Source organism: Telopea speciosissima, chromosome 11 (genome assembly GCF_018873765.1).
Source record: "Telopea speciosissima isolate NSW1024214 ecotype Mountain lineage chromosome 11, Tspe_v1, whole genome shotgun sequence".
In the NCBI taxonomy this organism is placed as follows: domain Eukaryota; kingdom Viridiplantae; phylum Streptophyta; class Magnoliopsida; order Proteales; family Proteaceae; genus Telopea; species Telopea speciosissima.
The window spans coordinates 46855130-46998382 of record NC_057926.1 but is presented as its reverse complement, the minus strand read 5'-3'; the positions used below and the strand labels follow the sequence as shown (position 1 = coordinate 46998382).

The 143253-nt window shown below is 39.3% G+C and overlaps 9 protein-coding genes, 1 long non-coding RNA gene and 1 pseudogene across 12 annotated transcripts; 5 read left to right on the top strand and 6 right to left on the bottom strand.

Annotated features, from left to right (window-relative positions):
* Positions 1-4176: 4176 nt before the first annotated feature.
* On the bottom strand, positions 4177-5526 carry LOC122646080 (annotated as a pseudogene).
* Positions 5527-9201: 3675 nt separating this feature from the next.
* Positions 9202-13189, top strand: LOC122645233 (rust resistance kinase Lr10-like). The gene is made up of 3 exons (XM_043838563.1): positions 9202-9979; positions 11793-11879; positions 12012-13189. The coding sequence occupies exons 1-3, from the start codon at positions 9202-9204 to the stop codon at positions 13187-13189; spliced, it is 2043 nt and encodes a 680-aa protein (XP_043694498.1).
* A 23873-nt stretch (positions 13190-37062) lies between these two features.
* LOC122645232 (rust resistance kinase Lr10-like) lies at positions 37063-39758 on the top strand. Its single transcript, XM_043838562.1, has 3 exons — positions 37063-37855; positions 38416-38502; positions 38635-39758. The coding sequence occupies exons 1-3, from the start codon at positions 37063-37065 to the stop codon at positions 39756-39758; spliced, it is 2004 nt and encodes a 667-aa protein (XP_043694497.1).
* Positions 39759-50782: 11024 nt separating this feature from the next.
* LOC122645231 (rust resistance kinase Lr10-like) lies at positions 50783-53477 on the top strand. The gene is made up of 3 exons (XM_043838561.1): positions 50783-51575; positions 52135-52221; positions 52354-53477. The coding sequence occupies exons 1-3, from the start codon at positions 50783-50785 to the stop codon at positions 53475-53477; spliced, it is 2004 nt and encodes a 667-aa protein (XP_043694496.1).
* A 19993-nt stretch (positions 53478-73470) lies between these two features.
* Positions 73471-75726, bottom strand: LOC122645230. The gene has a single exon (XM_043838559.1). The coding sequence runs from the start codon at positions 75655-75657 to the stop codon at positions 73471-73473; it is 2187 nt and encodes a 728-aa protein (XP_043694494.1). The 5' UTR covers positions 75658-75726.
* A 5592-nt stretch (positions 75727-81318) lies between these two features.
* Positions 81319-103795, bottom strand: LOC122645695 (zinc finger protein SHOOT GRAVITROPISM 5-like). 2 transcript variants are annotated; one of them, XM_043839027.1, is made up of 4 exons: positions 103633-103795; positions 103143-103542; positions 101390-102233; positions 81319-81342 (listed from the first exon to the last, which is right to left on the bottom strand). In XM_043839027.1, exons 1-3 carry the CDS (start codon positions 103763-103765, stop codon positions 101420-101422), a joined length of 1347 nt encoding a protein of 448 aa, XP_043694962.1. In that variant the 5' UTR covers positions 103766-103795; the 3' UTR covers positions 81319-81342; positions 101390-101419. The 2 variants fall into 2 exon arrangements, with proteins under 2 accessions (XP_043694962.1, XP_043694961.1); XM_043839026.1 differs by lacking the exon at positions 81319-81342 and having other exon boundaries at positions 101126-102233.
* Positions 85332-88970, top strand: LOC122645693 (serine/threonine-protein kinase BRI1-like 2). The gene has a single exon (XM_043839023.1). The coding sequence runs from the start codon at positions 85453-85455 to the stop codon at positions 88837-88839; it is 3387 nt and encodes a 1128-aa protein (XP_043694958.1). The 5' UTR covers positions 85332-85452; the 3' UTR covers positions 88840-88970.
* LOC122645697 (protein TPX2-like) lies at positions 89806-91565 on the bottom strand. Its single transcript, XM_043839028.1, has 6 exons — positions 91469-91565; positions 90903-91108; positions 90713-90817; positions 90541-90600; positions 90358-90452; positions 89806-90160 (listed from the first exon to the last, which is right to left on the bottom strand). The coding sequence occupies exons 2-6, from the start codon at positions 90954-90956 to the stop codon at positions 90040-90042; spliced, it is 435 nt and encodes a 144-aa protein (XP_043694963.1). The 5' UTR covers positions 90957-91108; positions 91469-91565; the 3' UTR covers positions 89806-90039.
* Positions 103796-114998: 11203 nt separating the features above from the next.
* Positions 114999-132991, top strand: LOC122645699. Its single transcript, XR_006330504.1, has 3 exons — positions 114999-115009; positions 115078-115088; positions 132880-132991. It is a non-coding gene; the product is annotated as an uncharacterized LOC122645699 (long non-coding RNA).
* Positions 125994-128678, bottom strand: LOC122645694 (PHD finger protein PERSISTENT TAPETAL CELL 1). 2 transcript variants are annotated; one of them, XM_043839024.1, is made up of 3 exons: positions 128286-128678; positions 127766-128060; positions 125994-127387 (listed from the first exon to the last, which is right to left on the bottom strand). In XM_043839024.1, exons 1-3 carry the CDS (start codon positions 128578-128580, stop codon positions 126019-126021), a joined length of 1959 nt encoding a protein of 652 aa, XP_043694959.1. In that variant the 5' UTR covers positions 128581-128678; the 3' UTR covers positions 125994-126018. The 2 variants fall into 2 exon arrangements, with proteins under 2 accessions (XP_043694959.1, XP_043694960.1); XM_043839025.1 differs by having other exon boundaries at positions 127766-128065; positions 128286-128394.
* Positions 130872-143048, bottom strand: LOC122645698. Its single transcript, XM_043839029.1, has 3 exons — positions 142683-143048; positions 140696-140769; positions 130872-131168 (listed from the first exon to the last, which is right to left on the bottom strand). Exons 1-3 carry the CDS (start codon positions 142887-142889, stop codon positions 131081-131083), a joined length of 369 nt encoding a protein of 122 aa, XP_043694964.1. The 5' UTR covers positions 142890-143048; the 3' UTR covers positions 130872-131080.
* Between the last annotated feature and the right edge of the window lie 205 nt (positions 143049-143253).

Below are 143253 nucleotides of genomic sequence, written 5' to 3'. Positions count from 1 at the left end.
AATTTGATCCTCAAGATAGTATCAAGATAGTCTCTCACTCCCTATAGTTATTTGGCTTGTCCCCTCTTGGGGCTCTCCTTGTTTTGGATCATTATGGGTCTTTTTTTGTTCCCTTGGAGGTGTTTTTCTTGTCTTGGGGTTCAATACCTCTTGTAAGGTCTATCTTCGAGTGGCTTAGGGAGTATCCCCTTTGTCTTTGTAAATTGTTTTTCCTTTTTCTTTGGCAAAAAAAATTGATATTACCCATCAAAAAAAAAAAAAAAAAAAAAACCTTCCACTAAGATTGCCGCAAAAATCCATACTTAATCCAGATGTCAGAGAATCTTATATCCTTGACGTACTACAATCCTCTAATTAACACGGAAAATTTGTATCAAATTTTGTTTTCACTCATAGATACTCATTGAATGCACATAGAACCTTCCCCTGGTAATCTCTAAAAACACGTCTTGCACCCACTCTTTTGGATTTGGCTCCTCTCTTTGGAGGGCATCGTCCAATGAGTGCCCAATGAGGCATCCAATGGTTGGGCTGTGCCGCACACATCCCGATGATTGATTGGGCACACGTCGGATGTATGCGGCACAGTCCAGCCGTTGGATGCCTCATTGGGCACTCATTGGGTGATGCCCTCCAAGGAGAGGAGCCCAATCCACTGGGTTGCCAAACAAACAACCATCAATATTCATCTTTGTATAAGATAATACTGGTTTAGAACCAATTTAGATAAGCATACTAGGTCAGCTACAGAGGAAACTGATCCCTTTAATTTAGAGCCGAAATCATGCATATCCTACCATATCATTTGAAGACAATGTCATGCGATCTCCTTCTATCCTCAAATCTGCGGAAATTCCTTTCCAACCAAAGATTATAGACGATCACAACCAACCCAGCTTTCCATCCCTTTTCAGAGATAAAATCGAAAAATAAATGGACTAGTGATTCCATGTGGCATGAACATAGCTCACATCTTGAAGCTTGATGGACACATATAACAGATAGCGCATTGTCTATTTGAAGCTTCTCATTAACTATCCTCCAATCAAAATTAGAAAATCGATCTCGACAAAAGATTGGAATCCCATATCAAAATTTGAATTTTTTCTTTTCTTTTCTATCCATTTCTTGCCAACTAAACATAGTCTAAAGAAGTTACAAAAGTCTGTTGTAACCAATTTACAAATAGATTAATCCTTTAGTAAATGACGCTATAAAGTCCATGATGTATTTTGTGGGATCAGGATCATCTCCAGGGAAGCGTGTGCCCAGGGTGCATCTAACGGTTGAATTGTGTTGCACACATCTCAGCACACGCCTAGGGATATGTGCGGCACAACTCAACGGCTGACAGCACCTTGGGCGTGCTGGGCTCCCTAGAGACGAGCAAAATTCGATTTTGTGTTTTTGAGAAAAAAAACCGTAGAAGATTAATTGGTCGATCAATTGATACGTTTAGATATAATACATAAACGTACTAACTATTATATTAAAATCAGACCGTTTGATCTTTCCAAAATTTCCTACCCAAGAAAATAAGGAAATTTAGAAGTTTAGAAATAGAACAAATCCTTTCTTAATTAAGAAAAGATTATTGTTTTGTATAATTATGGTTGGTTATACTATCACCATAAATAATTTGCCTTCTTCGTTATTACAAAAAAAGAATGCCCGGGGGGGGGGGTAATTTTCAGGGACCACCCCTGTACTTTGCCCAATACTCACGAGTCATGACTCATGACCCCCCTCTAAGTTTAAAGAGCACTTGGACCTCCTCTACCTAAATGGGTTTATTACGAGATAGTCCAATCCGTTAGTTGTTTGCAATTAAGTGATGATGTAAGCAATTTAATTTTGTTTAAATGTCCAAACTACCCTTGGACAAGGATAAACTTACTGTTTTATCTTTGGATAAAAAAGCCTCAAAATCAACTCTGCAACTTGTTTCCACTAAATTCGGCATTGACGGTGTGAATTGAAGATGTCACAAAATGAATTGAATCAAAGAGTGAGTTCTACCAGTGCCTTGGTAATCCAAGGACTTTTCCAAAAGAAATGCAAAGATTGCAATACCAAGAACAAGAAAAAAAAAAAAAAAAAAAAACAATCAAATTAATTTTCTCTCCAGATACATCTTTGGTAAAATGAAGGACTGCAGAGATCTTCAATTTGACTTGGAAGGATGCATCATTGCATCTAATAGTACTATTGGAGAGTAACCCCAACAGGTTCTTTTAAGGAAAAGAATAGAAATCATTTACAACTAAGAATAAAAGAAAATAAAGATAAAAGTAAAGACTTGTTTGTATTTTTTTGATAATGAAAGACTTGTTTGTTTGATTTGTGAATCCCTTCTTCATCGCTATCATCACTTGTATAGTTGTGGCTGGCAATCCCTTGTAGTCATTAGGTGGTTAAGTAACTTCCCATCTCCATCACTTCACATTTGAATTTAAATTTAAACACTTGTAGGTGGTTACGTAACTGCACATAATCTCCTTCACCACTTTCCCACTTTGTTTTTTCAAATTCAAAGGAACCCATTTCATGGCATACTAGATAGTTTCACAACTACCCACTTCTTTGAGAGTTGGTTGTAATCACCTTGCTAATCGTTCACCGGTTACTGACCGTTTTCGGACCATTTTCGGTCATTGATCGTTTCTGACCGTTTTCGATCATTGACCGTTTTCGATCTGACTGCTGCTGACTGTTTTCAATCATTGACCGTTGTCTAGTCACTTACTAACAAATCAGTCTTGACATAAATAGATTTTGATCTATTTGTCTATCGATCGAAATTGCCCGAAAATAAAATGTAAACACAACTCATGAAGGATTCATCGACGAAGAATCACAACAATCTCCGATCGAACAGCTGGTTCAGCTATCGATGAAGAATCACAACAATTTTTCAGTTTTTTCTTGATGCCAAAATGATACATGGTGGTGGGAGATGAATTTCTCTCCAACTCAGATGGATTCCTTATTTATAGCCAACCAAGACTTGTATAGCCAGCCCCAATTAGTTGTTGACTAATACCATCACCTCAGTTATTTTCAAGTACCCCACCACCCCAATTGGTAGTAGAGTTGAATATTTACTAAAAAGTAATTGCAAACCAGTGATGGCATATACAATTTTTATTCCCTATCGTTCCTATTGTTATGAAAGATGAATTATTCTAGTTGCAGGTTTTTCAATGTCAGAACTTAAAGAAAGGGATGGGTTGAGGTTAAAATTGTCTTTTCATTATTTGGATTGATTTACGGTAATATAGTTACTCTAAAGGGGGACAGAAGTGATCTTTAAACTTAGAGGGGAGGTAGTGATCAGGGCAAAGTACAGGGGTGGTCCATGTAAATTACCCAAAAAAAATTGTCTTTTCCACGTGTAAAAAGAGGCATGAATTCCATAAAAAAAAAAAAAAAAAAAAAAAGAGGCATGAATTGTGTTATGACCCATAATTGAAAATTCCCTTGTCGCATTATATGATCAGATTACATAATAATCCTTTTGTCTTATATTCTCTAATGCTCTAATGGGAGGGCACAAAAAACATGGTTACAAACATTTTATACTTATATGTCAGGTTATATGGAGATTATGTGAACAAAAAAATGGCTCATGTTCTTTGTGCCGTAGCGCAGGCTGCAATCAGACACATGGGCCTGCCACTCAGAGAGCAGGGTGGTCATTGCATCCACCTCCATGTGTTTGGGTGCACCCTGCACCCCCGGCACAGAGAACATTCTCCCATAAAAAAAATGGGAGAAAGTTTTCTACATTGCCCGAATGAAGTTTCAAGCAAATGAGAGAACCCTTTATGGAATCTGACAATAGGGAGGAACATTTATGACAAATCACCCCGGCCCTTCACATGAACACTGATATGTGACTATGTGAGGATGTGTGTAATTTCATTTTTGAACTGGTGTTGTGCACAACTTTTGCCTTAATATAGAATTGGACAAAGTTTTCCTCCACCCATAGAGGACGGTTCACACACCATCCTAAGGTTTTGATATGTTCCAAAATACCCTCTTGATACCCATTCCCGGCCTCTCCCACCCCTCGGTGAATGAGAAACTCAGTACTATAGAATTTATTTTGAGCTTTATTCATCATTACTGTTCCTCAAATTACCTTTTGACTCTAGAAGGAGCAAACCTAAAGGGGTTAGATCTCCCCATCCCAAAGTTCCTCCAAAGACTTGTAAGGCCCATTTGCCGAAACATACATTTCTGCTGAATATCCCTTTTTTTGTGGAATTTGGCTTATCTTATCCAGTTCTTCCTGGGTAAATTCCCAATCAAAGATTTGGAGGTTCCCTTTCATCCTATCCTTGTTGAAGCTCTTCACAATTGGACTTGCTCCTTGCTGATATGTCCATCTCAATGAAATTTGTCAAAACAGTAATAATGTTTAATTAAACAAAAAAAAAGAATTTCAAGAACTACTGAAACCTCATTCCTTTTAATTAATACCTGTGCCACGTTTTTTCCCTTAGACAGGGAAAATTCTTTGAGGATTGGATTTTCCATCACCACAGATGAACCCCATGCACTTCCATATGATGCCAGAGGAGACTAGGCACTGACATGGATTCCTTTCTCATTGCATAATTCCCTCAGCTTCTTCTGCTGCCATGTAGGATTCATTTCAACCTAAAAAGTTCATATTTCAAATTTCATTTAGTCACCACATATCATCACAGTTGCTATTTTAAGATTAAAACCATCTCTCATATCTGTTAGGGTTCCACGTGGAAGAAAGAAGTAATAATCCCACATCGAATGTAAGTAGCCCTATGTGGAGACTTACAGGTATGTGATGATGGTATGTATACCTGATTCACCGCCGGAGGGATGGTGGCAAAAGTTAGAAGTTGGGAGAGCTTCTTGCAGGAGAAGTTGCTAACACCAATAGACTTTGCTAAGCCAAGCCTGCAACACTCTTCCATGGCTTCCCAAGTCCCTTTCATATCAAATTGAAGAATGTCTTCCTTCTGAGGAGGGAAACCTGCTCCTTGTTTCAACCTTACAGGCCAGTGCACCAGATAGAGATCCACATAATCTAAACCAAGTTTCCTATAACAAAATAAAACAAATTCTATTTAAAATATCACAGATTATATAGTGAAAATATGTTTAGAAGATAGATAATTAAAGAAACTAACTTGAGTGTTTCCTTGAGTGCTGGAAGGACAAGATCATGGTCTGCATCTATACACCACAACTTTGAAGTAATGAAAACATCGGTACAGCTTTTTATTAGGTCTTGCTCGAGTGCTTGGGCTATGGCTTGGCCGACGAATTCTTCGGTACCATATATAGAAGCAGTATCGATATGTCGGTAACCGAGCTTAATGGCTTCAACAATATGAGAAGTGAGATTTGGAGGAACAGGGAAGGCTGCTGTCCCCAAACCTATTAATGGCATTTTATGTCCAGAGCTCAAGACTACCTCTGGGATAACTTCTGCTACTTTCTCCATGTCTTAGTGTCTGAGATTGAATAGTTTTGGAAGATCTTATCATCTATATATATTGTGGACAGAAGATTAGCTCATCTTCACGCTGCTCTCCTCATCTTCCTCCTCCATGTGTCTTGCTTCTTGTATGTATTGGTTCTCAGGTTAAAGCTTCATGGGTCATGTAGATTGAATTAGAGAAGAGGATTTTCATCACTAATGACGATTGGAGAGCTTCCAAAATAGTAAAGTATTTTCTACCACATGTAGGGGTTGAATTGGTCTACCTTTAGTAGTAGTTTGGTATTCGGATCCAGATCTTTTACGGCGTAACTGCCCCAACGGCCTGCGCTGCATGTACAGATACAAGGCGGTGTGCAATGACCGCCTTACCCCCACTCGGGCAAGGCGCTTGGGCAGAGGTAAAGGAACCAATGATTTTGTGGCCTAGAGAACCCATCTTTGGCTCCTGTGCAGCACCCTGCCCGGGCTGCATGTGCAGCGCCAGACACAGCGAGGCGTGAAGAGACCGCCTTACCCCTGCCCGACCGGGGGTGATGCGGTCTTTTCACACCTCGCTATGTCCGGCGCTGCACGTGCAGCCCGGACAGGGTGCTGCAGAGGATCCTTTTGGATCTTGATCCTCTACAGAAAATATTTGGGAAGACAGATTTACCATATAATTTTTCCACGTGGCAGAATTAATTGTCATGGTTGCAATACATTTGGTGACAAGATTTTTTCCCTTAAAAACAGATATTTGGGCATTCCTAGAGTATCTCTTCCGATCTCATCTTTTATATGGAAAGGAAAATCATATACTAAATCTGATATTCTAGATTTTGCAGCTTCATTTGATAAAAAAATCCGCAATAGGATTAGATTTCCTGAGACAATGGGAAATGTTCAGCCTAATAGCAGTCAAATAAGGTTGTAGAGCGAGCCAATCTTGCCATAAAAACCACAATTCAGATCGTCTACGGTGCAGCTGTCCATAGCGGTCTGTGCGGCGCAGACTGGGCCGTGCGTGCAATGACCGCCTTACCTCCGTTCGGCCAAAGCGTTTGGACAGGGGTAAGGCGATCTTTGCGCGCATGGCTCAGGCCGCTACGGGCAGTGCACCGTAGAGAATCTGGATCCTAAAAACCAAGGGAGATGGCAGAGAATCCCAGATCCTTGGTGTACTGCAATTCTCTAATTAATGCAGAAACTTCTGCCTCAAAATTTTTTTTTTCACACCTAGATACTCCTTGAATGCACATAGAAAAAATCTGCTGAAGTTCCTTTCCAACCAAAGATTATAGATCGAGGATCACAAGGATCACAACAAACCCAGCTTTCCACGCCCCTTTTAGAGATAAAATCCCTAGAATTCCGATAGAGTAAGCTTTGGAAAAAATTGGTTTAAGGAACCTGATGGGACAACTGGGAAAGACCAATTAAGAACAATTATTCAACCATCTATTGCGCTAGAAATTGATTTTATTCCCCTTGCCAATCATCTATCTCTCTTGGCTGGTAAAAAAATGCCAAACCCTTCAAATACAAAGCCAAATAAAAGAAGAGTTATAGGATCTTCTGAAAGAACTATTTCTAGTTTAGGAATCTTGCTTTGAAGAAATTGCACATAGTTGACTCTCCATGTTTGATCTGGTAGGCTAACTTATGTAGGAGAGTTTTATTAATGTCACGCAACCTCCTAATACTGAGACTACTTTAGATTTAGGTATGCACATAGTATCTCACTTTACCATATTGGCCTAGACGATTCAACACCTCCAACCTTATAAAATTTTTCATCCATCTCTCTAACATGACTATCAGGCTTGACGAATACCAATATATAGAGATTGTGGACCAAAATGCTAGAGATCACTGATTTAACAAGCTCCACCCAACCCCCCATAGAAAGTAGCTTCCCCTTCCATCCAGCCATTCTACCATTAATATGATCCGTCATCGCACAATAATGGGCTCTTTTTTATCCTTCCTTTTGAAAATCTCCACCCCTAGATATCGGGTTGGAAATTTACAAATCGGAATACTCGATCGCTCCACAATACCTTGTTTCCTAGTTGCAGAAAGTTTCCCCAAGGGGCAGCGTAGTGGCAAGGAACAAGGCCTAAGGAAGTGGAAGGTCTTGAGTTCGACTCTGCCTCCCCCCTTGGGGCCACCCACCTGAGAGGAAACTCCTTGGTGAACATGGGGACCTAGTATCTCCTGGTTCGTGTGTGTTGCAAGGTCGTGCACGCTTCCTAGGGGAATTAGTCGGCCAAAGGCAGTTGATGGAAAAGTTTTTGCAAGGTGATTTGAGAAATAGGTGGGAACACAACATAGAAAGCGGTAATTGAAATTCTTCAATTATATTTTATAGAAAAAATATACAAATTAATTTTGGCTCCATTTATTTCTAGGTACAAATTATGGGTGCAATTGGATTGGGTTGGTTCAGGTTTTTGAAAACTCAGGCTTAGGTGGGGTCCACAAGGTTCAGCCTAGGCCCGCCAATGGCGGGATCAAGGTAGGCTAGGTATTTTTATGTGTTGTTGTTCTACACAAAAATAATAATTTTACCCTAAATAATTATTGGGAAAATAAGGCTACCAAGCTGTGTGGCGCCTGAGCCAGACAGCGAAAGGATGGAACACAACAGTTTAATTATTTTTGGATAAATTACACAAACTTCTTCGTGCCTAAGTTTTCCTTGAATTAAGAGATAATGGATGAAGATTTTAAAATATTTTCACACTTTAAATATAAAATTAAAGATAATTGATCATTTGTTTTTTTTGTTTCATGAAGCAAAATAATTCTTAAGTCGAAATAAAATCATAAAGTAAAGGGTGTGTGATATTTTGATAGTTTTTGGGGTGTTTGTGATATATGATATACTTATAGGAGGTGTCCGTGAAATTTCCCTAAAAAATTATTAAAAAAAAAAATCAATTTTATTGGATTTTAAAGATTTTGTAAAATTAGTTTTTTTGAATTGAACCAATATTTTTTCTTTCCCTAAGAAACAAAACTGAACCCAAAAGGAGATTTGGCTAACGACTATGGACAAGAGGCCCAACCGTCATACAACAGCTCAACAATGTCAACTATTAACTATAGTTACTATACACAAAAGAAAGAGGAAAAACGGTCCGAAGACTCTCTTTTTTGGGCTCATCCTATCAAGGGTCCATACCCACTAGGTGGGTACCCAAGGGAGAATCCCTACTTAGCAATTCAGTATTTTTTTGAAAAATTGAATGGACACCCCCTATAAGTTTATCGAATATAATGGACACCCCAAAAACTATCAAAATATCATAGACACCCTTTATAGTATGACTTTATTTTGACTTAGTCCACTTTGTTTGGTCTATACAATTAAGTCGTGTTAACTCTTTTATAATGGCGAAATTACCCTAACCACAGGGTGAACTTCCCATAATATCCTTAACAATAGTCAAATTTTGCGTGTGAATCATAGAACCAATGTAGCTCATGTATATGGTTTCTAGGATTCTATGAGCGAAATTGACTAATGAGGTCCACTCTAGTGTATGGGTGCTAGATTAGGCCAGCTTAGTAAGAGATAAGTTAAAGGGTTTGATTTAACGCATTCCATCAACTTCGGATTTGGATCACTCTTCATCATCTAGCTATAAAACAATTTACTACTTATCCCTTCCTTGCTTCTATACCCGATACAAACTCTTACTCTCTCTCTCTCAATTGCAATGGTTTATCTGCAAAAGATCCAAAAAACCCATGTCTTACAGATCCTAATCCTGCTCTTGCTTAATCCATTTCTGGTGCCAAGTAGAGCACAACAACTAAGGAGCACAGAACCATCTTTCTATTACAATCTCTGTGCACCCTCAGCATGCAACAATATCACACTTACCTATCCCTTCTCCCTTCCATCACCTTGTCACCCTTCCTACTTCATACCCACCTGTACCAACAATGAAACCTTCTTCATCACCAGCACTGAAAACAACAACACCTTAAGAATCTTCACTACCAACTTCACCGTCGACAGAATTTCCTTCTCCTTCTTCACTACCGACAACAATCTTTTCAGCTGCGGCCCAATTTCCAGGCCCAACTTCTATTATGCCGCTGTTCCCCTCAGTCTCCCCTGGGATTACGCCTTTGGAACCCACCTTAACTGCACCACCACCATCCCTGCCGGAGATCTACCGGGGCTCCAGAGTGCTGCATGTATAGGTTGTCCAGGTCAGGATCCCACCAATGTTTGCTATTATGCGCCAGGGCTCGTTACGCACCCTAACTGTGAAACGTTCTACATATTCACAAAGGTGGGTTTCAATGTAAGTGCGGCGAAGGATCTGAGGGGTTATCTGCAGAAGGGGTTTGAGCTTAGGTTTACCAAGACAGAGGATTGCCTTAGATGTGAGAACACTGGTGGAAGGTGCGGAGTCAACCCTTCTTTGTCTGAATCTTATGTTTGTTTCTGTCACTCTAACGTGCACCGTTTCAACTGCTCAGATGGTAAGTAGTATCCAATGATAATCTTAGGAATTAAAATCCTCTGCATTCAGTACCCGGCAGGGTGGCGGTGCACATTCGGCGGCACAACAGAGGCCATGTGTGCCATGTGACCTCTGTTGTGCCGTCGGATGTGCACCGCCGCCCCGCCGGTACGTACTGGAGAGGATTCTAGTCTTAGATTCGATTTTATTTTATTTTATTTATTTAATTTTTTTATATTATCAAAACTATAAGTTCAAACCCAACGTTCAGATTATGGATTCTAGATTATAGGAAAAGGAACTTTGAAAGGCAGCCTCGCCCATGTGCCAAGACACAGGGTGAATTGATTAACGTATCCCCATGAAAGGTAGAAATCTCGTTCTGTTGGTGCTTCCACATATGCTCCTACTGGTCTTATGTTGGCATAGAAGCTACGCTGCCTTTTAGGACCCAACCCTCTCCCATTATCGTGTAATGAGAATAAATCATTTTTTATTTTCTTTCTCCTTTTTATGGAGTTGTTGATGGCAAAGGATTACCTACCTGGAATATTTTTTGAGGTTAGCAAGACGTAGCTCTCATTAATTTATTAATTTATTTATTTTTCTCTTATTTTTTCTTTAGGGTGTTCTTGAGAGATCTTTATTATAATCTTCTTCCATTACATAGTGAATCATGTTCAGCTTCGCCCGTGGATGTAGCACATCACATTGGTGTATGAAACACGTCAAATATGTGTCATCTTTACTCTGTTTTCGTTTTGCTTCGTGTTTCTTTGGTGTTTGTTTTAATATAGGTAGTTTCTATGAAAACTACCAAAAGATTTGAATTTGGAGTAGTGGTGTAACGACCCTTCTATTGGCATGATATGGTCCTCTTTGGCCCAATGGGCCTCAAGACTTTAAATCGCGTCATACCAAGTAGAGAAGGTCTACTCTTTATCAATAGTTCAGGATCTCCCTCCCTAGCCGATATGAGACTAAGTTTGCACCCCCTTACCGATCTCCCAAACCCCTTGGTGCTAGATCATCTCCTAGTGAAGACACCTCACCGTTCTCCCAGGCGGCCCAGTATTAGGCCATACTCTTGGGGCGTTACAGGTGGATCCATTGTCAACTAGCTAGAGTATTGGTCATGAGGTGTCTGATCGAATTATTATGTGGAACGAAGAGGGATCTTTCAACAAACGACATAGAGTAGCGCACCGATGGAGGTGCAATGGAACAACTGCGTGAGGGAACGAGGTCATTTCATGTGAAGAAGAGAGTTATAGAGAAAGGATACTAGTGTACCCTACCCTGATGCCTCAAATCCTTTTAATGTGTTTAATAAGAAGCATGAATTATTGTCCTTATTTTATAGAATTTCCAATGCTTCAATCCTTGTAATGTGTTGGGATAAGAAAGTGAACAACGTGGGAGGTGGAACCTCCAACCTTGAGAACTAACAAGAAATGATTTTTTTTCCCTAGAATAAGAATAGAGAATTATCATGAGTGGTTGATATATGTGTTCTGATTCTAGAATCTGGGAAGGGATTCAAGAACCCAAACAGAGAAAATCTCACAAATTCGAGTCAGTGAGGGACTCCTAAGAAGAGGGAACTGAGAGAGACAAACTAAACTAATTTCTTCATTCTTTTCATACTCAATGAATACAAGGAAATCCCTTCTATAGGGGTGATACAACCAACCTTTTGTAACATAAACCTAACTAATCAACAAACAATCTAATTACTCTAATCAACTAATCCCCTAATTCCACATTCATAACAATATGTCATTTTTATATCTGATGAGCTTTTCTTCTCTTTCTCAATTGGTTTTACTTAGGTATGATAGAGGACATCACAACTTGGGGTGGAGGTGGAGGAGTAGACCAAGGAAGAAGATCATCACCTTCCAAAGTACTCATTGCATGTGAGTAATTCATTGTTCTTGCCAATATTTGAACCCTGGCCTTTAAGAATAGTGCATTGGAAACGTACCATCTATACAACCAGGATATTGATGAAGAAAATTAATATGCCATTAATCTATTCATCAATGTAGCGGTTTCTGCTTCTGTGGTGGTGTTCCTAGCACTCCTGGCAACAGTGGTGGCTCTTTTCTTCCGCTGTAGACATAGAAAGATAAACCAGAAGAAGAAAGAAGCAATCTCCAATTTATCCCCTACGAGGTATTCCTACTCTCAAATTAAAAAGTTCACTAACAAATTTTCATCAAAACTTGGGGAAGGAGGATATGGAAGTGTTTATAAAGGGATCATTCATCGAAAAGGGTTCAAAGTACCAGTAGCTATAAAGCTTCTAAAATCATCAAAACAAAGCCAGAAACAATTCATGAATGAAGTGGCAACTGTTGGAAATGTCCATCACAATAACTTATTAAGTTTGTTGGGTTATTGTGCTCAAGGGGATAAACGTGCACTAGTTTATGAGTTCATGGAGAATGGATCCTTGGATAAGTATATCTACACAAGCAGAAACAAACAAGGAGAGAGCAATGATGGAAGTTTTCAACCCTTGAGCGATAAAAAATTTCATGATATAGCCTTAGAGACAGGTAGGGGGATATTGTACTTACACCAAGGTTGTAGGAGTAGGATTTTGCATTGTGACATTAAACCTCACAATATGTTATTGGATTCAAACTGTACAGCAAAAGTTGCCGATTTCGGGCTTGCTAGTATGATTGATAAGGAACATAGCCATGTTTTGATGTCGAAGGCTCGAGGCACTCCGGGGTTCATAGCCCCGGAGATGTGGCTGACGAGTTATGGTCCCGTGACCGAGAAATCCGATGTGTATAGTTATGGGATGCTGCTTCTGGAGATGGTTGGTGGGAGAATGTTGAAATATGATTTGGAGGCAAATCATGATTCAAGCCAAGTTTATTTTCCTAAATGGGCATTTAACAAGGTCAAGAATGGCGAATCTCTTTTACCTGAGAAAAGAGAGGACAGCAATGTTTCAATTGTGATTGATAAGAAAGGAAGAGATGAGAAGGAGGAAGTCCTTCTGGAAAGGATTTGTTTGGTAGGTTTGTGGTGCATTCAGCACCTACCTTCCAACAGACCATACATGGATAGAGTGATTCAAATGTTGGAAGGAAGTGTTGAGGTTGGAATTCCCTTAGACCCATTTCCCACCGAGATGGACACAAATGCTGAAAATTTCAACTATTGCCCTTCTGTTTGTTTTAGCGTTGATGAAAGATCACAGCCTTGACCTTTCTGATCTTTATTTCAGTGTTGTTATAGTAGTAGTACAAAGACAAATAAATGTTCTTGTAATGTGATAGCTTAGCTTCATGAATATTACAAAGTTAAGAAGTCCTCTCTTGATCATGATTTTTCACATGTAAGGAATGTTTTAAAGATATCAATGATACTTAAACCCATGAGAGAATGTTGAAAAACCAAATCACCAAATTAATGAGATTGTAACAACTTATTAATTATATGTATGGCTATATTGAAATCAACACATAGAAGGAGAGTGCAGCAACTTCCTGAGTTGGTATCTGCAACACAACAACAACAGATTGGGTTGAGTCGTGCGAAATGGTCACTCACTCTCCTTAATGCTGTAGACATTCCCTATTGGTTCAGTCCGGGTTCCTTGCCTATCACCTCCAGGATAAAACAACCCCCCGAGACTATCCTAGTAGTGTTGCACTCACTAACTGGACACTTAGGGACACCAAGAGTTGTGCTTGTTATGAGTGTCTTGAATTCTTGCACCCGTTTCGAAGATTGACCCACTCCGACATTTTTGGTGGCGACTCGAATGAGTTTTTTTTTTTTTTTTTTTGAGGTCTATGATGGTAGCAGAGCGCTTCGGCCAAAACCATGCCTCAAGACTCTTCCTTCGTTTAGGGGTGCTGGGGGGTGTGGGGGCAAGCCCCCACAGTATGGTGCGACCCGACCCGTTGGATCAACCCGTTTAGAGGAGTATTTATATGTTTTAACGTCTTGTTTTGTAAGTAAGTTAAAAGGCATGAGATTTGGGGATTTTCGAGTTAGGATTTTTGGGTGAGAGTTCTTGCTACCGTTTTTGGATGTTCTTGAGAGATCTCCATTGTATCTTCTTCGATTACATAGTGGAACATCTTCAGCTCCTCCCATGGATTTGCTCATCGCATTGGTGTATAAACAATGTTAAATCTGTGTATCATCTTTGCTCTGTTTTGTTTTTGTTCATGTTTCTTTGGTGTTTGTTATAACATTGCTCAACAGATCTGACTGATAATACAGAAAGAGAAATACTGGTTTTGGGGTGCAAAAATGTTGGTGTGAATTAATTTAATTGGGTTACCAACTCTCGCTCTATTTATATAGAAAAGGTGACAAGAAATTAGGCCCAGGCCCAAATCTACTCTCGTTACACCATTCAAAATGACATTAATTTCATTGTTCCTACCAATATTATTTGGTAAAAAAACAGAATCTACCTGAATTCAAAAGAGTATAGATTTCTTTGCACTTCAATTTGATCTTGCAACCTTAAAGATTTAGGAATTCTGTGTTCTTACCATCAAAAATTTCTTGCAGCAATAACATATTCACTTAGGAAGGTAAAATTTTTACAATGCAAATATGTGTATGAATCTCTAGTTTTAGAGTATACTATCAACAAAAGAATTCTGGAAGCAAGGCCAGGGTTAGTCCTAACTACAAAAATTGCTCTCCTATGGCCAGCACAACTAGATTTTTGTGTACATCAATTACAAAGAACAACCATTTCAACAATGTAGCTATGACCTTAAACAAGATCAGGGCCTGATGTAGGACTGGACAAGTGGTTGCATGGAGAAGCACAATCAAGAAATTGAGGATCTTTAAATTGTTTCACCGAGTGCCAATTCTCCAAGTCGGCCGATTCATCATGATCAAGTTCGGGAAAATTCATGGATCGAAGAATTTGTAGAATTTCTTGGAATTGACCAAGAACATATGCTGCCTTTTTAACTCTTTCCTCTGCCTCAACTATATTAGTTAAAGCACATTCTGCATATAGGGCATGTGGAAGATTGGAAAGACAAGCACCTAGCAGATCTGCAATTGTATGCTCTATCCAATCAAACAGTTTGTCAATTGTTTGATACTTTTCTTTGTCAAGAAGAATGCTTTCACGGACTCTATACTGATTGTAACCAATAATTACTTCTATAGGCCATAGAACATGAGGGACTCCCATGAGCTTTTCTTTGGATCTCAAAACACCCCTCTTTCCAAAGATTTGCGAGTTTCTTCAGATCCCTTCAGGGAACTACTCATAGAGAAGCCCCTACTTGAAGATAAATCTTTATGAAGACTAATATCGATGAAGAAAGTACAGTAATTCATGCCTGCCCATAAAAATTCTGCTGCATCCCTTACACTGATCAAACTTTTGTCATCCAAATTGTCCTCTATGAATTTGGTGAACCTCATGCCTTCCCTTACTGTATCTATCAATGATTTCATTATCTCCTTGTTCGAATGACCAAGTGAGTTGGCAATGCTTGTGAAGATCACAATAGGCATTGTCCAACAATTGGGAGCTGCAGGTATTTCACTATCAAGGGTATATGAGTCTTTCTCTCTCAAGATTGCTTGTGCCTAAAATCTTGAGATATGCAATCACACTAAACATGGCAAGCCAAATCGTATCTGTCACATGTGATATGGAATAATCTCTTGGAAGGCAGCTCAGTGGATCTCTGTCAACTTTCTATATTTTATGTGATTACATTCCATGTAAATACATAGTGAATATTTGCTTGATGTACTCATATTTATACTCTCACCTTGAGAGATATCAATTCAATGCAATGAATTCCGTTTTATAACTTCCAACATGGTAATCAGAGCCATATCTCCAACAAGACTTTAACTTTTTTTTTTTTTTTTTTTTTTTTCTTTCTTGTTGTTGTTGTTCTTCTTCACCATGACCGAAGGGTCCCCATCCTCCACGGTTACTGGTGTTCTCACTTCCACCACTGAGTTGCCCAGTTTACAGTCCTTTCCCAATGCACACCATTACATATCTCTCAAATTGACATCGAAGAATTTCTTGTATTGGCAAACCCAAGTTGGGCCCTTTCTCGATGGTCTTGGACTTTTTGGCCATGTTGATGGCACCACGACTTGCCCAACTGAACCTGTAGCTGCTGCTCAATGGCGTCGACAAGATTCAATGATTCGTAGTTTGTTGCTTGCCTCTCTCTCTGAAGAGGTCTTCTCTCTTGTACTGGGCAAGAGCACCAATCGTGAGATCTGGACCACGCTGTGCACTGCTTTCTTTGCACCATCCGAAAGTCACATTATGTCTCTGTCCATGGCACTTCAAGATTTGGAGCAAAAGCCCGATGAGACAATTTCCCAATTTCTTCAACGTCAGAAGGCAATTTTGGCTGAACTCGCGCTCGGGCAGCCTCTTCGCCTACACAATTTAATTTGCATATTTTTGTGGACTCAAACAGGGAGTTTACCCATGGTGTCCTCTCTTCTAACTCGCACGGATCCAATTGAATATGATGATCTCCATGCGATGCTTCTTATGTTATACCGTACCGGGATATAATTAAATATCATTTCTTCTCGTGGCGTGTAGATACCCGCCATGTATGCTTGGTGACTGTTCTCCATGATGGTCAAACCTAGCTACAAAATCGTTGACCACAAGACGGGTTTGCCTGTGGAGGAAAGATTCCTCAACCGCCAGTGGGGAAAGTTCGTGGACGGCGACCGCCGACTACCCTCCAAGTACCAGCCTGGGAAGCGAGGAGTTCAGGAGAGAGCATCCTGGACCGTCACCTCACCGGATATTTCGTTCGGTGATGAGCTTAGCGTTGCGTGGCGAAGTTGTTCGGGTCATGGGTAATAAACCATGACAGGGGAAAAGTAAGTTCTAGCCTCAAGTCTTATTAATTATTCTTCCCTTGGTAACCTCGGGCGGGTCCGGCTTGAACCGCTCGAGCTATTTCATGAGAGAAGGGAATAATTTAAGTTCGGGTCCAGCGTACCTTTAGGAAGAACATTGGGGACTTATACCCATCTCATATGAGCCCATCTAAGAATGGGCTTTTCCCTAATTAAGGTTGTGGGCAGGCCCACTTAACCTATTGGCCCAATGGTGGGTTATTCCATCCACTTACCCACATAGGACTAATGGGTTGACCCATTAGGCCTCATGACCCATTTGACTTGAGGTACCCCAAATACCCATTTATTATAAAAGAGAGGAGGAGGGGGAGAGAACATTACTTCTTCTTCAACATCCTCTTCTACCCTAAATCGTGGAGGAGAGAAAGAGGAGAGAAAGAGGAGAGAAAGAGAAAGAGGAAGGAGAGAGAGGCTTGGAGGAAGGTGGAGACCCCATCTCTTGGGCGAAATCGTGGAGCTCTCATCTTGGGGGTAGGTAAGCTTCTTCCTTCTTCTATTTTGGATTTCAAAAAGGGGTTGGGTAATGGGAGAGATTGACCTAGATCTCTCTTGGAACCTAGGGAGTAGATGGAGCTTTAAAGCCAAGCTATGGTGGAGTTAGTTCACTCCATTATGAGCTCTAATGTGAGGGTTCTCATTGCCAATTGGGAGATTTAAGGTTGGACCCTAAGGAGCTTAGGATAGAGTTTTCTAGAAGTCCTTGTGCTTTAAAAACCACTTGAAATGGGGTCCTTGGAGGGAATCCTTCGGATTTTGGACCTGAAGGTGTGAGGGTTACATGTGATTTCGCACTGCAAGAAACCCCCGAAACTACCTTCCCGAGAAGGATTCTGTGAAGGTCGGATTTACACTCGGATTCGCTTTTAAAACCACATCCGCATCCGACCTTGACAAAAATTGTCCGAGCCCCGTGAAGCTCGGATTTACACTTGGATTCAGTTTTTCGAAACCACATCGCATCCGACCTTGACTAAAACTGTCCCGGTTTCCTAGGATTTACATGTGGTTGCGAATTTGGGCATGAAACCACTCCTCGCAACCACTTCGTCTCTCGAAACCTTATACTTAAGTGTTTATGGGAGATCTTTTGGGGATCCGTTCCTTTCGCTCGTTTAACCTTATTCCACTCTTTGTATAGGTTAAAATATTCACTTTTGTGGCTTATTGCTTGATCGAGGCGACAACCGATAAACTGGGTGCTTGGCGTATACGTTGTGAGTGGGTTTGGTTGTATGGGCTTGTTATTATTATTGCGCTATATATTATGTACTCATTATAATTAATAAGCATGTTTGCGCATATTGCATAATTTTATATCTATTTGTTATAATGTTGATTGGTAATGTTGTATCTTGATGGGTCTCGGTGCTTGGGTACAGTCTTAACCCGAACTCTATAAACATTTATGAAGAAATTATGTTGAATGTCATGTTGAATCAGTATGCGCCGTGTCGTGCTGGTAACCGGCACTAAACCGGATGAAAAGTTGATGCGCCGGATTACCTCTCGGGACGATAGGACTTGCATGTAGTATATTGTGGCTAGGATTTCACACCCTTATGCTACGACCCTTACCAACAGGGGTTTAGGTGTTGGGTAATCGTACACCGGATTCTGTGGAGGTGGGAGAGGCCGATCATGGTAGTATTGGTTATCGTGAGTCTGCCACCGAGTGGTCTTGGAGGCTTCGATCGGCGTAGGTCCCACGTGACAATTGAGGTTTCATTGTGGCGATAAGTTAAGTGACCCACGTGTCTCCCGAGTTGTCACAGTAGCATATGCCATTGACTTAGTTGTTTGTTAGGTGGAAAAATGGACTTAACATGTGCATGCATCATTGGACTATGTGAATTGCGTGTTTGTGCATTCCCATCCCCTCACTCGTGGAGCTAACCCCTCGTGCGCACAATTTTTTAGATTATGGTGCAGGTGACGGATATCTCGCGGGACTTGGAGTTCAGCCCTCGGGATACGATGAGATCGGTGAGGAGGAACCGGAGGCCGTGTTTGAGGAACATGGCGACGGTGTCCTTGCGATGATTGTGCCTACGGGCCGTGAGGATATTCGGACTCGATCCCTTTTTGATTACTTTTGAGGCTAAGGCCTATGGTGAAATACTTACCGTAATACCATTTTGATAGTTATTAGATGATCATTGGAAATGTAACTAATTCGTATTTATCATCTAGCTTTGAACATCTTGTAACTATTCGATTTATACGCTTCCAATACTACGATCCTTGGAATGTAATATTCCTCTTTTCTGCATTCTCGATATTATATTGTGTTAATATTGATATGATCGCGTTGGGACACCGTGTCGTTGATCCGGGCGGTTTAGTAGGATGACACGCGTCGTCCTAGTCACCCTTTATATGATATTATATTCCTTGTGCGGAATAGGGCGTGACAACGTGGTATCGAGCGAGATGCTCGCACCACCACGCCTAGCGGAATTGTGATTTACTCTACACAATAGGTTGCTAAGTTAAAAGCTTCCAACAATGCATAATTGGAATGTGTGTGAATGCTAGGGAGAAGACTAGCTTAGGGAGAAAGCCAAGACAATAGCAAATAATAGGCACAACAAAGGAAGGAAAAGACATGTGTATATATTTATATATATATTCCTTAATTCCAATGAAACATTTCCATAAGCCAAACGAGTGATTACAACAAAATTCAGCCGAATCGTAGACTTCAAATTCTTACAACCAAGAAAAAGAAAAAAAAAAAAAAAAAAAAAAAGAAAAAAAGAAAAAGAAAAAAGTCTTGCATGGTAAGACAAATAGCTAGGAGTCCATAGAGAGCATGGTGGGAATGGATAGGAGGTCTACTGCTCCATCTCATCATCACTCTGGGCTCATCCTCGTGCCCTCATCATGGAGGTAGGAGTGCAGGTCCTCCATCTCGCCGCTCGAGGCTCTCCATGCGTCGTCTCGATGCATCGAGCCTAGTGTTCACTCCTTCAAACCCCGAGCCATGCTGGTGCTCATCCGGCCCGAGTTGCAAGAATCCTGTCGATGTCGACCCACTAGGAGCAAGGTTGGATGAAGAGGCCGCATGCACACCGGCCGAGGAGGAGGCTCCATGCACTGAGGCTCGTGCCCGTGACCCTCTGGCTGGGACCAATGGCTCCCCATCACTATATGCATCCATCGCACTTGCATCCTCGCGCCACTCGCAACGATCTAGAGGTGGATCTTCTTTAAGTCTCGATCCTCCTCACTCAAGTCAACTCCAAAATGCTGGAAAATAGTAGTGAGCAACCTCCCATAGGGTAAATCTAAGTTCCTCCGGGATTTCGCCCGCATGATCCATGGTCCGCATGATAATGTAGGGCGGCAGATGGGGATACCTTTGTAGAGGTGATAGGCCACATAGCCTACGAAGATGGAAGGCATGGTGCGGTGACCGGCTATAGGCACGATGTTGTCTGCCGCACAATCCGACTCAAGTATCCTGGGAGAATTGGCAAAAGAAGTCTCGGCACTTTCTTCTCGAATGGCCCACGTGTAAGCTCCCGTATAACTCCCTGTATGCCTCTCTCCGAGAAAGGAGTAGGGATTCTTCCATGGTGCGCAGAGGTCTTCTCTCCCAGGATGGCTACATTGAGGATGCCCGCCAACCGTGCCTCGTGAAGGATATGGTGACTCCCTTGACATAAGAGAGGATCCGGTAATCTCGCGTGCCTAGGTTCTCGGTGTGCGGGTTGGCGTAGAAGTGACGAACGAGCTTGGGATAGAATGGCTCGGGAAGGTTGAGGAGGTTGGACCACCCCAGAGTGCTTCAAATCTCGGCCCTACCTTGTAAGCCTTGAGGTCTTCCAAGACCACATCTCTTCCCTCCAAGATATTCTTAAAGCGAAAGTGGTCTTGGTACATCTCCTGCTTCTCTAGGTCTTGGAACCATTTCGTATCCAAAGCAATCGGGCAGCTTGTTCGGCCCGTGCACGCCTTGTTCTAGGAGCCATTTAGATTCCCTAACCTGCAACCAAAGAAGGCCGAGAATACAGAAATATATTAAGTTAATGCTTGGATATTAAGGCCTAAGAAGTTATACAATGAAAAGAAACAAGGAATTAGAACCTAGACCTTGATTTCTACAAGATTAACCAAATTACAGCAGGGGAATGTACTAGGAAAAGTTTGTTGTGAATGGTCTAAGGAGTTAGGGAAAAGGGGAATGCATGGCCAACATGTAGATGCAATCATAGAGGATAAAAGTACATGGCCACATTTATGCTTAGAGAGCATTATACAAGCAATTAGTTCAAACAAAGTTGGACTGAATTGAAAAAAAAATTATACTATGAAACCCAAAGAGGAAATTTTCAGAATTTGGTTGGAAGTTGAATGATATAGTACACAATATATATACATGGCCATAGTACACCTAACACATGAAGTTTATACTAAATACCTAGTTCAAGCAATATATGGAGCTAAATTGTGGTAAATAATGCTTGAATCTCTAAAAGAAAATTCAGATGTGATTCTTGAAGTTCCAATTTGCAAGAAATAAATAAGTAATGGCTTGAGACAACCCCAAATTATATACACCAAGCCTACCTAGCAAAACCGAACTTGAATTGGGCAAAAAGACATAGAAATTCGGTTAGGGTTTGGGGATTTCTCCAAAATCCAACCCAAACCCTTGGTGATGGTGCAAGATTGGGGGAAATGCCCCAACTAGGTTGCATATGAAGGGAAACGAAGGTAGGATGGACAAAAATCCATCTAAATAGCTAGGAGAAAACAAAAAAACCCAAATCTTGTAAACCCGAAATGGATTTTGGGGTTTCTCCATAATAGAAGTCGAAAGGAGAAAGAGATAGATCGATAGAGAGGGAAGAGGGCATACCTGAACTCGATCGGAGCTGTTGTGCGTGGATTGAGTGCCAAAAATCCACCTAGAAGGGAGAGGGAGCAAGGAACGAGTGCGGTTTTGGGTTCTCCAGCGTAGGGGGTGGTTGGAAAAAGGAATTTGGGTTTTGAAAGAGAGTTCGAGTGAGAAATTCTGCTTGGGCCATGCGGTTTTACACTCGGATGCAAGATTTTGAACCGACGTGAATCCGCGGATTCCCGAGACCAGCCTTTGTCCTGTGAAGGTCGGATTTACACTCGGATGCAGCCTAGTGAAACCGCATGTAACCGACCGCTTAAAAGGTTTTTGGCCCTGTTTTGCTTAACCAACTTGTTTCTAATGTTTATTACCCTCATAATTGCTTCCCTTACCCCTCGTGTAACCTATGTTTACCTTTGCAAATCGATTTTTGATTGGTTTGCTTAATATTGCTATTGTGCCTATAATCGTGGTGTTGATCAGAACCGTGTGAACCATGGTTAATACACGGTCAAATGCCAACCGCTCTCCCGCTAGGGAAGAGGCCGGTGAGGCTTCAATACGGTTCTACCGGTAGCACCGCCAATTAGTAATAATGCGGATGTCGCCGCTTGTTGAGCAATAGGTTGCAATCCATGGAACGAGAGCATAGGGAGGCGCAACAAGAGCAACGCCAATTTATGCAAAACATGACGGCTATGTTCCAAGCCTTTGTTAGGGAAAGGCAGCCGTGCCTCCCCCTGCAAGTCAATCCTCCCCACCTGCCCTGTGGGTCTCCGCTGTACCTAGTGTTCCTCCGGCTCAAGCCACCGCCGAATTCCTTTGACACAAGAGGTGCCAAAGACCTATTCTACCTTCCACTTCGTGGCTCCTTCGGTCCAAGCGGTGACTCCGGCTTGGGTGGATGCTGCTAGGTTATCTGAGAGATTTAAACATCGCCCTCCAACCTTCTACAAGATGGCCCATGATTCCTTTTCCCGCAACATTTATAAAGGGATCTTGAGAGAATCTTTGAAGTGATACGATTCAATGACACGGACAAGATCCGGTGTGCTACCTACCACTCCGGGTGATTCTCGATGCGTGGTGGCTCTCCTCTAAAGACCATTTTTGGGCAACTCACCCAGAGGCAACTTGGGCTCAATTCAAGGAAGTCTTCTTCAAAAATTTCTTCCCTCAAAACTTCCGTGATAGGAAGGAGTCTGAGTTTATGAGCTTCTTTCAAGGATCCAAATCGGTCCTTGAGTACCAAAGCAAGCTTTTGAGGAGCTGTTTTTACTTCGCCCCAGACACATGAAGGCCGAGAATGTGAAGGCTAGGAAGTTTGAGAAGGGGCTTAGACCTAGCATTAGTACTTCGTGGTGCTACACAAGTACCCTACTTACGCCGAGACGGTCCAGCCGCTAAGGTGATTGAGGACCAAAGAGAGAGAATTACAGGCCATTCAGCCGGTAAAAGGCCCATGACCTCTCACGAACCTAGGGGATCCACAAAATTCCAAAAGAGAGGATCTTACACTACTACTTTTCCGGTCCAAATCCGGAGAGGTCGATGCGATGCAAGTGCCCAGCCTACCTCAACTCCTCACTATGGTTCCCGGACTCTCATATGTTACAATTGCAAGGAGTCCGGGCATATGGTTCGAGACTGTCCTCATCCTCGGATGATAGGTCCTCCAGTGCGCTACACAAAAGGCACCCCAAGCCAAGGCAGCGTTGTGCGTTCTCTTCTTCCTACTCCGCCCATAGATCTCAAGGTCGGGTGTATTCTGTGACAAATGAAGAGGCCCGCCGATCCCAAGAGTTATTACAGGTAATGCACTCTACTCTTAAGATGTGCATATAATAGCTTTTGTTTCTATGATTGGTTGTCTCTTGCTTGTCGGTGTCGTTCTTGTTTGCTCTCACCGCTTATGCTTTATTTGATTCGGGGCATCACACTCTTTTGTGTCCCCTAGTTTTGCTAAGAAGATGTCCATTGAACCAAAGCTAATGGCCCGGAACCGATAGTCAAGACACCAACGGGTAGCAAGGTTGAACTTAACTCGGTTTATGATCCTTGCCTGGTATGTGTGGGTGGTCACGACTCGAAGCAAGCTTAGTACTGCTGGATATGAAAGACTTTGATGTGATTTTGGGAATGGATTGGCTATCAACTCACAAAGCCGCCTAACTGCTCGTAGAGGAAGGTTCTATTCAAACCAATTAAGGTGAAGAGTTTGTGTTTATGGGTACTAAGCGGAGAGACCCAAGAAAGTTATCATCTCCGCCTCCAAGTACGTGTTGTTGGCAGAGGGATGTCGTGTTATCTAGCATCCGTGATAGACACCGGCCAAAGGCAGCCTTTGGAAGAGTTGCACGTGGTGAAAGACTTTCCGGATGTCTTTCCGAAGATCTAACGCGGCTGCCACCGGATCGCGAGACGAGTTCATGATAGATCTCGATTCCTGGTGCAGCCCCAGATTCAAGGCACCTTACAGGATGGCCCCAACCGAGTTAAAGGAGCTACAAGAGCATGAATGACCTGTTGAAGAAGGGTTTCATTAGACCCAGTGTATCTCCTTGGGGAGCACCGTGTTGTTTGTGAAAAAGAAGGACGGTAGTATGCGTCCGTGCATTGACTACCGTGAGCTCAACAAATTGACAATCAAGAACCGGTATCCTTTGCCTAGGATCGATGACCTATTCGATCAACTACAGGTGCGAAGGTGTTCTCGAAAATTGATCTCCGGTCAGGGTACCATCGCTTGAAGATCGTAAATAGTGATATCAAGAAGACAAAGATTCGATCTCGCTATGGTCATTATGAGTTCTTGGTCATGTCCTTCGGGCGACCAATGCCCCGCCGCTTTATGGAGTTGATGAACCGGGTGTTCCACGATGTTCTAGACAAGTATGTCATTGTCTTCATTGATGACATCTTGGTCTATTCCAAGAGCGAGGAAGAGCACGCACCATCTTCGCTTAGTATTGCAACGCCTAGGGAGAAACAGCTTGTACGCCAAATTCGTAAGTGTGAGTTTTGGCTACAACAGTGGCATTCGGGACACCTTGTTTCCGGTAAGGGTATAGAGGTTGACCGGCAAGGTGAAGTCGTAGTTGATCGGCGATACCCAAGAATGTGGCGGATATTCGTAGTTTCCTCGGGACTAGCTGGCTATTACAGAGATTTATTGAGAACTTCTCAAGGCTCTCCGCTCCTATGACACGACCGACCCGAAAGGGAGTGAAGTTCGAGTGGTCCGATAGTCGTGAAAAGAGCTTCCAAGAGCTCAAGCGTAGGTTGGTTTCCGCTCCAAAGACTTACCATTCCTAATGGTACTGGAGGGATGGTAGTCTACAGTGATGCATCTAAAATGGGTTTGGGTTGTGTTCTAATGCAAGATGGGAAGGTAGTGGCCTATGCTTCTCGGCAATTGAAGGACTATGAGAAGAACTACCCGACCCATGATTTGGAGCTTGCCTGTGGTTTTCGCTCAAGATCCGGAGACATTATTTATATGGTGAGAAGAGCGAAATATACAAGGATCACAAGAGCCTCAAATACTTCTTTACACAAAAGGAGCTCAATATGAGGCAGCGACGGTGGTTGGAGTTGTTGAAAGATTATGATTGTACTATCCATTACCACCCGCAAGGCAAATGTAGTAGCGGATGCGCTGAGCCGGAAATCTCAGTCCTTGTCACTCGCATCACTAGCAGCACAAAGGAGAAACTCATCGAGGAAGCTAGAAGGATGGACTGGAATTACTCGGTTGATGGTGTTACCTTATCTCTATCACCTTTATCAATACAATCCACACCGGTAGGGCGAATTCAATCACCCAGGCTTCGATGAGGAGATTCAAAAGGTTATTGAGGCTATCAAGGGGGACACGCAGCTGGGAACTGGATTTTACTTTAACAGAGAGTGGTGTTCTCATGTTCGGACAACGGCTATGTGTTCCTAGTAACCTCGCTTGAGGAAGGAAGTGTTAGCCGAGGCCCATGACTCTCCTATTCTATTCATCCGTAGTACGAAGATGTATAGAGATCTCAAGGAATATTACTCGGTGGAGTGGAATGAAGAGGGATGTGGCTGAGTATGTGGCAAAATGTCTTACTTGTCGCCAGTGAAGGCGGACAGACAATGACCTCATGGCCTCTTACATCATTGCCTGCTCCAGAGTGGAAGTGGGAGCATGTTACCATGGATTTTGTCACCGGCTGCCCCGCACGCCTAGAGGTGTCGATACCATATGGGTTGTCGCTGATGATTGACAAAGACGGCTCACTTCATCCCCATGAAGATTACCTATTCGATGGACAAGCCGCCCGCTTGTACATTGATAATGTAGTTCGCCTGCATGGAGTTCCCGTGAGCATCATCTCCGATCGGGATCCCGTTTACATCTAAGTTCTGGGGAGGGTTTCGAAGGCAATGGGTACACTATTGAGTTTCAGTACAGCCTTCCACCCTCAAACCGATGGACAATGGAGAGGACTATTCGTACATTGGAAGATATGCTCCGAGCTTGTGCCATTGATATGCAAGGCACGACGAGCATCTCTCACTTATTGAGTTTGCTTACAATAACAGCTTACTGCTACTATAGGCATGGCACCGCTTGAGGCTCGATGGGGAAGAAGTGTCGGACACCGTTATATTGGGACGAAGTAGGTGAACGGCGATTCTTGACCCGAGTTGATTCAGCAACATGCGAGAAGGTGGACTTGATTCGTGAGGCGGATCAAGGCGGCTCACCAAGCGTATGGGTTATGCGGACTTGAGACGGAAGGACCTTGAGTTCACTATCGGTGATAAAGTGTTCCTTAAGGTATCACCCTCCAAAGGGGTGATGCGTTTGCAAGAAGGGCAAGCCGAGTCCGAGATTTATAGGACCTTTTGAGATCCTTGCACGGATTGGACCGGTGGCATATCGGTTAGCACTCCCTCCATCTTTAGAAGGTGTGCACGACGCCTTCCACGTATCCATGTTGAGGAAGTATGTCCATGATCCAAGCCATGTATTGACGCATGAACCACCGTAACTTGCGGCCGACATGTCCTATAAAGAGTCGCTAAAAGATTTTGGACAGCAAGGTTGTTCATCTTCGCAACCGCCCATTCATTATGTGAAGATAAAATGGTGCAACCATCCGGAAGAGGAAGCTTCTTGGGAGGCAGAGGTAGAAATGCGGGCGAAATACCCTTTTCTTGCCTATTTACAGGTACGTCAAATTTCGAGGACGAAATTTCTTATAAGGTGGGGGGATGTTATACCGCATCCCGGATATAATTAAATATCATTTCTTCTCGTGACGTGTAGATACCGCTGCCATGTATGCTGGTGACCGTTCTCCATGATGGTCAAACCTAGCTACAAAATCGTGACCACAAGACGGGTTTGCCTGTGGAGGAAAGATTCCTCAACCGCCGGGGGGAAAGTTCGTGACGACGCACTTCGCCGACTACCCTCCAAGTACCAGCCCGGGAAGCGAGGAGTTCGGAGAGAGCATCCCGACCGTCACCTCACGGATATTTCGTTCGGTGATGAGCTTAGCGTTGCCGTGGCGAGTCTGTCGGGTCATGGGTAATAAACCATGACAGGGGGAAAAGTAAGTTCTAGCCTCAAGTCTTATTAATTATTCTTCCCTTGGTAACCTCGGTGCGGGTCCGGGCTTGAACCGCTCGAGCTATTTCATGAGAGAAGGGAATAATTTAAGTTCGGGTCCGCGTACCTTTAGGAAGAACATTGGGGACTTATACCCATCTCATATGAGCCCATCTAAGAATGGGCTTTTCCTAATTAAGGTTGTGGGCAGGCCCACTTAACCTATTGGCCCAATGGTGGGTTATTCCATCCACTTACCCACATAGGACTAATGGGTTGACCCATTAGGCCTCATGACCCATTTGACTTGAGGTACCCCAAATACCCATTTATTATAAAAGAGAGGAGGAGGGGAGAGAACATTACTTCTTCTTCAACATCCTCTTCTACCCTAAATCGTGGAGGAGAGAAAGAGGAGAGAAAGAGGAGAGAAAGAGAAAGAGGAAGGAGAGAGAGGCTTGGAGGAAGGTGGAGACCCCATCTCTTGGGCGTAAATCGTGGAGCTCTCATCTTGGGGTAGGTAAGCTTCTTCCTTCTTCTATTTTGGATTTCAAAAAGGGGTTGGGTAATGGGAGAGATTGACCTAGATCTCTCTTGGAACCTAGGGAGTAGATGGAGCTTTAAAGCCAAGCTATGGTGGAGTTAGTTCACTCCATTATGAGCTCTAATGTGAGGGTTCTCATTGCCAATTGGGAGATTTAAGGTTGGACCCTAAGGAGCTTAGGATAGAGTTTTCTAGAAGTCCTCAGTGCTTTAAAAACCACTTGAAATGGGGTCCTTGGAGGGAATCCTTCGGATTTTGGACCAAGGTGTGAGGGGTTACATGTGATTTCGACACCGCAAGAAACCCCCGAAACTACCTTCCCGAGAAGGATTCTCGTGAAGGTCGGATTTACACTGGATTCGCTTTTCCGAAACCACATCCGCATCCGACCTTGACAAAAATTGTCCTCGAGCCCCTGTGAAGCTCGGATTTACACTTGGATTCAGTTTTCAAACCACATCCGCATCCGACCTTGACTAAAACCGTCCCGGTTTCCTAGGATTTACATGTGGTTGCGAATTTGGGCATGAAACCACTCCCGCAACCACTTCGCCTCTCGAAACCTTATACTTAAGTGTTTATGGGAGATCTTTTGGGGATCCGTTCTTTCGCTCGCTTAACCTTATTCCACTCTTTGTATAGGTTAAAATATTCACTTTTGTGGCTTATTGCTTGATCGAGGCGACAATCGATAAACCGGGTGCTTGGCGATACGTTGTGAGTGGGTTTGGTTGTATGGGCTTGTTATTATTATTGCGCTATATATTATGTACTCATTATAATTAATAAGCATGTTTGCGCATATTGCATAATTTTATATCTATTTGTTATAATGTTGATTGGTAATGTTGTATCTTGATGGGTCTCGGTGCGGTGGGTACGTGCTAACCTCGAACTCTATAAACATTTATGAAGAAATTATGTTGAATGTCATGTTGAATCGTATGCGCGTGCCGTCCGGTAACCGGCACTAAACCGGATGAAAAGTTGATGCGCCCGGATTACCTCTCGGGACGATAGGACTTGCATGTAGTATATTGTGGCTAGGATTTCACACCCTTATGCTACGACCCTTACCAACAGGGGTTTAGGTGTTGGGTAATCAGACACCGGATTCTCGTGGAGGTGGGAGAGGCCACATGGTAGTATTGGTTATCGTGGTCCGCCACCGAGTGGTCTTGGAGGCTTCGATCGGCGTAGGTCCCACGTGACAATTGAGGTTTCATTGTGGCGATAAGTTAAGTGACCCACGTGTCTCCCGAGTTGTCACAGAGCATATGCCATTGACTTAGTTGTTTGTTAGGTGGAAAATGGACTTAACATGTGCATGCATCATTGGACTATGTGAATTGCGTGTTTGTGCATTCCCATCCCCTCACCCGGCCTGGAGCTAACCCCTCGTGCGCACAATTTTTTTAGATTATGGTGCAGTGACGGATATCTCGCGGACTTGGAGTTCAGCCCTCGGGATACGATGAGATCGGTGAGGAGGAACCGGAGGCCGTGTTTGAGGAACATGGCGACGGGTGTCCTTGCGATGATTGTGCCTACGGGCCGTGAGGATATTCGGGACTCGATCCCTTTTTGATTACTTTTGAGGCTAAGGCCTATGGTGAAATACTTACTGTAATACCATTTTTGATAGTTATTAGATGATCATTGGAAATGTAACTAATTCTGTATTTATCATCTAGCTTTGAACATCTTGTAACTATTCGATTTATACGCTCCGCAATACTACGATCCTTGGAATGTAATATTCCTCTTTTCGCATTCGATATTATATTGTGTTAATATTGGATATGATCGTGCGCTGGGACACCGTGTGTCGCTGATCCGGCGTTTAGTAGGATGACACGCGTCGCCCTAGTCACCCTTTATATGATATTATATTCCTTCATCCCAATCCAATCCACCATCGCTACCCACGTACACCATCGCCATCTCATTCATTACCTTCATTATCCAGTTAAGTGCCACTCACCATGTTACACGGACCTTCATTCACTTTCCCAATATGAAGATTGCAATGGGTCGACCAACTACATGTCGGCAATGGTAAGGGTTTGCCAATTAAGCATCTTGGACATTCTTTTATTTCTACTTCTTCCAATCGTCATTTATTTTTAAATAATATCTTACATGTTCCTAGTATTTCCAAGCGTTTGCTTTTCTGTTCATCAATTTGCAGGAGACAATAATGTTTATTTAATTTCACCAGTCTCATTTTCTTGTGAAGGACCAGGTCACCAAGTCAATATTGTTGTCCGGTCCGAATAAAGGGGGTCTATATGAGTTGGGTTTGCCTTCTTCTACTCCGTCTGCGTACACTGCTGTCTCTAGCTCCATTGATCTTTGGCATCGACGTTTTGGACATCCTCATGACCGTTTGCTTCGCTCTATGATCAGTTGCAATAATTTACATTGTTCTTCTTCTCGTTCTAATATTGTTTGTAGTGCTTGTCAGATGGGTAAAGCCAGTCGTCTGTCTCTCCCTTTGACTGGCAGTCGTAGTTTATTCCCTCTTGAACTTATATTTAGTGATGTTTAGGGACCATCCCCTACTGCTTCTTGTAATGGTCATCGTTATTACATTATTTTTGTGGATGATAATACAAAGTATGTTTGGTTTTATCCTCTCTTGGGCAAATTTGATGTCTTCTCCACTTTTTTGCAATTTAAAGCACTTGTTGAAAGGTTGTTTGATAGAAAAATAAAATCGATCCAAACTGATTGGGGTGGGGAGTTTCGCACTCTTCCATCCTTCTTTCTCCAGTTGGGTATTTCCCATCTCCTGTCTGCTCCTCACACCCATGAACAACAAGGGAGTGTGGAGCGTAGGCATCGTCACATAGTTGAGACCGGGCTCACACTCCTTACCCAAAGCAGTGTTCCTCGTATTTATTGGCACTATGCATTTGAAACAACAGTTTTTTTAATTAATCGCATGCCTTCCCCGGTTTCCAATGGTGTGTCTCCTTTTCAGCTCATTTTTCATAAAATTCTGGATTATAATTTCTTACGGGTGTTTGGGTGTCTGTGCTTCCCATATCTCCGTCCTTACAATTGTCATAAAATGGATTTTCGTTCATCTCCTTGTGTCTTTCTTGGATACAGTCCATCTCATCATGCGTATCATTGCTTTGATCTAGCGACAGGTTGATTCTTTATAGCTCGTCATGTTCGTTTTGATGAAAGTGTTTTTCCTTTCTCTAGGTCTGTTCTTGGTGCACCACCACCCACGGCTTCATCCTCCTCTTCACCGTGGGGTATTGCCCCTGTTCGAGTGATTCCAAATGCGACTAATGGCACGCCCTCACCATCACCCTCACCACATCCAACACCACCACTCTCACCGCAACCCCCACCATCCCCATCCCCTACTCCACAGCCACCTCACGCCTCCCCCTCTCCCTTACCCTAGCTGAACCTATCCCCCTCTCCCTCACCATCTTCACCACCTACTAGATACCGTCCTTTATAGGACATCTATGCTACCACCCAGCCGATTACATCTCAATCTAGTGCTTTGACAGTTACTAGTGCATCTAATGTTTCTATTGAGCCTACTTCTTTTACACAAGCCTCTAAAGTTGCGGAGTGGCATGCTACAATGTCTGAAGAATTTAATGCCCTAATCAGGAATGGAACATGGAGATTGGTTCCCCCTGCGCCTAATCAAAACTTAATAGGGTGCAAGTGGGTGTTCAGAATAAAAAGGAAAGCAGATGGAAGCCTTGAGCGCTACAAAACTCATCTGGTTGCTAAGGGGTTTCATCAACAACAGGGTCTTGGCTATGGAGAGACATTCAGCCCTGTTGTTAAGCCCACTACTATTCGCAGTGTCTCAGGGCTGGCCCATTAGGCAGTTGGATGTCCACAATGCCTTCCTCCATGGTCGGCTTGAAGAGGAGGTCTATATGTCACAACCTCCAGGCTTTGTGGACTCCAACCGTCCCAACTATGTTTGTAAACTTGAGCAGTCGCTATATGGACTCAAGTAGGCGCCAAGGGCGTGGTTCCAAAGGTTGTCTGAATTTCTGCTGCAACTTGGATTTATGGGATCCAAAACGGACACCTCTCTTTTTATTTGCCGCAGTGGATGTCACATTTGTTACATTCTTATCTATGTGGATGATATTTTCGTTACCAGCAATGACACTATAGAGGTAACCACCCTTCTCCAAAGGCTTTCTTAAGAATTTTTTATCAAGGATCTAGGCCCTTTGCATTTTTTCTTGGGCATTGAAGTGCTGCCCCATTCAAATGGTTTACTATTATGTCAATCACGATACATTTCAGATCTGTTGCATAGGGCTGAAATGAGTGAATGTAAACTTGTGTCGACTCCAATGGCCACTACAAAGTATTCTGATTCAGGGGGTGATGCAATGCCCAATCCTACGGATTATAGATCGATTGTGGGGGCTTTACAATATGCCACTCTGACACGGCCGGATGTCTCTTTTGCTGTCAATCGGGCGTGTCAGTTCATGCATTCTCCAACGATTGGGCACTGGCAGCTTGTGAAACGCATTTTAAAATATTTGAAAAGCACAAAATCCAATGCCTACTGTTTGATCGATCCGCAGCTAGATCGCTATAGGCATTTTCAGATGCAGATTAGGCTGGGGACAATGTTGATCGTAAGTCCACGGGCGGATATGCTATTTTTCTTAGGCCTAATTTAATTTCTTGGACATCACGCAAGCAGCGCACTGTGGCCCGCTCGTCCATTGAGGCCGAGTATAAATCTCTTGCAGATGCTTCTGCGGAGTTGATTTGGGTGGAATCTCTTTCTTGCGAGCTTGGTTTTCCTCTATCCGGTCCACCTATATTATGGTGCGACAACATAGGTGCCACTTATCTCTCGGCTAACCTGGTCTTCCACTCTCGCACGAAGCATGTGGAGATTGATTTTCACTTCGTGCGGGACCGTGTAGCCAAACGTCAACTCCAGGTGCAATTTATTTCAACAAAGGACCAGCTCGCAGACATATTTACTAAACCGCTCGATACTGCGCGGTTTCAATTCATTCGAGACAAGCTGAAGATCCGAGTACCGGATTCTCCACCTTGAGGGGGTGTATCAAGGGTACATGAGTCTTTCTCTCTCAAGATTGCTTGTGCCTAAAATCTTGAGATATGCAATCACACTAAACATGGCAAGCCAAATCGTATCTGTCACATGTGATATTGAATCATCTCTTGGAAGGCAGCTCAATGGATCTCTGTCAACTTTCTATATTTTATGTGATTACATTCCATGTAAATACATAGTGAATATTTGCTTGATGTACTCATATTTATACTCTCACCTTGGGAGATATCAATTCAATCCAATGAATTCCGTTTTACAACTTCCAACATTCACAATCTGAAGTTCTAATAGGAGGAACAAGGTAGCTGTCAAACTCAAGAACTCCCTTGAACAAACCAACTGTACTGTAAGCATTAGATCTTTTCTGTAAAAGCTTGATCAGATGGCATGGATGATTCTTAATGCCCCCATTGATCATTCTCTCGCATTCTGAATGACCATGTTAAAAGTTGACAGAGACTGATTCTCTTTCCCCTTCCTTCAATATTGAATTCGCCAAAGGAGGGTAGTGTCTTAGAACGAATGTTATGCTAGGTAACAGCAGTGTCTCTCGGAAGTTAAACAAGTATATAACAAGGGATGGTAGCTCGTTTATGGACACTGACGCCAAGAAGCAGAGTAACCGAGGGATGGTAGCTCTCAGTAACACAGTTATTCTCCATTGTTCCAAGGTCGAATTAGATTTTCCTATTCAGGTTCCGATATGCATTTCGTCTCAGGGTTCTCCTTCCCCTGCTCTCTATTTCTTCTATGTATCAAACAACTTTAACTTAAACTGATCATCTTCTCCAGGGACGACCACCCCTTGGGACGACCTACGATTTCTTCATTGAGCTGGCGGTTCTTTCCCTGGAAACCCTAAGCCGATCCTTGGAAAGAATAGGGAAGAAGATGGAATGAGAGGTTATTATTTAAATAACCAATGGGGTTAAAATGAACGTTTCAATTTTGGGTGCTGTGCTTATTGGAGATCTTGCAAATCACATGCAAATCACATTTCTCACATGTGATAATACGATTATCTGATTGATTGCCTAGATGGATTGCCTCCCGATTTCATTCTTTGATTCTTTATTCTTTCCTTTTATTTCATTATTTTATACTCTTTCCTTGTATATTCAATTGATTTGCTATTCCTTTTCATTGTATAAAGATAACCTCATATCAATGAAATATTCAAGCTATTCTCACAATTTAATTGCACTCTTAACATGGTATCAGAGCCAGGTTTGGACATCCTTTCAGATATGAATTTTTTGGAGGCACGCAGTACAGTTTTTCCTATGGAACAACACCTTAAATTATCCCCCTCCGAGGGTGGGTTACTGGATGACGCCGGTCCCTATCGACGCCTGATTGGTAGGCTCATTTATCTCACCATTACTTGGCCCAATATTGTACATACTGTTACCCTCCTCAGCCAATTCATGCACCAGCCACGACAGCCCCACATGGATACAACAACGCGCCTTCTTCGGTATTTACACAAAGACCGTCGGATAGGGCATCTTGCTCTCCTCTACAAGCGCTCTCACCTTACGCTCTTATTGTGATTCAGACTGGGCCAGCTGTCCAGTTACCAGACGCTCCACTAGTGGCTATTGCATTTTTCTTGGTTCCAGTCCGATCTCTTGGAAATCCAAGAAACAACATAATGTATCCCGCTCCTCGGTCGAAGCCGAGTATCGTTCCATGGCTGTTACTACTTGCGAGCTTATTTGGTTGACTACACTCCTCCAGGACTTGGGAATCACAAGGACCCAACCCATTCCTCTATACTGTGATAACTAGGCCGCACTTCACATTGCAGCCAATCCTGTGTTTCGTGAGCGCACCAAACACATTGAGATTGACTGCCACATTGTTCGTGATCACATCACCAATGGTCTTCTTCGTCCGACATATGTGGCTAGTTCTAATCAAATTGTCGATATATTCACTAAAGCCCTAGGTACTACATTATTTACCAGTTTGAAGGCCAAGTTGGGTGCTCTCAACATTCACAGCCCAACTTGAGGGGGAGTATTGGAGATCTTGCAAATCACATGCAAATCACATTTCTCACATGTGATAATACAGCTATACAGATTGATTGCCTAGATGGATTGCCTCCTGATTTCATTCTTTGATTCTTTACTCTTTTCTTGTATTTCATTATGTTATACTCTTTCCTTGTATATTCAATTGATTTGCTAATCCTTTTCATTGTATAAATATAACCTTATATCAATGAAATATTCAAGCTATTCTCACAATTTAATTGCACTGTTAACAGTGCTTAACGTCAGGGGGAAGGTTGATATTTTGATAGTTTTTGGGGTGTCAGTGAAATTTTTCCTCTTTTTTTTTTTGGATGAAATACTGAGCTATTCGGTTGTTAACATATATACTGAAAATAGAGTTCGGACTTGGGTAGGGCAGGACCATCAGGCTAAGGCTTGGCCTGGCCCAAAATTCTTTAGGCCTTTGTAGGGCCAGGTTATTTAGGTTAGATCTAGGGCTGCATTGATTTGGCCATGGGCTAGCCAAGCCAGCCCAAGTTTAATCCCTCTCATTGGTTCAGATTTTGTTTTTTTGGGGAGAATATTCTCTATGCCGGGGGCGCAGGCTGCGCCTGCACATGAGGGTGGGCGCAATGACCACCCCGTCCCCCGAGTGGCGAGGCCAATGTGTGCAGTGCAGGAACTGCTGCGCAAGATAGAGAACATGAGCCCTTTTTTTTTGGTAGAGCATTAGTTCAGATGTGATTAAACATAAAAGGCAAGGAAATTTTGTAAATTCTTAATTTATAGTATGGCTTAAGCTCAACTTGCTGTATCACTTGCATACTATATAGTCTATCCACTAGCTTTAGCTTCTTGAGCTAAAACCTTAAACAAAATGGCCCTCTAGCAGCAACAAATGCTTTAACCAACCAAGAGACAGCTATCATACCAACATGACTATTTTCAGCCTATCCATGAATGGGCTAGAAGGTCTTTGCCGGCCAATGGGCATTCCCATCACAATTGATGGATTTCCAATGGAGCTCAGTTATACAGCTAACGTATCAACCATCCATTACAGCATATGTCTAATGGGTTTGATTAAGATTTCTCCACTACTATTACTAGTGTCAGGTACCATCCAAGATTTGGATACTTCCAAGTTCCAGGGCTAGATTAGTATTTCATTTTTATCAACTCTCTCTTCTTTTCTACCTTTGGGAGGAAAAAGCTCAAAGTCATCCCCTTTAATGATGGTAACAATTATGCACACCCTTAGGTAGGTAGTGTTGGAAGTTCTTGTCAAGACTTAATTATGTACCATCCCAAACTTACTTGGATACTTCCAAGTCTTCCAGGGCCATATTAGCATTTCATGCCTATCAATTTTCTCTTCATTATCTTCTTTCTCTTCTTTTCTACCGGTGGGAGGAAAGAAGAGAAAGAAGAGAAAGAAGTTATTGTCAGTATTTACGTACCATCCCAAACTTATTTGGACAAGTCTTCTAGGGCTATATTAGCATTTACTGCCTATCAATTTCTCTTCTTTTGTACAAGTGGGAGGAAAGAAGATAAAGAAGTTCTTGTCAGGATTTACGTACCATCCCAAACTTACTTGGACAAGTCTTCCAGGCTATATTAGCATTTAATGCCTATCAATTTTCTCTTCTTTATCGTCATTCTCTTCTTTGCTACAAGTGGGAGGAAAGAAGAGCAAGAAGATAAAGAAGTTCTTATCAGGATTTATGTACCAGCCCAAACTTACTTGGACACATCCAAGTCTTCCAAGGGCTATATTAGCATTTCATGCATATCAATTTTCTCTTCTTTATTTTTTTTTTTTTTTTTTTTTTTTTTTTTTTTTTTCTCTTCCTGTGAGAGGAAAGAAGAGAAAGAAGTTCTTATTAGGACTTATGTACCATCCCAAACCTCAAGACCAACTTGATTTCAATGATTTGGGTCGCTCTTCATCATCTAAGCTTTAAAACAATTTTCTACCTATCCCTTCTTTCCTTCTATATCCGATACAAACTCAAACTCTCTCTCTTTCTCTCTCTCTCTCTCTCTCTCTCTCTTTCTCTCTCTTTCTCTCTCTCAATTGCAATGGTTTATCTGCAAAAGACCCAGAAAACTCATGTCTTACAGATCCTAATCCTGCTTAATCCATTTCTAGTGCCAAGTAGAGCACAACAACAACAACCCACAGGGGTGAGTCTAAGGAGCACAAAACCATCTTTCTATTACAATCTCTGTGCACCCTCAGCATGCAACAACATCACACTTACCTATCCCTTCTTGCTTCCATCACCTTGTCACCCTTCCTACTTCATACCCACCTGTACCAACAATGAAACCTTCTTCCTCACCAGCCCTGAAAACAACAATACCTTAAGAATCTTCACCACCAAGTTCACCGCCGACAGAATTTCCTTCTCCTTCTTTACTGCCTACAACAATCTTTTCAGCTGCGGCCCAATTTCTAGTCCCAACTTCTATTATTCCGCTTCTCCCCTCACTCTCTCCTTGGATTACGCCGTTGGAACCCACCTTAACTGCACCACCACTATCCCTGCCGGAGATCTACCGGGGCTCCAGACTGCTGCATGTATAGGTTGTCCAGGTCAGGATCCCACCAATGTTTGCTATTATGCGCCAGGACTCGTTACGCACCCTAACTGTGAAAGGTTCTACATATTCACAAAGGTGGGTTTCAATATTAGTGCGGCGAAGGATCTGAGGGGGTATCTGCAGAAGGGGTTTGAGCTTAGGTTTACCAAGACGAAGGATTGCCTTAGATGTGAGAACACTGGTGGAAGGTGCGGAGTCAACCCTTCTTTGTCCGGATCTTATGTTTGTTTCTGTCACTCTAACGTCCACCGTTTCAACTGCTCAGATGGTAAGTAGCATCCAATGATAATCTCAGATTCGATTTTTTTTTTTTTAATCAAAACTATAAGTTCAAACCCAAGGTTCAGATTATGGATTCTAGATTATAGGAAAAGGAACTTTGAAAGGCAGCCTGGCCCATGTGCGGAGACATAGAGGGTGAATTGACTAACCTATCCCCATGAAAGGAAGAAATCTCGTTCTGTTGATGCTTTCACGCATGCTCCTACTGGTCCTACTGTCTTTTAGGACCCAACCCTCTCCATTATCGTGTAATGAAAATAAATCATTTTTTAATTTTCTTTCTCCTTTTAATGTGTTTAATAAGAAGCATGAATTATTGTCCTTATTTTATAGGATTCCCGATCCTTCAACCCTTGTAATGTGTTGAGATAGGAAAGTGAACAACATGGGAGGTGGAACCTCCAACCTTGAGAACTAACAAGAATTGATTTTTTTTTTTCCCTAGAACAAGAATAGAATTATCATGAGTGGTTGATATATGTCATTTTTATATCTAATTATCAAGAACTAACAAGAATTTCTTCTTTCTTAATTGGTTTTACTTAGGTATGATAGAGGACATCACAAAATGGGGTGGAGGTGCAGGAGTAGACCAAGGAAGAAAATCATCACCTTCCAAAGTACTCATTGCATGTGAGTAATTCATTGTTCTTGCCAATATTTGAACCCTGGTCTTTAAGAATAGTGCATTGGAAACGTACCATCTATACAACCAGGATATTGATGAAGAAAATTAATATGCCATTAATCTATTCATCAATGCAGCGGTTTCTGCTTCTGTGGTGGTGTTCCTAGCACTCCTGGCAACAGTGGTGGCTCTTTTCTTCCGCTGTAGACATAGAAAGATAAACCAGAAGAAGAAAGAAGCAATCTCCAATTTATCCCCTACGAGGTATTCCTACTTTCAAATTAAGAAGTTCACTAACAAATTTTCATCAAAACTTGGGGAAGGAGGATATGGAAGCGTTTATAAAGGGATCATTCATCGAAAAGGGTTCAAAGTACCAGTAGCTATAAAGCTTCTAAAATCAAAACAAAGCCAGAAACAATTCATGAATGAAGTGGCAACAGTTGGAAATGTCCATCACAATAACTTAGTAAGTTTATTGGGTTATTGTGCGCAAGGGGATAAACGTGCACTAGTTTATGAGTTCGTGGAGAATGGATCCTTGGATAAGTATATCTACACAAGCAGAAACAGAGAAGGAGAGAGGAATGATGGAAGTTTTCAAACCTTAAGCCATAAACAATTTCATGATATAGCCTTAGAGACAGGTAGGGCGATATTGTACTTACACCAAGGTTGTAGGAGTAGGATTTTGCATTGTGACATTAAACCTCACAATGTGTTATTGGATTCAAACTTCACAGCAAAAGTTGCCGATTTCGGGCTTGCTAGGATGATTGATAAGGAACATAGCCATGTTTTGATGTCGAAGGCTCGAGGCACTCCGGGGTTCATGGCCCCGGAGATGTGGCTGACGAGTTATGGTCCCGTGACCGAGAAATCTGATGTGTATAGTTATGGGATGCTGCTTCTGGAGATGGTTGGTGGGAGAATGTTGAAATATGATTTGGAGGCAAATCATGATTCAAGCCAAGTTTATTTTCCTAAATGGGCATTTAACAAGGTCAAGAATGGTGAATCTCTTTTACCTGAGAAAAGAGAGGACAACAATGCTTCAATTGTGATTGATAAGAAAGGAAGAGATGAGAAGGAGGAAGTCCTTCTGGAAAGGATTTGTTTGGTAGGTTTGTGGTGCATTCAGCACCTACCTTCCAACAGACCATACATGGATAGAGTGATTCAAATGTTGGAAGGAAGTATTGAGATTGGAATCCCCTTAGACCCATTTCCCACCGAGATGGACATAGATGTTGAAAATTAATTTCAACTATTGCCCTTCTGTTTGTTTTAGTGTTGATAAAAGATCACAGCCTTGACCTTTCTGATCTTTATTTCAGTGTTGGTATAGTAGTAGTACAAAGACAAATAAATGTTCTTGTAATGTGATAGCTTAGCTTCATGAATATTACAAAGTTAAGAGGTCCTCTCTTGATAATGATTTTTCACATGTAAGCATTGTTTTAAAGATATCAATGATACTTAAACCCATGAGAGAATGTTGAAAAACCAAATCACCAAATTAATGAGATTGTAACAACTTATTAATTATATGTATGGCTATATTGAAATCAACACATAGAAGGAGAGTGCATCAACTTCCTGAGTTGGTATCTGCAACACAACAACAACAGATTGGGTTGAGTCGTGCGAAATGGTCACTCACTCTCCTTAATGCTGTAGACATTCCCTATTGGTTCAGTCCGGGTTCCTTGCCTATCACCTCCAGGATAAAACAACCCCCCGAGACTATCCTAGTAGTGTTGCACTCACTAACTGGACACTTAGGGACACCAAGAGTTGTGCTTGTTATGAGTGTCTTGAATTCTTGCACCCGTTTCGAAGATTGACCCACTCCGACATTTTTGGTGGCGACTCGAATGAGTTTTTTTTTTTTTTTTTTTTTTTTGAGGTCTATGATGGTAGAAGAGCGCTTCGGCCAAAACCATGCCTCAAGACTCTTCCTTCGTTTAGGGGTGCTGGGGGGTGTGGGGGCAAGCCCCCACAGTATGGTGCGACCCGACCCGTTGGATCAACCCGTTTAGAGGACTATTTATATGTTTTAACGTCTTGTTTTGTAAGTAAGTTAAAAGGCATGAGATTTGGGGATTTTGGAGTTAGGATTTTTGGGTGAGAGTTCTTGCTACCGTTTTTGGATGTTCTTGAGAGATCTCCATTGTATCTTCTTCGATTACATAGTGGAACATCTTCAGCTCCTCCCATGGATTTGCACATCGCATTGGTGTATAAACAATGTTAAATCTGTGTATCATCTTTGCTCTGTTTTGTTTTTGTTCATGTTTCTTTGGTGATTGTTATAACATTGCTCAACAGATCTGACTGATAATACAGAAAGAGAAATACTGGTTTTGGGGTGCAAAAATGTTGGTGTAATTTAATTGGGTTACCAACTCTCGCTCTATTTATATAGAAAAGGTAACAAGAAATTAGGCCCAGGCCCAAATCTACTCTCGTTACACCATTCAAAATGACATTAATTTCATTGTTCCTACCAATATTATTTGGTAAAAAAACAGAATCTACCTGAATTCAAAAGAGTATAGATTTCTTTGCACTTCAATTTGATCTTGCAACCTTAAAGATTTAGGAATTCTGTGTTCTTACCATCAAAAAGTTTCTTGCAGCAATAACATATTCACTTAGGAAGGTAAAATTTTTACAATGCAAATATGTGTATGAATCTCTAGTTTTAGAGTATACTATCAACAAAAGAATTCTGGAAACAAGGCCAGGGTTAGTCCTAACTACAAAAATTGCTCTTCAATGGCCAGCACAACTAGATTTTTGTGTACATCAATTACAAAGAACAACCATTTCAACAATGTAGCTATGACCTTAAACAAGATCAGGGCCTGATGTAGGACTGGACAAGTGGTTGCATGGAGAAGCACAATCAAGAAATTGAGGATCTTTAAATTGTTTCACCGAGTGCCAATTCTCCAAGTAGGCATATTCATCATGATCAAGTTCGGGAAAATTCATGGATCGAAGAATTTGTAGAATTTCTTGGAATTGACCAAGAACATATGCTGCCTTTTTAACTCTTTCCTCTGCCTCAACTATATTAGTTAAAGCACATTCTGCATATAGGGCATGTGGAAGATTGGAAAGACAAGCACCTAGCAGATCTGCAATTGTATGCTCTATCCAATCAAACAGTTTGTCAATTGTTTGATACTTTTCTTTGTCAAGAAGAATGCTTTCACAGACTCTATACAGATTGTAACCAATAATTACTTCTATAGGCCATAGAACATGAGGGACTCCCATGAGCTTTTCTTTGGATCTCAAAACACCCCTCTTTCCAGCATTTGCGAGTTTCTTCAGTATCCCTTCAGGGGAACTACTCATAGAGAAGCCCCTACTTGAAGATAAATCTTTATGAAGACTAATATCGATGAAGAAAGTACAGTAATTCATGCCTGCCCATAAAAATTCTGCTTCATCCCTTACACTGATCAAACTTTTGTCATCCAAATTGTCCTCTATGAATTTGGTGAACCTCATGCCTTCCCTTACTGTATCTATCAATGATTTCATTATCTCCTTGTTCGAATGACCAAGTGAGTTGGCAATGCTTGTGAGGATCACAATAGGCATTGTCCAACAATTGGGAGCTGCAGGTATTTCACTATCAAGGGTATATGAGTCTTTCTCTCTCAAGATTGCTTGTGCCTAAAATCTTGAGATATGCAATCACACTAAACATGGCAAGCCAAATCGTATCTGTCACATGTGATATGGAATAATCTCTTGGAAGGCAGCTCAGTGGATCTCTGTCAACTTTCTATATTTTATGTGATTACATTCCATGTAAATACATAGTTAATATTTGCTTGATGTACTCATATTTATACTCTCACCTTGAGAGATATCAATTCAATGCAATGAATTCCGTTTTACAACTTCCAACATGGTAATCAGAGCCATATCTCCAACAAGACTTTAACTTTTTTTTTTTTTTTTTTATCTTTCTTGTTGTTGTTCTTCTACTTCACCATGATCGAAGGGTCCCCATCCTCCACGGTTACTGGTGTTCTCACTTCCACCACTGAGTTGCCCAGTTTACAGTCCTTTCCCAATGCACACCATTACATATCTCTCAAATTGACATCGAAGAATTTCTTGTATTGGCAAACCCAAGTTGGGCCCTTTCTCGATGGTCTTGGACTTTTTGGCCATGTTGATGGCACCACGACTTGCCCAACTGAACCTGTAGCTGCTGCTCAATGGCGTCGACAAGATTCAATGATTCGTAGTTTGTTGCTTGCCTCTCTCTCTGAAGAGGTCTTCTCTCTTGTACTGGGCAAGCGCACCAGTCATGAGATCTGGACCACGTTGTGCACTGCTTTCTTTGCACCATCCGAAAGTCACATTATGTCTCTGTCCATGGCACTTCAAGATTTGGAGCAAAAGCCCGATGAGACAATTTCCCAATTTCTTCAACGTGCGAAGGCAATTTTGGCTGAACTCGCTGCTTCTGGGCAGCCTCTTCGGCCTACACAATTTAATTTGCATATTTTTTGTGGACTCAAACAGGAGTTTCGACCCATGGTGTCCTCTCTTCTAACTCGCACGGATCCAATTGAATATGATGATCTCCATGCGATGCTTCTTAGCCATGAGTTTTTGAATGGGTCATTTTTTAGCAAACTTACAATCATAGAGACACCTACTGCTGCTCCATCGTCTTCATCTGCAAATACTGCTCAACGTGCTCCATCCCCTGGTGATTCTAGTGCTGCCTCTCCTACCCGCGGTGGTCGAGGTGGTCGTTTTGGCCGAGGCCGTGGTGGTAGAGGTCGCGGAGGATAGAATTATGGCCGTTTCTGGTGCACAATTTGCCATCGTACCAATCACAGCACAAATCCGTGTTTTTATCGGCCCCAAGGATACCCGGCCACCTAACCCTTCACAACCCTATCCACCGAATGGCCCCTATCCTATAGCCCATTATACATATCCCACATATCATCCCAATCCACCATCGCTACCCACGTACACCATCGCCATCTCATTCATTACCTTCGTATCCAGATTCGGGTGCCACTCACCATGTTACACCAGACCTTCATTCACTTTCCCAATATGAAGATTGCAATGGGTCTGACCAACTACATGTCGGCAATGGTAAGGGTTTGCCAATTAAGCATCTTGGACATTCTTTTATTTCTACTTCTTCCAATCGTCATTTATTTTTAAATAATATCTTACATGTTCCTAGTATTTCCAAACGTTTGCTTTCTGTTCATCAATTTGCCAGAGACAATAATGTTTATTTCGAATTTCACCAGTCTCATTTTCTTGTGAAGGACCAGGTCACCAAGTCAATATTGTTGTCCGGTCCAAATAAAGGGGGTCTATATGAGTTGGGTTTGCCTTCTTCTACTCCGTCTGCGCACACTACTGTCTCTAGCTCCATTGATCTTTGGCATCGACGTCTTGGACATCCTCATGACCGTTTGCTTCGCTCTATGATCAGTTTCAATAATTTACATTGTTCTTCTTCTCGTTCTAATATTGTTTGTAGTGCTTGTCAGATGGGTAAAGCCAGTCGTCTGTCTCTCCCTTTGACTGGCAGTCGTAGTTTATTCCCTCTTGATCTTATATTTAGTGATGTTTAGGGACCATCCCCTACTGCTTCTTGTAATGGTCATCGTTATTACATTATTTTTGTGGATGATAATACAAAGTATGTTTGGTTTTATCCTCTCTTGCACAAATTTGATGTCTTCTCCACTTTTTTGAAATTTAAAGCACTTGTTGAAAGGTTGTTTGATAGAAAAATAAAATCGATCCAAACTGATTGGGGTGGGGAGTTTCGCACTCTTCCATCCTTCTTTCTCCAGTTGGGTATTTCCCATCTCCTGTCTGCTCCTCACACCCATGAACAACAAGGGAGTGTGGAGCGTAGGCATCGTCACATAGTTGAGACCGGGCTCACACTCCTTACCCAAAGCAGTGTTCCTCGTATTTATTGGCACTATGCATTTGAAACAACAGTTTTTTTAATTAATCGCATGCCTTCCCCGGTTTCCAATGGTGTGTCTCCTTTTCAACTCGTTTTTCATAAAATTCCGGATTATAATTTCTTACGGGTGTTTGGGTGTCTGTGCTTCCCATATCTCCGTCCTTACAATCGTCATAAAATGGATTTTCGTTCATCTCCTTGTGTCTTTCTTGGATACAGTCCATCTCATCATGCGTATCGTTGCTTTGATCCAGCGACAGGTTGATTCTTTATAGCTCGTCATGTTCGTTTTGATGAAAGTGTTTTTCCTTTCTCTAGGTCTGTTCTTGGTGCACCACCACCCACGGCTTCATCCTCCTCTTCACCGTGGGGTATTGCCCCTGTTCAAGTGATTCCAAATGCGACTAATGGCACGCCCTCACCATCACCCTCACCACATCCAACACCACCACTCTCACCGCAGCCCCCACCATCCCCATCCCCTACTCCACAGCCACCTCACGCCACCCCCTCTCCCTTACCCTAGCTGAACCTATCCCCCTCTCCCTCACCATCTTCACCACCTGCTAGATACCATCCTTTATAGGACATCTATGCTACCACCCAGCCGATTACATCTCGATCTAGTGCTTTGACAGTTACTAATGCATCTAATGTTTCTATTGAGCCTACTTCTTTTACACAAGCCTCTAAAGTTGCGGAGTGGCATGCTACAATGTCTGAAGAATTTAATGCCCTAATCAGGAATGGAACATGGAGATTGGTTCCCCCTGCGCCTAATCAAAACTTAATAGGGTGCAAGTGGGTGTTCAGAATAAAAAGGAAAGCAGATGGAAGCCTTGAGCGCTACAAAACTCATCTGGTTGCTAAGGGGTTTCATCAACAATAGGGTCTTGGCTATGGAGAGACATTCAGCCCTGTTGTTAAGCCCACTACTATTCGCAGTGTCTCAGGGCTGGCCCATTAGGCAGTTGGATGTCCACAATGCCTTCCTCCATGGTCGGCTTGAAGAGGAGGTCTATATGTCACAACCTCCAGGCTTTGTGGACTCCAACCGTCCCAACTATGTTTGTAAACTTGAGCAGTCGCTATATGGACTCAAGTAGGCGCCAAGGGCGTGGTTCCAAAGGTTGTCTGAATTTCTGCTGCAACTTGGATTTATGGGATCCAAAACGGACACCTCTCTTTTTATTTGCCGCAGTGGATGTCACATTTGTTACATTCTTATCTATGTGGATGATATTTTCGTTACCAGCAATGACACTATAGAGGTAACCACCCTTCTCCAAAGGCTTTCTCAAGAATTTTTTATCAAGGATCTAGGCCCTTTGCATTTTTTCTTGGGCATTGAAGTGCTGCCCCATTCAAATGGTTTACTATTATGTCAATCACGATACATTTCAGATCTGTTGCATAGGGCTGAAATGAGTGAATGTAAACTTGTGTCGATTCCAATGGCCACTACAAAGTATTCTGATTCAGGGGGTGATGCAATGCCCAATCCTACGGATTATAGATCGATTGTGGGGGCTTTACAATATGTCACTCTGACACGGCCTGATGTCTCTTTTGCTGTCAATCGGGCGTGTCAGTTCATGCATTCTTCAACGATTGGGCACTGGCAGCTTGTGAAACGCATTTTAAAATATTTGAAAAGCACAAAATCCCACGGCCTACTGTTTGATCGATCCGCAGCTAGATTGCTACAGGCATTTTCAGATGCAGATTGGGCTGGGGACAGTGTTGATCATAAGTCCACGGGCGGATATGCTATTTTTCTTGGGCCTAATTTAATTTCTTGGACATCACGCAAGCAGCGCACTGTGGCCCGCTCGTCCACTGAGGCCGAGTATAAATCTCTTGCAGATGCTTCTGCGGAGTTGATTTGGGTGGAATCTCTTTCTTGTAAGCTTGGTTTTCCTCTATCCGGTCCACCTATATTATGGTGCGACAACATAGGTGCCACTTATCTCTCGGGTAACCTAGTCTTCCACTCTCGCACGAAGCATGTGGAGATTGATTTTCACTTCGTGCGGGACTGTGTAGCCAAACGTCAACTCCAGGTGCAATTTATTTCAACAAAGGACCAGCTCGCAGACATATTTACTAAACCGTTCGGTACTGCACGGTTTCAATTCATTCGAGACAAGCTGAAGATCCGGGTACCGGATTCTCCACCTTGAGGGGGTGTATCAAGGGTACATGAGTCTTTCTCTCTCAAGATTGCTTGTGCCTAAAATCTTGAGATATGCAATCACACTAAACATGGCAAGCCAAATCGTATCTGTCACATGTGATATTGAATCATCTCTTGGAAGGCAGCTCAATGGATCTCTGTCAACTTTCTATATTTTATGTGATAACATTCCATGTAAATACATAGTGAATATTTGCTTGATGTACTCATATTTATACTCTCACGTTGGGAGATATCAATTCAATCCAATGAATTCCGTTTTACAACTTCCAACATTCACAATCTGAAGTTCTAATAGGAGGAACAAGGTACCTGTCAAAGTCAAGAACTCCCTTGAACAAACCAACTGTACTGTAAGCATTAGATCTTTTCTGTAAAAGCTTGATCAGATGGCATGGATGATTCTTAATGCCCCTATTGATCATTCTCACGCATTCTGAATGACCATGTTAAAAGTTGACAGAGACTGATTCTCTTTCCCCTTCCTTCAATATTGAATTCGCCAAAGGAGGGTAGTGTTTTAGAACGAATGTTATGCTAGGTAACAGCAGTGTCTCTCGGAAGTTAAACAAGTATATAACAAGGGATGGTAGCTCGTTTATGGACACTCGACGCCAAGAAGCGAGAGTAACCAGGGATGGTAGCTCTCAAGAATACGCTTATTCTCCATTGTTCCAAGGTTGAATTAGATTTTCCTATTTAGGTTCCGATATGCATTTCGTCTCAGGGTTCTCCTTCCCCTGCTCTCTATTTCTTCTATGTATCAAACAACTTTAACTTAAACTGATCATCTTCTCCAGGGACGACCACCCCTTGGGATGACCTGCGATTTTTTCATTGAGCTGGCGGTTCTTTCCCTGGAAACCCTAAGCCGATCCTTGGAAAGAATAGGGAAGAAGAGGGAAGAAGATGGAATGAGAGGTTATTATTTAAATAACCAATGGGGTTAAAATGAACGTTTCAATTTTGGGTGCTGTGCTTATTGGAGATCTTGCAAATCACATGCAAATCACATTTCTCACATGTGATAATACAGTTATACAGATTGATTGCCTAGATGGATTGCCTCCTGATTTCATTCTTTGATTCTTTATTCTTTCCTTTTATTTCATTATTTTATACTCTTTCCTTGTATATTCAATTGATTTGCTATTCCTTTTCATTGTATAAAGATAACCTTATATCAATGAAATATTCAAGCTATTCTCACAATTTAATTGCACTCTTAACATGGTATCAGAGCCAGGTTTGGACATCCTTTCAGATATGAATTTTTTGGAGGCACACAGTACAGTTTTTCCTATGGAACAACACCTTAAATTATCCCCCTCCGAGGGTGGGTTACTGGATGACGCCGGTCCCTATCGACGCCTGATTGGTAGGCTCATTTATCTCACCATTACTTGGCCCAATATTGTACATACTGTTACCCTCCTCAGCCAATTCATGCACCAGCCACGACAGCCCCACATGGATACAGCAACGCGCCTTCTTCGGTATTTACACAGCACCGTCGGATAGGGCATCTTGCTCTCCTCTTCAAGCGCTCTCACCTTACGCGCTTATTGTGATTCAGACTGGGCCAGCTATCCTGTTACCAGATGCTCCACTAGTGGCTATTGCATTTTTCTTGGTTCCAGTCCGATCTCTTGGAAATCCAAGAAACAACATAATGTATCCCGCTCCTCGGTCGAAGCCGAGTATCGTTCCATGGCTGTCACTACTTGCGAGCTTATTTGGTTGACTACACTCCTCCAGGACTTGGGAATCACAAGGACCCAACCCATTCTTCTATACTGTGATAACTAGGCCGCACTTCACATTGCAGCCAATCCTGTGTTTCGTGAGCGCACCAAACACATTGAGATTGACTGCCACATTGTTCGTGATCACATCACCAATGGCCTTCTTCGTCCGACATATGTGGCTAGTTCTAATCAAATTGTCGATATATTCACTAAAGCCCTAGGTGCTACATTATTTACTAGTTTGAAGGCCAAGTTGGGTGCTCTCAACATTCACAGCCCAACTTGAGGGGGAGTATTGGAGATCTTGCAAATCACATGCAAATCACATTTCTCACATGTGATAATACAGCTATACAGATTGATTGCCTAGATGGATTGCCTCCTGATTTCATTCTTTGATTCTTTATTCTTTTCTTGTATTTCATTATGTTATACTCTTTCCTTGTATATTCAATTGATTTGCTAATCCTTTTCATTGTATAAATATAACCTCATATCAATGAAATATTCAAGCTATTCTCACAATTTAATTGCACTGTTAACAATGCTTAACGTCAGGGGGAAGGTTGATATTTTGATAGTTTTTGGGGTGTTAGTGAAATTTTTCCTCTTTTTTTTTTTGATGAAATACCGAGCTATTCGGTTGTTAACATATATACTGAAAATAGAGTTCGGACTTGGGCAGGGCAGGACCATCAGGCTAAGGCTTGGCCTGGCCCAAAATTCTTTAGGCCTTTGTAGGGCCAGGTTATTCAGGTTAAATCTAGGGCTGCATTGATTTGGCCATGGGCTAGCCAAGCCAGCCCAAGTTTAATCCCTCTCATTGGTTCAGATTTTGTTTTTTTGGGGAGAATATTCTCTATGCCGGGGGCGCAGGCTGCGCCCAGACACATGAGGGTGGGCGCAATGACCACCCTGTCCCCCTGAGTGGCAGGCCAATGTGTCTGGGTGCAGCTTGCGCTGCAGCATAGAGAACATGAGCCCTTTTTTTTTTTGGTAGAGCATTAGTTCAGATGTGATTAAACATAAAAGGCAAGGAAATTTTGTAAATTCTTAATTTATAGTATGGCTTAAGCTCAACTTGCTGTATCACTTGCATACTATATACTCTATCCACTAGCTTTAGCTTCTTGAGCTAAAACCTTAAACAAAATGGCCCTCTAGCAGCAACAAATGCTTTAACTAACCAAGAGACAGCTATCATACCAACATGACTATTTTCAGCCTATCCATGAATGGGCTAGAAGGTCTTTGCCGGCCAATGGGCATTCCCATCACATTGGATGGATTTCCAATGGAGCTCAGTTACACAGCTAACGTATCATCCATCCATTATAGCATATGTCTAATGGGTTTGATTAAGATTTCTCCACTGCTGCTACTATTGTCGGGTACCATCCAAGACTTGGATACTTCCAAGTCTTCCAGGACTAGATTAGCATTTCATTCTTATCAACTCTCTCTTCTTTTCTACCTTTGGGAGGAAAAAGCTCAAAGTCATCCCCTTTAATGATGGTAACAATTATGCACACCCTTAGGTAGGTAGTGTTGGAAGTTCTTGTCAAGACTTAATTATGTACCATCCCAAACTTACTTGGATACTTCCAAGTCTTCCAGGGCCATATTAGCATTTCATGCCTATCAATTTTCTCTTCGTTATCTTCTTTCTCTTCTTTTCTACCGGTGGGAGGAAAGAAGAGAAAGAAGAGAAAGAAGAGAAAGAAGACAAAGAAGTTATTGTCAGTATTTACGTACCATCCCAAACTTATTTGGACAAGTCTTCTAGGGCTATATTAGCATTTAATGCCTATCAATTTCTCTTCTTTTGTACAAGTGGGAGGAAAGAAGATAAAGAAGTTCTTGTCAGGATTTACGTACCATCCCAAACTTACTTGGACAAGTCTTCCAGGCTATATTAGCATTTAATGCCTATCAATTTTCTCTTCTTTATCGTCATTCTCTTCTTTGCTACAAGTGGGAGGAAAGAAGAGCAAGAAGATAAAGAAGTTCTGATTTATGTACCAGCCCAAACTTACTTGGACACATCCAAGTCTTCCAACGGCTATATTAGCATTTCATGCCTATCAATTTTCTCTTCTTTATCTTTTTTTTTTTTTTTTTTTTGTCTTCCTGTGAGAGGAAAGAAGAGAAAGAAGTTCTTGTTAGGACTTATGTACCATCCCAAACCTCAATACCAACTTGATTTCAATGATTTGGGTCGCTCTTCATCATCTAAGCTTTAAAACAATTTTCTACCTATCCCTTCTTTCCTTCTATATCCGATACAAACTCAAACTCTCTCTCTCTCTCTCTCTCTCTCTCTCTCTCTCTCTTTCTCTCTCTCAATTGCAATGGTTTATCTGCAAAAGACCCAGAAAACTCATGTCTTACAGATCCTAATCCTGCTTAATCCATTTCTAGTGCCAAGTAGAGCACAACAACAACAACCCACAGGGGTGAGTCTAAGGAGCACAAAACCATCTTTCTATTACAATCTCTGTGCACCCTCAGCATGCAACAACATCACACTTACCTATCCCTTCTTGCTTCCATCACCTTGTCACCCTTCCTACTTCATACCCACCTGTACCAACAATGAAACCTTCTTCCTCACCAGCCCTGAAAACAACAATACCTTAAGAATCTTCACCACCAAGTTCACCGCCGACAGAATTTCCTTCTCCTTCTTTACTGCCTACAACAATCTTTTCAGCTGCGGCCCAATTTCTAGTCCCAACTTCTATTATTCCGCTTCTCCCCTCACTCTCTCCTTGGATTACGCCGTTGGAACCCACCTTAACTGCACCACCACTATCCCTGCCGGAGATCTACCGGGGCTCCAGACTGCTGCATGTATAGGTTGTCCAGGTCAGGATCCCACCAATGTTTGCTATTATGCGCCAGGACTCGTTACGCACCCTAACTGCGAAAGGTTCTACATATTCACAAAGGTGGGTTTCAATATTAGTGCGGCGAAGGATCTGAGAGGGTATCTGCAGAAGGGGTTTGAGCTTAGGTTTACCAAGACGAAGGATTGCCTTAGATGTGAGAACACTGGTGGAAGGTGCGGAGTCAACCCTTCTTTGTCCGGATCTTATGTTTGTTTCTGTCACTCTAACGTCCACCGTTTCAACTGCTCAGATGGTAAGTAGCATCCAATGATAATCTCAGATTCGATTTTTTTTTTTTAATCAAAACTATAAGTTCAAACCCAAGGTTCAGATTATGGATTCTAGATTATAGGAAAAGGAACTTTGAAAGGCAGCCTGGCCCATGTGCGGAGACATAGAGGGTGAATTGACTAACCTATCCCCATGAAAGGCAGAAATCTCGTTCTGTTGATGTTTTCACGCATGTTCCTACTGGTCTTACTGTCTTTTAGGACCCAACCCTCTCCATTATTGTGTAATGAAAATAAATCATTTTTTAATTTTCTTTCTCCTTTTAATGTGTTTAATAAGAAGCATGAATTATTGTCCTTATTTTATAGGATTCCCGATCCTTCAACCCTTGTAATGTGTTGAGATAGGAAAGTGAACAACATGGGAGGTGGAACCTCCAACCTTGAGAACTAACAAGAATTGATATTTTTTTTTCCCTAGAACAAGAATAGAATTATCATGAGTGGTTGATATATGTCATTTTTATATCTAATTATCAAGAACTAACAAGAATTTCTTCTTTCTTAATTGGTTTTACTTAGGTATGATAGAGGACATCACAAAATGGGGTGGAGGTGCAGGAGTAGACCAAGGAAGAAAATCATCACCTTCCAAAGTACTCATTGCATGTGAGTAATTCATTGTTCTTGCCAATATTTGAACCCTGGTCTTTAAGAATAGTGCATTGGAAACGTACCATCTATACAACCAGGATATTGATGAAGAAAATTAATATGCCATTAATCTATTCATCAATGCAGCGGTTTCTGCTTCTGTGGTGGTGTTCCTAGCACTCCTGGCAACAGTGGTGGCTCTTTTCTTCCGCTGTAGACATAGAAAGATAAACCAGAAGAAGAAAGAAGCAATCTCCAATTTATCCCCTACGAGGTATTCCTACTTTCAAATTAAGAAGTTCACTAACAAATTTTCATCAAAACTTGGGGAAGGAGGATATGGAAGCCTTTATAAAGGGATCATTCATCGAAAAGGGTTCAAAGTACCAGTAGCTATAAAGCTTCTAAAATCAAAACAAAGCCAGAAACAATTCATGAATGAAGTGGCAACAGTTGGAAATGTCCATCACAATAACTTATTAAGTTTATTGGGTTATTGTGCTCAAGGGGATAAACGTGCACTAGTTTATGAGTTCATGGAGAATGGATCCTTGGATAAGTATATCTACACAAGCAGAAACAGAGAAGGAGAGAGCAATGATGGAAGTTTTCAAACCTTAAGCCATAAACAATTTCATGATATAGCCTTAGAGACAGGTAGGGCGATATTGTACTTACACCAAGGTTGTAGGAGTAGGATTTTGCATTGTGACATTAAACCTCACAATGTGTTATTGGATTCAAACTTCACAGCGAAAGTTGCCGATTTCGGGCTTGCTAGGATGATTGATAAGGATAATAGCCATGTTTTGATGTCGAAGGCTCGAGGCACTCCGGGGTTCATGGCCCCGGAGATGTGGCTGACGAGTTATGGTCCCGTGACCGAGAAATCTGATGTGTATAGTTATGGGATGCTGCTTCTGGAGATGGTTGGTGGGAGAATGTTGAAATATGATTTGGAGGCATATCATGATTCAAGCCAAGTTTATTTTCCTAAATGGGCATTTAACAAGGTCAAGAATGGTGAATCTCTTTTACCTGAGAAAAGAGAGGAAAGCAATGCTTCAATTGTGATTGATAAGAAAGGAAGAGATGAGAAGGAGGAAGTCCTTCTGGAAAGGATTTGTTTGGTAGGTTTGTGGTGCATTCAGCACCTACCTTCCAACAGACCATACATGGATAGAGTGATTCAAATGTTGGAAGGAAGTATTGAGATTGGAATCCCCCTAGACCCATTTCCCACCGAGATGGACACAGATGATGAAAATTAATTTCAACTATTGCCCTTCGGTTTGTTTTAGTGTTGATGAAAGATCACAGCCTTGACCTTTCTGATCTTTATTTCAGTGTTGGTATAGTAGTAGTACAAAGACAAATAAATGTTCTTGTAATGTGATAGCTTAGCTTCATGAATATTACAAAGTTAAGAAGTCCTCTCTTGATCATGATTTTTCACATGTAAGCAATGTTTTAAAGATATCAATGATACTTAAACCCATGAGAGAATGTTGAAAAACCAAATCACCAAATTAATGAGATTGAAACAACTTATTAATTATATGTATGGCTATATTGAAATCAACACAAAGAAGGAGAGTGCATCAACTTCCTGAGTTGGTATCTGCAACACAACAACAACAGATGGGGTTGAGTCGTGCGAAATGGTCACTCACTCTCCTTAATGCTGTAGACATTCCCTATTGGTTCAGTCCGGGTTCCTTGCCTATCACCTCCAGGATAAAACAACCCCCCGAGACTATCCTAGTAATGTTGCACTCACTAACTGGACACTTAGGGACACCAAGAGTTGTGCTTGTTATGAGTGTCTTGAATTCTTGCACCCGTTTCGAAGATTGACCCACTCCGACATTTTTGGTGGCGACTCGAATGAGTTTTTTTTTTTTTTTTTTGAGGTCTATGATGTTAGCAGAGCGCTTCGGCCAAAACCATGCCTCAAGACTCTTCCTTCGTTTAGGGGTGCTGGGGGGTGTGGGGGCAAGCCCCCACAGTATGGTGCGACCCGACCCGTTGGATCAACCCATTTAGAGGACTATTTATATGTTTTAACGTCTTGTTTTGTAAGTAAGTTAAAAGGCATGAGATTTGGGGATTTTCGAGTTAGGATTTTTGGGTGAGAGTTCTTGCTACCGTTTTTGGATGTTTTTGAGAGATCTCCATTGTATCTTCTTTGATTACATAGTGGAACATCTTCAGCTCCTCCCATGGATTTGCACATCGCATTGGTGTATAAACAATGTTAAATCTGTGTATCATCTTTGCTCTGTTTTGTTTTTGTTCATGTTTCTTTGGTGATTGTTATAACATTGCTCAACAGATCTGACTGATAATACAGAAAGAGAAATACTGGTTTTGGGGTGCAAAAATGTTGGTGTGAATTAATTTAATTGGGTTACCAACTCTCGCTCTATTTATATAGAAAAGGTAACAAGAAATTAGGCCCAGGCCCAAATCTACTCTCGTTACACCAATCAAAATGACATTAATTTCATTGTTCCTACCAATATTATTTGGTAAAAAAACAGAATCTACCTGAATTCAAAAGAGTATAGATTTCTTTGCACTTCAATTTGATCTTGCAACCTTAAAGATTTAGGAATTCTGTGTTCTTACCATCAAAAAGTTTCTTGCAGCAATAACATATTCCCTTTGGAAGGTAAAATTTTTGCAATGCAAATATGTGTGTATGAATCTCTAGTTTTAGATTATACTATCAACAAACGAATTCTGGAAACGAGGCCAGGGTTAGTCCTAACTACAAAATTTGCTCTCCTATGGCCAGCACAACTAGATTTTTGTGTACATCATTTACAAAGAACAACCATTTCAACAATGTAGCTATGACCTTAAACAAGAGAGAAGATCGTAACCTGCGAGAACTACTACTGATCCACAACGCAACCATCTCTTATTTTGAATTGGATCTCCTGTGAATTCTGAGAGTATAAGGACCCAAAATCTACAGGAATGAAGGACTTAATTTACAACCGAATGCCCTTCGAATCCAGCCTCAAACTCATCCAATTTTTCTCTAAATAATCTCTATATCGTTTCTACCCTACAATCAATAAGACCAATTTGCTTCTGAAGCCCCGAATTCTAATTATCTTCCTTTTCCTTTAGATAGATTAGATTCAGCAAACCCGAAGAGTTAAAGACTTGTATGCACTCTATTCCTTCCGTGTATCAAACAACTTTGGCTTAAGCTGATTATCTTTTTCGGGGACAACCACCCCTTGTGACCTGTGATTTCCTCATTGAGCTGGTGGTTGTTTCCCTGGAAACCCTAAGCTTAATCATCGTTGGAAAGAATAGGGAAGAAGATGGAATGAGAGGTTATTATATAAATAACTAATGAGGTTAAAATGGGCATTTCAACTTTGGGTGCTAACTGTGTTTAACGTTAGAGGAAGGTTGATATTTTGATAGTTTTTGGGATGTCTGTGATATGCGATAAACTTATAGGGGGTGTCCGTGAAATTCTCTTTTTTATTTTTTATTTTTTATGAAATACTGAGCAATTCAGTTGTTAATATATATACTAAAAATAGAGTTCGGACATGGGCAGGGCAGGACCATCAGGCCAAATTCTTTAGGCCTTTGTAGGGCCAGGTTATTCAGGTTAAATTTAGGGCTGCATTGATCTGGCCATGGGCTAGCCAAGCCAGCCCAAGTTTAATCCCTCTCATTGGTTCAGATGTGATTAAACATAAAAGGCAAGAAAATTTTGTATTCTTAGTTTATAGTATGGTTTAAGCTCAACTTGCTGTATCACTTGCATACTATATTGTCTATCCACTGGCTTTAGCTTCTTAAGCTAAAACCTGAAACAAAATGGCCCTCTAGCAGCAACAAATGCTTTAACTAACCAAGAGACAGCTATCGTATACCAACATGACTATTTTCAGCCTATCCATGAATGGGCTGGAAGGTCTTTGCCGGCCAATGGGCATTCCCATCACATTGGATGGATTTCCAATGGAGCTCAGTTACACAACTAACGTGTCATCCATCCATTACAGCATATGTCTAATGGCTTTGATTAAGATTTCTCCACTAATTAATGGGTTTGATTAAGATTTCTCCACTACTGCTACTACTGTGAGGTAACATCCAAGACTTGGATACTTCATTAGCATTTCATTCGATCTTATCAACTTTCTCTTATTTTCTACCTTTGGGAGGAAAAAAGCTCTGAATTGTCCAGACTTAATTATGTACCATCCCAAACTTACTTGGATACTTCCAAGTCTTCCAGGTCTTTATTATCATTTCATACCTATCAATTTTCGCTTCCTTTCTACCTGTGGGAGGAAAGAAGAGAAAGAAGATAAAGAAGTTCTTGTCAGGAGTTATGTACCATACCAAACTTCAATACCAACTTAATTGATTTCTATTATGTGTCTAATGGGACTCACTCTAGTGTATGGGCGTTAGATTAAGCCAGCCTAGTATGTGATAGGTTAAATGGCTTAATTTAACGCGTTCCATCAGCTTCAGAGCTTTTGATGTATCGATCAAGTACCTAACAATTTCAATGATTTAGATGGCTTATCATCATCTAGCTATAAAACAATTTACTACCTATCCCTTCCTTCCTTCTATACTCGATACAAACTCTAACTCTCTCTCTCTCAATTGCAATGGTTTATCTGCAAAAGACCCAAAAAACCCATGTCTTACAGATCCTCATCCTGCTCTTGCTTAATCCATTTCTGGTGCCAAGTAGAGCACAACAACTAAGGAGCACAGAACCATCTTTCTATTACAATATCTGTGCACCCTCAGCATGCAACAATATCACACTTACCTATCTCTTCTCCCTTCCATCACCTTGTCACCCTTCCTACTTCATACCCACTTGTACCAACAATGAAACCTTGTTCATCACCAGCACTGAAAACAACAACACCTTAAGAATCTTCACTACCAACTTCACCGCCGACAAAATTTCCTTCTCCTTTATCATTGCCTACAATAATCTTTTCAGCTGCGGCCCAATTTCCAAGCCTAACTTCTATTATGCCTCTGGTCCCTTCAATCTCCCTTTGGATTACGCCGTTGGAACCCACCTTAACTGCACCACCACCATCCCTGTCGGAGATCTACCGGGGCTCCGGAGTGCTGCATGTATAGGTTGTCCAGGTCAGGATCCCACCAATGTTTGCTATTATGCGCCAGGGCTCGTTACGCACCCTAACTGTGAAAGTTTCGACATATTCACAAAGGTGGGTTTCAATGTTAGTGCGGCGAAGGATCTGAGGAGTTATCTGCAGAAGGGGTTTGAGCTTAGGTTTACCAAGACAGAGGACTGCCTTAGATAGGGCTGCAACAGGGTCGGGTTGGGCCGGGCTTTATAGAACCCTAGCCCAACCCTAAGTTTCCTTAGCTAGGCCCAGGCCCGACCCGACCCTGACTCAGGGCTAGAAAAATCCAACCCTGACCCGCCCTCAGGGTCGGGCCGGGCTGACCCTGATTGGCCCTGATCATGGGGAGGGGGAAAGAAATGCATGGGCTGGAATGGGTCGGGGAGAACATTATAAATTTTACATAAAATAACACTATAATAAAATGTATTATATCACTTATTGTCTTCATATATAATATATTATATAAAAAAATGTGGGTGATATTTAAAATTTATAATGTATATATTATATTAACATATATTTTATAGTATAACTTAAATCAGGGTCGGGCCGGGCCAGGCCAAGCTTAGCCCAAAGCCTCAACCCTAACCCGACCCGACCCTAATTCAGGGCCAGAAATTTTCAGCCCTGACCCGCCCTCAGGGCCAAATATCTCAGCCCAGACCCTATTCGGGCTCAGGGCGGGTTCGGGCCGACAGGGCCAAACTTGCACCCCTAGCCTTAGATGTGAGAACACTGGTGGAAGGTGCGGAGTCAACCCTTCTTTGTCCGGATCTTATGTTTGTTTCTGTCACTCTAACGTGCACCGTTTCAACTGCTCATATGGTAAGTAGTATCCAATGATAATCTTAGGAATTAAAATCCTCTGCATGCAGTACCCGGCAGCGGTGGTGCACATCCGGCGGCACAACAGGGGCCATGTGTGCCATGTGAACTTTGCTGTGCCGCCGGATGTGCACCGCCGCCCCACCAGTACTAGGTCTTAGATTCGATTTTATTTTATTTTTTTATTTTATATTATCAAAACTATAAGTTCAAACCCAAGGTTCAGATTATGGATTCTAGATTATAGGAAAAGGAACTTTGAAAGGCAGCCTCGCCCATGTGCCAAGACATAGAGGGTGAATTGACTAACCTATCCCCATGAAAGGCAGAAATCTCGTTCTGTTGATGCTTCCACATATGCTCCTACTGGTCTTATGCTGGCATAGAAGCTACGCTGCCTTTTAGGACCCAACCCTCTCCCATTATCGTGTAATGGAAATAAATCATTTTTTTATTTTCTTTCTCCTTTTTATGGAGTTGTTGATGGCGAAGGATTACCAACTTGGAATATTTTTTGAGGTTAGCAAGATGTATCTCTCTTTAATTTATTTTTCTCTTATTTTTTCTTTAGGGTGTTCTTGAGAGATCTTTATTATAATCTTCTTCCATTACATAGTGAATCATGTTCAGCTTCGCCTGTGGATGTAGCATATCACATTGATGTATGAATCATGTTAAATATGTGTCATCTTTACTCTGTTTTCATTTTGCTTCGTGTTTCTTTGGTGTTTGTTTTAATATAGGTAGTTTCTATGAAAACTACCAAAAGATTTGAATTTGGAGAAGTGGTGTAACGACCCCTCTATTGGCATGATATGGTCCTCTCTGGAGATCTAACTTTAGCATCGGAGAGCCCTAGGCCAGAACCACACCGGTTCTCTCTGTTGACCCCTTGGTCCACTTGGAGGTGACGGCACTCGCAGGACCGCTCGACGATTTCTTGACGCAACAATCTCATTTAAAATACCATCACAAATATCACAATGGGCCAATCTTTGAACGGGTACAAAAATTCGAGACACACATAACAATCACAATTTGCAATTTGAATCATCAATCATTTAAATAGCTAAAAACTTCTTAACAAGCTGCAGCATTCAAGAACCCATCAGGTTTGCAGCCATGCTCGATCTCTACCCATTTCTCCTCCATTCTTAGTTCTTGTTTCACACTATAAAATCCCCGTCATTGAATTCAAAACTTGGAGGAATAACTGTTGAGCCAACTGTGCTTAAGCATTTCGAACTCTTTGATCCTACCTAATAATTTCTCCTTGAGATGAGATGAAAGACCATGTCAAAGTAAAAATCTTGAGGAAACAAGTCTTCATCAGCCATAACCCACATGGGCGGAAGCATCATTCATCATCAATAAAAAAATATCATTTTTTTTCTCATGGTTTCCTCTCCTCTTTCTGCCACTATCTTTGGTCCTTCAATTTTTTGCTTTGATTTTGGAATGCACTACAAAGTCAAACCAAAGAAGTCATTCATATTAACAAATATGGGATAAGTTTTTCTACTCTAGAGGTTTAGAGTTACCTATTTCGAGACTGGGTTTGTGGGGGTGTAGATACAAATATAATAGTCTGTTTGGGTGACCAATCCGAGCCATACCAGCTTGGAATTGGCCAGAATTATGCAATTATTTTCAAGAATTTGCAAGAATTTATTGTTGTGTCTAATAGAGTTCAATCTAGTGTATGGGTGCCAGATTGGGTCAGCTTAGTATGGGATAGGTTAAAGAGCTTGAGTTAACGTGTTCTATCAGTTTTGGAGGTTTTAGTGTATCAGTCAAGTACTTAATATTTGCATAACATTGAGCGATGATGATGATGCAGTCAATTCATACTCTATTAGATAATAACTCAAATAATAAACCCAGGGTCTATTAAAATATAAGGGAGAGGGTTTCCCATGCTGCCAGTGTGGAAAGTTACCATTGATCAGCAGTTTAAAAAAGGTATCATCCATGTGGACCCTACATTTTCAAAATAGATAAAGGTAAGAAGAATGCTGTCTGGTCACGTGGCCCTTGCACTAGCGCAAGAGCCAACAAGGGGATGTGTAGGGGCATCGACTAGGGAGACTTTCATTTTGTAGGGGGTGAGATGGTCATTTTAGGGGGGGGGGACAATGTCTAGGCACAGGCTGCACACAACTAAGCAACGTTATTTTTTCGATAGATGAAATAAAATATAAGAAAAATACTTGCGTGGGGGCCCTCACTTCTTGTGTGTGAATCTTTTTTGCAAAATATAATTAAAATAAAAAATAAAACAGAACCAAGATAACTGTAGCAAACCCGCAAAACCGCAATTATCAGGGTTAGATTTAGATTAAGCTGTATGCATGGTAGCCCAAACTTTCATCCCTGATTAGTATAATTTCATTCATATATCTAAGGTGAAAGGTTTTCTTCAATTAAGTTATTCTACTGCTTGGATGATTGATTTAGGAAATTCTTGTTATACGATAGATAGGGCATCCTCTTGACTGATCTCAATGCTATAAAAAAAAATAAAAATGAAAAAAGACGTACCCAATGGGCAAGGCTGATTGGCTTATGTGGTCCAATATTGACCTAAGGTAAATATCATAATTTCTACTTTGTTTAAGAGAGAACCAGAAGAAGAATTTAATCTTGGAAAGCTAAGTTACTTTCTCAAGCAGGTAGAACGACTTTGGTACAAAATGTCACTCAAATCTTTTTGAAAAAACTCCATTAGCCTCCCTGTACTGGGGGGTCAAGTTCGCATCATGCGGCTGAGGCATTGCTCATGTATGGGTGGTGCCCAGCCGCATGATGGCACTTGACCGCCCCCAGTACTGGGGGCGATAAAGATCCCTGAAACAGTGTATAATTTTTTTAGGATAAAGTATACGTACCACCCCCTATAATGCACCCAATATTCCTCATACCCCCTAAGCGGCTCAATATTCCACCTACCACCCCTGCTTTACACCCCAAATGCCAGATAGGTCCAATCCATTAAATACCACCGTTAGATGCCAAAATTTTGACCATTTTACCCTTTGTTCCATTTTCTTAAATCTGAAAAGACTTAATTACCCTCACTTATTTGTTGCCCTAAACTAAATGAAAATGACCATTTTACCCTTTGTTTTATTTTTATTAATGAAAAGACCTAATTGCCCTCACTTATGTATTAGCCTAACTTAATTGAAAAAGACTATTTTACCCCTAAATATTTGTTCCTAAAAAACAACCCAACCTAACCGACGAAAAGCTTGGGAGGACCTGCTGCTCCGGCAAGGCGTCCAGCTCCCTGCTCCAACAACTTCCTTCCTTCTCCGACTATACGTATTGGCGTATAGCTGAACCGGGACCCAGCAAGCCCAACTGGCTGCAATCCTCGGCCCCTGATGAGCACATTTATGTGTGAAATCTTAAGGCATAAAGCATACATTTTACCATATTGGACAGAGTTACTCGGTGCTTTCTTATGCTTTTCAGGTTTTAGGTGAATTCTTGTGAAAATGGAGGAGATGATGCTAAGGAAATGTTTTTAAGGGGTTTAAAGGTGTTAATGGCTTGGATGCGTAACCCATCGAGTCAGCTTCGCAACGGTTTAAACGGCACATGATTCCGAGTTGAAACGAAGAAGTTACGGCCGTTTAACGGCTACCCGAAAATGGTCTATAGGGGTTTATTTGTAATTATTGACAGTCGGCTGGGGACAAAGTGAAGCGAAAGTTCAGATTACAGGGGCCTTAACAGAATTATTAGAAGTTACATTCTTGTACCCGAAAGATTCCATTTGGAGGGCTCTGGACAGTCCAACTTCAACTTGAGATATCTTGGGCTCCCGAACTCGAAATTGGACGAAATTTGGGTCTATTTTGGGTGATTTTTCGCAAAGAACACAATGGTGAGGCTTATATAAGCACCCCATGCTCCACGTTTTCTGAAGGACAGAATGGGTATTTTATTTATTCTTGAAGGAATCCTAGTCATCACCCTTACTCTCTCTCTCCTCCAACTTCTCAAGGGCACTTCTGAAATTCTACTTGGGATAGACTTATTTTGAAAGACATTCTCACCTATGGAAAGTTGAAATCTTTGATTTTATTGCTTGGAGAAGATATCTACAAAGAAAAGGAAGCATTTGTTAGAATTGGAAGTTTATTTTTCTAGAAATAGAAGGTCTATGTAAACAATCTTCTCTTCTTCTTCTTTCTATTTTTTTCTTTTTTCTTAGGATTCAATGCATTGTAAAAGAGGAAGGAGAAGAGAATATTCTCTTTTCTTAAGGAATATTTCTCCTACACTTCCCTCTTCTCCCTTCTCTTCTCTTCCCCCTATAAATACCCCTTGCCCTTTGAGTTGTAAGAAGTTAGTTTTTTAGTTCAGTTTTTAGTTAGTTTCTAGTTCAATTTTAATTCAGTTTTTAGTGTAATTTTTAGTTCATTCACTTAGTAAAATTTCTTTTCTTCTTCTCCTTCTAAGTTGTGATTTTTGGCTTTTCTAAGTTCTAGTTTGCTTTTTGATTTTCATTTAATGGTTGTAATAGGTTTAGTTTATGCTTTAATTTCAATTTAAGTCTTCAATTGGGTTGTAATTTCTTAATTCTAGTTTAGGTTTTAAGCCTTCTAGTCTAAGTTCTTAAGTTGATGACAAGACTTGAAGATTTAGAAGAGGAGGCCAAGGTAAGTTTATGAAGTATTCAAGCTTTTCAATTACATTCATGTAAGCACATCAAGGTTTTACTATCTAAACTCTCAATCTCATTCTCCCTCTCCTCTATCTCTCTCTATCTTCTTCTTCTTCTCCCTCTATTTCTTTTATTTTTTTTATATGGTTGTGGTATGTGGATGCACTTTTATTCCCTTATTTCTTTTTATGTGATTATGAAGTATGACTGCGTTTTTGTTATTCCTTCCAATTTACGTTAGTTTGATAGGTTAGATGCTCATGTGTTAGGATGCCAATTTAATCCCTTAATTTTGTTAGATGCTTATGAGTTAGGATGCATTAATTTTCATTAGTTTAATTAGTTTAATTTAACACTTTAATTTGGTTCACTTTGCATTACTTTTAAGTTAATTAAATAGAGTGGCGTATATCTCCTCGTGTTCGACCCGTAGCTACGATTGACCCGTATGCTTGCGATATTATTTTAACTCAAACAAGTTTTTGGCGCCGTTGCCGGGGAGATTATTGACCACTTTATTTTTTTGATTTTTAAGTAATTCGAAGTGCTTTAGTTTCTTCTCTTTCTCCTCTTTTTTTTTTTTTTTTAAAAAAAAATTTTTTTGAAAACCTCTTCTTGTTACTCTTCTATTTCAAATAGTGTGCGCCCAATCTAAAGTCCTTCATATGCCCAAACCCAGCCAATCTTGGTGCCCCTTGATTCGTTGGGTGGTTTGGATTGGCATGTGACTTATCTTTGGAGGTGACCACTCTTGATAACAGGAAAGCAACATAGTGAGAGTTTTGGAAACATAAACGTATAGTAGTCCTCCACCCTACATCAGAATCCATTTGGAGTCGCCCGTAGGTGGCTCGTGAAGACTATACGGGTTCCCTTCATCAACCTATATGGCAACCTTACGACTTTGGAACCATTGTTTCGATTTCCGAGGGATAGATGCATTATCTACCTTGAGCTCCCTCTTGTTTTTAGTATTTTTTTTCTAGTCTTTTATTTTTCTTTAAACTTTTTTTTTATGGGAGACCTCAATTTTGGATAGGTGGTTAATTTAGAATAATGGGAGATACACTTCCATATAAGACTTTGGGGGAAAGATGGACCTATGCTAAGGCAACCATGATTTTGGAGGAAATGTTTAAACAGGTTAGGGAAGCCTAAAGTAGTGAGATAGAGAACAATTTTGCATCACCCCAATACAATTTTGCTCCCCAACCCAACTATGGGCTTTCGGGAAATTTTGATTGGTCACTTCCCCAGACAATCCATGTTATGGAAGGATGCCCTAATCTTTATGGGGGTAGCTATGGTGATGAGAATGTGCGTCCTCAATTTCAATACAATTCTTTTGGCACTTACAATCAGGGGTGGAGTGATCATCCCAATTTTTTGTGGGATCAATGGAATAACCAAGCTGGACCACCCAATTTCCAATATCATGGTCAGTTTGGTCCTCCAATGCCCAACCCTCCATTAAATCTCAATGGGCCACCTCTCCTTAAACCATATCACCAACCCCTTGAGTTTCAAAACATGGGTGAGGAGGCCAGACTGAATGAGCTTGAGAAATACATAGACCTTCTCACAACAAGCCAAAATACCATGGAGAAGCAACTCTCTCAACTGATAACCATGGTGCAAGAGGAGGAAATGGGTACATTACCTAGTTAGCCTGAACCGCCCCATCTCCAGTTTAATGATATTGAAAGTCCACCACCCCAGTTTAAGGTTAATGAGCGTCATTCCCAACAAGCTGCTTTTCATGATGATTTATTTGTTGAGATTGAGTCTCCTCAAGATATTAGTGAAGCGAGGTTTGATGAGCTACCTGGGGAAGTCCACCTTTTGCCTGAAATTTCTGATTTTAGTGAGCCTAGTGAATTTATTGATTTAGAATCAGATTTTCATGATAACATAGAAAGCCAGGAAATTCGATCTCCCCCTCTCTCTTTGGAAAACTTAGATAATTGTCATTTTGAGGATTCCATTATCTCACATGTTGATTTGTCCAAACCTCCTAGGTTTGACGATTTTATTGAGGAGGACAATGTTAGTCATAATGCCTTTCAAGCATATTTCCATGATCCTTATTTGGCAAACCAAGTTATGCAAAGAGCGGATAGTTGTATTGCTAGGATTGATTTGAGTAAGCCTCCAATTTTTTATGATTATTTAGATGAGGTTATTCATAATCCTTTTTATGCTTATTGTGATCCGTTTTTGATTGGTTTTTTAAAGAATGATAGGTGTTCTACATTGCAAATGGGAGAGAAGGGAAGAATTTATGGCCTGAGTTTTAATGCCTTCATTTTCCACTGTCCCATGAGGATAGATTTTTCTATTGGATATTTCTCGGTTGTGCTTAACTTCCATATTATTTCTCGCTTTACTAAAATTCATAGTCGAGTGTTTTCCGGGTCAAGCTATTTCTCCATTTACCGGCCATGGATTGAGATTTACATTCTTGCTCCTAGCACTTTTTGTAGAGCTCATGACTCTTCATGATCCTCTTTGTTGATTATATCCGGTAAACCCCTTCATCTCCTCCCTTGTCCTTATTCTTTCTTTTATGCATGCATTGAGGACACTGCATGAATTAAGTGTGGGGGGGATGTTGGGCTTAATTGATGAATTTTGATTGTTACAATAGTTTGGTTTTGTGCATATGTCTCTTTGATTGCAAAGCGAGAGAAAGAGGGAATTAGGTGTCCTAGCATGCGAAATAATAAAAAATCTCTTTTCAAGGATGGTAATTGGTTTGTTCCGGTGAAAGGGATTGAATTGAAAAATATGAGCATTATTTCATTTGATGGCTAGATTCCTCTATGTGTTTTATGGACCCTTTGATCTTTTGGCTAGTAGTTGAGACCAATTTGTTTGTGGCAAGGCAAGGCATGAAAGTGGAAGTGAATGAGAAAAAAGAAAAAGCAAGGAACAGAAAAGAAAGTGGAATTCCTTGGGACTAGACAGGGCACTGTGCCTCATGAAACAGGGTGACTTGATCGAAATTCCTTGGAAAGAAACTAAAAAAAAAATAAAAAAACTCTTGCATCAATGTCTCAATGTCTTATGGATATATGCAAAAAGCGAAGCTATCAAGTATTTGGGTGTCTTGTGTATGCTCCACCATATCATTCAGAGAACAGTAGTGGAGTAGAAATAGAGTTTGTGGTTGAGAAAGAAAAAAACTTTTGCCTTAATGCCTGGAAAAAAAAAAAAGTATGGTCAACAATACTCAATGCCTAAGTCTTTGGTTCCATCGATGTTATGGGGGGTTTACTTGAAGGTGAGTAGTGTTCAGAAAATATGAGGAGATCCCTTGAACTTGTTGCATACTTGTTACTTGAATTGATGTGGGGTGATAAAATTCAAGTGTGGGGGAACCTTTGGCTCCTTGATCTTTAGTTGAACACTTTTTGGGATTAAGTACACTTCCTACTTATGCTATGATTAAAATTTGCAGCATTCATTTACAATTGAATTTTGGGTGTATATTCACTACAAACACCCACGATACACAACTCGTCCACTAGGGGTAACCTAGGGGTTCAAAGGCTTGTTGCACATGCTAAGTGCAACCGTGATTCCTACGAAAGTGAGTTAGGATTTTCTGCATTCTAGATTAGTTTTTCTTTTGCTTTACTTGAGGACAAGTAACGTTCAAGTGTGGGGGAATCTGATGAGCACATTTATGTGTGAAATCTTAAGGCATAAAGCATACATTTTACCATATTGGACAAAGTTACTCGGTGTTTTCTTATGCTTTTCAGGTTTTAGGTGAATTCTTGTGAAAATGGAGGAGATGATGCTAAGAAAATGTTTTTAAGGGGTTTAAAGGTGTTAATGGCTTGGATGCGTAGCCCATCGAGTCAGCTTCGCAACGGTTTAAACGGCACATGATTCCGAGTTGAAACGAAGAAGTTACGGCCGTTTCCGTAACGAAGCACGAAAATGGTCTATAGGGGTTTATTTGTAATTATTGACAGTCGGCTGGGGACAAAGTGAAGCGAAAGTTCAGATTGCAGGGGCCTTAACAGAATTATTAGAAGTTACATTCTTGTACCCGAAAGATTCCATTTGGAGGGCTCTGGACAGTCCAACTTCAACTTGAGATATCTTGGGCTCCCGAACTCGAAATTGGACGAAATTTGGGTCTATTTTGGGTGATTTTTCGCAAGGAACACAATGGTGAGGCTTATATAAGCACCCCATGCTCCACGTTTTCTGAAGGACAGAATGGGTATTTTATTTATTCTTGAAGGAATCCTAGTCATCACCCTTACTCTCTCTCTCCTCCAACTTCTCAAGGGCACTTCTGAAATTCTACTTGGGATAGACTTATTTTGAAAGACATTCTCACCTATGGAAAGTTGAAAAATCAAAGATGCTTTGATTTTATTGCTTGGAGAAGATATCTACAAAGAAAAGGAAGCACTTGTTAGAATTGGAAGTTTATTTTTCTGAAATAGAAGGCCTATGTAAACAATCTTCTTCTTCTTCTTTCTATTTTTTCTTTTTCTTAGGATTCAAGGCATTGTAAAAGAGGAAGGAGAAGAGAATATTCTCTTTCTTAGGGAATATTTCTCCTACACTTCCCTCTTCTCCCTTCTCTTCTCTTCCCCCTATAAATACCCCTTGCCCTTTGGGTTGTAAGAAGTTAGCTTTTTAGTTCAGTTTTTAGTTAGTTTCTAGTTCAATTTTAATTCAGTTTTTAGTGTAATTTTTAGTTCATTCACTTAGTAAAATTTCTTTTCTTCTTCTCCTTCTAAGTTGTGATTTTTGGCTTTTCTAAGTTCTAGTTTGCTTTTTGATTTTCATTTAATGGTTGTAATAGGTTTAGTTTATGCTTTAATTTCAATTTAAGTCTTCAATTGGGTTGTAATTTCTTAATTCTAGTTTAGGTTTTAAGCCTTCTAGTCTAAGTTCTTAAGTTGATGACAAGACTTGAAGATTTAGAAGAGGAGGCCAAGGTAAGTTTATGAAGTATTCAAGCTTTTCAATTACATTCATGTAAACACATCAAGGTTTTACTCTCTAAACTCTCAATCTCATTCTCCCTCTCCTCTATCTCTCTCTATCTTCTTCTTCTTCTCCCTCTATTTCTTTTATTTTTTTTATATGGTTGTGGTATGTGGATGCACTTTTATTCCCTTATTTCTTTTTATGTGATTATGAAGTGTGGCTGCGTTTTTGTTATTCCTTCCAATTTACGTTAGTTTGATAGGTTAGATGCTCATGTGTTAGGATGCCAATTTAATCCCTTAATTTTGTTAGATGCTTATGAGTTAGGATGCATTAATTTTCATTAGTTTAATTAGTTTAATTTAACACTTTAATTTGGTTCACTTTGCATTACTTTTAAGTTAATTAAATAGAGTGGCGTATATCTCCTCGTGTTCGACCCGTAGCTACAATTGGCCCGTACGCTTGCGGTATTATTTTAACTCAAACAGCCCCGATATGGCTCCATTCGAAACCCTGATTTCCCATCTCATGTCATCTGGGAACGAACAGCGATCGCAGGCCGAGGCGTTATTTAATCTCTGCAAACAGAATCAATTGTCTCTCAAGCTTCGCTCATGTTCTTCAGTCGTCTCCTCTCGTCGAGCTACGGGCCATGTTGGCGATTCTCCTTCGTAAGCAGCTCACCCATGATGATTCTTACATCTGGCCTCGCCTTTCTCCTTCTACGCAATCGGCTCTCAAAACTCACCTTCTTGCTTGCGTTCAACAAGAAGGTGCCAAGACGATATCCAAAAAGCTCTGCGATACAGTCTCCGAGCTTGCTTCAGGTATCGTTCCTGATGGTGGGTGGCCGGAGCTTCTCCCCTTTATGTTCCAGTGTGTCACCTCTTATAACCCTCGGCTTCAAGAGTCCGCTCTTCTGATGGAAACCCACCTCAGGAGTGCTTGTTTGCGATTCTGATGAAGATGTTTCTTTCAATTCCTTTACAAATTTAGCCTAAAATATCAATCAAACCTTTAGAAACAGAATGCTCTGATAGATTGGACCCGGCAGGGTATAGAATTGAGCATCATTTAACTAAGTTTTAAGAGTCAGATTCAAGTTTCATTGAAACAAGTATGAAATTCTGCAAGAAAGGAGCAGCTATTTCATCAAAATAACTGAAATTTTTTCTTCAATTAGATAGTCCTTGCTTTTTAAAACAAAAACAGAAATCCAGGAGTTTTAACTATCATTAGATAAATAGTCATAAAAAAGTGTAAGCAGTGAATTACGGTTTGTACGTCACAGAACTGCAGGAGTAAATAATGAAAGAAAATGGAATAAGATAAAGCTCGTCAACGGCGAATCTTAGGTTTTATCCACAAGGATCAACAGGAAACAGATTGAAGTAGAATAATAAAAAAAGGAAGGATTGTCGTCGTTTAGGATTAATCCAGGTTTATCAGCATTCTCGGCAAATCCGCACAGTTCCGGTGACTCTCTGTTGGAGCTTATAGAGTTCGCCAAGGGGAGAATTCCGAAGGATTATTGGGGAGTTACCGTGCCGGTTCAGCTATATGCCAATACGTATAGCCGGAGAAGGAAGGAAGTCGCCAGAGCAGGGAGTTGGACGCTTTGTCGGAGCAGCAGCTTTCTCTAAGCACGGAGGCGCTCTAAGTGAGTTGATTTGGGGAAGATGAGGGCATTGTGGGGTTTCTAGGAACAAATATTTAGGGGTAAAATAGTCTTTTCAAATTAGGTTAGGGTAATACATAAATGAGGGCAATTAGGTCTTTTCATTTATAAAAATAAAATAAAGGATAAAATGGTCATTTTCAATTAGTTTAGGACAACAAATAAGTGAGGGTAATTAAGTCTTTTCAGATTTAAGAAAATAGATCAAAGGGTAAAATGGTCAAAATTTTGGCATCTAACAGTGTTATTTAACGGATTGGACCTATCTGGCATTTGGGGTGTAAAGCAGGGGTGGTACGTGGAATATTGAAGGGTGGCACGTGAGATATTGAGCTGCTTAGGGGGGTACGAGGAATATTGGGTGCATTATTGGGGTTACGTGTATTTTATCCATTTTTTTATGTATCAGAAGCAAGAAAAATTTCAGAGCCCACCATTTTTGACAGACTTACGAAAATGGAGCAAAGGGTAAAATGGTCAAAATTTTGGCATCTAACGGTGGTATTTAACTGATTGGACCTATCTGGCATTTGGGGTGTACAGTAAAGGTGGTACGTGGAATATTGAACGATGGCACTTGAGATATTGAGCTGCTTAGGGGGTACGAAGAATATTAGGAGTATTATAGGGGGTACGTGTACTTTACCCATTTTTTTTATGTATCTGAAGCAAGAAAAATTTCAGAGCCCACCATTTTTGACAGACCATGACAATATATTTAAGATATTACAAGTGGTTGGCATCAAAGAAAACTTTACAAGTGTTCATGGGATTTGGATTTTGATATGCCTTGAATTTGGGAAGCATTGAATGTTCTCTATGCCGCAGCGTAGGTTGCACTCAGGCACATGGGCAGCCTGTGCAGGGGCAGGTTGGTCATTGTGCCTATCCTGATGTGTCTAGGTGTAGCCTGCGCTGCGGCACAGAGTACAGCGCTCCTTTTATTTATTTGATTTTACTTTTCCACTAGGCTAAACTCAATGGGGACAGAACAAGATGGACACTCAAGTAAAATAAGCCCAGTTCAGTCGAATGTGGGCTCAAATTTGGAACAGAATCAGACTGGACTTCCAACTTGCTTGGGCTCAATTTCCCAATCCAGACCCACTCAAGTTGCTTTCCTACTTGCTAGTGTTCACATTGTATATATTATCAATATAGCAAGCTCGTAACCTGCGAGAACTACGACTAATCCACAACGCAACCGTCTCTTATTTGAATTGAATCTCCTGTGAATTCTGAGAGTTTAAAGGACCCAAAATCTACAGGAATGAATGACTTAATTTACAACCGAATGCCCTTCCCCTACAATCAATAAGACCAATTTGCTTCTAAAGCCCCGAATTCTGATTATCTTCCTTTTCCATTAGATAGATTAGATTCAGTAAACCCGAAGAGTTAAAGACTTGTATGGATGTGTTGTAGCTCCCAAAAAACATGCACTACACGCTCATTTATGGGAACTGACACCAAGAAGTAGAGTAACCGAGGGATGGTAGCTCTTAGTAACACAATTATTCTCCGTTGTTCCAAGGTCAAATCAGATTTTCCTATTCAGGTTCCGATCTGCATTTCCTCTCGGGGTTCTCCTTCCCCTGCTCTCTATTCCTTCTGTGTATCAAACAACTTTGGTTTAAGCCGATCATCTTCTCTAGGGACGACCACCCCTTGTGACCTGCGATTTCTTCATTGAGCTGACGGTTGTCTCCCTGGAAACCCTAAGCCGATCCTTGGAAAGAATAGGGAAGAAGAGGGAAGAAGATGGAATGAGAGGTTATTATTTAAATAAAAATGAACATTTCAACTTTGGGTGCTAACTGTACTTAACGTCAGGGGGAAGGTTGATATTTTGATAGATTTTAGAGTGCCTGGGATATACGATAAACTTATAGGGGATGTCCGTGAAATTTTCCCTCGTTTTTTTTTTGATGAAATACTGAGCAATTCAGTTGTTAACCTATACACTGAAAATAGAGTTCGGACTTGGGCAAGGCAGGACCATCATGCTAAGGCTGGACCTGGCCCAAAATTCTTTAGGCCTTTGTAGGGCCTGGTGATTCAGGTTAAATCTAGGGTTGCATTGATCTGGCCATGGCCAGCCCAAGTTTAATCCCTCTCATTGGTTCAGATGTTTTTTTTTTTCCGAGAGAATGTTCTCTGTGCCGGGGTGCAGGTGGCGCCCAGACACATGGGGGTGTGTGCAATGACCACCCTGCCCCTTGAGTAGCAGGCCCATGTGTCTGGGCGCAGCCTACGCTGCGGCACAGAGAACATGAGCCCTTTTTTTATTTGTTTTGGGGTAGAACATTAGTTCAGATGTGATCAAACATAAAAGGCAAGGAAATTTTGTAAATTCTTAGTTTATAGTATGGCTTAAGCTCAACTTGCTGTATCACTTGCATACTATATAGTCTATCCACTGGCTTTAGCTTCTTGAGCTAAAACCTTAAAAAAAATGGCCCTCTAGCAGCAACAAATGCTGTAACTAACCAAGAGACAGCTGTCATATACCAACATGACTATTTTCAGCCTATCCATGAATGGGCTGGAAGGTCTTTGCCGGCCAATGGGCATTCCCATCACATTGGATGGATTTCCAATGGAGCTCAGTTACACAGCTAACGTATCATCCATCCATTATAGCATATGTCTAATGGGTTTGATTAAGATTTCTCCACTACTGCTACTACTGTCGGGTACCATCCAAGACTTGGAGACTTCCCAAGTCTTCCAGGACTAGATTAGCATTTCATTCTTATCAACTCTCTCTTCTTTTCTACCTTTGGGAGGAAAAAGCTCAAAGTCATCCCCTTTAATGATGGTAACAATTATGCACACCCTTAGGTAGGTAGTGTTAGAAGTTCTTGTCAAGACTTAATTATGTACCATCCCAAACTTACTTGGATACTTCCAAGTCTTCCAGGGCTATATTAGCATTGCATGCCTATCAATACAAGTGGGAGGAAAGAAGAGAAAGAAGATAAAGAAGTTCTTGTCAGGATTTATGTACCATCCCAAACTAACTTGGACAAGTCTTCAGGACTCTTCCTTCGTTTAGGGGTGCAAAGGGGGTGGGGGGCAAAGCCCCCACGGTATATTGTGATCCAACCCGATGGATCAACCCGTTTAGAGGAGTATTTATATGTTTTAACGTCTTGTTGTGTAAGTAAGTGAAAAGGCGTGAGATTTGAGGATTTTCGAGTTAGGATTTTTGGGTGAGAATTCTTGCTACCATTTTTGGGTGTTCTTAATTGAGAGATCTCCATTGTATTTTCTTTGATTACATAGTGGAACATCTCCATCTCCGCCCATGGATTTGCACATCGCATTGGTGTATGAACCATGTTAAAATCTGTGTATCAACTTTCCTCTGTTTCGTTTTTGTTCATGTTTCTTTGGTGTTTGTTATAACGGTGCTCAACAGATCTGAATGATAATACAGAAAGAGAAATACTGGTTTTGGGGTGCAAAAATGTTGGTGTGAATTAATTTAATTGGGTTACCAACTCTCCCTCTATCTATATAGAAAAGGTCACATGAAATTAGGCCCAGGCCCAAATCCACTCTCGTTACACCATTTAAAATGACATTAATTTCACTGTTCCTACCAATATTATTTGGTACAAAAAACAGAATCTACCTGAATTCAAAAGAGTATAGATTTCTTTGCACTTCTATTTGATCTTGCAACCTTAAAGATTTAGGAATTCTGTGTTCTTACCATCAAAAAGTTTCTTGCAGCAATAACATATTCACTTTGGAAGGTAAAATTTTTACAATGCAAATATGTGTGTATGAATCTCTAGTTTTTGATTATATTATCAACAAACGAACTCTGGAAGCAAGCCCAAAGTTAGTCTTAACTACAAAAATTGTTCTCCTATGGCCAGCACAACTAGATTTTTGTGTACATCATTTACAAAAAGGACAACCATTTCAACAATGTAGATATGACCTTAAACAAGATCAGGGCCTGAGGTAGGACTGGACAAGTGGTTGCATGGAGAAGAAGCACAATCTTGAAATTTAGGGTCTTTAAATTGTTTCACTGAGCGCCAGTTCTCCAAGTAGGCCGATTCATCATGATCAAGTTCAGGAAAATTCATGGCTCGAAGAATTTGTATAATTTCTTGGAATTGACCAAGAACATATGCTGCCTTTTTAAATCTTTCCTCTGCCTCAACTATATTAGTTAAAGCACATTCTGCGTATAGAGCATGTGGAAGATTGGGAAGACAAGCACCTAGCAGATCTGCAATTGTATGCTCTATCCAATCAAACAGTTTGTCAATTGTTTGATACTTTTCTTCATCAAGAAGAATGCTTTCACAGACTCTATACAGATTGTAACCAATAATTACTTCTATAGGCCATAGAACATGAGGGACTCCCAAGAGCTTTTCCTTGGATCTCAAAACACATCCCTTTCCAGCATTTGCGAGTTTCTTCAGTATCTCTTCAGGGGAACTACTCATAGAAAAACCCTGACTTGAAGATAGATCTTTATGAAGATTAATATCGATAAAGAAAGTACAATAATCCATGCCTACCCATAAAAATTCTGCTGCATCCCTTACACTGATCAAACTTTTGTCCTCCAAATTGTCCTCAATGAATTTGGTGAACCTCAAGCCTTCCCTCACTGTATCTATCAACGATTTCATTCTCTCTTTGTTCGAATGACCAAGTGAGTTGGCAATGCTTGTGAGGATCACAACAGGCATAGTCCAACAATTGGGAGGTGCAGGTATTTCACAATCTGAAGTTCTAATAGGAGGAACAAGGTAGCTGTCAAACTCAAGAACTCCCTTGAACAAACCAACTGAATTGTAAGCATTAGATCTTTTCTGTAAAAGCTTGATCAGATGGCATGGATGATTCTTAATGCCCCCATTGATCATTCTCTCACATTCTGAATGACCATGTTGAAAGTTAGCAGAGACTGATTCTCTTTCCCCTTCCTTCAATATTGAATTCACCAAAGGAGGGTAATGTCTTAGAAAGAACGTTACGCTTGGTAACAGCAGCGTTTCTCGGAAGTTAAACAAGTATATAACAACATATTTAACTGGTAGATAGATTGCTAATTTTCTAATCCAATCATCATCCTTTCCTTGTTCAGTAAGAACACTAAGACTTGGATTCTTGAACAAATGAAAAAGCTTAAGAATATGGTCCTTCAAACCTTTAAAGATGTCCAGAAAATTCATGTTAAAGCTGCAGACGAGTGTTTTCCAACACCTCTCACAAACTGGCTTGACAACAATCATCCACCTAAGAAGAGGAGCAGAACTACCCACAAACACAGCAAGGCATTGAGAACCAAAAACGGTACTGATAGACCACCACCCATAATCAGAGTTTCCCTTGCAGAAGCTTAGAGCCCCAGGAACGAAAGACCTAACCGCCGCCACCACTAAAATGACAACAGCAAGGAAATTGAGAAAACCAGCTGCAGTGCAAATTGCGAAACTCCCAAAGACTTGCTGAGGACTACTTGCATGAACCATAGCCCATAACTTCTCCATTTCTGCTTTCAGATACCCAAAGTCATGTTTCCATTTCTCAGGCTCATCAATATCCTTCAATTTGACTCTATATTGTCTATCCAAGACCTGCCTTGTGGCTGGAACAGCCAAACTTGACAAACAGAACAGAAGCAGTAAGAGCAGCATCAAAGACATGACAATTATGTGTTCAGGCAAAAATACATAAATCACACCTGTACCCATCTGAATACAGATGTCAACAATGACAGTGACGACGAAGATAACCAAAGAGACAATGTTGGAGAAGATCTCTGAGTCACTCATGGTAGCTAAAGAAGGCATAAAATTAGCCATTGCTGTGCAGATGAAAACAGAGCCAGTGAGCTTGGACAACTGGTCTAGATTGCTAGGCATAGGAGAATTCAGGTCAGCAGCCAATTTTGTGGCTACAGAGAGAAGAGTTAGAGTCATGGAGTTGAGGGAGAAAAGTCTGCAATGAAAGCTTCCACGACGGAACCCTGTAATGAGATCAATAAACATGGAGAGAAAGCATATGAGGGAAGCTCCTGCAACATAAACACCCATTGCTGGCATTGGTTTGGCAAAACTTGCTGCATTCAAAGACCCATCAGGGTTGCACCCATGCTTACTCATTTCTCCTCCACCCTTACCAGTTCTTGTTTGCAGAACTAGCAGTGGGGTTTGGATTGTTGTGGAACCGAAAATTTTCCATCTCTGAATTCAGAACTTAAAAAAGTATAATTGGTTAATGTCATTTTCACCATTGAATCTAGTTATTTAAGCATTCCAATTCTTTCATTTATTTCTAATTTTCCCCACGTGGATAAGATCTTGTCCAAGTAGCAAAGGATGTCAATAGATGTCAATAAGAGCATGTTGAAGAAATCTTCTTAGCTTGGAATCTAGTCCAAGATACTGTGATGTCAATCAAGTAAATAAGTCTCAGCCAGCCATAATCAACTTTATAAACTTTTGGTAGGGAGTCATAACCCACTAGGCAGAAGATCTCATTACTAACAACCAAAAAAAAAAACCCTCTAAATCCACTATCTGCCATTTCTTTTTTTAGCAGTTTTCTGTACGGGAGTGTGGCCTACGCCAGCACTCCCATGTGTCTATCTCTCTCTTCTTTAAAACAAGTGGGCTGAGGTGTTTTTTCACATGGGGAGGAGAGAGATAGACTCATGGACAGAGAACTTTTTCCCATTTTTTAAATACAGAAACATGTATTATATTTAACTATTTTTCCCCCTGTTTGGTAATAATATATTGGGAAAAGTATTTTGAGATTAAGGTGCCTTCTCACATATGAATTTTTTTAATTATTTTTTCTCTTTTGAAAAAATGAATAAAAAATCATTATGTGAGAAGTTGTAGGAAATGATATAAGTTTTCCCTAATATATTATATGGGAGAGGGATATAATGTATTAAAAAACATAATGTGCTTGATTACGGTATACCGCTAGCATACCCAGCTTTCTCTCATATTATATTTAACCTCTCACCCCTTAATTCCATTAAAAAAAAAAAAAAATGGATGTCATTTTCAGGTCTTTCAGGTCTCAACCGGTAGGCCTGACCGAGACTAGCCGAATATATTTGAAATCCAATTGACTGTTTATTAATCGGTTGATGTCAGTCCAACCTGATTAACCCGATAGATCCATCAATTAGGACTGAATGTACAAACACACTCGAAATCCGACAGTTTAATGCTGATTAAGGACCATTAATTAAGTAGTAATTAATCTATCCTAATACCGTCACAAAAAAATGGTTTAATTGACTGACTAAAAATACTGATAATTAAGTAAATTGACTACCAATATGATGTGTTACGTCCACGGGCAAAGCTGAAAATGATTTACTATGTAATGGAAGAAAAGTACACTGACAACGTCTCAATAAACACCTAAAATTGTAGCAAGAACTCTCCCCGTAAAAACCTTGACTCAAAAAACCCCCAAACCTCACTCCTTTTCACTTTCTTACATAAAAAGATCGTAAAACAAAAAATATTCTCCTCTAAATCGGATTGATTCATCAGGTCAGGTCGAATCATACGACATATTGGCCCAAACTCTCTGCTACCATCACAGACCTCAGAAAAAATTTCATTTAAATTACCACCACAAATATCAGAATGGGCCAATCTTTGAGCGGGTACAAATCTTGAGGAAACAAGTCTTCATCAGCCATAACCCACATGGGCGGAAGCATCATTCATCATTAATAAAAAAACATATCTCCCATGGTTTTGTTTTTGGAATACACTACATGGTCAAACCAAAGAAGTCGATCCATATTAACAAATATGGGATGAGTTTTATTCTAGAGGTCTAGAGTTACCTATTTCTAGACTGGGTTGGTGGGGGTGTAGATACAAGTATAATAATCTGTTTGGGTGACCGATCCAAGATTGGAATCGGCCAGGACAGATCTAGATTCTAGACCCAGCTGATTCCATGTTTTGACCCCCTGATTTTTATTTTTTTTGGTAAGGACCCCCTGATTAGAAAGCAATGGTTTTCAGAGAAAGTTCATAGCTTTGCATGTTGGAGTGGGAAAATTATCCTTTCCAATTCCTTAAAGTGTGGTAGTGTGGTAGTGCTAGGTGAAGATGTCGACATCCGGTAGCTACCGCCTCCAACCATCCATATCAATGGGATCGAACTGTTGGATGCGGCAGCTATCAGGTATCAACATCTCCACCTAGCACTGCCGCATTACCACCCTTAAGGAATTGAAGAGGATAATAATCCGTTGGAGAGTATGCAATAGTTTTTCACTTAGAATATGATTTTTTTTTTTTTTTTATTTTTAAAAAAAATTATGGCTTATGCAATTGTATTCTTCTGCAAAATTTGCACGAATTTGCTTAACATTGAGCGATGATGCAGCCAATCCATACTCAGATTAATTTTGGTATGACATACTCTATTAGATAATGGTTCGAATAATGAGCCTAGATTCTATTAAAATATAAGGGAGAGGGTTTCCCACGCTACCAGTGTGAGAAGAAATCTGCATGTTATCAACGATTAATGGTTTGAAAAAAGGTGTCATCCTTGTGGACCCTATATTTTTAATATAGATAAAGGTAAGAAGAACATTGCTCGGTCGCATGGCCTCTGCACTAGCATGGGAGCCAATGAGGGGACGTGCTCGACTCGGGGGGATTTTTCATTTTGTAGGGAGCAAGACGGTCATTTTAGGGGGGATTATGTTTGGGCGTAAGCTGCACATGATCAATCAATGTTCTTTTTTCCCATAGATAAAGTAAAATTTAAGAAAAAACATGTGTGAGGCCCTCGTGCGGATCTTTTTCCCAAAATACAACAACAACAACAGAGCTTTATCTCAACTAAATGGAGTTGGCTTACATGCCTACATGGATCCTTTCAAAACAAAGGAGGAAAAACTGAGATCCACACGAAGGGAAATGAAAGTAAGAAGAATGAAGAATAACAATGAAGAATGAGATAAGAAAGTGAGAAATGGAAAATGGAAAATGAAAAATGAAAGTAAGAGGAAAGATGATAGTCCAAGAAATCAGGAAAATCTCAGGTACATGGTGTCGATAACGTGGATCCTTACCCTCCAATAGACTCTATCTGATGTTATACTTGGCATAAGACCTAGACTATGTATATCATTCTTCACAACCTCACCTAGATACGGTTATTTTAAGCTTGTCCCTATCTCTTTTAGCTCCTTCAATCAGAATCAGATCACTCATCCTTATTGGGGTGTCCCCAGGCCTCTGTTGCATATGCCAAACCACCTCAGACGACATTCTCGGGGCTTGTCGTTGATCAAAATAATTCCCACACCAGCTCTATTATGTTCGTTCCTCACTTTATCCTTCCTAGTTTTGCCGCACATCCATCTTAACATCACCATCTTTGTGTAACACATAGCTTCGCTATATATATGGCACTTCTTAATTGCTCAACATTCCGCCCCATACATTATAGTTGGTCAGACAATAGTCCTATAAAACCGAAACAAATCCACAATTATCAGGGTTAGATTTAAGTTAGGCTGTGTGCATAGTAGCCCAAACTATCATCCTTGAGTAGTATAATTCCATTCATATATCTAAGGAGAAAGGTTTCCTCAGTAGCACGGAAAAGGTTTTCTTCAATTCGGCTATTTCTGCTCGTTGGATGGTTGATTTAGGCAATTCTGGGCATTGGATAGATAGGGCATCCTCTTGACTAATTATATGGCAATTTAGAGACTTATCTTAATGCTATTAAAAATAAAAAATAAAAAAAAAAACCGTACCCAATGCGCAAGACTGATTAAATGCCGATTTAGATGCTTTTGTGGTCCAATATTGACCTTAAGATAAATATCATAACTGCTACATTGTTTAATTCATTCTTGGAAAGGCAAGATGCTTTCTCAAGCAGGTAGAACAACTTTGGTTAAGAAAATGTCAGTCAATCTTTATGAAAACATGTCCTGTCAATTCCATTAGCCTCCCTGAAACAATGTGTAATTTTTTAGGTAACAGAGGTAAGAAAATTTTCAGAGCCCACCATTTTTGACAGACCATGACAACATACATAACATATTACTACTGGTTGGCATCAAAGAAAACTTTTCAATTGTTCATGGGATTTGGATTTTGATCTGCCTTGAATTTGGGAAGCATTTTTTATTGAATTTTTGGCTAAACTCAATTGATTCATCTAGGTTATAGGCTTGGGGACAGAACAAGATAGACAATCAAGTTAAACAAGCCCACTTCAGAGTCGAATGTGGGCCCAAATTTGGAACAGAATCAGACTGGACTTCCAACCTGCTTGGGCTCAATTTACCAATCCAGGCCCACTCGATTCCGAGTCTCAAATCTATGGATCAGAGTTATCAGTTGGGAGGTAAGCATCCAGTGATCTAAATAGCATCAAGGTAGAGTGGGAGTAGGTGAAGGAGTGAAAGAAAATGATATGCTCTAAGGTTGAGAATGGCTCCAAAGCATATCCATGTATCCCAAAGAGAGTTTTTCGAGGGGGTCTTTCGAGTTGAGGGTCGAGAGTCGGGGTTTATTGGGCCTTTTCTGTTCATCATTTGTGTTTCCGTTCTTTGAGAACAATTTCAAATGTGTTTTTCCAATTATCAATCATTCCAAAAAGACACAAAATAGGCAGGACATCACATACATGTTCTATTCCAAATTTATTCCCAAAAAACATAAAAACACCAAAAGTATTTCTTTTGAATATTGGTACACATCCCCTTATTGGTACATAATCGGGATCAAGTTAAACGGTCTAATCAGGTTATAATCGGTCTTTAAATGGGCTAATTGGATGAATTAAGCTATAAACTTGCTGTAACAACAGGTCATAAACGAGTTGATCAAGCTATAAATGGGCTAATAGGGCGATAAAAGATTGGTCCTAGTGGGGTGCCCATTGGGCTACAACCAAACATTTTGAATGTCCAACTTATAATCGGTCGTGGCCCGGCACTAGACCACTTATTAACCAGTCAATCCAATTTCGGGCTTTAACTAATCAACCCTAATCTTGTCCAACACTCCAATGCTTCCTGGGTAAGTCTCAAATCAAAGATTTGGAGATTTTATTTCATTCTCTCCTTCTTGAAACTCTTCACAATAAAGTATTTGCTCCTTGCTTACATACCCACCTTAGTGAAATCTATCAAAATAGCTATTGTAGTTTAATCAAATTAAAAAAGCATTTCTTTCAAAAACTAAGTTTCATTCTTTTTGGAACATACATGTTAATGTAGCTTAATTATTTCCTCTGCAATGATTTTTCTCTTAGCTATGGCCATTTTCTTTGAGGATTGGATTCTCCATGGCAATGGGCTTTGCTAGGTTTCGCCTGCAACATTCTTCCATGAACCACGTATATTTTTGCATTGTGGTTGTTTCGATTGTTTTTTTTTTTTTTTTTGCATCATGAATAGTTTCAGTTTCTATATTTTTCAATGCGTATAAAGGCTCAAATGGGTGTATGCCACGTGGGTAAATTATTCAAGCAGTGATCCATCTTTCTTTCTGAGTAATGACCCCCATAGGTGTAGAGCCCCATAAGGTTACCTTGCAATTTGATCTATTGTCACAGCTTAAAAGCATATACTTTACAGTAATTAATTAACTATGATTCTGTTCTAAATGGGTAGGGTAGGGCATGTGGAAAGGCTATCATAAGGTTTCAGGGCTCCCTTATCCTCACCATCAAGCACTGCTCAGAGTCTTTTCTATGGAAAAACTCTTAGCTACTTAGCTTACAACATGAGAGAGAGAGAGAGAGAGAGAGAGAGAGAGAGAGAGAGACTGTGTCAACCCTAATAAGAGATCTAAAGTTTCAAAAGTAAATCCTCTCACCTGCACAGTTTTAAGATAAAGGAGGTATAATCACTTCCATTATAAAAGCACTTTAAAAGATTTGAATCATTAAAGCTTGAGGAATATCTCTAAGTATGATTGTCATGAAATAAAGTTGTTTGGAATAAATCATTTCTATTCACACTTTAGTGAGTGACAAACGTGTATATCAATCCACATTGTCTCACAAAATTAATACCCTCTCCGTACTCATCGACTCCCCCCCATCCCACAAAAAAACTATAGGTTTTCTTCCCATCCACTAGGCCTAGTGAAGTATAATGCTTCACTATTTGCTATACGACAATACATGGATTAGTCCATGTGATAGAGGACTGGACAAGCATCTCATATTTTACAATTTTAGCTTAAAATTAACAGAGAAAATAACGAAAATTACAAGAGATGCCGTTTTGTATTTTTTATTCATCTCCATTTGATGGTATTTTGATAATTATATTAAAATTTTGAATCAGAATTTGAGCAACTTTGCTTGCTTACTTTGGATTAAATTTTGGCCATTGAGAAGTTGAAACTAAAGCTCGTGGGTTTCTCAAAGGTTTAAAAGTTGTTAATAATCAAGGATGGACTAATATTTAAGTATGGAATGTGTCTCAGGAACTGAAGCCTTTTGAATCATCAAGGCTTTGGCGTGCTTTCTCTCTCCCCATAAATATATATTTTTTATTTTTTATTTTTTCTAGTTGGATCTTTACTCACAAACAATTACTTTTTGTAACATTGAGGATAATCGGGTTTGTAATCTCGATCGGGAACAATCTTAATGCTTCTAGTTCTGTAAACAAAAATACCTTTCTTCTTAGTTAATTTATTTCTTTTTTCATCAAAAAGAAAATATTGGCCAAGTCTTCCGTCATATGAATTAACCCATGTTTTGTCAAATGGTAAATAATAAAACGTTTTACTTCGCTAGACATATTGATATTTAAAAAGAAAGAAGGAATTTTGGAGATGTAAAATTCATTTGCCCACTTGGATAGTTGGATTGAGCAATCCAAGATCCAATCATCCGTTATTCTACCCTCAATCTTTAATGGGTTCCTGGTCAAATCCATCTGACCCGACCCAAATCGGCTAATAAGGGATAACCTTCATTAGTTTTACTTGAGCTTTAATTACCCGAGAATAGAAAAAAAGGGTTCAACTTCAGGGGACAAAAAGGGAGAGTCAATGAGTCATTTGGATTCGGGTAAAAGCAGATTCTAGGAAGTGATATGGTGGGGTCCGGGCGTGCGTTGAGCCCGGAGAGATAATGATGAAAATACCACAACATAGATGTGGAATCTTCTCTCTCTTCATCTCTAAGATGGAATGGGTCACTGTTGTTTTCAATTCAAATCAAATCAGAATCGATCGGAATTGCTCAAAAAACAACGCAACAGGGAATGTCGATTTTACAGAAAACAAAAAAATGAAGAAAAATTACACATAAGAAGATTTACATGGTTCATTCCCAAGAAGGAAGACCACATCCACGGCTGATTGGCCAATCGAATCCATTATTTCTGTGATGTAAATACAAAACTGCTCCTACAGAATCCACCCAGTTTGATTCAGACCTGAATCAACATAGAATGAAATACATATCAAATCGAAAACGAAACGGCCCGTCAAAAAATCACTATAACATTTTCTGGACTGAGATCAAACTTCAACAATAATAGGAATCGTCTCCAAGGATCTTCAAAACAGTGTTCAGATCCAAAGATAAGGAAATTTTACGGTTTTTTAGTATGAATTGAACATATTAGATAGGTCAGTATCAAGATCATGATCAAATCATAACCAAATCGACAATCTGATATTCGATTCTTAAAACCGTGGACCCATTGCGTCCTCTTCCTTACCCTTCTCTTAAAACCTCTTAGAACTTGGAAGTTGGTCACCCACTATCACATTTGTTTTTGTTTTTTTTTTGTGTTGCAAGGACCCCCAACCTCTGTGTGAGGGATAAGGGGGGAAATTTTTTTATACTAAACATGCAGTACACATGGATGGAGATAAACACATCTTCTGAATCTAAGGATCAGAATTGGACCAGACAATTATTGATCGAGCCCTCCTTGATAGGGAGTCATCCAAACTGTTAATCTCCCTTGAAGCAAAAGAAAACATACAAGTATCCAAAAAAAAATAGCCAAATAATGGATATCTTCCAAAATGCTCTGCACCTTCAATGATGAAGATGTAACCCCATTGTGTTTCTCCTCTATGTCTAGGAATGATTAGAAAGGGCCACAACCTTAAAAACCAAATAAGAATAATTTTATTGAAGAGAGTTACTTTTTCTTTAATTTGGTGGTGGTTGGATTCTCTTCTTTTCTAGTGCCTTCTCCTCCTACCTGGGTCTTGAAAGTTGTGGTGATGATAATGGTCTTCTGATGGCCATTCCACTAAGATGGCTGAAGTGGGAAATTTGCTTAGATCTCCTATCCCTTCTTAGCCTCTGCTACTTGCCTCCCTAATCAAACTGTACCATAAAGTGAAAAAGTTTTTAATGTTAACCTTATCATTGATCTATAGGAGCATATGAGGTCGAGGGGTCCCTAACAAACTGTAACTAGAGAGGTTACCATTCACTTAATCAGCCAAAAGCCTTTGGTATTTTATATTGAGAGAATAGTCTCCGGTCACCTCCGAGACTTTCTGTCCCCTCATATACCTGTGACTCCCTTCACCCAATGTTTCGAGCTTTTGGGTTGGATATTTATATGGCATCCGAAGGGATTTTTTCCCAGTAGCATCTAGGAGAATAATCCCACATTGATTACCTCTGAGACCTTCTGTCCCCTCATATGCATGTGGAGGGTTTACATTTTCTAGGGATCATAGAACTCTAAGAGAGTAAATTCCTTGAACATTGGGGGATTATAAAACTCTAAAGAGAGGTGAATTCCTTGAACATTGAACTAATGAGTCCCAAAACAATGCTGAGAGCCTTAAAGACTAGGTTAAAACCTTGAATAGGCTTTTAAAAAAGTCCAGCAATGTTTCATATTCCTTGAGCTTTCAACTCTTCCATCATTTAGGAAGTAAGTTAGGTTCTGATATTTTTTCAAAAAACCAGGTTATATGAGTTCTCTGCCAAGTTTAATCACACCAGATTAGGATCCTAATAGGTCTGAATCAAGGTTCATTGTGATGTGTCATTGAGAGATAAGTAAATTTTCAGAAAATTTCTAATGCCCTCATGGAATTTGATAATCAGAACAAGACCAGATGTTGATTAAACTGTTTCAGTCATGATATACTAGTAGAAAGTCGAATTCATGATTAAACCTAAATTAGGGTTCAAATTTCAAAACCCACAATACAAATTAAAGTTACTCATACGAGGAAATGACACTTTTTAAAAATTCACCTCAGGTGAGCTCACTAACAACTAACTCATAATTACAAGAGTCAAATTACCTCCACCCTTCAATCACAAAAGGTTGACCTTTGTACAGTTATAACTGTAAACTAGGGGTTTCAATACATCACAAATGCTAGGTTAACAAGGGAAGTAGTTTCAATCCCAACTTGCAGAACAAGGTAAAAAGGGGACCAAGGTGTGCATCATCACTTCCACTGCCATTAACCTGCTAGGTCATTGATTTTGTTTTAAAAATGGGCCATTGATCCCTTTCTAAGTGGGCATTAACAGAACAACCCAAAGCAGCATTTGAACCAATATCACCTCATAGAAAAGGAAAGATGATAAATATATATTGTCTGGGGTCCCATCTCTTTTTGACCAAAAGTCAAATATATTATTTCTATCTTACTTTGCCTCTTCATGTCCCTCTCTAGTGTCTGTGACTCTCTATGGCACTCAAAACTGTATTTACACACCCACCACCTTCAATTCAATCATTTTTTTTCTTATTTCCTCTCATGTTTCCTCCTTTTAGTCCTTTCCATTTAATTTACCTCTGTTCTAAAGCTTTCCCTCTGCTTTGAAAGAAGAAACACTCACCATAGTAAGCACTCTCTTCAGTCTCCCCAAGTTTCCTTCACTTCTTTGTGCTTGTGTGTGTGTTCTGCAAGTTGGCACCCATGGAGAACCCATTTAACCTTCTCCTTCATGTTGCATTTACACTTCAGTTTGTTATGTTTCCATCTTTCTTGCTTTCAATCTCTGCAGGGGATAATGGTGGTTCTTCGACGATCAAGTCTGATGGAGAAGCTCTTGTTCTATTCAAGAAGATGATTCAGAAAGACCCCAATGGAGTTCTCTCAGGGTGGGATCTGAAAAGAAATCCATGTAACTGGTATGGAGTCACTTGCACTCTTGGACGAGCAACCTCGCTTGATCTTAGCGGGGCTAATCTCGTTGGGGCTATCCCATTCTATCCTTTAGAGTCTCTTGATATGCTATCAGTTCTTAATCTCTCAAGCAATTCATTTACTGTAAATTCTTCTACCTCTTTGCTTAATCTCCCACCTGGTTTAAAACAACTTGATCTATCTTTCAGTGGACTTCTTGGTCTTATTCCTGATGGGTTCTTCTCCAAATACCAGAATCTGGTTTATGTGAATCTAGCCCACAACAATCTAACAGGTTTTATACCCAACAATCTATTAGTGAATTCTGTTAATTTGCAGGTTCTTGACATTTCTTTTAATAATCTAACCGGCACCATTTCTGGTATAAATCTTGAGAATTCCTGTGATAGCTTGTTTCATCTTGATATCTCTGGCAACCAAATTACTGATGTTATTCCTTCATCCCTTTCAAGCTGCATAAATCTTAAGACCTTAAATTTCTCATTCAATCAGTTTACTGGTTGGATACCAACAACATTGGGTGGGCTTACTAGTTTGCAGAGGTTGGATTTCTCTCATAATCATCTCATGGGTTCCATACCATTGGAGTTGGGTGATGCATGTGGCTCACTTATTCAACTTAAGCTTTCCAACAACAACTTCTCAGGTTCAATTCCAACTTCCTTCTCCTCCTGTACTTGGCTACAAGTGCTTGACTTGTCCAATAACAATCTGTCAGGTCCCTTTCCTGATTCTTTCTTCCAAAACCTTGTCTCAATAGAGAGTTTTTTGTTGAGCAATAACTTCATCTCTGGAAACTTTCCTGCTTCCATCTCAAACTGTAAGCGATTAAGAATTGTCGACTTCAGCTCCAACAAGCTTTCTGGTATCATCCCAGCAGATTTATGTCCAGGTTCTGCTTCACTTGAAGAGCTGAGACTCCCTTATAATCTCATCACTGGTGAAATCCCACCGGAGTTGTCACAGTGTTCACAGCTGAAGATCATTGATCTTAGCATTAACAATCTCCATGGCCCTGTTCCCGCACAGCTCGGAAAGCTTGCTAATCTTGAGCAATTGATGGCCTGGTTCAATGGCTTACAAGGGAAAATCCCAGCAGAATTAGGCCAATGTAGGAACCTAAAGAATCTCATTCTAAACAACAATTTCCTCACTGGTGAAATCCCAGTTGAACTGTTCAATTGCAGCAACCTTGAATGGATATCTCTCACTAGCAATGGCATTACCGGTGAGATTCCACGTGAATTTGGGCTCTTGTCAAGGTTGGCTGTTCTGCAACTTGCAAACAACAGCTTGAGTGGCCACATACCAAAAGAGCTGGCGAATTGTAGTAGCTTGGTCTGGTTAGACCTCAACAGTAACAAGCTTACAGGGGAGATCCCTCCTCGACTGGGAAGGCAGCTTGGAGCAAAATCACAGAATGGGATTCTTTCAGGTAACACTTTAGCATTTGTGCGCAATGTGGGGAATTCATGCAAAGGAGTAGGAGGGTTGTTAGAATTCGCAGGAATCAGACCAGAGAGGCTCTCAGAAGTTCCAAAATTGAAGACCTGTGACTTCACAAGGTTATATTCTGGTCCAATCTTGAGCCTGTGGACACATTACCAGACTCTGGAGTATCTTGACCTTTCCTATAATGAGCTTATTGGGAAGATCCCAGAAGAATTTGGGGACATGGGGGCCCTACAAGTGCTGGATTTAGCCCATAACAAGCTCTCTGGAGAGATCCCTGCATCACTTGGACAGCTCAAAAATCTTGGTGTGTTTGATGCATCCCATAACAGGTTGCAAGGGCACATCCCAGATTCATTTTCCAATCTCTCTTTCTTAGTACAAATCGATCTGTCTGACAATGCATTAACAGGCTCAATTCCATCAAGAGGGCAACTGAGTACTCTTCCAGCAAGCCAGTATGCAAACAATCCAGGACTCTGTGGTGTCCCACTACCTCCATGCCCAAACGAAAATGGGGTATCGACAACAAGTCCTATTGTTGATGGTAGTAAGGGAGGAGGACGACCCAAGGCTGCATCATGGGCTAATAGCATTGTCTTAGGAGTTCTTATATCGGTGGTGTCTGTCTGTATTTTGATCATTTGGGCAATTGCTATGCACGCAAGGCGGAAGGAGGCCGAAGAAGTTAAGATGATCAACAGCTTGCAAGACTCCTATGCAGCATGGAAGATAGACAAGGAGAAAGAGCCATTGAGCATCAATGTGGCCACCTTTCAGAGGCAGCTGACGAAGCTCAAGTTCTCGCAGCTCATTGAGGCTACCAATGGCTTCTCAGCTGCCAGCCTAATTGGGTCCGGTGGGTTTGGGGAAGTGTTCAAGGCTACGCTCAAAGATGGTTCAAGTGTGGCAATTAAGAAGCTCATACGCTTGAGCTACCAGGGGGATCGAGAATTCATGGCAGAGATGGAAACTCTAGGAAAAATTAAGCATAGAAACCTTGTTCCTCTGTTGGGTTATTGCAAGATTGGTGAGGAGAGGCTCCTTGTGTATGAATTCATGGAATTTGGAAGCCTTGAAGACATGCTCCATGGAAGGACAAAGACACAAGAAAGACGAATATTAACATGGGAGGAAAGGAAGAAGATTGCAAGAGGAGCAGCAAAAGGGCTATGTTTCCTGCACCACAATTGCATCCCACACATTATACATCGCGACATGAAGTCAAGCAACGTGCTCTTAGACCATGAAATGGAAGCGAGAGTATCAGACTTTGGGATGGCAAGGCTCATAAGCGCACTGGACACGCACCTCAGTGTGAGCTCACTAGCAGGAACACCTGGGTATGTGCCACCCGAGTACTACCAGAGTTTCCGCTGCACTGCCAAAGGGGATGTTTATTCATTTGGTGTTGTCCTGTTAGAAATATTGACAGGTAAAAGGCCAACCGATAAGGAGGATTTTGGCGACACCAATTTGGTGGGTTGGGTGAAGATGATAGTGAGGGAAGGGAAGGGGAAGGAAGTGATCGATCCAGAGCTGATTTCAGTGATTAAGGGAGGCGATGAAGATGAATCTGAGGAGGTTAAAGAGATGATGAGGTACTTGGATATAACAATGCAGTGTGTGGATGATTTTCCTTCCAAAAGGCCCAACATGTTGCAGGTGGTGGCTATGTTGAGGGGAGCTGATACCAGTAGATAGCAAAATGAACAACTATGGTTGAATTCCACCCAGCTTTTGCTTTTATTTATTCTGTTCTTTATTGTTAGAATATTTTTAAGTTGTAAAATTGGTTGTCTATGAGTGTTTCATGTCTCTTGACATCTCTCTTTTTCATTCTAGTCCTAGGCCTTCAAGTGCTCCCTCTGTCTCTCTCCCCCCCCCCCCCCCCCCACACGCCGCCGCCGCCTACCGATCATGCACAAGTGTTGTGTAGTTTGAAACAGAGTGATATGCCACTGTTTCCATGGTTAAGACAAGAAGAGAAATTAGTTGGGGGGGGTGCTTGACAAATATTTCAGAGTACAGACTGATATATAGGTTGGATATAAATAATAATTAGATGAGTTATTCTTTTAGTTGTTTCATTGAACATCTACATGTACCTGTAAACATACTGTTAGGAGAAATGCTACTGGGCAGAAGGATTTTGATTGATCAAGTTTTTGATGGGATCAGATTCTGATTGGCCTAAGTAATCAGATGGTTATGACCATCTCTCTGAAAACAGAGTGTTTGTGGATGAAAATCTGATAACTCTACTGCACTTGGGTATTAGATTTAAGGTTTAACTTTTCCTAACAAATGGATGCATATTACGATAGTATTGTAACAGAATTTTATTAAAGATATAAACAGTCCCTCTATTCCTACTAGTTTGATTAAGAACATATCAATAGAAACCTAACTATAATGACCAAACTACTTTCTGACACTTGTTGCTGTGTAGTACGGATTCATTCTTCATTCTATAAAAAATGTAACCCAATTTTCAACTTCCCATTGATATTTTTTATTCTTCTTTCTAAAATGCCTTTACTTAATCCAGCATTAAACATTACTTTATTGTATAGATTGGTCATTATATTACAATATGCCTTATCCTCTCCCTCTCATTGTGCTTTAATGATGTACAAAGTATAATGATCCATTCATGATACAGTAGCATCACTCGAACGAGTTTTGAATCATATTAATTAATATTGTAAACATATCTACTCCTTAAATCCATAAGCGTACAATACTCGACTTTCTTCACTGCCAAAGTCTATAAAAGTACTACATTCAAGAATTCAACAAACACTCATTTCTCTCCACAGCCCAAAGTCTACAAAAGTACCACATTTGAGAATTGGGTTCTATATTTCTTGTTTCCTCATTACATTTGCTAATATGGATGCTTTATAGCTTGCTTCTTAGTGTTTCAAAACCGTCGAGTTCATTTTTAGAGAGGCAGCTCCAGCATTTTCTGTTCAGGATATGAAAACTTGGTTCCTTAGGAACAGTCAGAGGCCCAGTTGACCTGTGAAGAGATAATAAGTGAGAAAGTCATTGATTAAATGTATAGTTTTTAGTCAGTTTGAGTCAAATCTGATGTTCATTCTACCTGGGATCTTTTGAATATCATTGTCCACATTCATTACTAGAGAGAAAGGGCACTTTTATATTAATTTGATGTGCTAATCATAATAATAATTGTATTGCTTTGTAGTATTGTACCTTTGAGGAAAGAAGGACCTATCAAAGAAAGGCATCGATTGGGCTCTTGGGATCATTTCCTTTCTCGACATCCTAACCTCTTCTTCTTCTATCATCTGATCCAGTTAACATTTCAATGAGATACATTTTAAGCAACATATCCAAGAATACAGGTTAGGAACAAGGTTGGCGATATCTCTTTACCTTTTGCACCCTCTTTTCTAGTTGTTTCTGCTGTTCTAGGAGATACATCTTTCTGGCAACCTACATTTTGGGTGAGAAACATGAAGGAATACTTCCAAATGTATAATGGTTACTTAAAGATACTAAAAATGTCAATGACATTGAAAAGAACTAATCTATCATCAACAGTTACCATATGCATATAATTGAATCCTGGATGCTTGACTGCTCCCAGTTGGGTATGAAGCATGATTTCCAATGGCTTAGTTTGTTCTTTAATGAGAAGTTTCTGCGTAGCCTACATAGGGGCATTAAAAATGTTTTGGATATAAACATATACACAGAGAAGAGAAATAGGCTGTACCAGGTTATATGTTATTTACCTTGAATTTATCATGGATTCTCTCTTCTTGTTGTCCTTCAGACTGTGGAAACATCCATGAGGAAAGGACTAAAAATTAATGAAACTGCTTTGATTTTATTAAAATCTTACCTTTGATTGAAGTTTGAATGACTGTTGGGGTTGAATGCATTTTCTTACTCCTTTAACAGTTGAGTGCAGAGTAGTGAGTGGACTAGTCTTCAAATACTACGGATAAAATAATAATTTTAGTACAACATCTTAGTGCAGGGAAGAGCATTGAAAAAGATAAGACTTCCTTTGAAGGGGGTTGGGGGGGGGGGTGAAGTGCAACAATAGAAACAAGTAGGCACTCATTAGGTTGCTCTATATGAGCCAAATCAGGCCTCAAATTTCCCAGTTTGTGATCTGAGCCCATTGAAGCTTGGGAGGGCACAGCTCAGTAATGAAGAAGAATTGTTAGAATATTGACAAACCAAACAACTTCTTCTACTATAGGTAAGTGCTAGCTACTACTATCACCACTGCTACATCCTCTCGCTTCCAAAGAGCATAGTAAAAAAGAACAAAAGGGATCAAGTTGTTAACCTTTGGAGAAGAAGAATTGTTAGAATTCTCCATATTAAGCTGATGTGGCAAGAAACACACAATGGATTGGATATAAAAAGGGGTGGAGTTATGGAGATTGGTGAATGATGGGTTTTCTTTCTGTTGCCACATTCCAGTTGCTTAGGGTTCTTCATGCCCTGTATCCATCCATCTCATCACATTGGGACCCATCAACACCAAACATTTTGATTAAACCTCCCTCTCATGCAGAGATCTCTGTGACAGTCTCATGGGTTTATTGGAATCTATTGCTGGGTTTAATCAAGCAATAATCCCACCAAACATTCTGATTAAACCTCCCTCTCATGCAGAGATTTCTGTAACAGTCTCATGGGTTTATTGGAATCTATTGCTGGGTTTAATCAAGCAATACTCCCACCACCCTAGTAACTACCCCAACTGTCAGGTCAACTTCCAATAACAACAGGTTGTTAACAAGCCAATCTACAGTCCATCTTCCTTGTTTTGTCAGTTAACTAGCAAAAAACCAATATGGGCAATGAATTGAAGGGGACACCTCGTGGAATAGAAACACAGTCCTAAATAAAGTTTGGTTGTGATTGGAATTAATGAACTACTGGATGGATGCTTGTAACTGAAGTTAGAAGAAATTGTACATGCAACCCTTGAAAACAGATATTTACAGATACACTCTTTTGGTTTTAATTATTTTGTCAACTTACCATTTTAATATTTTGTCAAGTTACCATTTTAAAATTTAGGGAGATATTAGTCACTTGCATCATAGAAGATTTCGTAGTATTATGAGATCAGGATCATCTCCAGGGAGCCCAGCGCCCAGAGGACATCCAGCGGTTGAGCTGTGCCGCACACATCTTGGCGTATGCCTAGGGATGTGTGTGGCACAGCCCAACGGTTGGCAGCACCCTGGGCGTGCTGGGCTCCCTGGAGACAAGTTAAATTCAGTATTATGCACAAATCCCAGCCCATGGGCCTAAAGGATCAGTGAAGAGTTTGGTACCCAAGTGGGAGTAATTGGAGCCCAATTAGTCCAATGTAACCTGCATGGAGCCCTAAGTTTCACCTCATACTCATAGGAAGTAGGATGGAAGACATTATGGTTCTATCTGGTTGCAAGGGGAATTAAAGTGAAGGGAAGTGAAAAATTTTAAACCTAAAAAGAAAGCTTTCGTAATAATTATCCAACATGATTGTATAAATTAGTTAAAAACCCTACCATATTTAATAATGGGATCCAGATCTCCTACGGCCCAGCTGCCCGTAGCAGCTTGTGCGACGTGACAGGGCCACGTGTGCAATGACCGCCTTACCCCCGCTCGGGCAAGGCACTGGGCAGGGGGTAAGGCGGTCATTGCGCATGCGGCCCAGTTTGCATCGCATAGGATGGGCAGCTGGGCCGTAGACGATCTGCATTGTTAATAATGATGTTTTTAGATACAATTTTTATTTTACTTTTCAAATTCAAGGGTTTAGATGCTGTGAATTTTTATAACCAAATATGAAATGATATGAAAATAATATCATTGTAGATCCGCTCTCTATGAAGTGGGAGTAAGGTTGCATACATGATGTCCCTCCCTAGACTCCGCAGTGGCGGGAGCCTCGTGCACTAGGTATGCCCCTTCTTTTATCAACGTAGACCCGGCATTTTAGTTCACAACCATTGGGCAGACTTAAAGTTCATTCCTTAGTGAAGCCCTTGTACTAAAATGAGAATGGTAAAAGAACTAACCAAATTTTGTAGAAACTGTTTTGGCCACTGTTATCAAATCCAATTATTTAGTGTAGGCTTGCCCAAATCAGGGCCTACTAAACTCTCAGAGGCATGGGCCCATGTTGCAAAAAGATTGGGCTAAGGCTTGGTTCGTTATGGGGCCTTGCACAGTCCCACTCCCTCCCTTCTCTACTTTTTTTTCTCCTAATTTTCAGTTTTGCCATATGAATTTTTTCCCTGAATTGTTCAAAATGGAATTTTTAAAAAATCAAATAAACCCAAAAAATTAAAAAGGATGAAGAAGAAGGGTGGATTAGGGTTAAGCTTTGGCTACAATTCCTGGACCAAGGTTAAAAAAGAACCTGGCCCCATTTGCGTATGAAGTCTTGAATCCCTTGGATACTAGAAGTCTAGCCTGGCCCATGGATGGATGCGGTTGGATCCATGTGATAGAATACCTTACATCCATCTCGCAAGTCAAAAAAAAAAATTTTTTTGGTATGATCACAGGTCACATTTCAAGCAAACATAGGAAAAAGATGAATTGTAGAAGAGCTACTTGTATAATTTTGCAAAGAACCTTTTGATTATAATTTTTTTTGGGTAGTAAAAGGGGATTAGGAAGATACAAGAGGGGGGGGGGGGGCGCTACTTGAGGAAATAGGGGGTCTCGAAACCGAGACCTCTCGCTGGACTAGGCTCAACTACACTAGCAGTTGTCCTCTTTTTGCCTATTATCTTTTAATGTTAATGTTCTCTGCGGGGGAGCCTGACCCTTACGTGTACGCAAGGGCCAATGAATGCACATTGGCATCATGGGAGTGAGATTTCTGCCATTCATAGATTCTGGGCGATAATTTTGCCCCCTCTGCGTCTAAGTGTGGTAACTTCCTTCCAATCTTTTTATCTTCACCATAAGAATTGGTTCTTGGATAGTTCTTGTAAGAAGGGCTTTTGATATGGCCCTAATATTTGTCACTTGGTAAGTCAAATGGAATCCAAATTTCGACAAATAATTCTCTAATCTCTTGCTCATTTTTTAAGTTTAAACTCAAATAGAATTGATCAAACGGGGCAAGTGGAAAATTAAAGCTTTGACTTAAAAATTGAACATCTAAAAAATGGTTAAAGGACGACACAAAGTTCTAGGATGAATGCACTACATAGGGGTGTATGATTAGATTTGAATGTGTCACACATTGTAATCAAGGCCAAACCCTATATATCTTGTAGGAGGGTTCATCATTACTTTTCCATATGGCACAACCAAAACTAAAGAACTATGAGGACTAGGTCTAGGTGACCTCCTTGTAATATTTACTCGTTCACCTACTCTCTACAAACTGTGTTAAAAGTTGTCCTTCTCATTGAGACATTTTATCGAACATTTGGTTATTCTTGAGTGACCATACGTAAACGGTCATAACTATTTCATTCAGAGGCAAAGTTAGTTGTATTAGGAAGATGACTCGATGCTCTACAAAAAAGTAATTTCAGTGTAAATGTATACGGCAGCAGTTTTCTGTCTACATTCTCATGTGTTGTCATGTGTGTATCTCTCTCTTCCTCAAAACAAAGGGATAGATGTGTCTTTTCATATGGGGAGGAGAGAGATAAACTCATGGGAGTGTTAGACCTGACTTTCGGACAAAGTTTTTTTTCCTAAATATATATTTCATTATAGAAGAAAGTTTTTCTTCACCACACCATCCTATAGGGTTCACAAACCCTTATAGGGTTTTAATATGTTCTCCCAAAATACTCTCTCGAACACATCCAAAGTCTCGCAGTGAGTGAGTTCCCATTCACCGTGGTTCAAGGAAAACTCGGTCCTTCATTTTATTTATCAATTTAAAAAAAAAACCTGAAAAATTAACCCATGTTTGGTACGCATGGCCTCACCTATCCACCATTAATACGCACATGGTTTTAAGTATCAGTATCATATCGCCCGTATAAGGCGATACATATCGATTTTGCTAGTCGTCGATATCGATACCATATCGATAATACGATACAGACAAGAGATAAAATGATCAAAAAACTCATTTTTTTAAATAATTTGGTCTAATATCGTATCGATATCGTATTGATTTTGTGTATTACCGATACCCACTTCAATACGCACTGTTTTTTAGATCTAGGGAGTCTTTCGTTGGAAGGAGAGAAACATGATCACTACAAAGACCTCAAGGTGGTTGGAAAACCCAATATTTCACCTACAAACAGTGGCACTTGCAGTAGGTAAGACAAACAGGACCTACTACTGTTACAGTGTAACTAACGGTACTCCATTTTTTTTTGTCCACTTAATACATTGAAGTGTTTGAAGGCAATTGCCAGGAGCCTTCAATTGTCCCGTCAATGTTCAATCAGATCAGCAACACCCACCTCCTCTGCCAAAAATGAACCATGATTTCTAATCAATTTAGGGTTTCTGACTTGACCTTTGAGTTCGTCATCCAATCTTATCACTATTCACTACTCTATCTCTCATTTTTTTTTTCAGATATGTCCTATCCTTTCATACTTTACCCTTAAAATCTGGGTCCTATATCCTTAAATCTTAAATGGGGTTCTCTGTCATCTGATGAGATGATATGACTGTACCTTCCACTGTTACATAGCCCTTCCTTCTGAAAACATCTTTCCACCCATATGACTTCTACTACCCTTCTTAATTGCTTTAAAAGATAAAGATTTTTTTTTTTTTGAGAGAGCGGGGAAGGGGAGGGAAGAGGGGGGGGGGGGGGGGGAAGGAGGATGGGTAGTAGTAAGGGTGTCAATCGGGCGGTTTGGATTCGGTTCAATTTTTTCATTTTGATTCAAGCTGGGTTTGGATCAGTTCAGTTTAAAAAACCAGGTAACTTTATTGTAATCGAAGTTGTGAATTAATAAGTTGTAAATTTACTTTCTTACTTCTATCAAAAACTTTACTTTTTTGCTCTTTTAAGGCGACACATTTTTTTTTTCTCTCAACAACGGTAAAACTTATCATTTCACATTAGTACAATATTAAATAACTTTTAACTTTTTGAAGACATTTTCTTACTGTTACATTAAATTACAGAGAATAAGGCAAAGCGAAATTAAATGAAAATTACAATTTCTTAGTTCACCACTTTAGTGACAAGTTGCACCCTCAGGCTATGTTTAAAAGCCAAGAAAATAAAATAAAAACTTTTTAAAAAAAATTGAATTTGACGAGAGAGTTAGACACATGAATCAATAATTGTATCAGTATGTTCCCCCCCCCCCCCCACCCCTTTTCTTTCATTTTCTTAGTGAGCAAGATATTATGATATTTATTGTCTTCTTAGGATTATTTTATGACCTTGGAACCAAATTGGTTGCCATAGCCCATAAGTAATATTGTATAGAAGAAGCCATTTATTTATAATACATACATAGTTATTGAAATTATTTAATATTCCTATCAAAACATGTACTATAATTTTGGGAATGTAATATAGCACCCCAAAATATTTCTCAATAGTATGACATGAATTTCGATGTCCTATAGTAAGCTAGTGATTAAGCAATTCATGGAGAAGAGTTAATTATTTCAAGTTATTTCCATATTAAACCTTAATTATTAAAGGGTTGGCCATATAAGAAGTTACCAGCTTGCATTTAGAATTGTGACAACTTTATATATCAAATTACTCCGATTGGCTTTGATTATGGAACATTAATGCATATGGGCACACTCAAGAATAAATGGCTAAGGACATTCTATAAATCAACTTATTTCTATTTTTATGCTATGGAAAGTACCTTCCCCCCCCCCCCCCCCACAAACCTGTTTTTAACCCCATTACCCTAATTATGAATAGGGATGAGTTTGTTTTTCCTCCCTACATGAGCAGCTAGAGAGATAACTCTACATAGGCATCCTTAGAGAACTTTCATCTCACACATGACAAATAAATTGGCAATTAATGTTATGTGTTTTTGGTAAGTTTCAGTGCAAAAGCATTAGACCATATTACACAATCTTGTAGTTAATTGTAAACATTTAGGTTGTTAAGATATTTAATACATGTTTTTGGGTGCATAAGACATTATATTTGTCATATTTAAACCATATGCCCATATATAAAAATAAAAAAACTCCATCATTTATTGTACAACTCCATTTATCTAAACTTGATTTTAACACATTGCCTTACTTATATATTGGGATAAAGTTCTCTGCACTGGGGACACAGGATGCGCCCAGACACATGGGGGTGGACGAAATGATCGGCTTGCCCCCTGGATGACCCAAACTTCGCCCATGTCTCGCCCCATTTGTCTGGGCGCAACCTGTGCCCAGATGCGCTCTTGGATAGAGAAAGTGCATCCTTATATATTATTATTAATTAATTTACTTCACTCTCAGGCTTTCTACTTTATAAGGAAGCCAAACATCACAAAAGAAGCTAAACTTTAGCTTACTTTCCACTTCCCTCACCTTTTAGACCACCAAAACAAGCCTAATGGAATTTCATAAATATATATATATATATATAGAAATTATAATAGCAGACTCCAATTAGATTTTATAAGAAATTAATGTTTTTTGGGATCATGTTAGTGCTAAATAATCCACACTAAAAGAAGATTCAAAGTTAGTTTTATATTATGATTGAAAGCTCTCTTAACCAATCCTCAATTACTAATTAATACTAATCCATGGTGCTTGTTTGAGCCCATAAAGAGTGTGATACATTTTTCATACTTAATTAGATCGTTTATGATTGGTGGAATTCATGAGAAAAGGTCTAAGACCACGTACGTCTTTTGCTTAGTGATTGCTACAAGAGGAACATTAACTTTTACTTAATAGACTTAGTTTTGCATGGCATCTTGAAAAATTTTAGTCAATCCCTAGTTAGTGATTATGAGCTATCAAAGTCTTCACCTTTGATTATGAAAATGCTTTTTATTATCCAATATGCCATCCTTCCCTATCATTGATTATTCTCTCTTTACTTTTAGCTTATCGAACCACATATTCCCATGATTATGATTAAGCTTAATTACAATCAAATATATCAAGATTCTTAATATAAATATCACTCAAATCTAAGGCTTTATAATGTATTTTCCATAAGGGAAAAAGAACCCTAAAAGGAAGTGTTGCTCTGTGCTTAGACATGGAGAAACATAAAATTACCGCCTTCTACCCATGAAAGGCAAAAATTCCATTCCTGTTCATGTCTGCACATGCTCTCATTGGCCCTCGCACTGGTATAAGGGCCACACTGCCTTTCAGGGAACCCTCTCCCTTTCAATAATTACTATATGAGAGAATGCATCACATATATAAAATCGGAAAGAGAACGTTGCATGGTCGTGTGCGTAAAATGACCACCACACCTTCAGGGATTTTCTCCTTTTCATGGGTACGCAACGATCATTTTATGCGACCGTGTGTCTAGGCATTGAAACCGCACACCACATGCGACAAAGTAGCATTCTTTCTCCCATATAAAATAGATCAAATAGGAGAAGGCCATAGATAATACGTCCCTCTTATAAACACATGGAGGGATGATGGCATTACCAGTATAGCTGACCCATTTGTTAAGTTACCCTTTAAACTTGAGATACATGGCTTAGCCCATTTTGCATTATTTTCCTCCTAGGTCCCCATCAACATCCCATGTTGAGTTAATTAAGTCTTAAAAGAAGCATTATGATTAATTGAGAACTCATTAAGAGTAGGGACAGGGATGGATCCGGCTTCTCTCTAGGGAGCTCACACCTAGGGAGTGCCCAAGGGGCATCCAAGGGTTGGGTTGTGCCGCACACATCTCGGTGCATGCCTAGGAATGTGTATGCAGCACAACCCAACTGCTGGATGCCCTCTGGGCATGTTGGGCTCCCTGAAAAAGAGCTCAATCCGAGAGGGGTGATCTATATTCTACACCCGGCCCACACGTATTGGTATCTCTCATGTCAAGTCATTGGTCGCATGGGAGGAAAACGATTGTAAGAGTGCATGTACTACGTACGATGTGATGTGTATTCTAGTTTCGCTCTGTATAAGGTGTTCTACTCAATATCTTGAAATTTCATAACCTATTTGGATGGTTGGACCACATGACCTGACCTGACCTGACCTGACCTAGTGTCCATGGTCTTGCTCAGACCTAGTTGCCCCACGAATGGGTCTGTCTTTATTTATTCTTGAAAAAGTTTGAAATTCCTTTTCTATACCATAAAATTTGTTATTCCTAATAGTTTTTGGAAATAAATTTAAGTCTCATGATAAGAAAAGTCTTTTTGATAAATTATATTTTCACAAAAAATTATTAATTAGTAATTAGTAAATTTTTTTTGGAAAAAAGATCTTTGTATGGGAGTCTGGCCTACTTCAGCTATCTTTCTCCTCCCACATGAAAAGACACCTATGTCCTATTATTTTGAGGAGGAGAGAGATAGACACATGGGAGTGCTGACGTAAGCCACATTTCTGGACAGAAAACTGCTTTCCTAAATTTTTTTGTAGAAATAAATTTATTCATGTTTACCAAAAAAAAAAAAATGTATTCATTCAAATGTATTGAACTCATAGTTGTCAAGATACGTGATTCCATCACATACATGAACGGTTCACAGTCGTTCCAATAGAATCCAATCTGTGAAAATGTTCCATCTGAACGACTGTGAGTCATTCACGTACATGAACATTTACCCTCCTCAGACTGAAATTAAACCAATTTGTCAGTACACATTACCGACAAGACCTTCCTAGATATGGACTAATATTTAGTGGCCATAAAAAAGGCAGAAAATTGATTCATCCAAAAAAAATTTAAAAGCCTTCCTCTTTAAATAGAATATTAATTGACCATTTTAATATGGAATTAAATTCTGTCACTAAAGACAGCTAGTTGTGATGATTGCTCCTTACACAGTAAATACGCAACAACACCAATAATAACACTAACAGTAAAAATTAATTGGTTTCCCACATTATGGTTTAATAACCGGTTCACCCAACCAACCCTAGGCCCCCCGATTCAATTCTTTCTTAAGAGGATGAATTGTCTATTTACCAGACTACCCTTACCAATGCATTGAAATATTGAGGACCCCATGAAATCCGGTTGGGGTGACCCATTTAGAAAACCGGCTTCCTAGAAGTACTGAGCCTAGAAAAACCTGTAATGTGGTATCATCAGGATAAAGGTAAACCAGTGAAGGCCCAGAGGATAAAGGGAAGGTAGGTGTACAAGTTAACAAGTGGTCCCAGAATAGCAAAGAAAAGGAAACTGTGTTTTCCTTCTAAGCCCTTCGTTTCTCTCTTTTGCTTTGGATTAAGTTGTGAATGGAAAATGATAAAATGAGTTAAAGGGTCCCCACACGTAATTCTATGTTTCAAACATCACCTTAACTGAAATCCTTCATGGTCTCTGCATAAGTAGAAAAGATGCTGTGCCCTTCTCTGCTATGGCTCCTGATTCTGATGAAGAAGAGAGAGAGAGAGAGAGAGAGAGGGACTGTTTGGTGATCACTCAACTCTTACAGTGTAAGTAAGTTGAGAGAGTTGAGAGAGACAAGAGAGAAATATTTTGTCATTAAGTCTTACAAACCTTGGCACTGAAAAACATGGCATCTCATAAGCATTTAATAAGAAAAAGAGGAAACAAATGTATATGAAAAGGACTTTGTTTATCATAGATTTTTGTTATCTTCTGTGTCCTTCCCTTTCCTCCCTATTTTTTTCTTTTTTTCTTTTTTTCGTTTTTTCTTTCTATCTCACCCTCTTTGTCTTCTTATAATTCTTTTGTTTAGATGGCAAGAAGGAAACAAAGAAAATTAACTCAAAAAGAACCAGCTTTGAAGTTAATGGAGAAGCACCCATTAAAGAAGGATGGGTTGTAGAGAAAACCCATATTGTAGAATGGCTTGAAATGAATCAAAAAAAATCACCAAAATAACCAGACAATTCAAGTGTAAGAAAAAGATAGTTGCATTTTTTTTGCCTTCTTTTTTTCCCTTAGGAAAATACAAAGTTGATTTTCATGAAAATATCTAACCAAAACAAGAAAAAAAAGGTTAACCCATCATAGTAGTCTTCCTTTTGTTTCCTTAGAATAAATGAAAAAATAACAAAAACAAACACAACACCCTCAAAAGATTACAATAAATACTCACTTAATCAACATCACCAACATATAATTACAACACTCACTTGGGTATTATACTAAGAGAGAGAGAGAGAGACAAAGAAGGGTTAATTAAGTTTTGGAGATATTGGCTTGATGGGTTCTATTATCATTCTCTCCTTCACCTTCTGTAATAGCTGAGGACATGTAACTGACAACAAGAGAGTTCTCATCTGGTGGAGCTCCCAAGTTGGTGGCTTGAAATTGTTGCTTACATGCTTGACAAGTGATTTGTAGAATGGTAGAGTTGATTTGCTTTGTTGCTTGTTCTTTCAGAATCTGAGCCTTATCAAGTTCACTCTGAGCTTGTTGTCTAATTCTCTTAGCATTTGTAAATTCTTGCTCAGCCAATTCAATTTGTCTCTTAGCTTGAAGTCTTGCTTCTTCTGCAAATGCCTTCTCAGTCATTGCAAGCCTCAGTTGCTCTCTTGCTTGTTCTTTTAGCCTTAAAGCCATTAAACCTGGTTGTTCTTCCACAGCATTCTTGTCCCTGGGAGAGGAGATTCTTCCACCAACTTTATTTGAACTGAACTGGTTTGCTTCATTCTTCTCACCATGATCACATGACCCAATTGAAAGTTGAAGTTGTGTTGCATGATTTTCATCTGAATTAGGTGAAACCATTACATCTGTGGTGTTTGAGAGTGGATTTGATGATGGCAAGAGCTGAAGTTCTAAATTATTTTGTTCAGCTCTTAAGAAAATAGGCTCCCCCATTGGTTTAGGTAATCTTAAACCTGGCCAAGGAGCTGTGCTGAAGTTGGTATCACTTGATGGGCTCGGACTCGATGCCGTTCGAGATAAACACGCCGGTTGCAGCGTCTGCAATTCAGTTCGGAGATGGCTTGCATTGCAAGAATCTTGGTGTTCAATAAAACTCTCCACCCTAATAAGAAAAAAAGAGAAGTTTCAACCCAAACCCATTAGTTTGTGTTGTAGCTAAAGGTCAGCAAAAGAATATATTAAAGCAACGCGGATAAAATATAAGATTAACGTCTAAGCATACCCAGATGGAAAGAAAACCTTCGATATTACCATCAGCAGAGCAAAACACAAACTTAAAGACCCAAACCCACTAGCTTAAATTTGGTTTAATTGGGTATTTTGATTCAAATTTATAGAAGAAATGTGGAACAACAATCATATTCTTACTTTGAAGTACTTAAAAGGTTGGGGGGAGATACCTTGAAGTACTTAAAAGGAGAGGATGTAAGAGAAAACTAATAAAAAAATAGATAAACAAGATAGAAGAAAATACCCAATAAATAGAGCTTTTTGGAGGGCTGTAGTGTTCAATCAAACAAACAAGAAATGATAACTAAACCAATGGAGATTATTGGTCTTGGGAAGTGTGGCTCCAGTGTGATTGAAGTATTGCATAGTTGAGAATTAAACTTGTTTGGTCTTCCAATCTTCCCTTCCCATGTGATGTGATCCATGAACTTTGATCTTGGCTTGGGTAGTTGGTTTTGAATTAAATTCCCAACTTATACATATATATGGAAAGGTGAAGAAAACCAGGTAAAAGAGAGAGAGAGAGATATTGCTTTAAGTTTATGGGTATTGATCATTGATAACTGATAATGATGATTTTAAAGAACCCACCAACAAAGAAATCAATGGCAGATTTAATCTCTCTATCAATAAAATTCTCTTCTTCGCTCATTTATTATTGCCTTATAAGGTGATGAATAAGGATTTAATAATAAAAATAAAAAAAAACCCAAACCGTAAAATCAATCAAAATTCAAAATTCCCCTTTCAAGAGAGAGAGAGAGAGAGAAAGAAAGAGAACCTGGAGAAAACACGGCCACAGTCACAAGAATGGCCTCTAGTGCCACAAGTCTTGAGATGGGCTTTGTAATCAGATTGAACAGCATAGCCTTTAGAGCATTTCTCACAAACCCATTGCTTGTGATTACTATGTTTCCTTCTGAAATGTTTCTTTATACCAACTAGATCCCCAAGCGCGTGACAAGGGTTGTGGTGAAGACAACTAGGCTCTGGGCATACAAACACGCGCTTTCTCACTTCTGGAGTTTCCCTCTTGAGAAGTTTCCATGGCACCTTATGCCTTCTTCTGTGCATCTGAAGGTTTTGGTCTCTTTGAAATCCTTGGTTACAGATCTCACAAACATAACGGTCTGATTCAAGTAAAGTTTTGGGAGAGAGAGATACCACCTCTGCATCAGGATCTAAAAAAAAAACCCACAAAATTTAGTCAAATCATCAAAAACCCACATGACCCAATTCATTAAAAGAAAGAAAATTAGAATTATGGGTACCTGGAGTTCCTGCTGGTCTTCTCTTCCTCTTACTGTTGCTATTCCCATTCACTAAACAAGTAAATGGTTCAGAAGAAGAAGAAGGAACACTCGGAGAGGAAGAGTTGTTGTTGTTGTTGCTGTTGCCTGACATAGAGAGAGCAAAATTTTACTTTTTTTTCTTCTCTCTCTTTATTCTCTCTTGTGGGTATTTTTGTTGATAAGAGCTTCTGTTGGTTTCTCTTTCTCTTGAGCTTTAATAACATAGGAAGTAGGGTATAGACAGAGAGAGAGAGAGTGGGAGAGAGAGAGAGAGAGATACGGCTAGAACATGATGGAAAAGCTCTTTCTTTCGGCTATAAGCTTTCTTTCAGCTTTAAGCTTTCAGCTTTTCTAATAGCTTTCTTTACTTCTTCCACTCCTCACCTTCATCAGGTATTCTTATAGTGAGGGAGTCTCTTAATAAACCTCTCCTCACTAGCCCAAGCAAGAGAGAGAGACTGTGAGAGAGAGAGAAGGGTGAGACCCAATCACATTGCTCGAAACTTGAGCCCACACTTAGGCATTGGGACAGAAGAAAAACATCCCCACAAAGAAACAAACACTCATAATTCATCACACAGTAATTTGCATGCATAAATGCTGGCCATACCCCAATTACACGTGACCTCCTTCCCTCTTTCTTTCTTTCTTTCTTCTCTCTCTCTCTAGGCTTACTGTAAAGTAAATTTTATTTGCCAAATTGACCTTCTTAATGACTGTACAGTAACCTAATTAATTAGATATGGGGCAGCTTTCCAAAAGGTAAAAACTCAAGTATGTTTCGTCATTTTCAAGGGTGTTATGGTAATTTCATCTTCAATTTACTTTTCTTTTTTGTTTTTCTTCCCACAATCCATATATATTGCTTAGAGAGAGTCAAGCCCCACCTACCCTCTCTCTCTCTCTCTTTTTCTCTCTCATACACACACTAAGAATCCAACTTCTCTTTGCCTTTTTTACATATTATTATATTGATCCTACATTTGGACTTGTACAAACATACATGTAGAAGGGTTTAAAAAATTATTGATAGCCTAGTTTAGAATCTATTATGCTCCTAATGAGCCCATTTCTTCATTAATCAAGGCCATCCATTTAGGATTAGGCTCCTCTCCTTGAGTGCATCGCCCAATGAGTGCCCAATAATGAAGCATTCAATGGTTGGGCTGTGTCGCACATATCTCGATGATATTCATTGGGCGATGCCCTCTATAGAGAAGTGCCGAATCCATCCATTTATGGTTCATCATGATGATGATCCTCCTCAGAAGCAAGGATCGAGATCTCATTCTAAGATCTAGTTTGGTCAGGCCTGAAATCAAGACAATGCTGGATCTCATTTTGAGGTTTCGATACTGGGTTTTGACCCGAAACTTGAATTTCAATCTTGAGTTTCCTTTCCTTTCAATCAGGTTTGAAACCGAAAGAATTCAAAGATTTAGATTAGTTTCGACCGAGATTTACTTCCATAGATCTGAACAAAGACTATTAATTAGATGAACTGGATGAGTAGCTAGTCTACTTTGTCTCATGGTTAAGACAAAAGGGACAGGTTCTGTAGAGTGATGGGTTGCAGGTTTGCAGCATAAAATCATTTCCTGTGAGATAATAAAGAAGGAATCTAGCAGGGAAGGACCTCCGACACAAAAAAAAATGTGGCTTCTTGTTTGGTGGCTGCCGGGTTCAAAAAGAAATGGACCCATCCATCCGATACCCATACCATAATTCTTATTACACCTCATCACCCTCTCTTCACACATAAGTTGATTTAAATGGTAACCCACCAGTCCCTAAGTTTAAAAAACAAAAAAGGGGATTAAAAATAGAAACAGAAAATAATAGAAACTGTTTTTTAACTATGGATAATTAACACAATAGGTCAAAATGCCAAAAAAGATTAGAAAAAGAAAAGAGAGAGAGAGAGAGATGGAAAGTGAGAAAGCAAAACCCAGTTTTTGTTTGTGTTATTAATTTATTAATGAGGAAAGAAAGAAAAGTAGGTTATCTTGATTTGTTTATATGTTGGAAGGAATGGGGAGATGATGGGAAGTGGATTCTCAACACATGCAGCTTCAAAAGAGAATGTCTTTGGCAATCATCCAACCCAAGCGTTCTCGATCCCGAATCTAATCATCCACTCTTAAACTAATCTATAACTTCCCCTAAACTAAATCTCTCTCTCTCTCTCTCTCTTAATTTTATAAACTCTAGTTTTATATAATAGAAAGATGCAACTGGGTGACCTAGTGATACATACAAAATATATTCACCAATGTCACGAAAACACGTGTAAAAAGGTTGAACCAGGTAACGGTCTAAGGAATAAGGATCCGATTGAACCCGAACCACAGTCTTACGCCTGAAGAGTGCACAAAGAACTTTACACGTGGCTGGCCAAAGGCATAATCACTGACATCACTGACAAATTCGATTAACAATTCCTGCTAAGATCCCTCGTTTAACTTGAAGGATGCACAACCCTCAGATAAGGGGTAAGAGAAGACAACGTTATATATAAGAAGGCAGAATAAGAGAAGAAGGTAAGCATCTACAATTCATTTTTGGGAGTGGTTAAGGCCTACGAGCTCTAGAATCGAACTTCCCATCCCTGGTCCCATTAACTGATGAATTTGCTCTGAGATTTGACTTAGGTATCGGAGAATCCTCTCCCGGAACCCTTGTTCTACCCTTTGATTCTATTATGTGTAGGATCGAACCTGATCGGAGAAGGAAGATCTCAGCCACAGCACCTAGAATGCAACTACAAAGGAATCATAAGTAGTAAATATATGTCAGGAGAAAGTTCTCTGTCCGGGAGTATGGCCTATATAAGCATTCCCATGAGTCTATCTCTCTCCTTCCTAGTAGAAAAGACACATCTATCTCCCTTGTTTCAAGGAAGAGAGAGATAGACACATAAGAGTACTGACGTAGGTCACACTCCTGGACAGAAAACTGTTCCCATCTCTATCTTTCTGTTTATTTATTTCTATTATTTTAATGAGTGTGTGTGTGTGTGAGAGAGAGAGAGAGAGGTGAATGTTTGGTTGCCGAGGGAATCAGTGAGGATCAATAATTTGATGATGGGGGTGGTGGAGGTAATGGAACTGCTCTTACACTGTGAAACTGATGTATTTGTCTGGTTTATGTTTGTTTGTATTCTAAGGACTGCATGAAAGTGGGTATGTATACGGCTTCGTTAAAACACTAATTAAAATCCCCTTGCCAAACAAAAAAAAAAAAAAACATTGTGAGAAGATCTCTCTCTCTCTCTCTATATCCTTCTCACTCTCACTTATTCCTTCACTCTTATCTCCAAAATTAAGAGACGAGGTGTTTGTTTGTTTATGAAATTTATTGAATTTTTTTTTTTTTCTTTTTGCCTTGTTGGGTGGTGTTTTCTTTGAGTCATGAAAGTGAGAGAGAGAAAAAAAGGAGAAGCTGACAACCTGTGTGATGGGTAGTGTCGGAGTCTGAAAAGCCAACGTTCCTTCCCTTTAGGAAAAACCCCAAATATAAAAAATAAAAAGATGAAAGAATAATCCTAAATATATTCAGAGAGAGATTGAGAGGCAAGCTAGGAAGATGTCCTCAAGTCCGGGGTTAGGGTCTGACTAGATAAGGGTTGAGCCCTCTAGTTAATCTCAGTCCAGTTCGGTCTTGTGTTAAGTTATGTTTTACAATTTATTGATTATATTTTGTAATTTTTGTTCAATATCTAATTATATATTGGTTTATCTAATAAAAATATTAATTATCTATTGAACAAAAGTATTTAAAAAAATTTAAGATTGAACCAAGTTTTTTAACCCAAAGAAAAGTCTAATAGTTAATTAAATATGAAACAAACCAATACCCAATCACATGAGACTGGTCAATCAAGAATTCAAGATCGACTAGGTCCTTACAAAAATAAGGGTCAATCAGGGTCAACTCAGCCCAACCAAATACGATCAGGGTCAATCAGAGTCGAGATGGGTTAGGTTGAGCCCGACAAGATTGGCCTAGGCTGAGATAACTCAGCCCAACCTGACCCTGTTTCACCCCGACTACCAAATGACACACACCCACTCTAACCCATTCAAACAGGATAAACAATACAACACCCAAAGGTGTCAATTGGTTTGATTCTAGGCTATCGGTCTAGTATCTTAATGGTTCCAGTCCTAAGAGGTCAGGATTGGAACTTGACTAATAAGCTAATCGGTTCTAAACTTGAGATCCATGATCATTAACTAATGGGAAAATTACGCATACACCCTCTGTACTTTGCGTAAAATAATAATAAACTTGAAATTTCAAAAAACACACTTATACACCCCTTCTATTTTCAAAAAAATACAAATTTAACAATCCATTGGCAAGTAAACATTACATGATGATGTGGGTTTTAAACCGGAGATGAAATGACTATTTTACCCTTATCTTAAGCAATGGGTGAAGAGATTCTCCCTTCTTCCATCTTCCTTCCCAAATCTTTAAACTAAATGGTAGAGATCCAGTATTGGTTGAAATACCTATTGACGTGCATGAACATATGGATTCGTGAACATAACTGAAGGGTATTTGAATATATAAAATAAAAGGATTAAAGTACTACTGGCTAGCTATGTTCCTCTTTTTTACTAGGCTCATTAACAGCCTAACTGTATGACTTAATTTTTATTTGGGTACATTGGTTTTACCTTTAATTTAAGGAGAGAGTTTATGTGCTTCTCATCTTTGGGTTAATGGGTAGGGTTGGATGTTCCGTGGGAAAATTATCTTCTCGAGTTCCCTGCCCGGCCAATTTGGCTCGATCTTCTCCTATCATGGTGGAAGTTGGAGGGTCCAGTCCAGCAAAACAAGAGGGGGTTTTGGTCATTTCACAGGTAGGACCCAAGTGGACCCCCTGTGAAATGACCATACCCCCTTGTTTTTGTTGGGTTGGATTCTCCAGCTCCCGCCACGGTTGGAGGAGAGCCAGATCCCTGCCCAGCCCAATACCTCTAATAAGGGGGGTGGACTCCACCCGGGTAGGGGAAGGGTGGTCATTGCGCCCCCTATTAGAAGCATTGGGGAGTTGGGCCGGGCAGGGAACTGGAGGGGATAAAGATCCGTCCCCCCCTGGCTCCATGTTTTCATGATATGATAAATAATAAACCAAATAGCTGTCAAGTAAAAAGTTTATGCATTAAAAAGGGGTGGGGGATTTTCTTTCATTGGAAGCTTAAATGTTGGGGAAAAACAGAACAATACATACTCTCAAACTGTCTTTGCAATATGTAGCTAGGTTTTGATTAGATATCAAACTAACTTCTTAAGGTTAAAAAAAAAATTACTACTGATGCCCTAACTGCAATTAATGAATCTGTTATGGATTCATATTTAAATACAAAATAGAGTTGAGCTACCATCCTGCATAAAAGCTTTTTAATATTTAAATAAGCAAAGTATAGGCTGGTGATAATGATATTGATTGTATTCAATAAGGATGTCCTCTAATCTCAATACAATTTTATAAATAGTATGGATGAGTAGAGATTTATTATACAAACATTTAAAAACTAAATAATAATATATAATGATTACATGCCATCTAGGCTAAAGGAGACCAAACTTAAAAAGAAGAAAGAGATAGAAATGATCCGAGCAGGGTCCACACAGCATAAGTAAGCCACTTCCTTTGATATATACATCTGCGTATCTACATAGATAATGATTATTGAAATGTATAAATAATAATTTTGCATCATATTAGGCTATTCATTTATTTATTTATAGGAAAAAGAATCCTGCACAGCATCCCCTGCACCCAAGGTTTAAAGCATTGGTATCGAATATCGTATCAGAAAGGTGATTTTATCAGATGTATCGTATCATATTGGAGAGACGCAATATACATTCTTATTGAATTGAGTACATGCCAAAGTATCAAATTCTAGCAGTTAATTTGTAGTCTATGAGATATTAAAGTGAGTGTTTATTACTAATTATTGGATATTTAAAGATTATCCTTTTTGAACAAGTAAACTAAGTTCTTCCTCCCAAAAAAAAATTTATTTATGCATGTAAGGTATATATTCCTCGACCCAATGGTTGTACATGTATATCCACCACTCTATTGCCAATTAAGAAAAGAAAAAAAATCCAACTCTAATAAATAACAAGCGAAAAGTTATCAAGTCAAGTTATTGTATAAAGATTAACTAATTCGAAATATTCTCCAGTCGGTTGACTTCTCAGAGGAATTTTGTAAATTGGTTAAGGAGATGCTGATTTCATTATCTACTATCGATTGTAACTTTCTTGTTTTTAGTACATTTGTTGATGCGGGGCCTGTCCTATTTTTGTCAGAGGCCTCTCATTTCTCTCTTTAAACCTGTTTTAGAGGGGTTCTAGGTGATAGGCTTTTTTCTTTTTCTTTTTTTCATTTACTTATCAAAAAACAAAAAAAATTCTAGAATCTAAACATTTGAAATGTACCCATTAGGTCATAGAACAATACTCTATAGAAATTAAACCCACCAATAGTGTGAACTAAGAATCAAATGTTTGACTGATCCCTTATCTGTAATATTTATGGGAAACTATATATAGTTTGACTAATTGATTGTTTTAAATAAAAAAAAGTGAGAAGAGGAAGAACGAAGTAGGAAAATCACCAACTATTTTTATATTTCTATTTCTAATAATTTAATAAAATTTGAGCTTAGGCATGAGAAAGGATAGATAAATATAAAAAAGAAAGGTTCTACAAACCTAAAAATAAATCAAAGCATATTCAATAATTCCTTAAGAAGTTATAAAAGGAGAAGAAAGAAAAAACTCAAGAAAACAAAATGGTCTTTAAGAAATAAATAAAGGTATAAATACATTGAGCAATGAAAGAGAGGTCCAACAAGTGATTGACTAAGAAAGAAAATAACAACATTGTCAGACAAGATATTACAAGTGAATAGTTAACATCATGGGATTTGAATTTATATAATTATTAATTAAAGATTGTTTAAAAGAAAGAAAAAAAGTAGTTGGGATAAGGCTTATTGAGTTTCATTGAGTTGTTTTGAGGATGACCATTCAAGTGACTACTTACCTTTCTAAATCTTGCTTTTCACCTGCATCCATCAAATTACTTATTTTCTTTTGAATTGAGTGGAAAATTTTAATAGGGGGGATGGACCCCACCCAAGCAGAGTGTTCGGGCAGGGGTAGGGTAGTTATTGCGTCCATCTTATTAGGGGCACTGAGGAACTGGACCGGACAAGAAACTGGAGGGGATAAAGATCAAAAGATTCTTGTGTAATACAGTTTACAATCCTCCACATATTGCCTTCACAAGTCTATAATGAATAAAAATCTTCTAATTTGGGAAGAAATAAATGTCTATAAAATGATGATAGAATTCCAAAGATTTTAACATTAATTAATGAAGACCAAGAGAAAATGCATTTGAGAAATAGAATGGGATTGAAAGAGATAGTTAGAAATAATTGAAAACAATCAGAAAATAAAGAAACAACTAATTAAGAGTTCATCATGGTATGACCACCGAAAGTTGTTGTCACAAATAATATGGTTGAAGTTATAAATCTAAAGTGGAGACTTGATAAATACAAAGAAGTAATTTATTACAACTAACCACATAAAGCCATGGATTTGTAGTTTTTGTATAAAAAATATTAGTAATTTCAAAGATTCTTACGTCTTGCTCCAAGTATGACGTCGAATAGAACTGTTTGGAGGAAAAGGATCCGCGTTGCTGACTCTGGTTACTGTGATTAAGACTGATTTCTTGTTGTTGTTGTGTTCATTTTGTTCGTTAGGATCCATGTAGTCGATCCATTTAGTTGGGATAAGGCTAAGTTGTTGTTGTTCAAGAAGATTCTTGCGTTTAAGATCTTTCTACGCATGTAGTTGGGATAAGGCTAAGTTATTATTGTCGTTTCTTTTTAATTTGTACTAGTGAAGGAAAGAGGTATGCTTATCGTCTTAAAAGGTTGAAACTATTGCTATTGCGATCGTGGAAGGATCTTAAGCAACTTTTGTCTTTCACCAAAAAAAGATTTGCAATATCATCATCTTCTCAAGTAAATGCTTAATTAGGACAAATTAAAAATCTTGAAGGCAACCTATGAAAATGACTGACTAAAAGCTTAATGAGCTCGATCCATAAAGCTAGGTAACACAACATCCTTTTCTGAGATAAATTATGATCAACCATGTAAAGGATAAAATAATTATGCTTATGAATATGAATTGGATAACCAGCCTTTTTGGTTTGTATAAGTTTCTAGAAACAATTTTTTCAAATTCAAAAATTGCAAAAGATTGCCCTTGTTTCCTCTTTGGCTTAGGAAGCTAAAGGATGGATTCAAATATTTTTTGAATCTCCACAAAATAAAAATTGAAAGAGTCTATGATTTAATGTTAAAACACTAATAATGAATTTTATCCAATAAACCTTTATAAATTACTCTTTTAAACAAAAAATTTCCAGAAATTCCATGACAAACTCTAGTTCTTATTCTTAATGACCCAAAAGGATGTCTTTTCTATATTACATATCCAGTTTGTAAAGTTTGTTGTGTTAAGAAAAATGAAAATCATGTGAAACAAAATCATGGGTTTGCTATGTGGAATTTGTAATAAGCTCAAAAGAATAAGCAAACAACATTTAACAATTAAACACCATACACCCCCCCTCCAAAAAATAATAATAATAATAATAATAAAGAATATAATAAATCAGGATTGGAAAGAATAGGTTTTGACAAGAACTATACATGCCTTACAACTAGTATATATAACATGAAAATGTGGAGGAGGGATAGACACTATCCTATTTTAGATCGGGCAGGACAGTAATCTGGTAAAACATGAAATGTATACTAGAAAAAATCAACGAGATAGAAAAAAGAAAACCGCCTCTTTGTGAAAGCAGGGGTAAGATTGCGTACAATATGACCCTCCCTAGACCTTGCAGTGGCGGAAGCCTTATGCACTGGGTACACCCTTTTTTTTAATAAAAAAGGAAAAATAAAATTGGAGCCTCACCCTTTAATTATGGGCACTGGTGCATATAAGTTGTGTCTCCATGCCGAGGGCACTTCAAAGAAATAAACTAATGAAAATGTAGAAAATTGGTCAAGCTCTGACTTGGTTCCATAAATGTAGAATAATATCTAATCAAAGATCTAGATATATGTAAAGTATGGATTCAAGCATATGTCAGGATTTAGATATTTAATCAAACAAAATCCAAACTTTGATTTCAGTTCCCCTTACATGAAATTGAAATTTTCCAAACTTTTGGCAAATTTCAAAACATTGTTTTATTTTGAAATATTTTTTTTTAGGTGGGATGTTAAGGTTTAAAATTGCTTAGGCAACCATAAAAATACCCATAAAATACTAAAAAAATTTTTAAAAATAAATATTAAAATTAAAAAGAACTAATTGCTATTTTTGTTTTTTTAGTGATAATATTCAATTTACCCAACTTGAAACTACCTAAATTAATTTCAAAAGAAAACGTTCACAATAATAAATATAGTAGAAAGAACATTGTCTGGTCGCATGGATCCTGTGCCCAGCATAGGAGTACAAAAAATTATTGTTTTACTCCTTATGACATAAAAAATCCCTTTCATGTTGATGCCCTTTTGCACGTTCTCATTCGCCCCTTGTGCTGGTGCAGAAGCCACACGATCAAACAACAATCTCTTACCCTAAATAGATTCACTAAATTCATGAAAACATGATGTGATTTATAGCTTCATTTGTTTCATTTTGATTACCTTTAATTCTATTCCATCAGAAATTGAAATAGTAAAAAGTTGATTTTCGATTTTCAATTTTTTGATCCACCCAGACAATCACTTTTTTTTTTTTAATATATATAAAAAAATATGGATCAATTAAGTATCCTAAATGTGCATTATCCTCTAGTTTTTTGTTCTTCCAAATATGCCTTGTTATACTTTTTTCTAACCATGAGAAAGCAAAAGGATTAATAAAATAATTAATGATTAATCAACAATATGAGAAAAGAAGAAAAAGTAAACCACAATTAGGGAGTCAGTCTCTCTCTCTCTCTCTCTCTCTCAACAGCCAAAGCAACAAAAGTAGAAAAAAAGGAACCTTTTCACTTTGTTAAAACATAAAAAGTCAAAGAAAGTCAAACAGTTGGCTTCATATTGACTTTATTTATCCTAAAAATCCCAACTTTCCCAACTCAGATTAGGAGGGGGCATCTTCTCTGTATAATCTTTTACCGAAAGGAATCTCGCACGTGCCATCCCCACCACCACACGATACTACAAAGAAAGACTCGAGTGCATATGTGGTGGGTTCCACCACCTTCCTCCAATCTCAGCCACTCGATCCAGTTCTCTCTGCTCTCTGCTCTCTTAAAAGCAAAAGCTTCCTATGTCAGACCTCTTCCTCTTCCTCGTGCAAGTATATCATGACATCACGCATCTCCCTCCCTTCCCCCCCCCCCCTTATAAAAAAGACAAAAATAAATAAAAAAGGTTTTTACACGTGTAAGCTAGTTGTCCACTAGTGCGATATTGCCGTTAAAACGCCCGTTAATAAGATTCCCCGGCAGAGAACGCTCCAACCAAGACCATTCAAACACAAGAAACGTCATCATGACGGTCATAATTTTTTTTTTTTTAAAAAAAACAAAAAAACGTCAAAGCTGAGAAAGAAAGCAAAAGCTCTGTCACTGATCAGATGCTTTCCTTTAAAACCCTATTAAATCCCTATTAAAACCTTTCTTCTTCTTCTTCGAGTGACCATCGTCTAGGGTTGTCCCATGTGAGAGTATAAAAGACAAAAACCCCACAAAAATGCATGCCACGTGGCATACGTCAAGAAAGAGATACTGATTGATTCTCTGATCCTCCACTTGAAAGTGGGTCCCACTCTCATTGGCGATTATTGCCATCAAGCTGGCAATGGCAGGGTTTTTTAGGATTAGAGAGGAGAAAAAGAATAAGAAGAAGAAATTTGGATGACCAATTTAGGGCTGGGCTGGGTCAGGCCTGATTGGCCCCACAAGGTTCCAAGGGCCTCAGCTAGCCCTATATTTCTAGCATGGCTAAGCCATAAGATCTGGCTTAATTCTTTGTTTTTATGTAATTTAGTGTTATAATGAGTAACAATCTTGCACTAATTAACCTTCTCAATTAAAAGATGGAAAGGAACAATGTAAGCTGCTAATAAGATATTTATAACTAATAATCATTAGGAAGAGATTTTGTTTATTATAAGAAACTATTAGTTTTAAGTAGTTGCTATCATTATGAGGCGGCAGCATCCTATGTAATAAGGTAAATGGCTGAAAAAAGTGGAACGTAAGAAAAAGGGGGTGGGGGGGAGAGGAGGGACACCCTAAAATGACTTATGCATTAAAGTGGCTTTACTTAAGATTACAAGGAATAACAAAGGTCTTAAGCAAAACTCCGCCGACATTTGCTACTGGTCCCAAGCCTGGATAAAGGAGGAGGGTTGATGCATCAGATCGGCAATTAGTACTTGAAAAACTTCAGTCTTGGTGTGTCAGATCAGCAATCTGACACCCTAAAAAACCCTAGCCAAATCTTTTATCATGAATCCTAGAATCTTATATTATCAACGTTATGCTAGGGTATTCCCCATCAGAATAAGCGATGAGCTACACTATGATCTGGGTGTAATGAAAAGTTAGCAAAGGTTAGCTAGGGCATCCCTTGTAAGCAATGCGTCGTATCGAGGGCAGTCAGATGCAGTGACAAGTAAACAAAGATTCTTGCCCCGTGGACGAGTGCAGGTAAAGAAACAAATTGAAAAGCATAGGATTACATTAGCATCTTAGATCATTGGATCTTTTGGATAAGAGTCTAGAATTGGTATTATGAGAAGAAGAAGGATTAACATAGCCTGTATTCAAAAGACAAGATGGAAAGGTAAAAAAAGCTATGGAGTTGGACAATTTTAAACTTTGGTATACGGGGATAAAAGTTATATATATAAGTGGAATGGGCATAGTAGTGGATAAAGATGTAAAGAATAATGTGGTGGATGTTAAAAGATTTGGAGATAGGATTTATCCATCAAGTTTGTGTTGGAGAAATAGGTTGTGAATATAATTAGCTCTTATGCACCCCAAGTAGCAGTGGATGAAAGTAGTAAGTTACAAATTTGAGAACACATGAATGGATTAGTGCAAAGTTTTAGTCAAGGAGAAAAGATTATTATAGGGGGTGACTTGAATTGACATATTGGGAGAGATCGTAAAGGTTATGAAGGTCTACATGGAGGATATGATTTTGGACAGAGGAATGAGGAGGGGATCTCAGTTTTAGATTTTGTTATGGTTTATGATTTATCCATTGTAAATACTTACTTTGAAAAGAGAGAAGAACAAAGTTTCCTTTAAAAGTGGGCATCATAGTAGCCAAGTAGATCTCTTCCTAATTAGAAGGTCCGATAGATTGTTATGTGAGGACTGTAAGCTTATACCAGGGGAAAGCCTAACCATAAAACATAAATTAGTGGTATGGATGTGTCTTATTACACATGATCGTATGAAATGTGAGCTTATTTGCCCTAGGATAAGGTGATAGAACTTAAAAAAAAGATACCTTGAAATCATATACTGATAAAGAGGTCGAACAAGGAAAGTGAGACTGTAAGAGAGACATTAATATGATTAGAAATGAGATAACAAAATTTTTTTTGCTAGAAGGTCCATGAATAATCAATTAAGGAAAAAAAAATGAGAATTTACAAGATTAACGTCTAGGTAAGGAAAAAAAATGAGAATGTACAAGATTAACGTCTAGGCATACCTAGACGAATACAAAAACATAAATCTGGGGAATGAAGTCCTACCTTTGGCAATGCCATCAGCAGGAAGACCTTACCCCACTCCCTAGATAAAACAAAATCTAGACCTACTCAATGCATCAAACTGAAGATCATCCTGAATATGACTAGGGAAAGTAACCATTTCAGCCGAGAAACCATGCCTCACCGTTCCTTAGTGTAGACGTTGAATTTTGTCTCCCCCGGTGATGACGACAACATGACACAAACTGATCTTTGTATCTCTTTCTCGAGAAGGACTTGCTTGTGCATAAAAACCAAATCACCCTTGCATCTGTAATGATGATAATGATCATGTAAAGACTTTTTTTATCAATGCTAAAGGAGGTACTGTTCACCCTTTTTTATGAAGTATAATATATATAATTTAATAAAAATTTAATAACGTGATGAATATAGGTCTTGGACATTAATTGAGGGAGGTGAACTTATGATAAAGAAGATTTAAAAAAAAAAAGAAAAAAGGAATATGTATACAGATATATAACAAACTCCTTTGAATCAAATAGTGTCTCCATTGTCGCAAGGCCTGGACAATAGCATAAAATTTGACATCATAGGTCGAATATATCTTTCGAACCTCATTCAATTTTTTCTTATAGAAGGCAATTGGTCTACCTTCTTGTCTAAGCACCGTTACAATGCCACATCACGGACTATATGTGGACTCTATAGATATATTTAAAAAGCATATGTAAGTATCATATGGATCGATTGAAAAATATTGTATATAAATTGTATGAAATAATTGAAAACCCACATATGATATATGGCTTATAGCTCAACATTTTTTGGTAACTGATGCATCTATAAAAGAGGCATTGTACAAGTCAATTCAATTCAACTCAAACTTATCCCAACTAAATGGGGTTGGTTATGTAGATTCTTACCCTCCATATTTTATAGTATGATTCATCAGTTTTATATCTCTATAGTTGTAACCAACTCTGAATATCACATTTATTTTTATAAATCGGAATCAGAATGCTTATCCTTCATTCATTTGGCATTTTCTTTGTGCTCATAATCTTATTAAATAACATGATTAGTCGAAATAAAAATTCATAGATTCTTAAGCTCTTACATGAAAGAAGAATTGTTTGGATGCAAATTGCACTCATTTAGGAGGGATATATATTAATTGAGTTAGGGGTAAATGGTTGGGACTGTCATGGCAACTACCCTGGTTTGAGTATTAAGAATATTAAAATCTATGGTAGAGAATAGAGATTTCAAGGGATTGAAGGAGGTCTTAAAAGAATGGATTTCAATGGTTGATCAATCTATCAGATGGCCCATGGGAGTTAAGTATGCCAGATTGTGTTCCATTTTGTTGTGTCATTGTTAGGGAAGGATTAGGGAGACACTTATCAATTCTGACATGGAATGACCAAAATACCCTTATTAGTACAATAAGGGCTGTTTTCCTTCTTTTGAACAAGAGGTCTTCATGCTTCTTGAGCATTCTATGGCACTGTTGTGCTTCATCACTACATACTTATTCCCAACTTCTGCATTTGCCCTTAAACTTGAAAAAAAAAGTGGCCACCTATTGAACAGTGTTTTAATGGGAATATAACTTTTTTTTTCCCTTTTATGTTTTAAATGGGAGATAGGAATTTGAAGGGTATGAGTGATTGACCATTATGGACATGAGGAACATTGAATGACTTCTTTCACCTTCTAAAAAAGGGTAAACTTACTTCATGAGCTTTTTAAAATATAAACATTGTTTGAAGAGGCAAGCCACCATTAAGGAAGCATAAAATGAGATCACTAGAACATAAGATCATGACCCCCCCCCCCCCAAAAGAAGGAAATTTCACCTAAGCTTCTCTCTCTCTCTCTCTCTCTCTCTCTCTGTCTCTCTGTCTCTCTGGTCATGTTATGAATAGTTTCCAATAGATGGGAGATAAGGACAGAAGATGAATGGAAAATTAAGAGGAGGGAATAAGCCAAGAGGGACCTTAGTGAGGAATTTTGTTGGGATTGAGATGTTTCCAAACACAATATTCTGTGATTGTCTTGTCTCAAATGGGTCTCACCAATTGATAATTAGTTTTCACATTGTGTGTTGGATATCATTGTTTTTTTGAAAACACAAATTGATTCCATCCATATGTCTCTCATGTTGTCACTGCTGATAATATTCTTTCTTTTTAATCCTCTTTTATTGTCCTTCCCATAAAATTGATGTGTATATTGCTAGGAAGGATATATAGAAGAGATAACTCTCAAAGACCAGCTCATCATCATCTAGAACTCTTCAATACCTCTTTATAGATTAAAGCAATCTTATGCTATCTATGATAAAGTAACATAATTTATGTTCAAGTAATAATAGAGAGAGAGAGAGGAAAAACCCATCTAATAAGTTGATAAGAAGACAACTACAATGCCAGCAAGGAATATTATTCTTTTCACCCCTGAAGACAAGCTTATGAGACATGGTTGTTTACTTGTTATTACAAGGCATACCCATTGATTATTATTTGGTTTGTCAAACCCATGGAACCTTGTTTACATTTTCCTTTAAAGATCGACTCTGTTAACCAGGTTCTTTGTTGGTCCAACCAGGTTATAGTTGGCCCTGAGGTTTCTGGCTGTTTGGACCCTATTAATCTTGATGGGGAATCTGTGTACTGAGCCACTTTGTGAGAGACTTAGTCATGTTTAAAAGTTGAAAATATCCTTGATCCTTATCATATGTAAAAGGAGGCCACATATTTTCATGAAATAAAAAAAGGCCAAAAAACCCTCACCAGTATCAAAGCTGAGGCTGTCAAAACCTAAACCGAACCGGTATAACCGGTCTGGACTGACCCAATCAAGCCCGATCCAACCCGAAACCGAGGCCTTATCGGTTCGGCTTTGGTTTACGGGTTGGAACATCATTCGGTTTCGGCTCAATTCTGGCTAAACCGACGGGCCACTGATAAGACTGAACACTAAAACCAACCTCCAAATCCTAAAAGCTCTACCTAATCCTTACCCAAAACCAGCCTATACCTGAATTTCTAACCGAGCCAAACCGATATCACAAACCGAATCGAAACAGAAAAGTCCTTATTGGTTCATCTCGGTTTCCCTGAAACTCACACCGAAACTGAAAAACCGAACCAAACCGCTCGATTAACACCCTTAATCAAAGCCTATTAAAAGATGCAATGGTCCAAGAGAAAAAAAAAACCCATCTAGTTAATATTCATGGGTATGCCATTAATATATGCCCCTTACCCATATCCATGCATTGATATGATCCCCACTTCTGCGGTCACTCCCTTATAGGGTTGGTTAGTACTAAAGTTTTAATTCATTTATTATGGTTTGGGGCCCTTGACATCATGACTTTTGATCAAATTTTTGGGTACAGAGAGAAGGTCCACAGTCATCATCGCTTCATTTCATAGTTCAAACTCTTTTAGCATTTCTTGTTTACATTCACTGTAGCTTGACAGTAACCCATGTTGTTAATCATTCAGATTTTAGTATTTCAAAACTACATTTACTTGTATCCGACATGGGCTGCAAAAGACTACCCCATTTCTTTAATTTTATTAGATTATGTCATTATGTTCATAGGCCCCAAGTTTTATTCCCTACCCTAAAGAGATCTCTAAAATCCCTCTATGGCAGACTTCAATTTCAATCTTAATTACTTCAATTTCAATCCGGGTTCTAAATGTCACTATGCCTAGTGAAGTATAACAATTCATTATTTTTTCACTTGACAATACATGGGTTAATGTATTTGATAGATGACTACACGTACATCTCAATAGCCAAATTTTAGTCCTAAGTAAGCAAGGAAAGTTACTCAAACTCTAATTCAAAATTTTAGTAAAATTACCAAAATGCCATTACATGGAGATGAAGATAAAATATAATATGGTATCTTTTTTTAATTTTAGCTACTTCCACTATTTCTTTTCTGGTCCTCTATCCCCATGTACTGCCATGTAGTAAATAATGAAACGTTATACTTCACTAGGCATAGTCACGGAGAAGGAAATTTTTTTTTATTTTTGAAGAATGTGTTGTGAAAGGGTTGAGGCTAGTAAACCTACCAATAATGCATTTTCTCATTAAAAAGAAAAATAAATCAAAGGACAAAGAAATAGAAAAGAAAAGAATGAAAGGGGGAAAAATAAAAAGGGAAGATACATGATACAAATCTTGTTTTACATATGGGAGGGGGAGGTGGGGGGGAGTAAGAAAAACCTGAAGAAGAAAGAACAAAACTTAAATTACAAGCCTTTCATTGTCTTGGAAAGGTAGGTTCCATGTCAATTCAACCTCCTTCCATTGTGTTCTTAAGTGAATTGGAAGCTATAATGGGTGATTGAAGAATGTGGGCTCCTTCAAGAAAAGATGAGCTTTTCATCTTTACATATAAATGTTTTTGACTTTTGATCTCTCATAGCTAAAATGGCTTTTCTCCCTTTTTCTCTTTTTCTTAGATCTAAAAGTAAGACTCACATGGACTGTTTTTTGAGTCATTCTTCACCACTACTCTCCCTCCTTAGATTATGATAGAATACAAAAAGCCATAGATTTCCTATTTAGGATCCAAACATCTCACTAGTTATTGATTAGGGTTTGTGGGGGCTTACCCACAGTGAGAAAGAGAGAGAGAGAGCCATGTTCTATAGATCCTTCCTTCCAAAGCTTAGGAGATATGACAATGTCTTTATGACATGGACACTTTTTGGTTGTAAATAACAACTTTCTTATCTTTATTTTCTTTAGTAGTATATGTGACGTGCTACCACTCCAAACTGCTTTTTAATAGGGTCACTTTTTGTTTCGTTTTTTTTGTCTTTCATATGAAATTATCCACCACCATTGTTGAAGGTGATGGGGGCACATGGATACCAGAAGGGTTTCCTCTCAAAAGAAGGACTCTTCAAACAAAAAGAAGAAGAAGAAGAAGGAAAAACAAATAAAGTAAAGATTGGGTGGATAAAGTAAAGATAAAGAAGACCATACCATTCCCCCCATACCCCTCTTGATTAGATCCATATGCTTTTGACCCTCTTCTTTTAATATAATTTTCCCCCTAGAGAGAAAGAAGAGGAGAAAGAAAGAGAGAGAGAGAGAGAGAGAGAAAGAGAGAATGATGTCAACGAGTTAGAGAAAAGAAGCACAAGAAAGAACCAAAAATCAATATAGAATTGGTGATTGGAAGAAAGTGGTTTAGTTTTAGTGGATGTGACATTGAACAACAGTGGACTCACTCACTAGGGTTGTTAGTTCTTTCCTATTAGAAGGAAAGTTTGGTATTTCCAATATGAGAAATAAGAAGATCATAGCCTTCTCATTTAGCTTTTTTTTAACCTTCAAAATTGTCACTTTTCAAATGATTCCTACTCCAGGGTTTTCCTTCTCTTCCTCCATTAATGTTTAGTTATGATGTCCACACAACTCCATAAATAATGGACAACCAAACCCTAAATTATAACTTTCTCTTTCTCTCTCTCTCTCTCTCTCTTTCACATTCATGTACAAGAGCTTGACTATCATTAACACCCCAATTCAATTATACAAAAAAACCCAAGTGGGAATGACAAGGAAAAAAACCCAAAAACAAGAACAAAATGTTAAAGCCATGGATCTGATATGATCTCTTTCTTTCTACAATTTCTACATTAATAAGAGACATAACCATGTGAAGCTTTGATTGATTCAACAATTTGTGATGGGTTAAGAGTCATATATATTTATCTGTTTGTACTGATTCAATATATACATTGTAGAATGATACTATTGGCATTGTTTGATTTTCATTTTTCTTCTTGCTTCTTCTTCTTGTTGTTGTTGGTGATGTTATTAGAAAGGTATCATATCATACTATATTCATTAAGAATGTGAAGACGAAACCCTAATGTAAATATGTGTATATGAATGTCGTGTAGCAATTATTTAGGTTAAATAGTTATGGGATTGAATATTAAGGAGATATATACCATATCTCTCCCCCCACTCCCCCTATAGCATGTGAAGGTGGGGTTATGGGTGTCGGAAGGATTGGCTTTCCATCTATTCCTATTCCCTCAAACCCTAGCTATTGTAAGAGACTTTATTTTTCTTTCTAGAAAGAGACTGCCTTTCACTAGGGCAGGCATGGCATCCAAGTGGAGACACTTCTATACCTATAAAAATTGTGCTACATTTTATTTTTTCTTAGAAGGGTTTTTTTTGGGTTGAATGATTAATATATTTAATAAAACACAAAATATAAGAAAACGAATGAGAGAATTCTCCAACAAAGAGTTGAACTCATGACCTCTTAATTGTGAAATGTTCGTCTGTTGAAACAAGGTGTGTGGGCTCAAGGTTTTGTCGATTCACTTGAATTAATTAGATTCTTGTTCGATTGTCTTATCATTTCTTTCATTTCAGGAAAATGAACGGTTAGCCGCCTTTTCCATGGTCACCTTTCACATGATCACAAACTTGTCTAGAATTCTGCTTTACGTGTTTCTTGTTAAATCTGGCTTGTTAATTCATCAAATTATCAAGTGATTCACTCAGATTTTGGCCTTTTTTTTTTCTTTCATAATTTTATTTTTTTGTTACAATTTAGTTGAACGAAGATTTTTATCTAGAAATTTTTGTTAAAAAAATGTTGCTAATTTTTTTAAGGTCCCTTTCTCAGAAATCAAGTTTCAGCTCACTACAAGAAAAGCACGCTTTGGCTGCTTTAATGGTAATTTTTACCGTCCCTAAAAATAGTGGTTTAGGGACGGTAAAATTACTAAAGACCTTAAGTTTACATAATTCAAAGTGGTAAAAATTTGTGCCTTAAAAGAGTTAACTTTTAGCGGACCACAACTGAAGGCCCATTCCTTCTACATATACAGCAATAGCTTAATATGTCTGCTTTTATATATGGCTTTTATTGGTGGTATTTTTTTTTTACTGTCACTAAAGGTCTATTTATTTAAGTAAAATAGGGCAAGAGAATGCTGCCCGATCATCAGCATGGGAGTCAATGAGATTTTTTTTTTAATTTTGTAGGGGTGGGACGACAATTTTGTGCGTTCCTATATCTAAGATAGGGGCCAAGTAACTAAGCAGCGCTCTTTTCCCTTTCAAATATTAATACTCTAAATATTTTGTGGTGGTTAGATAACACTACGTTTAATCTGGACTTTTAGCGACGGTAATTTTTTTTTGCCTGATTAAATATATATAATGCTTTAAATATTTAAAAGCAGCAGTTATAGATTACTGCTCCTAAATAGTAACTATAGACCTTTAGAGGTGGTAATTTTTACTACCACTAAAGGCCTATTTATCGAATTAAAATAAATAATAATTTAAATATTTAAAGACTATTTATATATTACATACTGCCCCCCTAAATATTCACCTTTAGTGGCAGTAATTGTTTTTTACCACCAGTCCAAGATATTTGTCTACTATATTTTACCGCTACAAAATGTTGAATCCAGCAGTCTCTTTTGCGGTGGTTCTCGTGCCAACCTCCCCTGGAGCTTCAATTTTAGAATTGGTGGTAACCTCCTCCATCAGTGGGTTTACCCCTCTCTCTCTCTCTCTCTCTCTCTCTCTCTCTCTCAAAATGACCCAAGATGGATGTACTTCTCCATCATGTTTAGTAGAGAAAAAATAGTAAATCCATCTATGGTCATTATTACTTTCACAATGCACGAAGTTAATAATACTCCCTCCCTCCTCTAGATTGGGCTCCTCTCTCGTGCGGTACATCGTGTGATCGGGGAGGCTTCGATCCACACACCAGCATATCAGGAAGTGTTTTGTCGTGTGGATCAGAGCTCCCCTTCCTCCCTCCAATTCTTGATGCGCATCCCAAGACACCTACATCCATCGGTGAAGGAATTCCTACTTCACCATGGGTGAAAGGAAACTACCTCCTTAAAAAAATTAGTCATCTTTAGTAAAATATTACTTGAAAATAAGGAACATATGTTACCCATGAGGCAAAATTTGTTGGAGTTTACTTCAATTTTTGGCTCTTTCTTTCCTTTTAACTTCCGGTTCACTGAGGCTTCATTTGGTACAAAGTTGCTATTTGAAGTTGATGAAAAAATCTGGCCGGGCCTTATCTGGTAGAGATGGTAAGAGGGTCAAAACAGTTTTGGTGGTACTTCTATCCACAATTAAAAATTATCATATTAGGTAAAATATTAACCTGAAAATAAAAAAATATATCACATTACTCCTAAACACGCCAGAAATTAATTTTAAAAATAAAAATCTGCTGGGTTTACTTTAAAAATATTTATAGGGAAAATGTTCTCAGTGCCGGGGAGGAAGGCTGTGCCTAGACATATGGGGGGGCTGGGCGAAATGACCGTCCCACCCCCTGAATGATGGAAATATTGTCCCCACCTAGTTCTCTTTCACCCACCGAAAGTTTTCCTCTTCCTCCACCCGTGGAGTAGAGTTCACCCACCCATTTAGGATCATTATTTATTTTTTTATTTTTTTATAATCAAGAACCATTTAATATCATTATTATTCTGCCCCGTTTTGTATGAAATTGATAGTCCTTCCCACTGTTCCCGTTAGTCTTTCATCTAGTTATTGGTCTGGCCTAGTATGCAGCCCTATTCTTAAGGTAGTTTTCATTCAAATTGTTGTTGGTGAACTGGTGGACATTGATAAGGCCAGGTTTGATTCTGTTTGGCTATTGGGATAATAGCTAGGACCAATTCTAAATTGGCCTTCTAGCAAATCAAAGTAGCTCTGGATTAGGATTGCCTACCGTAATATGGAGTCTGGTTGACTTTGAGGTGGCATAAGTGCATAACGGTTAAGGGCCCAAACAAACCCAGTTATTTACTGAGTTATACCAGCTAATGGGGACAACTGTGGCCCATTTGATGTAGTTCTAAGCAATATTGGGCTTGGTTTGGGCTTAAATCTTTTAAACCCATTACAGGTTTGCACCATTCCTTGGTTGCTAGGGTTCTCAATAATAGTCCTAAAATTAAAGGAGAAAATTTTCCTTCACCACACCATCCTAAGGTTCTCAAACGCCCCCCATAGGGTTTTAGTATGTTCCTCAAAATACCCTCTTGATACCCTGTTGTGCACATTTGCAGCCCCATGGTGAATGGATAACTTAAGGAAAACTCCGTCCAATTTCTTTTATGAGAAAAATATCTTTGAACCACCGGCGGATGCTACGCCAGCAACTCCTCCCTCTATCTCAATCCTCAAGACTGTAAGAACACTAATTGTTTGATCAATAGTTAGTGTACCCCTCTAGTTTTCCCTAGGATTCAACTTCACATATATTCCATGTAAAATTATCTCCATGAAATGTCTCTAGAAGAAAACATGAAGGGAGAGCAGAATCATAAGAGAACATATATAAGTCTTCTTTCAATTTTCATTTGAAAAGGAAAAGTAAAGAAACACCTCCCCCCCACCCCCACCCCTCAAAACAAAACCAAACAAAAGTTGTATTGGTTGAACCTATCCTTGTCTATGAAACTAAAGAGAAATGGTCTAATCTGGCTATGGAAGGGAGGGGAGGAGAACAATGTCATGTTCACAGCGGCTACAAAGAAATATATGAGGAACATCCTCATTATTGCCAATACGAACACACCGAGTATGCTGCAAAACTTCACAGATATCGCATGAGACCATCCGTTCGCCATCATCCTCCTTAGCACCACAAGGGCAATCAATTACATTTTTATCTATGCTGCACTGATAAATCCCATCAATGTCAATGCCTTTGTCTAATATCCTTCCTTTCAAAACTAACCGAGACCGAGCTTGTACTAGCTTCAATATCAAATCTGAATCCTTCACATTTAAACCGATAATTGACTCCACAATGAAGCTCCTTAAGCCCCAATACATTTCCTTAAAGATCCTATGGACTTCCTTCTTAAGATCTTCGACGGTAGCATAGGCCGGCAAAATGATAACTTCATATGGTGGCAAGGCCTTCATCATACCTTCATTGTTCTCTATCTTGTCCTTCAAACAAATTGTGCAAAAAACCATCAAGTTTTCACCATAACCAACTCCAGTATTAGGGCATAACTCTCCTCCATAATCTTTAATAAGATGCTTGGTGTCAAGAATGATCCTTGCAGCCACAGGGATGGCTGTGAACATCTTGGTGATCAATGCTGCTGGTCTTTGCTCATTGAGGATGTATTTGTACAAATAGAAGATATCCTTCATGAGTTGAAGCCTCGTAAGTCGACCACATGGATCGATTTGAGACAAATTATCTTGATTAGGCAAAGTACAAGAGATATCCTCCAAGCAATATTCAAGAACTTTAGTCACTGGATTTACACTTCGGCGAACAATATAATTCCCCACAATATGGTTTCCTAGAGACTTCAATACAAAGTCTAATAAACCTGTATCACCAATGTATACACGGGCAGCATCTCTAACTTCTTGCCTTGATACCCACCTATTTTCTGCCTTCCTTAGTGCATCAACAATAACCCGAGCCGCCATTTCAACTCGCTTTGGTGACCATCGAGAAGCTGTGTTTAATGCAATGTTAGCGTTATCGGAAGCCATGTAAGTCTCTTGTGGAAGGTGGGACTTCAGTTGTAACATGAAATGGAATAGATGGCCTAGCGTAAGCAAAGAATTACTTGACATCATTTGATATCTATGGAGAATGACTGGAATTTCATGATTAGAGTTGCCAAGGTGATGAACAAGTAAGCATAAGGGCATGCCTTGTATTGCTTCTATTGCTTTCTGGTACATTGGTTGAGTGACACCAAAGCTTCCACGCCCGAATCTGTAGCCCCAACGACTGAACCATGGCTCACCATAAGCCACCCCATGGATCAACCTCAAGTCCATGTTTCTCTTCCTTGCAATGTCAGTTAGGCTCACCTTCCTAACACATAAGCAAGAATCCCAGAAGTTAGTTTTTGAAGTAAGACTCAATTAATCAATGAAGCCCCAATCAGTTATTGGGGATTAATTAAGGGGGTCTAAACAGGCTGGTTAGTGACCTTGAGATTGAATGTCTTATAAGGCCCAGGAGCATTTACACCTATTTGGGGATAAAGGTTGCTTGCAGGCCTAAACCGTCAGCGGGTTTGCTGAGAATTGTTTAACTAATAACTGTTTGTTTTTGTTACAACTTAGAATTGGATAATTAACTCCCAACTCCAAAAGTGATCAATACAATGAGAATTATAGTTTGGTTGAACTGAAAAGGAAGAATTTGATGTATCTAAATAAGAGAGAGCACCTATCGATCAAGCCTAACCTTACTCTTAATCCGGTGCAAATTCGATCCCACAAGTCCATAATCTCATGCCCAGCCAACTCTGAGCCCTTCTCTACTCCATTGATACAGAGCAAATGCCCAAACCCATTCATGTGCAAGACCCCATGCATAAGGTGGCCATGTAGCTCTATCAAATTTGACTTCATTGCCGTTGTTGCTTCTGATCCTCTGCAATTTCCTTCATGGCTCAAAGATGTGGGTGTCACTGCTGCAATTTGTTTGCAGGGTACAACAAAGTGAAACTTCTTGTTGCAAATCATGTGGTGCCCCCAGCCTGAGCTATTATCAACAAGAACTTTTGAGAAGGTGTTGTAGAACAGACAGAGATCTCTTTCTGAGACCTTTACTCAAACATTTCTAAGGTTCATGCCAATGTGATAGATTAGAGTGTTCAGATCATCCAATTGAGCTCAATGTGAGGCAAGTGGATGGTCTTACTGCTACACTCAAACGAGAGATTTAAACATGGCAGATTAGAGATTAGGCACAAGGAATTTACCCACGTATAGGCAGTGATTGCAGTGTGGATGAGCAGATGCCTCAATCGGTTCTTCGATGATCAACAGCGAGATATGAACCGGAGGATGACGATGGAGTTCAAGCTGGAAAGACCAGCTTTGCATTCCACTGCATAAATTGGTCTCAGGACTTCCTAGTTCAAGTAATGTTTTGATGTTTTGATGAAATAAACCATTAAACTCTGCTGGGTACCCGGGTTCACAGAATGTCTTGAACCCAAAAGCCCTTCCCCCTCTCTTCCTTTTCTTACAACCTCTAAGATTCAACTGTGACATTGCTGAATCTCAGCCACTTTCAGATGTAAATGAAGAAACCCAGTGGAAAAGGAGAGATAATGGAAGATCAGTTTGTGAAGTTCAAGAGGAAGCATGAATTATAAAGATAAGTACCGAAATTCATGTAGAGTAGAGAACTAGAACAGTCTCAAGGTGGACTGCTTGATCACACACTAAGTGCCCAGAAATAAAATTGGAGAGAACCAAAAGCACCTATGGACTTATCAAATATGGTAAAAGGACTCTCTTGCTAGATGCATGATTTGTTTCAAAAATTGATCCCTGCACTAGTCCTTCGCCATTATTTCCGGGAACCTATGGAATATTAAAGCCATTTTATGTAAACAATTCATACCATGCTTTTGTTCTTGAAAGCATCAAACGATTTAGAGGAGTCAAGGTTGGTTCATTGGGTGCTGAAGGACTCTGATTAATGTTTGTAGAAGTTGATTCATAACTTAAAGTGGATGGAAAAAAAAATGCAGTGTTTCTTGGCCAACTACTTTGAAGGTTACCTGTAGGAACAGAACATTCCTTTCATGTGGAATTTGTTTTCTCAATAAGGTGAAGGAAACTAGTGTACATGAAATTCTCTGAATATTATTAACCAGCTTACCCATGCCCTCAATCCAAACAATTTACAGCGCGGGAAATTGATAAGTAGCGTGGATGATTAGAGCAAAATCCAGCTAGGGTTGTTGCAGTCCAACTCTTATTTATCATAAGATACTGCAACTTAGGTGATAAGTAAACTATTTACCAATCACACAATCCTAAGAGGGTGGTAATATAAAGCTCACATATTGGCTACATTATTTACCTCTTGATCTCTCCACTTAACAATATCATCTGACAAATCAACGGAAAATAAATACCGTCAAAATCCTAATCTGTCGAACACATTTAATCAGGTTGTGGATTGGACGATGGCTATGAACAAAGGAATACCTACTACTAATCCACAATGGGGTTTTCACTGTTCTCAATCTCTTTTCATTTGTTCCCTCCCCCTTATATTAAGCATGCTTGCACAAGGCAGGGTGTAGAATTGCAGAAGGCGGGGCGAGGGTGTGGCCGTGTGGGATTCCGACAGCAAGAGTGATGAACTTGGACAAAAGGGCTTCAATGTCGGGCTCAGTTTGTCACATTTTTGTTCTGATAACAATATTTTGATCAGTTCGTTCACAAAAAGGCTTCAATGTCGGGCTCAGTTTGTGTCACATTTTTGTTCTCATTAACAATATTTTGATCAGTTCGTTCGTGGGGAATACAAAATCAACTGAAATTACCAAACACAATTTCACTCTCAAGTGTTCTCGCTGAACAAAAAAAACACCAGAATCATTCTCATGTAGCGTCGTCAAATGGTGCCAACTGCCTCAATGTCATGAGACCACATTTACTTGCCATGTGGCAAACTTTAACAGATACGGGTGGGTCCATGTGATGAAGCACCCACACCCATCACAAGGGAAGTACAACAGGAAGCTCAACATGATTAAAATTGCATACATACCATACTCTCTGATATGTAATAATACATATTAGTGGCAATGTTCATAAATTTTCACAACTTTGGACGAAATTTTGCCGACCATGATCATTTTGTGTTGAAATTCACAAATCAGATCCCTCTACGGGTTTGCCAAATGAAAATACACATGAGAAAATCTATCTGCTGGGGAGCCACATGGTTTATATTGTCCAAACAACCTTTACATGTAGGCAGTGCTAGAGCTATTTATCCAGCAGTCAGATCGGCGAGTTCAGCCCTTCATGTTTCTTAGAACTAATGAGGTTATGAAGACAAGCTAATCCACACAAATGATTCACAAATAATGCATGAATTTGCCATTGGCTCCGCCCACCGATACACGGTGAGCAATTTTGCATGTGTATGCATAAAAGGAAGGTTTCTGGGTTCAAATCATGCATCATCCATATGGATATGAATCTTTTATCATATCTGCCATTCTACAATGACTATAACCAAGAACTATACATGGTTCTTAAAAGGATGCAGAATGTGGGTTTGCCAGATCATGTATAAAGAGGGGCGAAAAATTTTCTATTTTCATCCATTTCATAAGAATAAGGAATAACTTAAGATAATTTCCAAAAGAGGAGTATTTCAAATTCATTCCTACACATTTGACAGTAAATTTTCTCAGGGTAAGCATCAATGCTACTTGATTTTGCAGATGCAGTCTCTGCATTTGCAAAATTCATGAGAGACTGACATGATCGGGGGCAACTTCATGAGGAGCCCAATTATTTGAGAATCAATGCGCTGTTCTGACTACATGAACACTAATCCAATTCTCTAAGGTAATAGGGATCACATTTAACGGCAGTTCAATGATAATGTTGGCTAAAGCCCAAGCCAAAATGTTAATTGAAGATACAGTAATTGGTCAGACAAATTTAGACACAAGTTTAAAATCAGAAATTGAAACTGATTAACCATCACCATGCATGTAGCCCAGCTATTCAACAGAACTTAACTGGTGGAATCACTCCGTTCACCTGCTTGTCCCCTGATCCCACTACAACAGTAGAAGTGCGGTAGCTTCACCCGACCACAACTCCTGCAACACAAGAAATAAGAAAATCACAACCCAGTTTTATATAATCCACTAACGAGACTCTAAAATTATGGATTCAGTTCACCACAGCATTGTTGATAGCAGCTTCCACAAGAAGACAATCAATCATGAATGGAAAAGAAGTGGAACTGAGAAAGTACTCAATGGATAACATACAACAAACAAGGGTGACAGCCTAGAGTTAGATCTAGGGACTCCAATTATATGTAAATCCCCCTCCCCAAGTTGTCAGGTGGCTATTGTGTAGCATAGACATGTAGCTACATTAACAGGACCAACCCATGTCTAAGAATGGAGAAGGCATCAGATCATTCTGGCAAAAAGATTGATGGTTCAACCACCCAATCTGACCATAGACCATGAGAGAGGGCAAATGGGCCAAAAGGTATGACTGCAGTCAGGTCATGCATGATCTAGCATCATTTGAAAACAATGGGACCACCAAAACAACATAAAATAGGATTTTGAAATAGGAATGGTTACTTCCACCCCTGTTTTCATATTTCCCCACCAGATATTCCTTTTTTAAAGGTTTCCATGCAATGAAAATGGAATCTTTCACCTGGAATTAGCAAAAACCCCCTCCTTTTTGAAAATTAAAAAAAAAAAAAAAAAAACAGTATAATTCATGTCAGTTAATTTCCCTCACACTCGCGTGATGCGTCCCTCCCATTCCTGAAGATAGCGAAGCCATCATCCCTTCCACGAACCTCAGCTACTCTCATCGTCCTACTCCAAAACCCTAACAATCTTTAGACAGAGAATGCTTTCTAGAAACCAGTTACTCCGTATCTTTAACCAGTTTACTTTCACACCCCAATGAGAAATATAAAAACAAATCACTGAAACTGAAGGTCGGACAAACTGTGCCTTGCTCACTCCAGTCAAAGAGGAAATGCTAAATGGGAGTTGACTCAAGATTTGGCATTACTTGCACGGGGTAAGTGAATATTATTTACAAGAATGCCCCAACTACTGATTAGTTGATGATTTGGTTTGGAAGCTGATTTCAAGCATGATGAATATGAAGACATAATGCACTTACTGTACAAGCTACAAGAAGAACAACCAAATTAGTGTTTTGTACGAGAAAGCCGGAGGGGGGAGGAGAAAACATTTGGAGTCCGAGAGAAAGGTGGTACAACTGATGTGCATATTGTCTTTTTTTTCTTTCTTAATTCAGAACTTCTATATATATTCAAACGTTTATATAATCAGAATGGCACAACATTTTGGTGTTGCCTGTCAGCATAACGTGTCAACTCTGTGCAGTAGCCACACAAACCTGACAGAAGAAATCAACTACAGAGGAATGGTCTCCAAGATTTGAACCTATGTAATCTTACAAATCAAGGTGCAGCAGACCTCAACAGGTTATAAGCTCAAATTAAAAATAAAGGGTCTACAGAAACAGAGGGAAGTAATTAACATTAGGATGACTGTTGGTACATGATTAAATAAATAAACTAGGGTTTTAAGAGATGAAGAATAGAACTCTTCAAATTAAGAAAATCCAAATTTTGAATTTTAGGAATTGTATACTGAAGATTAAGGCAGCCCAGCATTGATCGATTTGAAGTTCAGATTTGAGGTGATTAAATCAAGAAATAGAAAAGAGACCAACATTAAAAAGCAGCTGTAATAACTAAAGTTCAAGAATCAAGAACTAGATCAGAGAAACTAGAATATACAGGGCATATCCAGTGCGTGAGGCTCCTGCCACTGCGGGTCTGGGAGGGTCATAATTGTATGCAGCCATACCCCTGCTTTGTGGAGAGACTGTTTCTCGACTTGAACCCGCAACCAGTCGCAATGGAGCAACCTTACCGTTGCACCGAGGCCCGCAGTGGCAACAACCAGGATCTCAACTTCAAAGGAGCATGAAACCACACACAAGGGAGGAAAACTTATAATTCAATAAATTTTTTTTTTTTTTTTGGAAAGCTTATAATTCAATAATTAACTAACATTGAGGTATATGGGTTCAGCCCCAATAGAAAAACCAATAAGGGTCAAAGTGTGACATCCTCTAAAACTAGAACTAAATGGGACTTCAGAAAAGAGGGTATCCACCAACATAACACAAAAATGACCTGGTGAACCAGTGTTCAGACTGGGTAATTTTGGTTTTGGTTTCAAGTTATTCTCAGATCAACACAAATGACACAAAATTAACAAGTCGTGTGTCTGATCCATAGTATGTCATCAGAAACCATCACGTCTAACCCAATAAGTTAGTCTCAAATCTCAATTATAACATCTCTCATCTCCCCCTTTTTTTTTCCATATCCATCAAACATTCACTATATTTCTTTCCAGCTCTGTTTTCCTTTGTCTCCTTTTTTTTTTGGATAAATAAGAGAAACTTTATTGAAAATGATCAACTTTGAGTACAAATCCTCAAACAGATAAGGCTACAGCCACCCTTGCTTTGCCAATAGATCCGCCATGTTATTTGCAGTCCTTGGCTTCCAAGGTACTCTATGCGTCTGATTGCATGTGTAATCTCCAGGGGCCATCCATATTAGGAGACATTTAGGCATAATAGTGTCTGAATCTTCCAACACTAAACCCATTCAGATGGAAAGTAGTTCTGCTCTAACAGAATTCCTAGGACATATTGGACCTGAATAAGTCCTCAAAAATAATTCCTATACTTGATCTGATAACTCCCCCTATTCATAGGGACCCGGTTTCAATTTCATCAATCCATGATCCAACCAGTGGAGACTCCAACACCTCTTTTCGTTCCCTAGCCAAATTAGAGGTAATTACATTCTCCTAATCTGTGAACAGAAAGAACTTTGGACGTCTTTGAAGAATGGATCAGCCATCGCACAATGAGCCACTCTCATCTTAATCCTCTTGGTGACCAACTCCAAAGAGAGCAAATCCCAAAACAAAGGGGCATTCCTCTCCTCGTAAAGAGACCAAAGGACAGCCGATAGAGTGACCCTTTCATAAGAAAATAGCCATCGTCCCAAATGGAGTGAGATGCCAAAACCGCACAAACCCTATTATATCATTGGAAAAATCCAAGCCAGATCGAACACCATCAGAAAATGAAACCAACCTTAGGCAAAGAAATACTGGAGAAACAGGTGTCTGCAGATTTACCAGTCCCCCTATTCCCTGCTCTCCGCAATAGGAAGGGGGAGAGGCATCTTAGTTGAAGACCAAATTTTCTCTTTTTTTTTTTTTTGGGTTGGGATAAGTAATGATTTATTAATGAGAGAAGTAAAAAACTAGAGATACAACAGCAGAGAGGATACAATGACACAAAGATCAATAGGCCACCACCCCAATGGCTGTCATTGGAAAGGAGCCCATATACAACAGCTGTCTACCCACTACATCCCTATTCCCTAACCAACTCATCAGCAACATAATTATCAGATCTCAGCAACCCAGCGAAATAGAAGTTTCTCTCACTAGAAAAAGCTCTAACCTTCTCATTAGGGATTAAATTATCTCCATGGGTGATGTAGAGCTAGGTTTAGATAGACAACTAAAAACCTAACTTACAATAGGACCATTCAACTCTAGCGCAACAGTACAATACTACAATGCTTCACCAAACCCAGCAATAGAAACAACAGAACACCCAACAATAAGTGAACAGCAGGGAATTAACTCATAAAACTCTCAACAAGGCTTACTGGTGCCTTAAATGGTGACCCGACACAGAAGAAACAACAACAAAATAAGTTCTGGTTTGTCAGCAGCAAAGAAAACAGGCTATTGGCCAGAATTTAACAAGTTACAGATTTAGCAAGTAACTCCACAGATGTAACAGGCCTTCCAGTCGAGTGAAGGATATTAGAAGTAGGTTACTCCCCCAAAATTCTAGCTAGAAATCAGAATTGTTGGCTGGATTAAAAGTTACAAGAGAGTCTTAGAATTAGAAGGTAAACTAAAAATTAGCAACTCACACAAACAGCAACCTTCAGTCCTTGGATGAGGCTGACACTTCTATTGAAGGAAAAGATAGACAGCGTATTACTCTCCCAAAATTTGGTCAGAATCTGGTGGCTATATGTAGGGTTCCATGTGCTCGAAGCCCGTGATTAGACAGTCTTCAAACATCAGGCAACAACTACAGCAGTGGAACAGTGCTTTGATATCTTCTCAGACACCAGGTTGTTGCAGAATATTAAAAAATAGAAGCAAGGAATCGATGGGGAAGAGAAGGAAAGAAGACGGGAAAGGTATACGACCAAGGCCTCTCACCTATGGGCTTGGTCTGTCTCTCACAGACCTAAGTGTTCTCATAGCCATAATGTTGCACCTTTTTATCAAGTAACCATGGCCGCCCTAGGAGCCTGTGACACATCTTCAGAGGAAGGATATCAAATTGCACTATATCAATCATCCCCCAACAACTTTATAGGGTTTAGGATGTAGCTCTGTCTTCAAACCAATCTTGCGAACAATGTCTTTAGAGACGACGTTGCTACTACTACCACTATCAAAACTATAGCGCATAGATTGTTGTTGCATCATACTCTGGTTTGGAATAATACTGTTTGTGACTCCAAACATCCTTGTCAGATACCATATGTGTAGCCAGAAGTGGACGAAGAACGTAGCAATACTACAATTCTCCATTATTATCATGATATCATCATCGTTGACCTCAATAGGGTCACGCTCACTCTTCGCCTCTACAGTATTATCATTTTCCTCCATTACTCTTCTGAAGCAGTAGCCATGAGTTCTTCCTTATTAGCAAAAGCGATAAGACAGTTAGGACACTGAGCAGAGAAATGTCCGAGCCCCTTGCATGTAAAACACTGTATCTCAGCCCGCAGTTAAGAAGGTCTGTCAGAACCACGCCGAGGTGGAGTATATAGACAGTGGCAGTGAGGATGCCATAGAAGAGCCACTAGCCTATGGCTTGCTGATCTTCTTCTCTGGTTGAGAAGGTTGCTTGCTCGTGCTATCACCCGGAAGAAAGTGTCTGTAAAAGTCTTCCGGGTGTAGGGCCTCTTCAGACTCTCTTCTACCTGATATGCCACTTGTATTCGTCCTCCATCGTTGGAAGTCGACTGGATGCTAGTGTAGCATTAATTAGAGAATGCAAGTCATGGCAAAACTGTGCCACCAATACCTCTTCATCCCACTCAAAATCAAATTGAGTGGCTAAGTAATAAAATCTGGCCACATAGTCCTCAAATGTCATGTTGCCATGTCTCAATTGCGCTAACATAAGGTTCATAGCTGCTTGTAGTCAGCCGGTAGAAATCTTCGATTCATGGCTTCACTCATCTCAACCCAAGTAGTGACTACCCCGATACCTCAAAATCGATTCTACAGTTGGTGCTTGATCCATCAGACTCAAGCGGTACCCTTCAGTTTAGCCTCCGGAAAAAGAATCTTTCTAGCCTCAGTCAACCCTTACCATATGAAAAATATCTCCAAATTATGAGTCTAGTCAAAGTACTGTTACGGGTTGCTATCCTCATAAAAATCGAGGACGTCCAACCTCACTCCTCTTAGTGGTGGTGTAACCAAGGTTCTAAAACTCGGGTTTCGACCAGCCAGAAACAGAGATATGGTCGAAACTGGTCGAAACCTGTGATTTTTTCCCAGCCAACTCAAGTTGGTGGTTTCAAAAGGCCCAGAAATGCTTTTTTTTATCTGATTTATGGTAATGAGCCTATTTTTAACATTCTATACACAATGCATGAACTATTTTCACAAAAAAAAAAAACACTCAAAATGGTACTTGTGGTTTTTGACCCAAGTTTGATAGTGTATATTGTTCTTGGACATTGGCTGGAAACCAGTACAGACACTTATTTATTGCAAATATCATTTAAGTAAATGGTTTTATATTTGGTATTTCATTTACTTAAATGGTTTTATATTTGGTATTTCATTTACTTAAAAAATAAGCAAATACCATGGTTTTATATTTGGTATTTCATTTACTTAAATGGTTTTATATTTGGTATTCATTTACTTAAAAGGTTTTATATTTGGTATTTCATTTACTTTAGATATTATTCATAAATAAGCAAATACCCCCTATTTGAATCCAATAAAAATAACTAAAAAATAAAATTCCAAAAAGATAAAAAGTCAACCCCTCAGTTCAAGAACAAAAACTGGATTTTCGGTGGTAGGTGAAATTTTCAACTTTTTAATATTGGGGATTTCCTCAAATCTAAAAATTTCATAAACATTGCTAAAAATCAAAACTGCGATAAAAAATTCATTTGTTTTGATACCCAAAAAAATATTTTCATTCAGAACGATTTTAAATAGCATTCACGCATACCAAATTAAGTTTGACCGGAGCATAACTTTTTCAATATAAACCAGATTTAAGCAATCATGCATACCAAATTAAGTTTGACCGGAGCATAACTTTTTCAACATAAATCAAATTTAAGCAATCTTGGAATTTTAACAGCATTGACGCATACCAATAACTTTAAAAGCTTTCCAACAAATCTAAGATTGCTTAAATCTGGTTTATATTGAAAAAGTTATGTTCCGATCAAACTTAATTTGGTATGCGTGAATATTGTTTAAAATCGCTTTAAATGAAATATTTATTTAGACATCAAAACAAAAGAATATTTTACTACACTTTTGGTTTTTAGCAATGTTTTACCATATTAAGATTTATGAAATTTTTAGATTTGAGGAAAACCCCAACATTAAAAAGTAGAAAATTTCACCTATCGCCGAAAATCCAATTTTTGTTCTTGAACTAGAGGGTTGACTTTTTATTCTTTTGGAATTTTATTTTTTAACTATTTTTATTGAATTCAAATAGAGGGTATTTGCTTATTTATGAATAATATCCCAAGTAAATGAATATAAAAATATTTACTTAAATGATATTATGCATAAATAAGTGTATCGCCTACTTTCTGGCATAAACAAGTGTTTGTCTTCCAGCTAGGTTTCCTCAAGTTTTGATGGGAATAAGTGACACTTATATAGGTATTCAGGTCGAAACTAAAGAAATATGGTCGAACTTTGGTTCAAACATGTCGAAACCAGTAAAAACCAACCGAAACCTGTACTTTTTAAACTCCCACCTTAACTTGTCTCGGTTTCTTGCGAAACCGAGATATCTCGGTGGTTTCAGTTGGTTTCGACCGAGATCTCTTTCCATGAGTGTAACATGAGACGGACTTTGTGGGATGGAGTTCGAAGAATCTTCAACTTGAACGGGACTCTTTCCTTTATCTGAAACTGCCAATCTGTCAACAGAAGCATGTACTGACGCCATCATGGATTGAAGGGAAGTGACTGTGGAGTTGAAACCATCAACCCTAGTGGGAGTTGAGCTGTTGCATAACTTCACTGTTAACAACCACAATTTAGGGTAGGGAGGAGGAAATTTAACTCTATTACAAAAATTGGTGCAATCCCGGGTTCAAAAACCCCATTTGGGATCGTTATGGGCCCACACGAAGAGTAGAAAACTCAAATCAAGGGGTTTGTAACAAAACAGTAAATACTCCTAATTTTACAAAAATTGTGGCAGCTTGGTCATGAAATGGAATCTTAAATGATTGCTAATGTTAAAAAAGCACAGGATAGAATAGGGAATACAATAAAAGTGGGGTAGACTTGGAATAAACTCAAAAATTAGGGACAAGAAGGAATAAGGAGAGAGGCGAAGAGGTAATAAGGGAAATAAGGATAAGGAAGTCGATTAAATCAAAGAAGGGAGAACAGGGCAGAGGACCGATCTCAACTCAGGTGTTTGAATCCATTCATATAGTCACTGTTTGGCCTGAAATTCCAGGTAGTAGATCGCAGCTGTGAACCCTTCTGAATGCAACTAGAGACAGCCCCAATAATCAACCAGGAAAGTCATAAAGTTTTACCTGAAACTAAGCCAGGCAGTAGCAGAGAATCCAGGCTTGATCTCCAACTAATAACTCACAGCATGAAGCACGATTGGGAATGAGGTTCTACAGATCAGATCGACTAGGGCAGTGTATCCTCCACCCAAAGTTTCAGAGGGAACGGATTAATTAAGGGTGAGACCGATCACCTCTTTCTCAGTTCAGTTGTACCACCAACAGAGAATAACACAGTAACCAGCGATGTAAAGGAGGAACAGGGAAATAGAGGAAAGGAAAGAAGAGAGAAGGAACAAAGAAAAGGATTACAGGAGAATAAAACTTGTGATAAGGGAAATATTGAGAAAGAAAAGTACAATTGACCACTCGACCAGCAGAACATGCACGCTCACCAGCGTATGCAAATTCAACTAAGCTTTTTTCCATTCCATTATAGTATTACAAGCGTCATACAAGAAAATAAAGGGTCCTAAAAATGGAAACAACAAAAACTACCCTTCTCAAAATAAGAAACTAACAACCCAAGCAACTCAAGCAAATCTCCTATGTAGCTACCCAACCTTCTAAAATATAGAGAATAAAATAAAATATTACAGGGAAATAAATCTCTACCAAAAGAGAATGCTTTTACAAAGATATCCCCAAGTAGCTAATTAACCCTACCAACCCTACTTGGACCAAAAACCCAAGTTGGGTCGGTTACACTTCAGCATGGGTCTCCAAAGTGGGTAGTTCCAGTCCAACCATGCTAACACAACTACATCAATCACCAATCCCAACATCTTCCGAAAAATCTCACTTTAGATCAATCTTTTCAACAGACAAATACTTTTTCTTCCACCCAGCCAACCTTTTCCCCATCTTTTCAATAGTGGAATTCCAAATACCTAGGGCATTCAGTTTCACACAATAGGAACCCCAAATTACGTTAAAAGGAATTTCTCCCATTTTACATTCCAAAAGACTTGGTCCTACCACACACCCAATACATTCAATTCCAATCAACATGCCTTTTTTGAGTTAACAACCAGCCTTGTAATTGCTTTAAACATTCTCAGCATGGCTCCTAGGTGCAGGTTCATGCCTGGCCCCAAAAGCATAAGAGTATAGCATACATACTGAGATATGATAAGACCATCTTCATTAGTTCTTTTTTTTTTTTTTTTTTTGGCAAATGCCGCAAATCCCAGAATTCTCCCAACGCATTAACCCATGATCATAATGCTCTATCATAGACACGAAGAGAAGTGGGAAAAAAGATACCACTATCAAATTCCTCCAGAGGCATCAAAGTCTTTACCTAAAGAGACATTAATGATGATACAGATGAACCATAAACCATTTTCCCCACTTCAACCCCAAACGCCTGGCTTCCATTTCCATAATCCAATACGAGAAGTCCCATACAACATGATCATAAGCTTTTTACAAATCAATCTTAGAAATCAAGGCAGCAATACCACATCTAATCACATAAGGCTAGTTGCGAAATGTCACGTTAGCATGTCTCTGAAACTCACATAAGGTTATGTGCTAAATGCAGAAATATATACACATAAGATTATATTTTGTCACAAAATTTTGAGTATAATTCAGTGAATTGACTTCCAGACAAAATATTAATGGTAAACTTCAAAGTGCCAAAAAATTAAAATTTTTAAATACTAAAGGCCTTACTTGCAGCGAATTATTACTGGAATAGGTTTCAAAGCCTTTGGTCCATTTCTTATGCCTCTTTTGGGTGGAGAGACCTGCACATCTAACAAAATTTTATCAGTTCCTCTAGACTCGTTCCTAAAAGTTTTAGACCACAAACCATACTGACATGACAAAGCATGAATGGAAAGAAATTATACCTATTAGACTCATGCAGAAACTATATGAATATGATAGATTAAAGTGATTTGAAATGAGATTCTTCCTTTAGAAAAAAAAAACCAAGAGGAAAGAAAAACTCACAATTGATACTTTTACTTAAAAAGAGAAAAGAATAACGTACAACAAAGCTCAACAATATGAGTAGAAGTTTTGCATTTGAAACACCAGAAATAATTTCATTTCCTAATTTGGTTTCATGTGCCCTGCTTTCTCATCTGTATGATCATGTTCTCTGTCCATATAAAATCTCTTTAGCAGTTGAAGAAGACATATGTACGAGCTTTTAGGTGAAACGTAAGAGAACATGGTATCAAAGCAAGGAGGTCGAGTGTTCAACTCCTGGGAAGTGCATCAGAAGAGTTTTCCCGACATTTCTTCTCCCTTGGTGTCGTGCGAAGGAAATGCCGCATGAGCTCCACGTGCAAGGACCATGGGATCTTGTTTAGGTGAAACCGTAGCGAACACCTAGGCGTCCAAGCTTTTTCTTGGGTCCAAAGCAACAGCATGCTTAGTTAAAACTTCACGAGTTTACATAGATTTATGTTTATTATTTTGTTTTTTTTAATGAATATATTTATATTATATCCTATGGTTTGTTTATTATATGTTGGTTTTCTCATATTAAGTCATTTAATATAAGGGCATACCCAGTGCACAAGGCTCCTACCACTACCAGATCTGAGGAGGGCCACTATGTACGCAGCCTTACCCTTGCTTGGCGGAGAGCGGTGTTTCCCAAAGCGGGCGGATTAGGTCATTACTAGCATAATTATATCATATTGCATTGATATAGCTTGTATGTTGCATATGAGCATAATTATATACAATCATCATTGTCATATTACATATAGACATATATTGCACATGCCTGGGCTAGCACCTTGGCGCCTAGGCGCCCCTCCAACGCCTTGGTTCGCCTAGTCGCCAATGACAACTATGATGTTGACCCCGGTACTAGACCCCCGTGAACATTCTAACCCACACTAATCCAGCCCTACCAACCAGCAAAAGTGAAACAAGGTATAAGATAGTTTCAAATCTAAAACTGTCTTCTAAGTTGTCCGATCTTGTTTTAATGATTTTTAGGTTCCAAATTACTTTATGTTGCTCAGAATCCATCAGGTTGTAAAGGGGAGGGGGGGGCTCAAAATGCTTATGTTTCTACTGTACTTTCAACCATTTAGTAATCTTGAATGATCTCTAGAATTCTATGGATTGAATTGTTGGAATCATTGCCAAACATGAAGGCAGCTTCTCTGTAATAAGCCAATATGTGATAATTCTGGAGTGAAAAATGAAATACGCTAAAGTCAGAAAAAACTCATACCCAACAAAAAACATATCAAACCCAAATATCTAAAGTCAAAAGTAATCTTTACTAAATGCAGAAGCCCAAATTACAATAGAAATCATAGAAACTTCTAGAATGATGAAATACTATAATAAACCAAAACTCAAAAATATGAAAACTTATATGACATCACATTATCATAAAAATAACACAACAGCTAAGTAATCCAAACAGAAATCACAATCTAAACCAAAACATAACCTGTAAATCCAATCTTAATGATACGAACAAAACCATTCAAAAAGTAATATCTAATGCAAGAGGATAAACCGTTCTTTTCTGTTGTGTCCACATATTCAAATATTCTATTTCTCCTTAAGAGAGGGGGGGGGGGGGGGCAGGGGGCCTGAGTCTCTATGATGTTAATAAATAACAAAATAAATTCTCAAACATTCATTTCAAAAGAAGAAAGAAAAAAAGTTCCAAAGAGATGACCTTCTTCTTTGGGACAGCCATGACCTCCATACAGCCACCACTAGAGAAACTGGGAACTTTGATATCAGGTTTTGCTTCCAACTCTCGATCAAATTCAGGCAGAATGGACAGTCTTCCAATATAATTGTCAATTGCCCTCTCCAAAGGCACAGGAAAAGAAAAATGGCAATACCTTCTAGAGAATAGTCTATAAACCAAACTCCCCATTCCACTTCTTAGAGTTGTTGTCTTCAACAAAATTGTTGCAGCACAAGCAAAGCTCTAGCACCTCCAAACTTCAGCACTCACTAGTAGAAGAAGAAACCCACATGTATGAGGGTGCATAATACAGCGGAGCACAATATGCACTTACAAACATCTAACTCAAGTAAATCACCCAAAAAGAAAATTCTGACACAGGCAGAAACCACAAGTAATCCACGAAGTAAGTCAAGCTTCCAAATTCAGCAATTATTCATTCTACACCTTGACAGCATTAGACAATAGTTATTGACTTCTAAAAATAATGAAACTTTATGTGTATTTCACAAGTAGCACAACTTCACACGATAAATTAAAGCTAATTTTTACA

Bases quoted from the DNA above. Each gene is read 5' to 3' on its own strand.
- LOC122645697 (XM_043839028.1), bottom strand. From the start codon at position 90,956: ATGTTTCCACAGTCTGAAGGACAACAAGAAGAGAGAATCCATGATAAA. The intron at 90,601-90,712 runs GTAACTGTTGAT...CCCAAAATGTAG, and splicing joins GATTCAATTATATGCATATG to GTTGCCAGAAAGATGTATCT. The intron at 90,161-90,357 runs GTACAATACTAC...ATCTCTTCACAG, and splicing joins AGGTCCTTCTTTCCTCAAAG to GTCAACTGGGCCTCTGACTG.
- LOC122645694 (XM_043839024.1), bottom strand. From the start codon at position 128,580: ATGTCACAGTTGAATCTTAGAGGTTGTAAGAAAAGGAAGAGAGGGGGA. The intron at 128,061-128,285 runs GTAAATTCCTTG...ATAATAGCTCAG, and splicing joins CAATCACTGCCTATACGTGG to GCTGGGGGCACCACATGATT. The intron at 127,388-127,765 runs GTTAGGCTTGAT...CTTATGTGTTAG, and splicing joins TGCACCGGATTAAGAGTAAG to GAAGGTGAGCCTAACTGACA.
- LOC122645698 (XM_043839029.1), bottom strand. From the start codon at position 142,889: ATGGGGAGTTTGGTTTATAGACTATTCTCTAGAAGGTATTGCCATTTT. The intron at 140,770-142,682 runs GTCATCTCTTTG...TTAGATGTGCAG, and splicing joins TGGCTGTCCCAAAGAAGAAG to GTCTCTCCACCCAAAAGAGG. The intron at 131,169-140,695 runs GTAAGGCCTTTA...CTTGTGTTGCAG, and splicing joins CCAGTAATAATTCGCTGCAA to GAGTTGTGGTCGGGTGAAGC.
- LOC122645232 (XM_043838562.1), top strand. From the start codon at position 37,063: ATGGTTTATCTGCAAAAGACCCAGAAAACTCATGTCTTACAGATCCTA. The intron at 37,856-38,415 runs GTAAGTAGCATC...GGTTTTACTTAG, and splicing joins CCGTTTCAACTGCTCAGATG to GTATGATAGAGGACATCACA. The intron at 38,503-38,634 runs GTGAGTAATTCA...TCATCAATGCAG, and splicing joins TTCCAAAGTACTCATTGCAT to CGGTTTCTGCTTCTGTGGTG.
- LOC122645693 (XM_043839023.1), top strand. From the start codon at position 85,453: ATGGAGAACCCATTTAACCTTCTCCTTCATGTTGCATTTACACTTCAG.
- LOC122645230 (XM_043838559.1), bottom strand. From the start codon at position 75,657: ATGAGTAAGCATGGGTGCAACCCTGATGGGTCTTTGAATGCAGCAAGT.
- LOC122645233 (XM_043838563.1), top strand. From the start codon at position 9,202: ATGGTTTATCTGCAAAAGATCCAAAAAACCCATGTCTTACAGATCCTA. The intron at 9,980-11,792 runs GTAAGTAGTATC...GGTTTTACTTAG, and splicing joins CCGTTTCAACTGCTCAGATG to GTATGATAGAGGACATCACA. The intron at 11,880-12,011 runs GTGAGTAATTCA...TCATCAATGTAG, and splicing joins TTCCAAAGTACTCATTGCAT to CGGTTTCTGCTTCTGTGGTG.
- LOC122645231 (XM_043838561.1), top strand. From the start codon at position 50,783: ATGGTTTATCTGCAAAAGACCCAGAAAACTCATGTCTTACAGATCCTA. The intron at 51,576-52,134 runs GTAAGTAGCATC...GGTTTTACTTAG, and splicing joins CCGTTTCAACTGCTCAGATG to GTATGATAGAGGACATCACA. The intron at 52,222-52,353 runs GTGAGTAATTCA...TCATCAATGCAG, and splicing joins TTCCAAAGTACTCATTGCAT to CGGTTTCTGCTTCTGTGGTG.
- LOC122645695 (XM_043839027.1), bottom strand. From the start codon at position 103,765: ATGTCAGGCAACAGCAACAACAACAACAACTCTTCCTCTCCGAGTGTT. The intron at 103,543-103,632 runs GTACCCATAATT...TTTTTTTTTTAG, and splicing joins AAGACCAGCAGGAACTCCAG to ATCCTGATGCAGAGGTGGTA. The intron at 102,234-103,142 runs GTTCTCTTTCTT...TTTTCTTATTAG, and splicing joins TGTGGCCGTGTTTTCTCCAG to GGTGGAGAGTTTTATTGAAC.